At 39.8% G+C, this 136682-nt stretch overlaps 4 protein-coding genes across 7 annotated transcripts; 3 read left to right on the forward strand and 1 right to left on the reverse strand.

The window, feature by feature from the left end:
* The first annotated feature begins 3863 nt into the window (after positions 1-3863).
* UPK3A (uroplakin 3A) lies at positions 3864-10643 on the forward strand. The gene is made up of 6 exons (XM_074825278.1): positions 3864-3918; positions 4741-4896; positions 7561-7840; positions 9026-9108; positions 9593-9725; positions 10559-10643. Exons 1-6 carry the CDS (start codon positions 3864-3866, stop codon positions 10641-10643), a joined length of 792 nt encoding a protein of 263 aa, XP_074681379.1.
* A 28331-nt stretch (positions 10644-38974) lies between these two features.
* Positions 38975-51583, forward strand: FAM118A (family with sequence similarity 118 member A). 4 transcript variants are annotated; one of them, XM_074825622.1, is made up of 8 exons: positions 38975-38992; positions 41792-41847; positions 43041-43293; positions 44511-44732; positions 45346-45474; positions 46217-46502; positions 49899-49931; positions 51355-51583. In XM_074825622.1, the coding sequence occupies exons 2-8, from the start codon at positions 41801-41803 to the stop codon at positions 51453-51455; spliced, it is 1071 nt and encodes a 356-aa protein (XP_074681723.1). In that variant the 5' UTR covers positions 38975-38992; positions 41792-41800; the 3' UTR covers positions 51456-51583. The 4 variants fall into 4 exon arrangements, with proteins under 4 accessions (XP_074681723.1, XP_074681720.1, XP_074681721.1 ...); XM_074825619.1 differs by lacking the exon at positions 38975-38992 and adding an exon at positions 39480-39523; XM_074825620.1 differs by lacking the exon at positions 38975-38992 and adding an exon at positions 39706-40708.
* Positions 51584-55322: 3739 nt separating this feature from the next.
* SMC1B (structural maintenance of chromosomes 1B) lies at positions 55323-88945 on the reverse strand. The gene is made up of 25 exons (XM_074825279.1): positions 88837-88945; positions 86960-87148; positions 86330-86442; positions 85017-85220; positions 84400-84638; positions 83736-83994; positions 82149-82289; positions 80053-80135; positions 79377-79584; positions 78084-78269; positions 75599-75778; positions 74432-74578; positions 73678-73815; positions 73063-73179; positions 69821-69927; positions 68032-68173; positions 66471-66616; positions 65212-65365; positions 63746-63844; positions 62235-62391; positions 61371-61525; positions 58775-58926; positions 57577-57646; positions 55728-55838; positions 55323-55464 (listed from the first exon to the last, which is right to left on the reverse strand). The coding sequence occupies exons 1-25, from the start codon at positions 88943-88945 to the stop codon at positions 55354-55356; spliced, it is 3717 nt and encodes a 1238-aa protein (XP_074681380.1). The 3' UTR covers positions 55323-55353.
* Positions 88946-89313: 368 nt separating this feature from the next.
* On the forward strand, positions 89314-106574 carry RIBC2 (RIB43A domain with coiled-coils 2). The gene is made up of 7 exons (XM_074825281.1): positions 89314-89430; positions 93671-93752; positions 95249-95593; positions 96247-96365; positions 102574-102801; positions 105355-105521; positions 106493-106574. Exons 1-7 carry the CDS (start codon positions 89314-89316, stop codon positions 106572-106574), a joined length of 1140 nt encoding a protein of 379 aa, XP_074681382.1.
* Positions 106575-136682: the final 30108 nt, after the last annotated feature.

Genomic DNA, 136682 nt, shown 5'->3' on the forward strand with positions numbered 1-136682 from the left:
ATAAATCCTGAGGCCACGTTACTAGGTGTGTAGATTTTACCATCAGAAGTGAATGCCCCTGTGGCAGCCACAAAGGACAGGAATACTTCTCTGGGAAGCCAAAGACACATCAAAGAGATTTCAGAACTGCACAACGGTACCAGGCATCCGCGTGGCCTTTGTGCAGCAAATCTTCTGAGATGTGAATGTCCTACTGCCTCGAAGTATTCTGGGAAAACTTTGAGAGAGAGAAATGTCATAAGAGGTATTTCACCTCCTGCTTCAGCAAGGAGTTTTCTCACTGGATAAATAGGACATTTCTCCCTTTTATCTGCAATACAAATACAGTGCAGTACTGACTGAAAGTTATTTACCATTAGATTAAAGTTTCCATTGCCAGGATAGCTCGGATTTCCAAATACTGTCCATGACAACCTGTTACTAATACCAGCCCCCAGAACAACCACTTCTGAAGTCTGTAGTAGCTGACCAGTAACCTCTCTGAATAGATTTTTTTGTCTCACTGCCACTCTCAAATGGACAGATGTTCTTATCATAACAGCAGGATGACATCTGCTTCCCTTGCGGTTGACCTCTGCAGACCAGATGGTGCATAAGACTGAGCAGTGGAGGTGGTTATAGCTCCTGCCAGATCATGTCTGAAGAACAGTGACTGGACAGAAGGAAAAACTTTTCCGTTGTTTCTCATTCCAACTTGTCCTCCCTTTCACAATATTTTATAATGTTACATCTCTGTACTTCCCCATTCTTTAACTGTGTCAGCTCTCCAGCACTCTCACAAACCTTGATCACCTATTTCATCAACTTTTTTTTAACCGTCTCTGCATTCTCTTCCAGATCTCCCATATTCATGGAATGCTTTTTAAAAACTAATTCACAAAAGCATTACTCCTCTCCTCTTTCAGCTCATTCCTCAAGGTGTACACCCACCAGGATATCTGCAGGAAATGATAAGCTAATAATAGCTCTGCAGAAAACTAGTGAGGATCTTAAAAATACTTTAAAATGGATTCTATGTTTGAGTCATCTTTATCACCCTTTGGATTAGATGATCTCTTGACTGGCAGATGTCACCACCATGCTTTTTAATCTCTTTATTAAACACTGTCATGTTTCTACATGGAGCTGGGCTTGCAAATGGCCCATCAATTTTAGCTCATGCGTGGACTGGAAAGACGAAGCACAGCAGAGTATGGAGTGTTATCTCCACTATACCCACAGCTGAGAATGTAAAGAAGGTTTGGACTTCAGATTCTGGAGGCTTCCGTACATTTCAAGGCCTTTGGGGACTTCAGGCTTCATCCTCCTCAAACCCTGATGGGCTTCACACAGCTCTGGAAAGCCAAGGCTACAGGCAAGTTTTGCTCGCATGGAGCCATCGATCCAAACTAACTCTGGAGGCTTCTATGAATTGCTCCAGAATTGCCCACAAGGCAACATAGAGCAAGGAAATTGGCACTGTTGCTTAAACAAAGACATAGAAATTTCCATCGAACAAAGACATAGAAATTTCCATCGATTTCTTCTCTTGTGCTTCCTTCAGGGAACACTGTAATTACATTAAGGTCAAGTTTGTTCACAGTAACATCCTTAAATCCCGACCAGCTCCCCTGACTTCAGTGGAGTTAATATGGGTTTACACAAGTGTAAGCAAGGATGAGATCTGGTCCTAATTTAGGACACATCTGCCAGCACAGATGGAGCTGAAAGAGTTTATTGTCATGTTAATTTTCTACCTTTGTTTGAGATTCTTCTGCTCATGGAACAAACCCAACAATTTTAAAATCTCGCTACACAGGCAACGTTATCCCCCCCTTACTGTGGTTGGTGAATTCCACCAGAGCACAAGATGGCCTTGTACTCAAGTAAATCCATGATGGCTTAAAAGAAGAGCCTCACGAAAAAGAATGGCTAAAATTGTCATCCTGTAACCGCTTTGAAAGGTGATTAACTTTCTGTGATGAGCAGCTCTCTTGACATACTCCTGGCTGTTGTAAAATTAATTGCCTGAGTAACAGTTTGCATGACTAGCCCAAGGAGCAGTTTGCCACACTCCTCATCCAGGTAAGACTCTGAGAAGGTCATGCAGAGTTTTGCCTCAGTAATAAGTGCTGTATTTATTGTTTCACGGCTGTGAATCTAAAAAAAAAAAAAAAAAATTTGCTACCTTTAAATAAAAAATTTTGTTGTGATTCTGGGCCTTAATCTGTTGATTTTTAAAATTGATATTTTTATCTGTTGTCTGTTTTGATGCTTTAGAAAGTGAATGAGGGAGCAGCACTTTCTTATAAAACTGGGAAGAGTGTTTAGTAGCACACGCGAGTGGCTTGCATGCCATGAAGTAGAATATTTCTTTTTCTCTGCCATCTAATATGTCCTGGTGTCTTTTTTTTTTTTTTAAATTAGGCAAATAACATGTCTATTTTATGTCTTAAAGAATAAAAAAGCCACTGCTGACTGTTCTGGAAGGCTTACCTGTCCAAAGGATTCAGTATCTGATTTTACAGGAATCACTGTTTGGAGAAAATATTGATTTTTTGATGGAGAAAGAGATCTCATTGTTCTTAAGCTCTGCTTTTACTGTGAAGTCAGAAACCTTACAGTTTTTGTGCATTATTACATTGCTATAAGGGATAAAAACACTCTTGAGCAGATCAGTACTGAGTTTGTTCAACTAACCCCCCTAGTGTAAATGTAAAAAATCAGATTCCTAGGAATAAAAGACAGAAGGGTAAGATCTTTTCTGCCTTGATCTGGTTTACCTGAGTATTTATGCCAGCACAGGCAGTACGTTGCAGAGTGAGAAGGAAAAATACAACTCGTTCTTATTCTATAGCAGTGCAAATCTAGGGTAACTCCTGTATTCAGTATTCTCCCTCAAAAGTCGTGTGAGAAAGAAGTCAAACAAAACACACTGAAGATGATGTGTAGAATTTGAAACAAAACGAAACACATATGGGGAGGAAATTGCATTATAATCATTTGATTACATATTTCAAACAGATTTCTGGGGCCCATAGCATATGTGTAAAGGAGATGGATTTGGTAAAGTAACTGTAGTGATATTAGTGTAAATCTGGAGTCGCTGCAGTGACATCATGTTAGCACCATTAATTCTGAAAAATCTTGCTGATACTTATTTTTTCCCCTCAGCCTATTTTAAGTGGGTGATTAATAATTTTGTAATCCGAGCTCTTACATAATAGGCCATTTGTAATAGCAATCACTCATCAAGAATATTCTCAGCTGAGTGATTTGGTACAACAGGTCAGATTCAGATTTCCCAGTGGTTTGCTCTTCATGTAGCTGCCCTGAATCACATTAGGGTTAACCAGAAGCAGAAGGCTTATGTTTTTCAGGATGTAACTCAGGAAACACAATTCAGAAGGCAATTGTAACCCCTGGTAAGACTACCCAAACTTAGAGCTCTGAATCAGAACCATCCATGACCCAGGGTTAAGATATTCAGTTCCAAATTTTCCCTAGATGAGTCAAAAGTTTTAGACAGAAGAAGGTAAAGAACAAAGCCACCTATCAATGACACAGGTGGGGAAGAAACTCTCTTTACACCTACAGCATTGCTAAGAACTATGCCGGTGCCCAATATCAGGTGGAAATCAGCTGCAGCACCCTTCCTCCCCTGGGAGCAGATAGTAATGGGGGGATTGGCAGCATTTGAGCAGGAGGGGCAACAAGCATACAGGGAGGAGCTGAGGGGGCAGGTCCTTTCTAACCACAGGGACCTTGTGGAAAGGAGCAGGTGTGGTTGCCTTCAGGGAGGGTGTGGATGGGGGAGCTCTTCGGTGGGAGCTGCCTCCCAGCTTGCTTTTTCCTTTTGTGGCAGGTTTCTGGAGGGCTCAAGCATGTGTGGCTGTTGGGTTGTGTTAGCCTTTTGCTGCTTGGGGCAGCTGTGTGCAGGTAAGAGGCACCTATCTGCAGTCATCTTATCCTTTTTTGTTGTTCCTGTCTTTGTATCTGTTCTGTTTGTCTTATGGTTTGTCTTGGGTGCCAACTGTCTGCTCCAGGATCTGTGTAGGGAGGTAGGTTTAGGGCTTCAAACATGTATTCTGCTGGAATATTGTTAAAGTGTCCCTACCGCAGCTCGTCTGGGAAGGAGGAAGAGCTACTAAATCTCTTTGTTTTTAGATAATCTTCTCCAGGAGACTGGAGATGGGATGAGCTTGTGTGTAGAGGGGAGAAATGTCTGACGTAAACTTCATTCTAATGCCACTTGCTCTTTCCAGGGCCTCTCCCAGACAGTTTTCCTCTCTGTAAGGCTTTACTAAATCTCTCACTCTGGACGTTAACAAGTCTGGTCTTAAAAACCTTATTAAGACTCTTTATTCTAAAGGATTCACAAACTGATTGTACTGCTTCTGGTGCTGCCACTGGAAGGGGGAAGCTGTACGTGGGACCCTAAAGACAGAGGTTCAAGTCTCCCCTATAATGAGGCTTTGCCTTTGTCTTTCTGAGTTGATGTGACCCGTATGTTTGAGGAGCAACATCTCTTACCTCCCTCTCTAAATCCTTGAGTTCCCCATTTTGCATTAAAGCAAAACCTCTAACTCTCAAACTTTCACAGGGCAGGTAAGCTGATTCCTGATCAGCTGCAGTTCACATCCCCCTTTTATGCTTTAATGTTGTTTGCTGGCACTGCCAGATCCTCCCTTTTGAGTCAGAGCTCACGGGGGGGAGGAGAAAGATTTTTTTCGTACACTTTTTTGTAACTTTCTCTTCTAGATCAAAGCCTGAAGCCTCGGATTGCAGCCCCTCAGCTTGCTACAAACAATCCCACTCTTACTACAGTTGCTCTAGAAAAACCTTTCTGTACATTTGACAGCTCGCTGTGTCCAAATAAATCTTGCATCATCTACTTGTATGCAATGAAGGAACTGGGTGAGTATCCAGCACTACGCCTCTCTGGGAGATAACTACGTGATGTGGCCATTGCATGCGATTCTCCACAATTTGATGGACTGGGTCTGAATGGGGGAAGAGAGAAAAATCTGTGGCTGTGAGCCTCTGGTCTCAGTTTTCTCTTGGGTGCTATTATAAAATATAATATAAATAACCATAGTATTTCAACAGAGCTGATTAATGAGAGCAAGCGTTAGTACTGTGCTAGCTGACTTCCAGTAGGTGTGGAGCAGCACTATCAGCTATAAACATTTGCCCAAATCTTGCTAATGAAACCAAGCAGTCCACAGTCTGATACCTTATCTTTGTCTAAACACAAATGCCTTGTATAAAAAACCTGAATTCTCTGAAGTAAACCTGCTGAGAGGAACTGGGTAACTGCTGCTGTTTGCTTCACAGGGTAGCCAGCCCTTGCAAGGACCAATTTTTTTTTTGTAGACAAAAGCAAGTCATCCTAGACCTGTGGTCAAAGCTGCCTGGCCCACGGGTTCATTCATAAAATGAATTTCATAACTGCTTTGCAAGGAAACTGCTGGCAGTGACCAAGAGCTGCCTTCTCTGTTCCCTGCTGTTCTGGCAGACTGTTTTGAATGCCAGCTAGAGCTACTCCATAAGCTGACAGAAATAAATAGTTTCCTTATATCACACTTTCTCCCCTGAAGGCTGTATGCAGCCTCCTTTTCTGAGAGGCACAGAGGAGAGATCTTGAGGGGAGCAGTACCAAAACTGGCAAACAGACCGAACAGTCTTAAAACTTCCACTGCTGGTTGTTTTTCCTTTGGACAAGGTGGCAGGAGGAGGCCTTGGATGGCTAGAAGCCATAACCAGAGGCACCATCCCATACAGCTAACGCAGACAACTGTGAACGCACAGCCTTCTGAGATATCCCATGACTGAAGTGCACGTCTTTATATGTCTAAAACAGGCTATAAGTGCATTATAATCATATAAAAGGCTACTAACACCTAGTTATACCTGTGAATATGATGTTTTGTGTTAGAAATTACACCAACCACCCCATCTTCTGCAGATCCTGTGGCAAAAGCTTCCTATGCAGATGGGTGAATCTCTACAAAAGGGGTTATATACGGAGAAATCTCTTCTGCTTTTAAGGCAAGCAGATGCAAACTTGTTACTTGGCAGACTGGGAGGAATTTTGTTTGGATTTGTCTCTGGTCTGTGTGGAGAAGCACATTGGCTCACCCTTGGATGCCTCTTGGAGCAGGGAGAAGGAAAATTTAAGAGAATTATGTTCAGCTCTGCTGGTAAGGAAATGTGTCAGCATGCTACAAAGCTGAGGGTCTAGCAAACTTTTGAAGAAGTAATGTAACTTTTAGCTCTATTCTTGTTCCTGTCGCTATCAGACTTGATCTACCTAGTAAAGTTTAAAAAAAAACAAACGAAACCCAACAAAAAAACCTCCACAAAATTAACTTGCTTAGGCCTCAGCTCTTGCTTGCTCACCAGAGCCAGACTAAGAGTTACTGAAGTGGAGACTGGGAGAGCAGGAAGACCTAGGTGTGAGAAGTACTATAATTTGGGGAAACAAGCCTAAGAATAGAGCATGTCTTAGCTAGTATTTGCTTTCATGTTATCAGCTCCCATTGAAGAGGGGGGTGTCAGAGCTCAACTAACTTGAGCACTGACCCTTAAGTTGTATTCCTGACCTGTGCTAGAAACATTTCTCTTTTAAAACAGGTTTAATTTTGCATTGGCTTACAGCTAAAAACTTCTCATGACCAAGCAGCTGCAAGAACTCTGCTCCAGGAGCACAGCAGAATACTTTCAGACTGAAGTAGTTTGCAATGTACTGCAGCTTTGAAAAACTGGCATTCTTTTGCTGCTGACAGCTGGAGGGGGCTCCCCCTCAAAAAAAAATTAACCACAGTTGCAGAACTTGGGAGCATCTCTTGGGACTTGGGCCTTGACTTTGCAGCAGGAAAGGTCTGAGAGCTGCAACTGAACTTCCAAACTATGCTGTAGGGCTGGGCGCAGATTCACGCTTTGCTTGAAGCCGTGAGGACTTTCAGACTTTGAGGAGTGCTGTCTGTAAGGCGTGATGTGCCTGGCTGGCCAGAAATGTGGATACTGCATCTGTTCACGCAGCCCCTACGCGCTGGTCCGCGTATGGTGCGGTTCTGGGAGGTCCAGCTGCTGCGTGAGGTCCAAGGATTTCTGCTTCAGGAGATGGGAGAGTTGTGACTGTGTAGGAATTCTGTCTTAGCTATAGCATCGAATCTGAAATGCCAGGGTTTACTGGATGTTTATTGGAGCCAGGTGTGGCATGGGGGAAGAGCAGCCTTTGCCAACCTCCTCCCTATTTCATTAGGGATTTGTTATTAGATTAATAACAGATAGTATTAGATAATGTGATAGATTAATTTTGGGAGGGTGGCTACTAAAAAGTATTGCTCTGAGATGTACTGTGGATCCCTTACAGTTTCTGAGGGACAAGTGTAAAGAGTTTCATCAACAAATAAGGAGGAAGGGGTAGGATCACTACACAGCCAAACCGGTACCAGATTTTTGTTTTCCCTTTTGAGTGTTTTGGGGTAGAAAAGCAAGTTTCCAAGTAAATAGCAGGTGAATGGAAAGGGGATGAACTAGTTCTAACAGCCTTGTTAAAGAGCATCTCTCCTGCAGCGAGTGCAATAAGCTCCCAGGTGACCGACAACACCAGCAAACCACTCGACAGCACCTTCCACCAAACAAGTGGGGGGCAGCTTGGCCCTTACAAGGCTGCCTTGTTCAACGTGCCCGACTGTGCATCGCCTCCCAAACTCACCGATGTAGGAGATGTCAACAAAGTTTCTGATGTCCTGAAACAATACCTCTTCAGAGTCGGGGATGACGTGAATTGTTTGTATGACCCGAACTTTCTAGCTGTCTGTAACCCACCTCTTGCACCGGACACAACGTACAGGTATAATTCTTATTTCTTACAAGGTGATTGCTGCTCTTAAAATACAATAGGAAGCAACGCTGAGCCTGTAATGTTCCTTTGTAATGGTACCATGTGAATTACCAGTGCCTAAAGGAAATGGCCTGTTGCAAGGGTAGTTATGAAGATGGCTTTGCCCTAGCACCCTGCGGATGGTGCCTGATGGTGCCCGAGCAGTGGTGAGCTCTGTCAGGTTAAATTCATGGATCAGTAGGAAAATTCATGTGGGAAGTGCTGGATCTATACCTGTGCTGGGGTAGGTAATCCAGTGACAGCATCTGATTAGAAACTGCTGGCAGAAAAGGATTTTGCCTGGAGAATGGTGTTGAGATTATTCACCATGTATTTTGTGTTAGGTGATTCTGTCAGATTGCAGACATGGATCTGGCTCTGCTTACTTTGTTTTGATGGGATTCTGGGGAGCCAAAGTTCTCCTTGGTCTCCAGCTCCAGGAAGCCCCTAATGTTACCGGAGCCTTCACAGTGAGGGCCAGGTGGTTTGCAGACTTGTCTGAGCCCTGTTTGGGGAATTCAGACACCCTGACAGCTGTTACCCAAAACACTTGTTTTGCTGTTGCCAGCTATTTAAAAGCTGTAGTACAAAAGGCAGTCACATGAAGCCGTATCTGCTGTGGAGACCTAATATGCTGCTGAAACAATAATATGGGCTCTTAGTTTTGCAAAAAGTTGTCTCTTCAGGACACTTCTGGAAACTCAAACTATTGTGGGATGGAAACTTAATTTCTTTTCCAAGCCTGATGTTGGCCTGTCTCTTCGGTACTCTTCTCTAGCAGGGAAAGTGCCAAAAATCTCTGCTGTGAGAAAAAATCTTCGACTTCCATATGGAAATCAAAACCACTTGCTGTCCTAAATAATGAGGCTCTTCCCAAAGGGAATAGCAAGTTGGGAAAAACTGTTGTTGGAAAGCTATCATCTGCCAAGGCTCACAAGAACAAAGTGCAAATTATGCATGACATTGCACAGAATGCTTTTCTGAGATTAATTCTATTTGTTCTTTATAAAGTCTCTGGAAATAGTCAGTTACCTCTGACTGTCTCCATGTGATGCTTTGACAAAACCTGCAGTCTGACCAGCTAATCCAGTAGCTCAAAAATGCTAATAAGGAAGCTCAAATTTAAAATATTAATTTAACACTTTTTCCCCACAGGTTTAAATACGTGTTGCTAGATAGCACTGAAGGTATTGTGAAAGACCAAACTCTCTGGTCTGATCCAATCAAAACCAGAAGAGGTAAGTCTGTGGCTTTGCTCAGGTCTTCTGAGCAGCTGTGCTTGCTAACACACTATTAAAATAGGACACTACTGTTCTATGAGCACTTAGTCCTTTCCTAAAGCTTTAACAATTTTGTCAGCCTTTCAGTATTGGAGTAGCAGACTTAAATGTGGAATAATTCTCCTTCTTTTGTGTACTTGAAAAAAATTATTTCAGTAAAGTTTGTATATGTGGTTTCAGATTTGATGTGTGTTGTGGTTTCTGGTGCTGTTGGCATTTCTCAGTAATAGAAATACTTGTCATGCTGACTAACCTGCCGAGGAAAGATTAGAAACTCTAAATGCTGACGTTGAGTCTTAAACCGTTTCTGATAAATCATCTAAGATTTCAGGTATAGACATAATCAGTTTGCCTCTCCTAAATCATCAGCTTTCTCCTATTTGGTGGGGGTGTTCATGGTCAAACATAGATCATAGCAACATTCTTTCCACGCTTTTTCTAGTTAAACTTCCCTTGAAAATTGATACCTGGCCTGGTCGAAGGAGTGGAGACATGATTGTCATTACATCGATCTTAAGTGTTCTTGTGTTCCTTCTGCTTGCTGGCTTTCTTGCTTCTGTGTCCTCTGCTGTCATGTAAGTATTGTTACCCCTTACAACTTCCAGTAAGAGTACCTAAACCCTCAGTCATCAGCCTTCTTCCCTATGGCTCCAAGCCACTGTTGTTGGTCGTCTTTGAGATAAGACCAGATGGTGTCCTCCAAATTTTGAAGCTGGTAATGGGAAAAGATTACTTTATGATAAACTTCCCTAAGATCAGCAGCTCGTGTAATTATTACACAGCCTTAAGCTTACTAGGTGCCAGACTTTAGTAAGGACTAGTTGCACATACTTAAAGCTTGTATATTCTTCCTTACATATTGCAGCTTTCCATCTATTCAGGAGTTTGGAAACTGGAGTTTCCAAGGAGTGCAGACATTTGTAAAGATTACATAATGTCCTAATTAATGCCTTGATTTTAATTTATTTGCCGCCTCCTCAGTGGGAATAAGTTACCCCTTTCAATTAATAAGTGAGGCTTTACCAGAACTATCTCAACTAGTCTATGCATATTCCCGGGTTGTCTATGCCCTCTGCCCCAGGAAATCAGTGAGGCCTGACGGATTTCTAAACTGAACTTTTAGAGGGAGTAAACTAAATTTTAGAAATGGGTATCAGAGCTGCTAACACCCAATTTTTTCATTCACTTGAAAATGATGCGGGTGCTCTGTATTCAGTCAGGTCTGTCAGGCTCTACTGGATTAAAGATGTGGAAAGCAAAAACTGCATTGCAAATGATTATTTTGAAAAAATCTATGGGCTTCTCTGATGCCAAGTGATTTAAGTAGCAAACAGCCTTTGCAAAATGTGACAGTAAGTTCCACTCAGTCTCTACCAGAACTTAATAAAGCCTTTCACTTGCCCACCAGGGGATCAGAAGATTCTTCTGCAGAGACAAGGTGTGTGTCTCAGACGATTCAAAGTGAACCGAGACCACAGTTAAGCTCTGAGTGAACCTGATTCAAGCCAAGGGTGGAATCCAACCGAATTGCCACACGTGCCAGACCTACAGGACTGTCTCTCCTACTCCACACTAGTCCAAAACAAGCTGCATAACACAACTGGGCAACTGAAGATGAACAGCAGAGATGAAATAAGGACAACTTTTTGGAACTCTTGCAGTACATGTCTTGCCCTAATGAGATTTGATTTAGTTAATTGCCTTGTATAGCACGTATCAATTGCCTGGACTGAACAAAGAATCTTCACAAGATGCTTCAACTTCAGTGGTGTGATCAGAGGTTGTCTAGTACATGCATCTCACCTGGATTAAGGATTACTGCAGACCTCTCATCTGCTGCTCATGATCAGATGGACATGATGTAGCCCTTTGTGTCTCAACCTTTCTCTATACTAACTGATGAGGAATAATGAAAAAGAGGCTGCTTTAGAAAAAGATGTTCTTAGAGAAAACTAGGGATTAAAAGGTAGACAACAGGGAGCTACTGCTGCTTCCTCAGGATTTTAGTGACTATCTGTGTCATAAGACTTCCCTTTTTTCCTGTCCTTCCCTAAGAGAAAGCAAGCAAGTTCCAATTGCTCTGTATGTAGCAGAGTAATTCTGATCTCAGGTCTACCCTCAGACAGCTTTGCAGGGATGAAATCTAACCAAATTGCTTCAAAGACGGTGTGTTCTTTCAGAGCTCCCTGTAATTTGCTGGTGGGCTGGTGAAGGGGAGATACTGCTTTAGTGGAACACACGAGTATGTTCACTGTTGTCAGGCTTAGCCTCGTTCCTCACCTTTGCCTTAGGCAGCTGCAAGCCAGCACTTCTTCGCATATTAGTATCTAGACTGGTGGGGTTTTTGAGCTAATTTTCTTCCTTCATTTCATGGTGACTAGAAATAAATCTTTGCACAAGGTTTGAGTTATGTATTGCTTTTTTCCATTGATGCCAACTTTCACATACAATTTTATCTCTACAAACTACTTGAGGAAGATCCAGCCTCAAAGTCCTACCTTATACCTCTTGAGTATGTATAAACCACTTGTCCTATTGTAGCAAGCACTTGTGACAAGTACAGAGCTGCCACTTGTTATTATTGAAGTCCTCCTAGTTTATCAGTAAATTTCTTAAACTGGCTCAGACTATAAATAAATAAGGGTTCTGTTTTGACATAGATATTCACTAGCACTGTCACAACTCGATGATCTTGTACTGATACTTATTTCAGGGAGTGGGACTTATTCTCTTCCGATTATGAAAATTAAAAAGTTTTGTGTAAAGTCAAACAGTGTCAGGATGGAGTGTTGAGACTGTAGCTTGGTGATTGCAAAATTTACCATTTTAAACTTCAGGATTTAGGCCTAGGATTCGTACACGAGCTCCCAGTGTTTGGGTATTCTAACGACAGCCTGTTAGAGCTTGCCTGCTCACCATCTTGGTTTCAGCTACGCAAGGGCTGGCAGGGAGAAAGCATTTTAAGGGAGAGATGGGTGCTGAGCCTTCTGACTAGAAAGGGATGTTGAAGTACCTGGAATTATATTTTTCTGTTATTTGGCCTTTGGTGCCTTCCCTGTAATTTTCAGCCATACAGGCTGCTACAAACACCATTCTGAGGTGCTTTCTCATTCATTTATTGGTTGCTAACTTGGAAGCAATGGATGTTTGAAGAAAAAGGGAGTACAAATTGTAGGTGTGCAATGCTGAAGGTTAGAGTACGAGAGAGACCCTTGGAGCGTCTGCCTCCTTTATAAACCCAAAGTGGTACTTCATTGTTATAGAGGGCTCTAACTCCTTGCTCTGGACCCAGCGACAAAACAGGCTCTCTAATAGTAGGATCAGTAAAATTAATAAAGCCAAATAAATATCCTTTCAACTGCAGACAGTCAATACCTTCTGTTGGATGCCACATCAGTTAATTCTATTACTGGAATAAGTTCTCCTTCATTTTGATTAAAGGAGTTGCCTGAGACTGTCTGTCAGCATGTACAGCTATCACTTAAAATACAGCACTAGAATAATCCAATCTGTTTTCTGACAGCATCTATTAAGACATTTGCATCAAGCAGTCTGTCTCTCACTCAGCAGATAACTGACTTTAGTCAGTTTAATCCTGCTAATGGGCCTTGCTGAAGAGCATGCATTTTCTTCTTGTGCTTCTCTTATATCTTTCATTTGAAAGATCTTCATTTCTTTATAGAAAAATTCAGAATGGATTATTTTTAGGGTGTGCAGTTTTTTTCCTCCACACAAATGAAGCAGAATTAACTGTCTCAGTTGTTCCTGTATTGTCATGCATACAAGCTTTGGGTTTTTTCACTTTAGTTTTTCAAAACTTCCCCAATGTTCATAAAGTTTGTGTGACAAAGAATTCTGCCTTTCACCAGCTTTAGGTCTTAGGACATTTCTTTCTCAAAGAACATGGGAAGGAAGAGAAGCTCCAACATATTATGATTTTTATCAAAATTTCCTGTTGAAATAAAAGGTCCTGTTAAAATAATTTGTTGAAAATGACAACTCAAACTACATTTTCTATGCAACCCTCCTTTTAGAGAGGGAGAACTATGCTTGGGGCAGCTTTAGCTTTTCACAAGATCTTGCATGTCAGTACCCACTCGTTATGCTGTGAACTGTATTTCAGGACTGTGCCCAGTCAGAACAACAGTCATGATAAAGACCAAAACAGGGTCACAACTACTTTTGCTTCTCCATATGGTATTTCCATTGATCTAAGTACTGAATTCTTTCTGCTCTGCTTTTGACTTCTCGCTGAAGAAAGGGTATGGAAATTCCTGTTTGGAGCCTACCAGAGGTATGTCTTGATTCTTATCCTGGTCATGTAGAAGAAATTTCACATAGACTTCTTAAGTACATAGACCTAAGAAACAGAAAGGTTGGGGGGCATTACCTGTTTGTACTTTATTGATATTTTATTTCAATTATTAAAATGTTTTTATCTCAACCTATGAGTCTCCCTCTACCCCTCCAATTCTCTCTCCCACCCCCCCTGGGAGGTGGAGCGAGCAGCTGTGTGGTGTTTGGCTGCCAACTGGGTTTAAACCATGACACATATATTTATATTAAAAGCATCAAAAGAAATGAGACAAAACTGAACAGTGATATTTGCTAGGTGTTTTCTAGCTGTTGTTCATCTATTCCTAGCTGTTGCTTTGGGCACTGAATAATATTTATCATTCCTTCAGTGACCCTGCAAAACGTATTGAAAATGCTGACTGCATGTGCTGCTGTGTGGTAGGAAATAAAGACAGAAATCATATCTATGGAGAGAGCCCAGGAACCACTACTGGAGTTCTGCTTATACTTAAGACTTGAAGGTTGTGCTTAGGTTTTACCAATGTTAGATGTGATGGCTGTGAACAAGTTGAACTTCAGACCTCTTTTCAAGAGAAGCTCTGACCTGGGCCTGCTGGTCTGCGCTGAGATGACTGTAACCCTAATAGCATTAAGTTGTCAAGAGTACAGTTGTATACTCCATTTCTGATATCTTTTACTTGGGTCCTGGTATTTCTCTGGGCAGAAACTAATAAATAATACAAACAGTGCTGTGGAAAAACTAGTGCTGGCATGAGGTTATTGTACATATTTTCACCTGTACACTAGGTTAAGCTTCAAATGCCTGCTCTCCAGACTGAACTAAACTGCATTCAATTCTCTTTGCATCACTCATTCCAGCATGCTCTTAGCTGAGGCCCTGGCAGAAATGCTGCTTTAGGCTTGTTTAGCAGAGGGACTGACTGCATTAAGATTCAGTACTGTTGAAAGCTGAGGTTGCCCATGTGACTCGTCTATGGAGCTGCCTGAGCTTGGATGTGGAAGGAAAGTGGGAAAAAGAACAAGAGCTAGACAAGATTTGTGTGGTTTGTTTGGTCCTGGGGCTGTCTGCTGCTAAAACATGGCTATGCTAGTCTTGAGTTGACTAAAAGACTCCTTTCTGTGCTAACTGTAATAACTTTTGTGAGGCATTTATAAGTATATTGTTAAAACTAGTATACCAAAAAAAAAGTTTTTAATGGGGGATAAATGAGCACAAGGATGGTAAAGATGTGAACACAGAGAGATGTTATGTTGCGTTTCTTGAACATGGTGTATTCATGAAGATAATACCCTCTGCATCTTCAAGCATGTCTTTTCTGCTCGACTTTCACCAGGACAAATGCATAATTAATCAGAATTAATACCTGGGCAGGGTGAGGGGAGAGGTCATTTAGAGGTAGATTTGGAGGAGATCTAAGGCAGAAATTCTTCCCTGTGAGGGTGGTGAGGCCCTGGCACAGGTTGCCCAGAGAAGCTGTGGCTGCCCCCTCCCTGGAAGGGTTCAAGGCCAGGTTGGACGGGGCTTTGGGCAACCTGGGCTAGTGGAAGGTGTGTGTCCCTGCCTGGGGCAGGGGGTGGGACTGGATGATCTTTAAAGTCCCTTCCAACTCAAACTAGTCTGTGATTTCCTTCAGAACTACTTGTCCTTTATTCAATAATTGCAGATTATTTAATTGACTGGCCATTAGTAACATTAGAGACTTTAAAAAAAATCCCTTCTTAGATAAAGGAGGAAGCAGCTCATTTGATTGTAACGGGTAACGTTTTGGGGCAGACTCTAGAAAATAAGGATTCTCAGAAGCTCCTGGTAAGGAACTCTGTATTATACTCTATGGTATGAGAACTGGGCTGGGAACCTGGCAGATGCATTTTTAATACTCCTTTTCAGTTCAAGTTGAGCATATAGCATTAAGTTGTTTGGATGCTGAAAGAACCATGGCCAGTTTACTGAATTAGCTTTGCTTTTGCTTAGCTTGGGCATAAATGCAGATCACTTGCTAGATTATATTTGGAACCAGGGAATGGACCTGAGGTGAGAGCCATACTGTAAAGCGGTCACAGTACTCTTATCAATATTTATGATAGATCTGGTCAGCTGTGATCAGGAAACCTACCTCAAGATCAGGACCAAACTGCAAAAGGCATTTATCAATGGTACTGAGCATTGATACAGTGCTGGATGCTTTTACTTATGAGCAAAGAACCTGCCATTTCCTACTAGAAAGAGTTTACAGGCTTGTTCAGGAAAGAAGAACAATCAGAGTACAAGTTTGCCTGTGGGAGGAAAACTCGCTCTAGAAATTAGGTACTCAAAAATCAGTAGCATGATTTTTGAAGCAGTCTGAGCACTCAGGAGCTCTTATTTCCTTATGGTTTTACCAATGAAATGTAAAAATCCCTCTGAAGATTTGTTTGGGGTTTTTTTGGTTTGGGTTTTGTTTTTTTGTTTTTTTGTTTTTTTTTTTCTGTATAGTACTTTCTTGGAAAAGTACTGACTTCCAAGTGTAGCTCTGCTGCTCTGGTCACAGCACTGAGCCATCTTCATAGCTACGACTACTCTTTGCATATATTTTCCTGCTTCTACTGGTTAGTCCGCGCCCATGTCCCTGCAGCCAGTGCAGTAATACCTGCGCAATGTGAGGGTCCATCACTCACTGGTCAATTCCCATTTTGACCTGATCAATGCTTGGAAACAGGACTAAGATGCAAGACATTGGTCTCAGCAATATATACAACCTTATTACTAAATTCCTGTTCTTTGAATTAAAGTGTTTCTATTCTTTTCCAAATTTTGGGAATTATTTTGGAATTCTGGCTGTAACCGCAGATACAGGCTGTTGTTTCAGACAGACCCTGGTGCATTTTTCTTCTACTTAGACATATGGGCCTACCTCTGGGGAAAAAATCTGAGTGCTATTGCAATATAAACTGTAACAGCGTGCTACTGAACTGTTGGCACAGTTTTTCTACTTGGTTACAGTTTAGTTCTCTTTGTGAGGTCACAGTCTGATGAGAGATCAACCCATCTAGCAACTACAGAGGAAGTGTAACAGTATGGCACCACCACCCCCCAAATTTAAATCCTAATCAAGTGTAGAAATGAGGTCTTGGCCCTAAGCAAGCAGCTATCTTCTCACTCCCCTCCCTTCCTGTACTTTGGCCTTTCTTACAATATCTGCCTGGGTAAGCTTAGTTTATCTGTCCTGAAGAGAAAATCGTGCAGGATGTTATCTGACTGAAAAATAGTAACAGGCTGGCAATTCTTTCATGTATAGTTGAAGCTGATTGTAACCAAAAATAATTATAATCAGCTTGCTGCTTTTTTGGGAGACAAATTTGAGTTTCAAGCCATTCCCATTTGAGCAAGTGCGCATATACTACACGTCCTCTCCTGTAATTAATACCAACTTTTACTTTTGCTGGCAAGAGTCTCAGCAGAATGACCAACTTTCAAATGTTTTTTTAAATGGCATTCAAGTCTTCTTCGGCTATGCCTGGAAAATTCACTGGCCTCCATATATGATTTATTGCCAGTTCTGACCCTGACAAAGTCAAGTATGACAACTTTCAATCCTAGTATTGACAGTGCTCCTTAAGAAATTCTCTGACCTTTTACATATTTGCCTGCAGGGGCTACATGTCTAAGAAAAGTAACTGAACAGTGATCATGTCCCACACATGTGGCTGTCTCTAACAAGTGATTCAGCTTTCACAGTAGATGAATCAATGTATAAAGAGCTTTTGAAATTTTTCAGATTGAGAAAGAATAGTTTGGTGTATGCTGAACGCTAGGTAGAGTTCCCCGCCCCCCCCCACCCCTTCATATATTATATAAATTCATGGACAGGCCTCTGAATGGTTAAACTGAACCTGTGAACCTGTTCTGATTCCTTGTTCTAAAGGGAAGTTTGCAGCAAGAACCTCTCTATTAAGCCGGTTAAGATTTAATGACAGAAAAAGGATGGCAGTACCAACACACTTGAGATCACAATCACTGTAAATGTCCTTTGGTCTCACATTGTAAGGGTGATTTTAAGCCATGGTCTCATGTCTTGAAGTTAAAATGCATGACCAAACTTTGCCAGTGCCACAGGTATTCCAGGTGTTATATCTACACAAACTTTTTTACTTTCCTGAGAGATATGATGTGAACCACGCAATTGAAAGTTGCTCTGAATCTGGGGGGATGAGAGTGTACCTGGGAAAGGGGAACACCCAGAATAAGCTGTGGCCACGTGGATCTGCCAATCAGACCATCTGCTGGTTCACTGTGTTTATCCACTCAGGCTTTGCATTAGAAAACAGTACCAAAAAAACCCACAAACAACTTTTCTTCCAGAGGCCCTTCAGAAGGTATTGTAGCTTGGGGTGCGATTTGGCAGACGTTCCTTGTTGGCACCATTAGAATGAACTGGACAGCAGCTTCCCAGGCACAAAAGACCTATAGAGTGAAACTACAAAACACTCCGCAATGAAAGATCATCAAGCTTAAATTTTCTGGTGTGATGTTTATCAAGTATAAAAACTATTCAATTTTTATTAGCATGATATACTGCCATTTCCCAGCTGGGCCTACTGTGATGGATAACTATAATGTTGTTAATACTGCCAACAGGTGTTAACACTCCCAGATGAATTTGCCTTAGCAGAACGTAAGTATCTAGGATTTATTTGGTGAGGGCACTAGTTTTATGCTCCTATCCTGTGACATTATGTTCTATTTGACTGCAAACAATAGCACATCGTTTACCTCCTCAACCTCCAGCACCAACACTTTCATCTAATGCCTTCTCTGCACACCTCTCGACCTAGCCAAGACTGAGTAACATTGATAAATAAGTCTGGAATGTCTGATGTTTATTTTCTGTGTTCCTTCCATATAGCTCTGTTGTAGAAATCTACAAAATTGCTTCCCACGCCTCAGTCAGTATTTGAAGGCTTGAAGTTATTTGCTATCACTTCTTCCTCAAGCCTTCTAACATACAACAACATTCAAAGATGCCAGAAAATATGACTTATTTTCTCTCACAAAGTTGACAATATTATCTGCATTATTACTATAACCCAAAGCTGGATGTAAAGGAGAACGTCTCCCTAGAAACTTTAATGTAGCATATTTAGAGAAAACTTCCCAAATACTGATTTTGCCATGTTTTTGGCTGATCCACTGATTGATAACTATCTTCCACATGTGATAAAGAAAACGGAAAGAATACAACTCTGCTCAGGGGGTAATATGTTGTTTTCTCATATCTAACTGATAAGTACCTCATTATATTGGTCATCTTGCAATAACCCTACTTCTTTCCAGGATAAGATTCTTTCTAGTTTCCTCATCTATTCACCAGCTAGAATTCAGCAACAGAATCCATGTCATTTCATTACTGCACCTAGTCCTATGGTACTTTATGGCTAAAACGAAGCACCGGCTGAATTCAGTTAGTCTCTCCATTGATTTTTGTTTTCATTTTTTAAAATAGTTCTTGTATCATGACTTTGGAGAATGATATATATTTTCTTCAAAACATAGTAAATTCTTTCTGGATGAAAGGAGTTATTTAAATACAACGGATTGTTATTTCCTTAATGGCATGAGTAACTTTGGGATAGATTCTGTTCCACGCTTGCCAGCATAATCCAAGCCAAATCCACTGAAGCCCGTCTGTTTCCTCTGCATTTGCACAAGCATAGCTTAGCAGCAGAAGGTATTCAGGACTGCAGCCCTTTCTCAGGAAACATCCCCACTGAGATTTGCCTAAGGTTTGAAAGAATATGCACAGTTGGGATCAGTTTATCAATATACAATTCCTCCCACCCCCTGGCATCAGCACAACTGGCTAGAGCCCAGCGAAAGCACACCAGGACTAGGCCTAGGAAGAACATCGCTCTGCAGTCTTGCTGAAATGGTGGATCTACTCTTGGCAGCCGCAGGAAAACACTAGGGTTTATCTCAAATTTGGCTCAGGGAGAGGAATTCTCAGCTTAAATGTCAGTAAAGATTCATGCATTACTGAAAGCATATGAGGTAATTACAAGAGAATATGATGGGGCTAATTCTACATGTTCTTGCATCACTTTTAAACTCCAGTTTAATGAAGAGTTTGAGTCTGAACCTAGTTTTAAGCATCTGAGTATTGGAGAAAGACTTTTTGATACACAGAATTCTAGCAAAAAATATTGCTTTAATCAGAAATGTGTTTTCACAAGGGAAAAAAAGAACCTGAAAAGTGTCAATGAACATCAAAACACCTCGTCCAAGTTGTTAGGGGGTTTTTTGGTTGGTTTTGGTGGGGTTTTTTTTTGGCGGTGGAGGCAGAAATAATTTCCTAACCAGCTGAAATAGAGATGTTACACTCATCTTTTTCTAGATTTCTGTCCATCACGCATTTGTGTGGAAAAGAATTTGCTCTAATGTTGTATTTTATTTTCAACATTGCCTTTCTGTCCAATTATGAGCAAAATTATAGCAACAAGAATGGTTATTTATGTTGGTCATATTCCCAAAACTATCCACTTCCTTTTCAGTTTATACCCAACCATCAAGGCAGCAGCGTAGCTATTCTTGCAGTTACAATTGCTGTGCCAAATACTTCATGTTTGTCATGTTTACACAGGTGGGTTTGAACTTATTGGAACATAACCAAGTATTGCCACCCTCACAAACACCTTTCTGATCTTCACTGAAAGTCAAGGCAATGAAAGCATCTTCCTCATCTATTAGGAAGTATTTCTTTGCAGAAGGGGTTGTTGGGCGTTGGAATGGGCTGCCCAGGGCAGGGGGGGAGTCCCCATCCCTGGAGGGGCTGAAGAGTCGGGCTGACCCAGCACTGAGGGATCTGGTGGAGTTGGGAACGGTCAGGGTGAGGTTCATGGTTGGACTGGAGGATCTTCAAGGTCTTTTCCAGCCGAGATGATTCTGTGATTCTATTAGATCAAATGCAGAGGCCTTTTAGGAGCGAGCCTTCTCTTTTTTGGTCTTCCTTGTTCATGGGCAATAGCCTCTAAATTGTAAGGCCCAGCTACACCCTGCTCTATCTGGAGGTGAGACTGATACCCATCCACTCTTCCCACCTTTCATTTCTACAGGAAAAAAAACCCTTATTATCAAGGGCTACAGTGTGCATTGTCAGTTCTCCCATCTGTGGGATAAGGAAACACGAGTGTGTCCTGGAACACCATGCCTCATGGTGTAAATGTAGCCAGAGAGAGAAGAGCTGTGGAACACTGCAGAAGGAAGGCAAGAGCTGGAGGATGTCAGGGGCTTGAGAGGCATCCCGTGCCCAGGGCAGCTGCAGACCTGAGACAGCGAAGAGCAGGACTGGAGGGTGAGCGCTGACAAAAATACACAGAAGTTCTGAATGGCTTCTGCATCTGGGCAAGATTGCTCCAAAGGGTTGATATAAAGAGGCTGAACTTGCCAGACACACACAAAACACACACATGCACGTATATGTATGTAGATACGTGGCAAATTTTTCTATCACAGCAGACTTCCCTTAGAAGTCTGTACTGTAATTGTTCTAGAGATAATAAAGATCTGGTTTGGTTCAATATTTTATTGACCTAACAATTTTCCCCTAACATCTAAAAGCTTACCTGCAGGCAATATATTACATTGGCTTAATTATACAGACTTTAAAACTGACTTAGTCAATCCACTGCAATATCTTAATGAAAGTAGTCTAAGATCAATTTACATCTAATTTTACCGAAATAACCCCGAGTCTCTGCTGCATTGACTGAGTCTAATCTTGCTAAACTTAATTTCTGTAGCTGATGTAGTTCATTTAAAGACATACCTTCAGCTAAACTCTGAGTCTGAATGCATGAGTATTTATATGCATATAAAATTTTATATTTAGATTTTAAAATACTGTTTATATTTTTATGCTGAGATATAAAACCAAAAAAGGCAGCTTTGAAAATCTACTGCGCCTTCTTTAATGCCCTGTAGGTTTAGGGTTTGGGGTTTTTTTGCTTTTTAGTGGTAAATTTCACATAGAATGGGTCATTTGAAGGGCAAGTGGCAAGAACATCAATGAGTGCTGTTCTGCTTTTTGTTGTTAGATGCTTCCTGTTGTTTGGCTGATTTGTAGCAACATCTCATGAAAGTTAAAAAAAAAAAAAAAAAAAAGGCATAAAGCAGCCAAAGCATTATTTCCTTCCAGATGGTAGGAACTGCAAATATAAAAGAACTGATTTTGAAAAGAATATGATGTGAAGAGTAGTATATCATGTAGGTAGCATAAGGAATTAGAAACAATGTGAACTGGGTAGGGAAGATGTGTAATTTATTAAGTGTGTGTGGTGACAGTGCTTGCCTCAACTCCTCATGGAAGAGATGGGCCAAATCAAATCTCTAGGCCCAAGATGAAGAGTGATGATTACTTTGAACCTTTAATTAATGTCCTCTGAGTGAGATATTGATAGGGTAGAAGGCACAATAGTTTTTTGAGAAGTAGCATTTCTGACAGACAGACTGGACTTTGCATCTCAGCATAAACTCATATGATGTGTAAGAGCCAACTATGAGCATACAATCCTGAGCATGTATCCCTTGACATTCTATTTATAGCCTCCAGTCAGAGGTCATCTGCCTCTTAGATTCGAGTGTTATATTTCACATCAGTAAGACAATTTACGATACACCGTAGTGGTGCCCGATCTTCAGAGTAGCTGAACATCAGTTATCCTGCTGACTCAGCTCTGCAGGCTCCTTACTCATATTTGAGAACTGCAGGCCTCAGCCCATCTTCAAACCCAGACCGATAGCTATGCTGGAGACAACCTGAGGAGCTGCTCGCTTCTTGTGCCAAATTGCAATATCATTTAATCTCCTAGATGTTCTTTGCCCCCTACCACTTGAAATATTTGCTCTGAGGCTACCTAGGCTTCTCACATAACTGATCAGTTTTTACTTGGAATAGTTTTTACTGGTTACAGATCTGATCTCAGTGATTACAATTTCTTTTGATCTTATATCGGTTGCTGTCGCATCTAAAAAGCTGCTGCTGTGATCTCAAGGAGGAAAGATGCTAAAAAAATTTTGCAAAAGAAAGCAATGTTGAAAATTATTCCAGTGATGCCTGAGTGAATAAAATAGCCATAGAGCAAGCCTCTGCAAAATTCTGTAATAACTTTCATATAGTGTATTGTCTATAATTAAGTAGAAATTACAGAAATTGCCCTCAATCTCAATTGACCATTCTCAATTGAATTCTGATTTCAATCCAACCCATGAAAGGCCCATTCAATTCAATGGAATCTCACATTTTTAAGCAAGACTATTACTTTGGAGTTGATTCTAAAGCCTACTGAATTAATACAGAAAACATTCTGTATACATGCAGTGGACTTAAAATTAATCTCCTTCTGGTTTTAGTTCAGGAAATGAACTTTTCCAATACCTAATAATTAACTAAAAACAATGATCAGTGATTACTTCCATAAAATGACAATGGTGTATCAATGTGCATGACAACCCACAATAAAAAATAAGAAAGAATTATGATAACAGAAATGTAGCTGTAGTTCTCAAATAATCCACACTGAGGAAAAGGGAGCTCTTCCAGCCTATATGGAGGAAAAAGAGCTCTGCAGCACTCCATGGAATGTGCTGGCTGATTTAAAAGCAATGAATACAAAGCTTACACTTTTGCTGAACTAAAAAAAACCTCATAAAAAAACCCCACAAGCTATACACCTGAAAAATATTAACAATGATCTATCAGCAAAGTTGTCTTGTATCTACTGTTACCATTATTTACAGTTTACTCTTTCACTACTCAGATTCTCACTAGGCATTCACATTTTTAACTGAAAAATGCACAATAATCTACTTTTTATGGTCTTGATAAATTATGATGTCTGGGCTTTCAACACACATGAATTCTTTTCCTACCTCTCCCACTCCAGCTTTCCTTTCCTCCCACTCCCTGCTCTGGCCATTACTTTGAGCGTGAAATAAAAATGAGTGATGTTCATAAGCTAAGGGTAACCACAAATACATCCTAATTCAAACTGCAATAACACTGAATCTTGGTTGAAAGGAAGAGTATTCTGTAATTTAAAAAAAAAAAAAAATTCAAATTATTTGCTTGTAAAGGTGAATTATTAAAGAAGCTGAAGCCACATCATAAAACATATAGTAAGAAATTTTTCATACTTTCTATATGCTTTCCAAATTCAGCTAGACCTGCTCAATATTTGAGAGTTACACCTACATTAAAGTGAGCTATGATTTTTTTTTTTTTTTAAATCCTATGAAACTATATTTATAAGCAAGAGCCCTCCTGTGGACATAACTGCACATTCACCCTGTGTGGACCCCAGTCAGTACCCCAGGAAGCATACTTGGTATGTGTGAGAGAGTCTGAGAGTATTTAGGAAAACTGATTGAAAAGCAGCTGTGACAAGCGCTGTATCCCAGCTGGTGGCATCCGCCATAGCATGAGGCTTGGCAAAGGCATGGGCACAGCAGAAATTGGCTGTTATGACAAATCTTAGATATAGATACCTTTTTAAAACATAGTCTAGAGATCAACCTGAACTCTCCTACAATGCAGGCAAACCACAGGTGATAGGTCAGTTGTAGCCATCTACAAGTCTTGATACTGCCTTCTGTTTGATAAAGAAAACCTGAAGATTAGCTCCAGAGTGCCCAGATACTTAATTTCCTTGGTGGTGAGGGCAGGGAGGCCCATCCAAAGCCAAAGGTACACCTGACACTCAGCACACTGATCTGGAATCGGCAAAGATTCACTCACACGTCATATGAAAAATATGGTCCCCTCAGGTGCATAAAGATGCATTTGAGAGTCTGCAGGGAGGAAGGTGCATCCTCTATTTCTGAGACTCACCCAACATTCAGGCGTGGGAGATCCCAGCACAGTGATTTGGATAAGTTGGGCCCACGTAGGACTGTGGTGTCAGCGCCCACAGACGGAGCCAGCGTGGGCCCTGCTTTGTGCACTGAGAGCTGGCACCTGCCCTGGGTGGTGTGGCTGCTGCCACAGAGCAGAGGGTTTGCGATGCTGGTGCTGAGTGTAGCAGGGCAGGAGCACCTCGGTGGTTCTTGCTCTGCTTAAAGCCTAGGCCTGAGCTCTGCTGTCGGATGGCAAAGGCAGAGCTGGCTCTTAGTCAGTTAAAAACTGTCACAGTTAGAATATGTGACTTAGCTGAGAAAACTGCAAAGCTGATGAAAAGAGAAGGCTCTCTCCCACAGAAGGTAAACAGAAATAGGGGACAGCAGAAGAAAAATGATGTAAGGTAAGATGATGTCCTGGTTTCAGCTGGGATAGAGCTAATTTTTTTTTTTTTCCCCCTCCTTCTTAGTAGCTAGAATAGTGCTGTGTTTTGGATTCAGTATGGGATTTGATACGAGAAGAATGTTGATAACATACTGATGTTTGCAGTTGTTGCTAAGAAATCAAGGGCTTTTCAACTTCTCGTGCCTTCCCAGTGCACAGGTACACAAGAAGCTGGGGGGAAGCAGAGCCAAAACAACGGACCCAAACTGGCCAATGGAATATTCCATATCATCTAACGTCACACTCAGTATATAGATAAGGGCTGATCAGGAAGCTCACTCTGGCTTCCGGGACTGTGGTTTCAGGATTCTTTCTTCTCTGGGATCACTAGCCGGGAACAGGCTGGGCATCAATCAGCAGATGGTGAGCAATCACATTGTTTGTTACTCACTTGTATTTACTATTATTATTATCATTGTTACTTTGTTTTAATTATTAAATTGTTTTTCTCTCAACCTATGAGTCTCCTTACCCCTCCAACTCTCCTCCCCCACTCCCCAGGGGTGGGCAAGGGTGAGCAAGCAGCTGCGTGGTGTGTGGCTGCCGGCTGGGTTTAAACCACGACAGACAACAAGATTATTAGGGATAAGGAATGTATATGCAGTAATATTACAGAGACCTAGAGGTAAGCTCTTATCAAGCCAATGGATAAGAGGGACTGAACTGGTGAAGGCGTTTGATGTGGTGGGGAAGCAAGGAGTGCTCAAGCCCCTTCTTTCAGTACTAAGATGCCACCACAGTTCCCGAGAACAGAGACTTTCTGACCAGGAAAGAGACCTAAAGTGTGATTCTGAAAAGGATAATCACCTGAAGGGAAGAGTGTATCAATATAGATACAGCATAACTTTTCCCTTGCACACAGTTAACTACAAGCACCTTTAAAAGTTTTTTGAGGCCTCATGTGAGGCGATTTGTATTCCGTAACTTTCTAGAAGGATTAAAACAATCTGAGTTGTACTCTGTGACTTTATGGGAAGATCAAAGCAATCTAACTCTCCGCTGTAGTCGAGGCTTTATTCTATGCCACTTCCCCCCTCACCTGATAGTCCACGGGTATTCAAAGTGACCCTAAACTGCTCCCTAACTATGGTGTGCGGAAGGTACCTCCACACGCACGTGCACAGCCCTTTGCTTCGGCACTCCTGTAGTGCACAGGTGCTCGGTCCTTTGGAAGACAGGGAGCCATGCTCACACAGCTCTGAACCTCTAACGGTATGTCCCGCTTCCCAGCTAATTCACAGCCCCAGAACCAGATACAGCTGCTGGCACGCCAGCTCAGAGTACTTTTGCAAGCCAAAATCTTGACTATGCTTGTTTTTGTAGAGATACCCTAACATCATGGCAGGATTAGTTTCTATGCTACCTACAGAATAACAGAGACCGATATATTTTATTTCAAGCAGATGAAGTAGTTTTAGACCCAGGAAAGATGAGTGAAAGAAGGCTCTGTAGCATTCCTTAGGCTTCAAGAAACTCTGATAGTTCCAAATATTGCCTTGGAAGTTTATTCCTGCAGTCTTGTTAGCTTGTTTCTCTAGTGTTTTTAGGTGCTAACTACTTAAAGCATTTTGAAATAAATCATACACAAAAGTCTACTTGTGTACTGTTAATTAGTACCTGATCCTGGATAGTGAAGAATTTCTCCAGAGAAGTCTAAAAGGTTCTCAGTTAGTAAGGAAATCTGCAGATATATATCTACTCAAGGTTAAGTTAAACAGGACTAAACTGTGTAGAAGAATCTGTGCAGTGCATAGAAAAGCCACACTAGAAAATGGTTAATTATTTGAATTTCATATAGGTGTTTTTAATAAGAGCTAGCTGGGATTTTTAAAGGTACAAAATATTATGTCTATAATTAGTGGCAAAATATCCATTAGCTTCCATGAATTTAAGATTTCACTCTTTTTTTTATCCAGATTTTCTTTCTGTTTGTGAAAATTCATGGTGAATTCTATCTTTGTTGATGATTGGAAGGTTTGTCTACTATTCAAGATGAGAGAAGAGCACCCATCCTTCTTATCACTGAGAATCTCAATACAGGGCATATTTCAATAGCTTTAGCAGAGTAAACCAATAAATTACATGAGAGCATCAAACTCTAAATATTTATTAATAACTTGGATGATAGGATGCAGTACGCTCTCAGCAAGTTTATGGACAACACCAAATTAGACTGAGCAATCAATATACCGAGAGGCAGAGCTACTATTCAGAGGTACCTCGACAGGCTGGAAAAAGTGGCTGACAGGAACCTCACAAAGGTCAGCAGAGGAAAATGTCAGGCCTTGTAACTGAGATGGAATAACCCCACGCAACAGTCCAGCTTAGACGATCTCCAGAGGTCCCTTTCAACCTAAATTTTATGTTATACTGTTTACATGCTTGTACGCGTACACCAGGAACAAAGTGTGTATTGGTTTTGTTATACAGAAATAAACTACCCACAAATGCACAATTATATAGTTAAAAATAAACACGGTATCAACAGAGTACATAAGCTATACAGTAGAGTTGCCACACATATAAACTATAATAGAAAGTGCATCCTCCAGACAATTACTATCACAACACAGGTTTTACTTTCCTCTGAAGATGCTCTGACAGATGCCTCGGCGCCTCGGCTGCAGGGCATTATGCCAAGCAATGCTTAAAATGTCCTAGAAGTCATAAAGCACTTTGCACAGAGTACATGTCTAAAGAGAATTATTTCTGCTTGAGTACACAGTTACAGTTCCTAGGAACTATTAAGATACGCAAGGCATCGAGAGCTGAACTACTTATGTATATACTGTTGCCCTTATTTGCATTGTGCAATATTTAAGAGATCCTCTGCTGTAAAAACAAGAGCTCACTGTGCTATTTGTTCTGCAGACAGCAAACCTGGCTCAGACTATAGGATGGCCCAGTCCTGCTTTGTTTGGTACCACAGAATCTGTTCCACACAACAGAGAAACGTGGCAGATCTCATACCCAAAAAAGACCGAGTTTTGCAGACAGCTGTACTTCCATACACCAGGTTATTACCATGGAATTAAATAACATAAATGGAACACAGGATTCCCGTTATATTATTCAAAATACCTCACCCCAGGATGAAAAATATATTTACTTGAAGGTAAACATTTATATCATACATTTTATTACTTCAAGTCCATATATTCCTTTTTTCATTCCTCCACTGTGTTTGAAACCTGGGGTATTGCGTATGTCTGGCACATTCCCAGTGTTATGCACTATTTTCTAAGAAATGGAGTATTTACATCATTACTTCCGAAGACTTATCTACACTCAGAACTGAATCACCTGTAGCTAAACCAGTGTATATTGTTTCAGTTACAATGCCCGCTGGGCACTCATCCCACAAGTCCTGGATTTGTGCCTAGAGAAACAGTGAGTTCTGGCAGACTTTTGAGCTGTTGGACAACATACAACAAAGTAAAATTTTAAAATGCATTTAGTTAGCAAGATAAAACTCCAGGAGATGTTTACATTTTTTTACTGGTAGGTGTTCTAGTTTGATTTGGTAAGTTATATCCCGCATCAGCTTCATGCATTACCTATACCAAGCCTTGCTCACATAAAGCAGAAGCACACGTATTTTCAGTACATACTGCATATTATTATTGATCATCTGAAAATAGGCATCAGGTAAAATATCTCACTCTTTCTTTCTGGCAGAAGTTTCTTCACAATTAATCTGGAAATTTTACCACGTCTCTATTCTGTGAGTTATCTTTTTTATAATAGCACTGTTAATAATATACACGGTTATGTTTTCCCACTCCTTTCTATTAAAGGACCCAGTCTTTACCTACTTTATGATCTTCCCAACATCTAACCATTCTGGCTGACATTTTGCAATAGGCTAAAAAGTACTCCAGAAAATAGCAATTTAACATTTTCTAAGAGCAGGGCTGAGGAAAATCATTTGGTCTGTCCCTGTTTTTTCCCCTTGAGTGCCAGTAGCACTCCCGTGTTTTCTGTCAGGAGCTTGAACTTCATGTGAGAGAGAAAGGGAGGGGAAAAAGTGTACTGTATGTGCAGAGCAGAAATTGCCTCACCTTCTTCTCCTCATAAAAGTAAACCATAACAAGCTAAAACATATTTAAATAAATCTCTATGTCGAGGAGGTTAAGCAAGCCCCCAGTAAGACCTAGCAATCTCCCATCGGGTCGTCCGACCCTGCTCTCACCTTTCAAATGCCCCCGCTCCAAAATGGGGAAGGAAGCGCCAGCTGGAGACACCAGAGGGGCAGCAATGGCTGTCAGTGGCAGTGTGGCTGTCACCTATAGCACTGAGCCCGACAAATCTAGCAGCTCAGGGGCTGCAGATGAGGCAGCCCCGACTCTGCCCTCTACGGCCCCGTGCCTGGCTGCTGCACAAACAGCTTCCACTGGGGGGGGGGGGGGGGGGAATGTTTTCCTGGTGTTTGCAATAAAATAGAGCTGAATATACGGATATCTCTTGGAGAACTGGGGGTGAAGTGGAGCTCAGAGGCCACAGGGCAGGCTGGCGGGCTGGCAGGGACCCTGGTTCCCAGGCAGGAGGGGATGGCTGAGGCAAGATGGGTGCTGCTGCGGCTGTGCAGGCACAAGATGGCTCCTCGGGCCTGCTGCCGCCCTGGTGGGAGCCTGGGGGGACTGGTACAGAAACAGTGAGGGGACTAACCTCATAAAAGGCAGTTTTCTCCATTAAGAAAAAAAACACTCCCAGCTACTTACCATTCCCTAGCTCGCTGAGGCAGCTGAGCCCATCCTGACAGGAGAAGGCTGGAGTTTTCCTGAGTGCAGGCAGGAGAGCAGAGCCACGCAGGCAGGAGAGCCAGCTACCAGCTGTGGGGGGCAGCCATCAGGCAGGGCAGGCAAGCTCCAGACCCCCAAATCTCCCAAGGCCCAGCTCAGGGCCCACCAAGGCGCCGGCAGTGCCGCTGAGGGGCTGGCTGCTGTGGGGGGCAGCTCAGGGCCACTGTGCACCCCCCACCTGCCTGCCTGTGGCCTCCAGCTGGGAGCCTGTGGCCGCCGTGGTTGAAAACACACCACAGAACAGCTTAGCCCTGCTGAGGCAGGCTGTCTCTACCAATATTTGGGCCAGGAGCTTAACTGCACCTTTATTTTTTTAGCTTGACCACCTGAGGCAACAGGCCAGCTCTTCCCACAGCTCTTGAGCCCGCCGGGCACCTCCAGCCAAATTTGAGTGAAGTGTGGTGATCGCAAAGGTAATTACAATTCCACGTAATTAGAAGCCATGGCAGCAGCTGGGCAGAGGTAAGTGTCCTGCCACAGGGAAGACAGGCAGAAACTGTTGCTGCTCTCTTGGCAGCAGAAGCAGCCTGAATCTGGCTTTAAACCAGCATCTGCGTGGGTATAACTAGCCGTTAGAAAGACACTTATGTATAGGAGGCAGGTTTGTTAGTTCTGCTGATTAAGAAGAATTATTGCAATTTATGTTCATTTTGTGAATCAGAAAGGTTCTCCTCAGCGTTTCATTGCTCTGCGAAGTGCAGGGGTAGCTGCTTTCGTTTGCTCTCACTCCCCGTGCTACAGACCAGGGTTTGCTGGTAGGTGGTTGTGTGAGGGTTTGGATGGGTCATGAGATGTTTCCCACAGGGCCTGGCTGAGGCCATGGTGGCCTTGGTGGCCCAGGTGTGGTGCACGCTGCCCCTTTAGCCTGGGAGATAAGTTCACAGCTGTGAGAGCCTGGCTCCTGCCCGCAGCAAAAAGGGAGGCTGAAATGTGTTGTGCAGGGTAACTAAGATGGGAAGAAACCATGAACTGGGCTGATAGAGGAAAAGAAGAGGGGAGAGCCAGATCTAGTTGTCTGCATGTGAAAGAGAAGGAGGGACTCTGTGACTGTGAGGGAAGCAGATGGCCACGATGGGCAATGAGCCTGGGGGAGAAACGACAAGTCTGACAGGGAGCCAAGATGCTCAAGGAAAAGGGGGTGGTTTGGCACAAAGAGCCAGAAAGGGGACAAAGTAGGACTGCACCTCATTGTGCAAAGGAAGGACAAGAGTAGGGTAAGTGCTGAGGGATAAGGAAAGAGGAAACTAAATGTGACCTGTCAAAGAAACTGTGTTGAATGTACTGAGAATCAATGATTTTCTCAAAATGAGAGTACGTCTGGCTGGATAGAGAAATCAGGATTGAAATAGGAAGACTGAGAAACATAGAAGGAACTAGGGACAAAGGATCAACTTGGGATAGAGGCAGGACTCTCTAACAGACTGGCAGGAACAGAATGGAGGTGGTGCTGCGTGCATAAAATTGGAAATGCAGAATATAAAATGCTTCCCTGCAAACCTGAACGGGAGCCCAGGGTTCCTGAATGACACCATTCCTCTGCTATTCCTGGTATCCATGAAACCCACAGGGAAAGCTTCACCCATCATAAGTATCTCTGTATTTAGAGCATGTTAACTTTTCTTCTATTATCAGTTCCTTCGCCTAGGTGACAAAGGTCCTTGAATTGCTTCTAAAGTCTGCAGTCCCAAAAACACATAATGGAATTTCATCTGTTTGTCTTTCACTAATCTTACACTCATAACAGTGTTAAAAGAATGTTATGGCTGCAAAGTCAGGTTAGTTAAGAGTGGAAATGTGTATTATGGATATTTCTGCAATATCAATTTAGCATCTTGCTTACAGGTGTTTTGGTGCTGTCTTGAATTAGTCACTGATTATTTCTTCCTCATACTTCTGTCTCTGCAGATGAATCAGGTCTGTATGCTAGATAACACCACTCCTTTGCATCAAACAAGGAATGAAAAGAAAATTACAGTGCCAAAGTTCAGGCAGTCCATCCCTACTCAGGAAGCAGATTTAGTCTCTTCATCTATCACAGAGTTCTTGTGCTAATTCGGACAAAAACACCTCAAAAAAAATTTTAGTGTCATCACTAGTACTTTGTTCTTTGCTATCTGGGTGCAAAGTTTGAGGATCCAGATCTGATTTGGACAAATACTTAACGCTCCCAGCTACTGCTGTAGTCAGTGGTAACTGTGCTTTGAATATTTCAGGTACTATAAAATGCAAAGTAGTAGAACAAAGCAGATTCTAGTAACCTAAAAATAGGCAACCAAATTAATAAATATTATTTTACTTTAATTTCTATACATGTAATTTTTTCTCCCATCAGTCAAAGAGAGATAAATTTCCTCTCATCTCACAGGACGTTGAAAAATAAATGACAAGACATTGTATAAAGAAAATATTTCATTGCAGATAAATAAATAGCTTCATCTTCAGAGGCGGTTTAGAGAACGTGCACTATATTAAGTGCAAACATTGTACATTTGACAATAATGAGAAAAATTTTTGAAGCAAACACCATCCATCCTATGTACTAAAAGACGGAGAGGTAGGATGGGGGAAAGAAGTATGTGTTCCTATAAAGTGGGATCGTAATGAGAATCCATGGTGAAGCAAATCAGGGTTGCATAGGCAAGCGTTTGAGCTTGAACCTTACTGTAATGTCCTTTTAACCATTTTGCAAGGGATTTATTTAAATTTGTATTAAATTTAAATATTAAATTTATATTAACATGCAAACTTTGCAGTAGGTTTCTCCAAGTTAGTCTGCAATTCTCTTCAGCCTCTAGTTAAGTAATTTATTCTGTTCACTATCAGTCCCTTAAATTACCCTTTTTATATGAATTATTATTATATTTACCTAACGCTTTCATTCCAAAGTGTTTAAGTCAGATAATGACTGCTATGCCCACCAGTGCGACTTTGATTTAATAATACAGCTGAAATACAGAACTGGACTTGTAAACCCAAGGGATTCTTTCTAAACTTACTCACTATTTTCCTGTATAAAATCATGGAACAGTTTAAGCATGTGGACAGGAGGAATCCAATTAAAACTACTAGAGGAAGTTAAACAGAACTGAACTATTCAAATAGGGATTTGACTAAGTTACAAGTACTTACATCATTTAAGTTTCTGTGTCATCAGAAAACCAGCACAGTTTTGTTGTTGTTGCCTTCCTTGAATTTTATTTTAGTATGGCCAAAAGATCTCACTGACTTACCTATGGGCACCAAATTCTAGGTATACTCTCTGTTGTTGTGGATTCCCTTGCCCAAATACCAATTTCTGCAGCTTGTGCTATGTAACAGGAACACAGCCCACAACAGGATGGCTGCAGACTGAATTTGATCTTGCTGTGATTGTTAACAGCCTTGCATTACTACAACATACTCTGATGCCTTTCCAGGAAATACTTCTGAGATGCCCGTCTTTGCAAATATCCTTGATAAATGTCAACCAGGCAGATATCTGTGGTGCATGTTGCTGTCCAGTCTAGTGATAGTGCAGATTTTATTATTTCTACAGATCTCTTGTGGCAGAGAAATCAAAAGACTGGCTTTTTGGTTTGCTGAGAAGTTGAAGAGTGAAAAATAAAAGGCAGTGGCTTTTTGGACTAGAACGCTTGAAAAGCTTTAAACACAGTGCTGGTTCGCTTTCAAGACACCAAATCAAATCTTAGCCTTTTACGTAGGAGTAATAGAATGCCACTGCACAGGATTTCTTCTGGCATCTCATGGTGTGCAGTGCAATATTTGCTCTAGCTAGCAGGTGAGGAGATAACGACTGAAAATGAACCATGAGCCTGAACGAGATTGAAATCTTGGGAATTTCCTGTTACCCAAACCTTTTAACTATCTTTCCACAAAAAACAGGACTAACACCTAGGTGAAACCACCTGGAGGTATTGGGATTTTTCAGTTTTTTCAGGAAATTTTTCAACCTGGAACACACTGCATAGGTAAACTGGTTTTGATTTTTTTTTTTGTTTTCCTCATCTCTACTGCTATGAGTCACTCTAAGGGATGCAGCAGGACAGGCAGCCTTTTATTAGAAAGCTGACTTTTTAAAAGTTTCCCACAAACTAACTACCATTTGCTATAATCAAGATTTCACTAGTAGAATAAACCTAATTCTACTTTTATTGTTTCTTTTTAAGAAGTAGAAATTCTGGAGAGAGTCATATTGTGCTGAGTCAGTGCTGGAGTTGACAACTTGCATGAGAAATCCAGTAAAACTGGAGATCAAGGAGCCTTTTATGCCTCATCTAGTTAAAGTGATTCAGAGCCAATTAACAGAACAACAGACTGAAAATTTCTTAGAGCAATTTCTTATTGTAGTATATTCTAGTAAAATATTAAAATTCAGAAGTAACTTTATAGCTGTTTTTCTTCTGTAGAATGCAGGACCTTCATATCATAACTTTTGAAGCACTGATGGGTTACACAGTGTTCAAGTAGTTAAAGCTGAGGCCTGAAGACATTGCTCTGGTAATCCTGCCTGAATGTCTTCTTTCTGTGATACACTATCTGTGAGCTTCTGTGTGAGGGCCCAGATGCTCAAATAAAAAAATAGAAGGTAAATGTCCAAATATCCCTGGGCTGGGATCTGTAATCTTTAGTGGAATGAGAGCATACGCTATAGCAAAACACTCTGTTACAACATGGACTAAATGAGATTTGTAAGTGAGATCTCCCGCCAAAAATCGGTACGACACGTAATACGGTTCTCATCTGTTGGTGATGTTAATCCAAGCCGGTGTAACGTCAACGTGGTATAATGCTTCATTTCTCTTCAGGCATACTACACGGTTTAAGGCATGGCAGCTGGCTGGATACAAAGAACTTTGCTTCTTAAGTAATATTTCATTTGGCTCACATCCCTGGACTTAGTGCTAGATTTGGAGCTTCCCTTGCAGAATTCCCTTCACAGGAGTTACAGGTAACCTCAGCTGTACCCCACATGAGGAGTGAGGCACAACTATTTAAGCCATGGGAGAGATCATATTACCAACCACCTCAAAGCAAAAGTTTGTTTACTAGGAAATAAGGTGAGATCTGGGCAGTCAACAGCATCATTATGCAAACAATTCTGCAGTGCCCCTCGTACTCTGGGTCAGACAGTGCCTGGCCACCGTCGTGCAGGGTCACAGGGATCCTGTCCTCAGGGCTCCTTTTTGCTGCAGCTCAAGAGAAATCCAAGACCTTAACCTGTGCTTCTCCACTGCACTTCTGTAGTTGCATACTGGATGCAGGTTATAAGCTCTCTGCTTGCTGATTGTGTTTTTAGGCTTGTTAAATATATTCCTAGGTCCACAAAATATATAAATAAACATATTCCTGGACCACAAAAGCCCAGCCAAGCAGAAAAAAAACCCCTAATTACTTAGTACCGCAAGTAATATGTTCTGACAGAGCAGAGTAACACCTCTGCTTTTGTCCCTATTACATTTTATTTCTGCAAATATTTTGGCAAACATTTCAACATCTGATACTTGATCAACCAAGAAAGACCTTTATGTCAATTCACCAGCAGGTTCTTAAAGTAATATTCTCAAGGTTCATTTCTCTGACCTAGTTATGTTTTTTAACAGCAGTAACTTATTCAAGCAAAATTTAAGTATTTGCAACTTCCTGTTTGGCTTTCTGCCCATTCTTTGCAGTAATCTGCTTGATTTAAATCCATTCCTTCCAGTCTCTATAATGTTTTATTTCCTTTTACCCTTTTTCTCTTTCCCCCTTTTTTTTTTTGTACTGTCTTTGGTTTTGGTTTTGCTCCTTTTTTTCCATTTCAGTTCTGCCTCTCCCTCGAAATGGCTTTTCTCCCTTTCACATTGCTTCTCACATTGTTGCTGTTCAGAACAGATAAGGACCTTGTGACAGAGCTCCTTTGGTTTTTTTTTGTCAGAAAGGTGCAAAAGACAACCTATTTAATCAAGGGACTTCCAGGCAGTTACACTCCTTAGATTTTCAAAGCAAACTCATGTATTCAGACTTCGTTATGAACAGCTCATACTAAATTCAAGGTCAGAAAGACTGCACCTGACAGAGCTCACTTCTCCCATTATTTACCCTTTTTAATATGTATTTTTTCCACATGACTATAATGAAATGGTTACACTCTCACTGCTGCTAATGTTACTGGACCCTAGAAAATGGATTTCCATTATGGGAATTAATTTATTATTAATTAATAAGCCAATAATTGTTAACTTAATAATTGTTAATTATTAGTTTACTTTATTATTGGCGAAAAAAAAAGCCATGGTAAAAGGATTGAACAGGTGTTTAATCCTAAAAGGGAGTGTACTATGAAATGATATTCTGGCATTTTGTCCTATATTCAGTGTAGAGTCAAATCTATTAAAGCCTTTTACTATTCAAAAGAGACCTCAAAAGAATTTCCCCCAAAGCTGTAGCTGAAAGCACAGGACAGCAACAGCAGACTGTTCACTCTGAAGAATACTGACTGCGATTCAGACAGTGTGAGGGTCTTGCAGAACTTGCACGTAGTTATGCTCTGTAAAAGCCAACTGTAGGGAGACCTTGCTGGTATCTGGCACTGAAGATGTGCTTGTCCCTTGGCAGCTTTGAAAATAAACTCTAGTGTACACCTGCAGTTACATACAGAATTATTTTACAGATTGTGTCACTCTGCAGAGCTTATATGCACACAGTGCTGGAAGTAAATATTAAAAGGTTGTCTTTGAAAATTAATCTCTGTATTCCATCTTAGGTAAACTCTAAGTGAACTGACACTGGGTTTTGAAAACATACTTTGAATTACTGATAGTATCTTTCTTCAAAGCAATTTATAAACTATTCTGTTTATAAAGATGACAAACTAGTGAGATCCAGTCAGCTCCGAGGTAGAAAAAAGTAATCACCTATCAAGGAGTAACTGGTGGTTCCAATGTGCATGTAGAAGGAATTTTATCTCAATCAGCAGGGGCAAACCAGCTTCCTGCTACGAAAAAAAATAAGACACGAGTTAGTTGGTGTCTTAAAGATACTTTTCAGCAAGCTCAGTAAACTTTCATGATGAGTTTTACTTGTTTTCTTCCAAACCAGCAGGTGCTGGCATAATGTATACTGGGATTTACTTTATCATAACTTATTAAACAGCAAGATGGCAAAAGTAAATCAACAGTGCATCTCGGTGCATAAAACCACAGCTGAGTAATCAGACACACGTGTTGCCTCTTCCAGCCAAAACCAACAGCCCCACTTCTTATCCTGATTACATCACGTCCAGTAATATTTCCAAAGTCTGTAAGAAAGCCCAAAATAAGCAACTGGGTTTAGGTATTGTTTAGTGCACTTGGATAAACATGTGCATTTACTATGAGAGAGGACTCTTGGGTTGAACCACGGGGTAAGCTTCTGTAGGTATTTTATTTGAAGTACGTGTTTTACCTCAGAGTTTCTTGATTGGAGCAACACTACTTTCCTTTCTTCACTGCTTCTTGAAAGATACTCCTTCCTATTTCAAATTCTGCAGGTTTCAACACACTTCAGCATCTTCTTCTGTGACTTTTGCTGCTGAACTTTATGCCAGTTTTTCTTGTTTGCTCGTCTCCATCATATACATTTCAAATTACAACAAGGAAATGTAATGGAAAATAATACACTGTTACCCCTTGTTGTACATTTGGAAAAGTGTACTAAACCTCCTTTCGATTTATGGTTACTTTTGTACCGTATTTGATTGGAAAGTATTGATATCCTTTGTTCTTAGTGACTTTCCTAGCCCCTTGCAAGGGAATCCAGAGCTTATGTAATTTATTATTGTTGTGATGCCGTTGGGGTTTTTAATTAATAGTTATTATAGGATAGAAAAGGAGCAAGACTTACAGGAAAAGGTAATAACAGTTACCAGATTAATTGATTCAGACTGAAAAATGGAAAAGCTTTCAAGGAAGCCTTTCTTCACAAATATTTCCTCTCATATTACTTCTTAAATTAATGCGAAACAAAGAAGAAGACTAGGTATTGTAAATCTACAGGGTGGGTCTAACCTTGAGTCTCAAGCTCAGGACAATATTTTGTGTCTCCTATCTACAGCTGACAAAATAGTCAGCAAATTCTTTAGCAATACATTCCAATGTTATTACAGTGCAGTGTCAAATGGCATTCCAAGCTGGATGTCACAGAGTTACTGGGGTTTAGGGAGAAGAATATCACCTGGTTCTTTTAAAACACAGGATCTTTGACCTTCAGGTTTACTGAACCCTAAATATCAGCGTGTTAAAATACCTTCCTGACTGACTGGCAGTGGTGATGGGTGGGAGACAAAGAGCCAGCAGCATTGCAGAGCTGCTCTAACTCAGCCAAAGTTCAGTTTTCAGGTGAGACTGAACTCACCCTTCCTGCTCTCTCTGACCCTGTCCTCCATCTTCCTTATCGCTACAAATATGATTCTTCAAACACTTATTAAGCCTTTCCAGGGACAGTGCAACATAGTAATATAAAAAAATGACAAAGTGAGAAGTGATGTCTAGGGAATATTACACAGACAGTTCACAAGGACACAGTGTTCTTATGCAAATTGAAAGTTAGTGAAGTCAGCACGGTCAACACATCTATTCTTGCCAAAAGTAACATGGGATATGGAGTTAAAACAGTGGGTTTCTGTTTCATCTGCAAAACTGGCCATCCTTACCAAAATTCTTCCTAAAACTATACCAGAATATCAACACAACACTGACATTTAACGAACAAAAGAGAGTGGTCAAATCTGTAATTTAGGCACGCAAAACCTGTGAATCCTGAGTGTACCCCAAAACAATAGAACTGACTGACTACAGAAGCAAAGAAAATCTTTTAAGACCTACATTTGGGAAACTTACACCAACAAGTACTTTGAGTTGTCAAAAGTGTTTAAAACGGTACCACGAGTAGTTTTGAAAACTCCAGTTAAGAAATTAAAATCAGAGAGTGAGGCGTTTTCCACACGGTTTTCCCACGGGAACTTGGAGGTACAGTTCTGCAGTAGCATCCTTAGGCTCAGTTTTACAGATCTGAGTGTCTGGTTTACACACTCAGCTGCCTCATTTCGTGGTGTTGCAGGGAAAGCTGGGCACTGCTGCTAGAAAATATGGGGGAACTGAGCTAAATATTAATCAAATGCCTTAACACACCGCAGCAAAGCACCTTTGAGTGGCTGGGCTTTGGCTTTAAGTGATTAAAACCTATTTTTTTTTTTAAAAAAGAAGCAAAGCAGTTTGGAGAGGAGGAGAGCTTTGGCTATTGGCTTCCAAACGCGAGTAGCTGAGGAGGCGGCCTTGCAGTGGCTGCAGATCCCCTGTCACCTGCTGTCACCCACCGCGGCTTCCCGCGGCTCTACGCCTCGCTCAGCGCAGCCGCGCAAGTCCCGCGCAAGCCCCGCCGCCGGCAGAGCCACGGCAGGTAACTCCGCCATCGCTTTTTCGGGTTTGCTTTGCTCTCTCCTCACCCTCTTTTCACCTTCAGGACTTCCATCATCTCGAAGTTTTTCATCGCACTAACCCCATTAATCGCTTCCCTTTCTGCTGTAGCTGAGAAGTCATTTTTCTATTTCACACGGACTCGCAGAGGGCTGATTTGTATTTTCGCCTGTAAAGAATTTTGAGTATTTTTTAGGGGTGCGCGGACATCACCCCTCCCCATTTGGGGAGCCAAGCCAGGCAGAGGAGCGCGCCTGGGGGGGGGGGGGGGGGGGGGGAACGTCCCTGTCCTCCTCCGCTGCCCAAGTTGGGGTGAAACACTTCGCGTTTCTCAAGAAGATTTGAATACGGGGAGACCCCCCTCCCCTCACCCCCCAACCCAACCCGCGGGGTTCCCGCCGGCGCCGGGCCGGAACCATTTTGGGGCGGAACTTTTCTGCCGGGGCGGTTGTTTCGCAGCCGGCGGGGGGCGCTCGGCGGAGGGAGCGGGGCAGAGCGAGGCCGCGCCCATGAGGTAACGGCGCGGGAGCCGGGTGCTGGGCGGGGAAGGGGGGGACACGACGGTCCCGGTATCCCCAGTATCCCCGGTGTCCCCGGCGCCTCCAGAGCCGTGAGGGCGGGCGGCCGCAGGGCTGAGCGCGGCCCGGCTGCGGCGGCGGGGGACAGGCCGGGCCCCGGCTCCCCTTCCCCGCCGTGTGAGGGGGGAGAAGTGCCGGCGGGATGTGCTGGCGGGGGATGTTCGGTTACCGGCGGGGGAGAGGGGGTTTAATTCCACTCTCCTGCCCAGCGTGATGCTCCCGGTTTGGGTTTTTTTTTTTTTTTTTTTGCAGAGAGACTCAGCGGTTACGCGGGCTGGGTGGGGGAAAGAGCCTTTCCTCTGCCCGGCGCTTCCTTTGCCTTGAATATTTAAGGTTGTTTTCGGCGATTAAACTGGAAAAATCGTTTGGTTCAATCGAACCATTGACTTGGAAGTTTCAGGGAATAGAGCTCTTACCTCACGGATAGATCCTTAAATAAAACTCGCTTTCTTGAACAGGAGGGAAATAGAAAATTAGAATTGGTTCTGATGAACCCTCCTTGTGTTTGGAGTAAGATGAGCGCTTTCAGGTGTGTCTGGATTAGGGGTGCGATTTCCAGGCTGGCCCGAGCAAAGGTGGTTGGAAAGCAACGCCTTTGCTTAGTCCAACGTGTCTTCTTAAAAGTCAACCGGTGTTGAATGCTGGTGCCCAGGTCCCGTTTCTCTAGGTACGCTCGTTGAAGAAGCGTTTATTACATCTAGGAAGAGAATATTCAAGTTTAGTCACGATTACGCAGCACTCGAAGGCATGGAGAAATCTGAACTTTATCATTTAGAGCCAATTAGCTATTCCGGGTCAATGATAATTGCTGCCACTTATTTGCACAGCTTCTGCATCCAGGAAGCAACTTGAAGGGATTAAAAGGAAACAATGAGGTCTAAAAAGTTGGTACTGAGAGCGTCTTGCGGTGAGACATTTATTTTATGAATTTTGGTCATCAGTAAAGCTTTCTTGGGGATTCTTTCCCCAATACTTCGCTGTGTGGGGTTATAAAATAATACAGTCTTCTCCAGAATAAATAAGTTGTGCTTCCTTCGTGTGTCATTTTTGCAATGTGAATTTACAGCTTTTCCATATATAAAGGAATCTTGTTCTCTCGACTTTGAAGAGTTTTGCTCTAGGTAGGTTATTCTGAATTTTGAATGTGTGAATGTTCTTCAAATGATGGTGCAGCATCTTTGTAGGATGCTGTCGGTGAATGAAGGGAGCATGGAGAAAATAAATATCACAAGAAAAGATTTTTCCACTTGAAAAGACATCCTGGGTGCATTTGCAGAAGAAATCTGTGTGTTTTCCTCGGAAATGCTGATGTCCCTCTATCATAGGGTGGGGTGTTTTGGTTTTGTTCTTTTCTTGTTTGTTTGTTTGTTTGTTTTTTTCAGTTATATGATCTCCATATTTAGGCCTCTTGCTTCCAAATCAGCTTCCCGTGTGTGAACCTGAGAGCTGGCAAGTAGCTTTATGAGCCATAGGGTCTGGCAGAATGCTTATTTGAGGGATTAGGGTCTGCCCTCTGCAATCTCCACAACCACAAACTAAGAAGTGTTTCAAAGGCAAACAAACAACACATCCTTATAAAAACAAACCCCGGAATTAATGTAGTGAAACTTGGGGATTGTAATCAAATTCTCTTCCCAAGATGCAGTCCTCCTTATGCTTCAGACAGAAGACCGTATAGATGATACAGAAATAAGTCTGTGTTTAAAATACCTGCTGAGAAGGAAGTATTTCATGCTATATGGTCTGTTAGAGTAGCCAGGTGGCTGGCAGAGGGCCTCTCGTGATCCTGTGTTGCAAAAGTCTGTTTTCCACAAACATGTTTGAATCAACTGATTATTATGAAAAAAAGAAATTCGAGTCATCCATTCATTTACTTGAAATGAATTATCATTTTAGTGGGTATAATAAATTTTATTGTGAATTTAGACACAGTTATTTTTCAGCTGCATGAATAGCCGTATCTCTGTTAACTTCAAAACATCAGTTGACTGATCTTAAATAGAGCTGTGGTCGGTTTACACACTCCCACTTGTCAGCTTTGTTTCTGTCAGTGCGTTGCTTAACTGGGATGTCACATACAGAGTCTTGATTTTAAAATACTTGATAAGAATAAATAGAAAATGCTAACTAATACATCCGGTTTTCATTTTGGCCTTTTTTAAGGTAGAAGCCTTAAGAGTGACTTGACTTTTTGTTTTGTTTAGGGCTCAGAGATGGATTCATCAGAACGATCAACAATTAGAAGTGAGCAGAAATCCAGGTAATTTACGTTGCAAAGGTTCTACAAAACTGTCTCTTCATGAAAATCTGAAAACACAAGTGGAAATGTATTACTGAAAATTGGGTAGAGGAACAACATCATGCTTAAACTTGAAACGATCCCAGAAAGTAGTTTTTCTGCTGAGTGCTTCATACTCAGTTAAGCTGTTTGTGAGGAATATATATAATATATATATTATATACTTGCTGAGAGGAAACAGTTTGTGCTGAATGTAGCAGGAAGGCTACATGGGGATTATCAGCAACATATTCTTTGTAGGCATTAGCTAGCAACCTTATCTACATGCTTATTAATTGCTTTGCCTGAGGCCATTTTCCAGTTAAACATTATGCTTTTAGCTAGATGGTTTCAGATGATTGTGAAATAAGAGCTGTTAAACATCCATATTACCAGATTAACAGGAATTAAAAATCTGTAAAGGTAGTTTTGAAAGTCAAGAGAGTTCTAACGTTCTGTATTACTGAAATCCTCGTTTGTATACAGTGATTTCACTGTATGATTTAAGTGCATTTTCACTTCTTTGCAAAGTAATCATGAAAGCCAGACCTTCTCGGCCGTTTCTTACTTTGAGAGTAATCTGTGGTTAGTAACATCTGAATCGTGGGCTAGAGGATCCCTTGATCTGAACAAGCATAACTGTTTTCTTATGTTCATGCATCCTAAAGTGAGAATCAAACATACTGCTTTTTCCCAGAAAAACAAAAATATGTTTCTTTGAAATATTGTGACTTGTCCCTTTGAAATAGTTCTATTTACTTTCTATCAGACGTGTATTAAGTAAATCATTGGACACTCCTTTGACTACTTTTTCCAAAATTTCATTTGAAGTGATGTTTGGGTAGCCCAGTGGACTGAAAACTGGTCATTGTCAGTTTGGATCTCACAGACACTAGTGATTTGAAGTTGTTGCCGTCTTTTGGCTTAAATTAATTACGCACAGTTGTCTGAAGTGCCAAGAAGAATTGAAGTACGTTGTGGGTTTGGGGAAGGCTGTGAACTGCTGCCAATACTGTTCTTCAGGGTAGAAGTGGAGAGCAGTTCCTTTTGGTTGGTTCGTGTTTTGCACAAGTGTAGATAGCTCCTCTGGGCTTCTGGAGTCAGTCATGAGATCTTCAGACAAGTCAAAAAAGTGTGCTGTAAAAAAATAAAGGTTTTTGTTTTCTGTTTTAAAGAAAATTCTTAAAAAGTCTAATAAGAAAGCAACCTCGAGACCTTCTTCTTGTAATTGGAACTGGGGTAAGTGCTGCAGTGGCCCCAGGAATCCCTGCGCTGTGCTCCTGGAGAAGCTGCATCGAGGCTGTAATCGAAGCAGCCGAACAGCTGGAGGTGCTTCATCCGGGAGACGTTGCTGAATTCCGTAAAAAAGTAATCAAAGATAGAGACCTGCTTGTGGTTGCACACGATCTCATCAGGAAAATGTCACCAGTGAGTATGTTTGTAAATTACATTGCTTTCTAAAATTATTAATACTTTTAGTTTGTTATTGACAAAAATTCTTTTCAGCTTTCTATAACTTGAAGTTTTTTCTGGTAAAATTTGATATTTTGATGGAAATCAGTACACTGTACGTTTTGGAGAGGCTAAAAAATCCTTGCTTTTTAGTGTAAGGAAGCTTTCATCATAATTAATGCAAGCAAGAGTCCTGACTATTAAATATTCACCATAACGTTTCTTGGGGGTGAAAGAGGAATTTTTCGCTCTGCTGTCTAAAACTAGAGAAACCCTGAAAATACAGGGAGACCTTGACCCTACTGACAGCCTTAGATCACAGACTTAATCACTGCTGCCACTTCGCTGAAGACAGTCCATCCATGCCCAGTTTCTCAGCCGTTTGTTTTAGATTCCAGAGATTTTCAGATTGTGTTAATAGTCTTCTAGCTGCAATAATTAGGGTGACATACATACTGCGAAGTTGTAGGATGTGTTGAGCGTTTTGCAATGTGTGCTGAGCTGCTCCACAAAGTGTAGAGGAGGAGGCTGCATGTATGCTTAGTCTTTTGCAGCAGATTTAATGAGTAGTACGTTTTTCTCAACCAGGAAGCAAAAAAAACCCAAACAAACAAACAACCCAAAATTTCCCCTTTAATAGTATGTCCCAGACTCAGGGAATGATGATTTTAGTTCGCTAACTGATTTTCAAAGCACTAAAAGCATACTGAGAAAGGGGAGGTTTCCAGGCAGTTAGGCCAGGAACTATACTGGGTTTAGAAACAGCCGTTTGTTTTGTGTGTAATACAATTTATTGAGTAGGAATTCGTGTGTTTCACAGAATTGTTACGTGTTCCTGTCAGTCTCAGCAGATACTCTGGGCTTTTAGGAAAGCGTAGCTTTGTGTTTGCTTAGAAGAGATGGGTGAGGATTTAACTGTAGCAAAATGGTTTTGTTTTATTGTACCTGTATTACAAACTTCCTTGAGAAAACCAGACTATTATTTTGAGCTGCATTAAGCGGAGGCAAGAGCACCTGAACGATTTGAGATTGGTTTTGAGGTTTTGTACATTCAGACTTTTAGTGCACTATGTAGGCCTTCTTTGAAAGAAATGCTTCGGCATTAAGTAGAGAAATGATGTGGGTTTTCTGTTGGAGGCGATTCTGACGGTGCACGTGGTCCTTATAAAATGTTCTTCTTTTTCTTTCTTCAGCGTACTGGGGATACGAAGCCCAACTTCTTCCAGGATTGCTTAATGGAGGTGTTTGATAATTTAGAACAACACATTCAGAATCCTGTCATTCTGCACTCAATCCTGAGACTCATGGAGAGAGGCACGATGGTTCTGACCACAAACTATGATAATTTACTTGAAATATTTGGTCAGCAACAGGGTAAACCTATGGAATCTTTAGACTTGAAAGATAAGGATAAGGTATGATGAGAGCAGTAACGTTTTTAGACTTATTATAAGAGAAGGCAGCTTGTAAGCTTCATTGAAAGATGTTTTCCTGTTTAAAGAGTGTCAAGGCTGAAACTTCTGAATTGGTAAAGCACATCTATAAGCTAATAGTTACTTTACGTGTCTTTTTATTCTGAATAATCTGGTAACAGTTACCAAAGAGAATCTCAGTGACACATTTATTAACCAGTTTCCCCCCCCACTCCGTGGAAAAAACCCACACACCTACTTAATTTACGTGAAGTAATGGTTACAATCACAAACATGATTTCACCTAGCTGGTAGTTAATTTGCTGCTTGTATCTTTTCCGTCAGCGTTGCTGGAACTTGCTGCTTGGTTGAATGCTTGTTTAGACCAAAACGCCGGAGATACTTTCAATATCAGTAATCGCCTCTTCGTTATAATTTAAAGCAAGCTGGGTAATTAGTGATTAAAATTATCTCTTGCTGCAGAAAAGTACAAAAGAAGTTACTTCGGCTTTAAGTGGTTTTGTGAGTTAGGCCAGCTGTATATTTTTGCAGAATCTCGGTTATTGTAGGATATTATAGTGTAACAAAAGAATGTAACGTGCATGATGTGCTTTAGGTTCTTCAGTGGGCAAGAGGTCATATAAAATACGGAGTTCTTCATATTCACGGCTTATATACAGATCCCTGCGGAATGGTGCTCGATCCCTCGGGATACAAAGATGTTACTCAAGATCCTGAAGTCATGGTTCGTGTGATCTTTAAAATTTTTACTCTCTTTGGCCAAACTTTTCTATTGTAATCACGGCACAGACGTTACCTAAGGCTAAAGTTTTGTCAGACCACGTAGATTAAATAATTAGGGCGCAGAAAAATGGCAGCGTTACTCAGGAAGCCAGCTATGTTGCTAAGCAACATGCTCTTGTGTACTGCTGCTTTGTAAGTCACAGTCAAAACCCTCAGCTGTATGTTGTTATTCTAGAGTTCTTTGTATTCATCTCCTGGAAGAACATTGGCCCCAAAATACCAGACACCAGAACAAGGATTCCTCACCGACTGATTGCTTGGATTCATTTTTTTAGGGGCTTAAGCTGTTACCAGCTCTCAATCCTGGATTTAATGTCATCTCTTAGGTATTTTAAGATGTCAAACATTTGGTCAAGAATATTAATTTTCCTTATTTACAGAATGACCTAATGGGAGCCTAATATTCTGTCATCATAATTCTTTCAATTTAGAATTCCCTTGCTGGAAATATTTACGTGTGTACTTAATTTTGTAGGGTAACTTTGATTTTGAATATAATTCTTTTGTAGAAACAGTGCTTATGAAATGTCAGTTTGCCCTGATCCTAAAACATGCTGAATTCAGTTCAATAGTGATGTCTCCTCTGCTGCTTCTTTTAAATCTGACATATTTTAAAAGTTCTTACCTTGGCTTTTTGACTACTGAAGTAAATGTAGCCCTTGTGTGTTTCTATTTCTTAACAGGGAGTTCTTCAAAATTTGTATCGAACCAAGTCTTTCTTGTTTTTGGGCTGTGGAGAGACTCTGCGCGATCAGATATTCCAAGCTCTTTTTCTTTACACTGTAAAGAATAAAGTGGATTTAGAACATTATATGTTGGTGCTTAAAGAAAATGAAGACCACTTTTTTAAGCTCCAGGCAGATATGCTGCTGCACGGAATAAAAGTAGTGTCCTACGGCGACTGTTTTAAACAATTCCCGGAGTACGTACAAGATCTGACTGCTCAAATCTGCAAGCAGAAAAGTCCAGGTAATGTATGCTCTTTAATAAGAAAATTTTGAGTAGGTCCCTGGCAGGATGCCATGGCAGAACCACCAGCAGTTGGTGTGAGGTGCTGACCCCGTGCGTGGGCCCGGGTGGCGGCGTTGCTCACGAGTGGCACGCGGAGCTGGAACACGTGGCAAAATTGTAGCCAGATTTCTTTCTGTAAGGTCTGGGGATTCTTGCACATCTGATCTTTAATTCTGAATTTGTCTTTTCGCGAGCGGTTGGTAAAGATGTTTATTTTGTGTAATTTTTTTTGGCGTGAACTACTTCAGTATGTTGAGTATTGCATTATATGAAATACGAGACTAAACGAATTGAAGGCATTAACTGGTGGGATGAGCTGGCTGAGCCACAATATCTGATTAAGCATAGAATGGGAAATGAAATCAGGACACCCGGTAGTGTTTGGTTTAACAAATGGGGAGAAAACCTGAGTGTGAGGATGATGTTTTGTGACAATAAAATGGAAGGGGCTGTGGAATAATACTCCATTTGTGACAGTGAATGGCATTCTGTACAGGGCATTTAATGCTAAAATGGGAAATAACTCCGTACCTTTGCTGAAGGTTAACAGTCCTGCATCGACAGGGAGCTGAATTTTACTAACGAGGTCCATTCACCTACTTCCCCCCACTGCTCCCTTCCATCCTGTTGTCTCTCAACTTGTAAAATCCTTTAGCTGTAAGAATGATGAGCTTTTAATACAAACCCAGGGAAAAACAACAACTATATGTTGAAGGAAAGAGATTTCTTTAATGTTTCCCAAACAAGGACAGTTCTGCTGTGGCTTATCCAGAGAGCTGAGGAAAATAACTAGAGTAACTGACCTTGGGAAGAGTACTGTTTCACAGTTCTCCTGTTTGTCATGCCAGTGAAGTGTTTTGTCTAGAGTTACTCCCAAGTGGTGCATAGCAGGAACCTTCTCCTTGTCCTCCTTAAAAGAAAATTGGAGGTGTACGCCCAAATTCTGTAATGGGTTTTGTAACTGGGTGAACATTACATTTAGACTGGATTAGATTTTTCTTTCCCTGAAGGCTCGAAAAAACATTTAGTGTTTCGCACAACCTCTGGGTTTCAGGAAGTTTGTCTGCAGTGTAGACACTTAAAAGTGAGTTGGGGTGCAGTTTCAGGCACTGAACAAGCCTCAGCCTGCTCGTTTGTTCTTGACATGCTGCTCTTGAGGGATGTGGCGCATGGACTTAGTCTGAGCAGTGTCTAAAGCCTGTTGAGTCTGGTGTATCCAATTTATTGCAAAGCAGCCATTGATCCCAAACCAGAATGTAAGATACATTTACATAAGCTCTAAATGGAAATGACTGCAAAATCAGACTATGATGCTCCCCTTTTTGTTTGGTGGAATTACTGATTGGCATAATATTGCAAGAAGAGGGACCTTACCCTGACTTTGAAATCTTGATCTCATTTACAAGTCAGGATCCTCAAATTACAGAATCACAGGATCATCTCGGTTGGAAAAGCCCTTGAAGCTCCTCCAGTCCAACCATTAACCTCACACTGACCGTTCTCAACTCCACCAGATCCCTCGGCGCTGGGTCAACCCGACTCTTCAACCCCTCCAGGGATGGGGACTCCCCCCCTGCCCTGGGCAGCCCATTCCAACACCCAACAACCCCTTCTGCAAAGAAATCCTTCCTAAGAGCCAGTCTGACCCTGCCCTGGCGCAGCTTGAGGCCATTCCCTCTTGTCCTGGCGCTTGTTCCTTGGGTCAAGAGACTCATCCCCCCTCTCTGCACCCTCCTTTCAGGGAGTTGTAGAGGGCCATGAGGTCTCCCCTCAGCCTCCTCTTCTCCAGACTAAACCCCCCCAGTTCCCTCAGCCGCTCCCCATCAGACCTGTGCTCCAAAATCAAACTTCTCAAATGTGTGTAACTGCTCTTTACATTACCAAACTGCCAGGTTTCATTTTTTTCATGCTTATTTACAACCCCTTTTTTTAAAAAATAGCAGGAGGAGTTTGTTAAAAGGGTTATATGAAAAGAAATGAGAAATGCAGGCCCTGATCATGATAGGGGACTTCAGCCACCTGGACATCTGCTGGCAAAGCAGCACAGCCAACTGCAGGCAGTCCAGGAAACTACAGGAGTGCATTGAGGACAACTTCCTAGTCCAGGTGATGGAGAGCCTGACCAGAGGAGAGGCACTGCTGGGCCTGTCCTTCGCTGTCAGAGGGGACCAGGTTGGAGGGAGCCTGGGCTGCAGCACTCCTGCCCTGCAGGAGTTCTCAGTCTCCAGACGAAGTGACTCAGCCACTACCTGTCATATTTGAAAAGTCATGGCAGATTGGGGAAGTTCCCAGTGATTAGAAAAGGGGAAACATAACCCTCATTTTTAACAAGGGAAAAAAGAGCTGGGGAACTAGAGGCCAGTCTGTCTCACCTCTGTGCCCAGTGGGATCAGGGAGTGGATCCTCCTGGAAACTTTACTGGGGCACATGGAAAACAGAGAGGGGATTGGTGACAACCAACATGACTTCATGAAGGGCAAATTGTGCCTGACAAGTTTGGTGGCCTTCTGTAACGGGGTTACAGCGCTGGTGGGTAAGGGAAGAGTGACTGATGGCATCCACCTGGACTTGTGCAAAGGTCTGACGCTGTCCTGCATGACATCCCTGTCTCTAAACTGGAGAGACGTGGATCTGACGGACAGAGCACTCGGTGGATCAGGAATTGGCTGGATGGTCACACGCAGAGTCACCGTGAACAGCTCCATGTCCCAGTGCAGAGCGGTGACGAGCGGCGTTCTCAGGGGTCGGGACCAGTTTAACATCTTTGTCAGGGACAGGGACAGCGGGATCGAGGCAGCATCAGCAAGTTCCCACCGACACCGAGCTGTGTGGTGCAGGGACACGCTGAGGGAAGGATCCATCCGGAGGGACCTGGGCAGGCTGGAGAGGGGGGACGGGCCAACCTCATGGAGTTCAACAAGGCCAAGGGCAAGGTCCTGCCCATGGGCCGGGGCAATCCCCAGCACAAATCCAGGCTGGGCGAGGAGGGGATAGGGATAGGGTGAGGGGGAATGGTTTCAAACTGAAAGAGAGGAAGTTTAGATGAGATCTAAGGCAGAAATTGTTCCCTGTGAGGGGGGTGAGGCCCTGGCACAGGTTGCCCAGAGAAGCTGTGGCTGCCCCCTCCCTGGAAGGGTTCAAGGCCAGGTTGGACGGGGCTTTGGGCAACCTGGGCTAGTGGAAGGTGTCCCTGCCCATGGCAGGGGAGGGGGGGTGGATGATCTTTAAGGTCCTTTCCAACCCAAACCATCCTGTGATTCCAAATACAACCTTGCCCTTTTGGGATGTTGCATAAAAGTATAAAAACTTGTTGCATGTTCACTTGAGCTGTCTCTGTCTCTTACACTTCTCTAGATGCTGATCGAGTGGACAGCACAACACTGTTGGGTAAGTAATGTTGTTATTTTCACAGAAAGTTCCATAATCTATCAGAGAGATAAAAATAAGTCTGTCTTACTAAGTAATTAAATGATTATTGTGCAGTCCTCTGATTTAGCTTGGAAAGTCTGTTTAACAGATTCTGTTTTTACCCTCTTACTTTCTTTCTGCATGTTAGCAGGTAACTGCTGTCAATAAAATGACAAATAATAGACTGGAAAAGCTCCATAAAATGTATATAAAAAATTATTAATGCTGATCAGAGTATTCTAAGGTAATACTAACACCCATGAGGTTTTGGCTTAAATTTGCAAACATACATTTGGCTATTTTGAATGCTTTCCTTAAGAAGACATAGAAAAGTGAATCTCAAGCTTAAGCGTGTGGTGCTGAAGGTGAATTTTTGGTTAACTGTTGTTTGTGTATCTTTCTGATACTTCTGTGTATAAGCAGAGCAGTAATACATTCCAATTTCTGGTATAAAATAGGAAAACTTCCCTGTGAAACCACACTTCAACTTAAAAAGATTACACTTCGAAGGTATTTGTGCTGCTGCTGCTGCAAATATGAAAATTGTATAAAAGTATCATTTCATTATTGCATGTCAGAGTCTGTGGCACAGCAGGAAATGAAAACTCCCCACTTTTTCACAGTCAAAAAGTACACAAGGTCCAAGATACTTGTGGGCAGCTGTGAAGTCAGAGATCACTTCTGTAATCCCAGCTAGATTTTAAGCTTATCTGTCTTTCAGATGAGTTCATAAATCTCTTTTTCAGTAAAGTACAATCAGGCATCAGTGGAGAAGGAACCAGAAACTTGAGCACAATTTCTTCCAGTACCACTTAACATAGAGCTCCTTCACTGACTTACTAACACCCTCCTTACAAGTAATTTTAGCAGCCTTGTATTTTGGAATACATAGCAAGTAAAAAGAAAAAAGATAATTATTCCTTAATACAAATTTGTATAATAGCCTGCAAAAACTATATCTGGAGTTTTAAGGGATGGATGTCCTGATTTTGAAGGAATTTCCCTTCCCTTTTGATGTCCAGCTGTGCTGTTTATACTTTCAACAGTAGCTCACACCAAGAATTTTTTTCCTCTGAATAAGGGATCCAAACTTTTTAGAGGAAGCTTCTCACCTCTGAACGCCCCAGGCATTGTCACCCAAAATCAAGAACTAAGCTTTTTGTACAATTGGCTACTTCCTGGTTTATATGTTAGTACCACAGCTCAGTGTTGGGGAAGAGCTCGAGATCTCTGAACTGGTGCAGGCTTGCAGTAGGGTTAGTGTTAGAGTTCAGAGTCCAAATCCAAGAACCTCAGTGAACCAGTATTTTGTTTATCTTAATATTTGGTGCTTATAATAAAAAGTACACAAAGCACACATATGTAGCAATGTTAAATTTTTATTTTCCCCTTCCCTCCACAGGAACTTCATGTGTGGACTGTGCCAAAAGGAAGTTAGGAGAAAATGGCACTGACTCTCCTAAGAGAATCAAGCAGTCAGATAATGGTATAGCCACTGTTTAATGAAAAACCCACCCAAAGAGAACCCAGCCCAGAAGCTTTTTAACAGTAGGTGTTTTACGTCTGCTGCATGGGAAGTTTTAGACTGAGTATTTCCATGGTTTTAAGTGGAATAAAAACTGTGTATTTTAGCCTTTTGTTTTCTAGAGCTGTCAATGTGTGCTGTACGTACAGCTTGCGAGTCACACTAAGCACTTCCATACTACTGCCCTACCTGCGCAGGCATTTAGGAGCAGGTGAAACTTTGCCTGTGCTTCAAGCCAAGTGAAGCCACAACAGAGGTAATGTGTGAATTGTGAAAAATGACTTTTGGCGTACCTGCAACTATCTGTGAGTTGCCATTCACATGGTTTTCTCTTTTCTCATCAGCTGAACTGCAGTTCGGCTGCTGGAGGTTGAACTCTGCAGGGGTCTGTCAGCACAAGACTGCTCGCAAGCTCCAGATTCCTAAGCTGTTAGGAGCAAAAATTGTTGTTCCACACTTATAGAACCCACATCATGATAACCTGCTTATTTTACATTTTCAGCATGAGTGTTTGTTTGTCAGTCTGTTAAGGTGTGAGATCACACGGGGAGAAGAGGATGCAACAGTAAGGTAGCAGCAAGGACATACCACGTGGATGTCGGGGCTTACTGACCTACTTGCAGTGTATTTCTGTGGAAATATTTTAAAAATGGTTGGTTAAATGATAAAGTATGCTGCTGGTTATCTCAGAAGGCAGATAATGGATAGTCTGGATGCAGCAGAATTAAAACCAGTTAGTGTCTAATCATGTATCTGTAGACAATTTCTAGCACGTTTGACTTCAGTTAAAGACTCGAAGGATTAAGGTCAGGCACTGCGTTAACGGTGGTTTTCTGAGGTGCTGTTACTTCACCCACCACCAAGTTGTCTCAGCACTAAACTGACATAATTACCAGTCTAGTTGCTAATGCTGGTAGTCTGTAATTTTCCAGCCAGCTGCCTCTCACCTCCGTGTCTGCCAGAGAGCACCATCAGGAGCGTTCGTTGTTCTGACAGCGGCACGTTCCTCGCTGGCAGTCCTGGAGGGCCGCTTCGGTCAGGTTTCTCCGCTCCTCTTCGCTGGGGATTTGATCTGTTACACCTTCTGACATCCTATCTAACGGGGGTTGACACGGCGGGGAAGCGATGGTGCTCTCAGCTGAGCTTTCTGTCTGAACTGGGGTATGTCAGCTCTTTACTCCCAGGTCACAAAAGCAATTTCTGCTTGTTCAGTGAATTTTTCATTTTGTACACATACATACAAGGGAGGGGCCTGCTTCTTTCTAGACTAATAACTAGGGGTAGAGGGGTAGAGTTTTTGTGGTGCGGAAGTCTTTGTCCCTCGTCTGAAGTAGGTAAAGATCTGCAGATTTTGCCTAGAAAAGCGATCTTAAACAGCGCAGGCACACTGACTCTTGTCTCTTCTACCCCAGAAGAAAACCCAGTTGTCTCTAATTGAGAGTCTGGAAATCATACTTGGGGGGTTTAGTATGTGAGATAATTGCTAAGGACTTCACCTATCAGTTCTCAAGGTTTCAGCTGTGTTTTTTTAAAAGGTAAAAATCAAAACCAGCCCAAATATAGCCCATACTCATCGTCTCCCTTTGAGAGACTGTATTTATCCACACACCACTCTTGAAAATTAAGTCTTTTAGCATCATGTGTAGCATTATCTGTGAGACTTTAAGATTTGCTTCTCCAGTCAGTGTGAATGGGCTGTTTTGAGAAGTGACCAGGCACGCTCTTTTGGATGCCAACGTATCGGCTTAGACTAATTCTTCAAGCTGCAGCAAAATTAATCAGATGAACTATTTTTATGGCCCTGATTACTGCAGTTATTTAAGCCCAACCCTAAAGTCGTATGTCATATAACTCCTTATCTCGTGCCTGAAGTCAGACCCCCCCTTTGGTAAGGATCAGCCCACACATCACACTGGTGATTCTTCCATTTTGTAGACGCTGCTGAACTGCACAACAGCCTCCACAGGTGCCATTTAGGTGTAGCCTGAAAAGCAGATAACTAAGTAAGGGGTTATTTTTATTCCTCACATACACAATAAGAAGGTAGAAATGCCTAGTTTGGGTTTTGGTTCCCTCCCCCCCATCAAAGAATATATTTTAGTCATTTTAGGCATGGGATTGCCTTGCAGCTACCTCAGGGTTTAAAATACAGTCAAAAGGGACAGAACCAGAAACCTGTCTGTTCATTTATCTGCTAATTGAAAGAGTAACATGTTTAAGGCCCTGTTCAGATTATAACCAAGGACCATGAAAGACCTAACCCTACAAACTGGCATGTTAAATGTTTGCTGATTGTATGGTAGATGGCTCTTTTTCTACTTAATTTTTTAAAAAAACAGGAGTAAGATATTTACTGAAAACAAGCCTGTTGACCATTTATTATCGCTCAAGCTGTGTAATGAAGTTGATAGGACATACACTCTTTTAATAAAATATTTAAAGCCAAATGGGCCATTCTTGTATGGTAGCTAAAATGTACAGCTTTCACCACTGAGACTGTTCAATTCTTTACTGTGTTCTTCTATTTCAACCAACTGTTCCTAGCAAATAGTTTAAAAATTACAAACCAACCCAGAACTTCTGTATTTGCAACAGAGATGTTTGCAAATCACTAGAGGCTGCTCTTCTAGTCATCCCTCACACTATTGTAAGTATTCCCACAGCTGTCAGTGGATTCTGAATTAAGGGACTGATGCTAGCACTTGCACTCAAGAGTAAATAATTTTATTTAATAAATGTGGCAGCAACATTAAGTGTTTGATAAACATTTATCTCGAGTGTAAGTGGACACGTTTATGTTGTTGAAATGTTGCCCCAGGAACACATTCCACGCCTTCCTTGCGCAGTAACCCCATGTCCAGACACCAAATGTTGTACACACACCACAAGCACAGCATTAGCAACGCGTTACAAGGGTGAGCAGCACGGTGGACAAAAGGAAGGCAGGATATCAACAGAAGAAGATGTAATTACAAACAACCATAAACCAAATAAAGCTCTTCACACTGAGGTGGAACACAAGCCAGGGGAACTGATTTGAGCTCTCTCAAACAGGGTTTTGTAACCAATTTCATTAACTTGGCTTCTTAGCTGAAGCACGGCCATCAACACAAACCTGAGGGTACCAGCACAGCTACGTAACAACAATCTCAACTGGAAACCAATATCCTTCTTTCTAAGAACTTTCTAAGTTCCACCTGTACAGCATCAGACTCACACCTGCTTTATTCTTTCTGCTTTTGGTGGGGGTAGAATACCTCAAAGGTGAATTTTTTCCAGGTTACATCACACCTCTAGAGAGAGATCATGAGCTGTTGTAACATTAACTCCTATTTTCATAAGGTTGCAGTGGAAGACAAGTCTCACTGAGTGTCACAAAGGACACATACGATAATGGGCAGATTGCAGCATCTTGTTTTAAAAAAACAGGAAATAAGAATCTTATCTAGAGGCAAATAGGTGCAGCTGGAACACAAAAGAAACTGGAGAGGTCTTGACCAGTGGTGGTGTGCATCTAAACAGTGCACTGGAGCTATGGCTAACACATTACTTCTCCTAAGAAAAGAAAGAGGCTTCTTCTTGGTGACAGGATGCTTATGTGAACCTCTACTCCTTCATCTTAAGGCCAGAAAAGCCCCAAAACAGTTAAAGAGAAAACTTTGCATACCAGAATGTAACAACCTCTGGCTTGCTCTTGTTAACAAAACTCTATCCGTGAATAAGTTACTTCCTTCAATATTTTAGAAAAGTGCTTAGTGTGAAAGGTAACTGCTTCTCTATCAACCTGTAATAGGCACGTTCCAGCTCAGATCTGTAACAGTTGGCTGTGAACAGAGATTCTGGCTGTTTCCACCTGGCCCTGAAGTCATCCACACTTCATTCTGGAACGGAACGGGGCGTGTGCTTCTCTGTTCTCTCCTGCTCGCTGCTCTCTGGATACTCGGTGAGATCCAAAGTCAGTACTCGACTGAACATAAAGTCATCGCGCTGAGAAGAGGAAGGATCGTACAATTTAAAACATTTCTGTTATCTAAAATCAGCATTTCAGAAATGACTGCGAGATACAATAATGAGCTTCAGTTACCAAAATGACCTTTTCACCGAGGCAGTACCTGCACTCGTTTCTGAACACAAAGTAGTTCAAATCTGGCAACACAACTATGTACGTGATGCGCTTAAGGGGTAAATCAGCAATTCAACAAAAACCACTGCGTATTATTTAACAAAATTTGGTAATAATTAATTGTTACCTCTGGACACACTCCAATCAATGCATCTGCTTTGGAATAAAACTCTTCCTTTAGGGAAATAACTATCATTTGAAACTGCTCATGTGCCTGTTCTCTAATGAAACTTGATACCTTTGGAAAGAAGCCAAATATTTCAGTAAGTTAGTTCTGGCAGACTTAAACCATGCTCTAATTAGGGAATGAGGAGGAACTAAACCAGGTTAGCTGCAGAATTCAGTAACGAAATAGGATAAAAATGAGAAGTAAAAGGGTTTTAAGACAGATACTTTGCATGTTCTTAAGACAACCCCTCAGATTTGCTGCTTTGTGAAAATGCATAAGAAAATAATCATTCACTCCAGTGAATAAAGTTACAGAAAAAGGCTGGTGCCAATGAAAAATATTTTACTCAATAAACTACAAAGGAAGGTGGAAATTCCTGAATAAGGAAAAAAAGTGTGAAAAGGTTGTTACTGGCAGTATACCAAGATCTTAAATACACATTAGTTCGCTGCAGACATTTTTTTCGGTGATCTGCAAAATAAAGGTACAAATATTAAGTTATAAATTGGTAACTGAATAAGGCAGTATCCCACAATATAAATTAAATGCTGAATAAAGGAAAAGGAGTACATTTTAAATTAGACTTCTGTCTGCAGAGTTATATCTACACGATATGGAAGTAGGGTTTTTTTAATGGAAGAATTGCCTTTAGTGAGTTACGTAATTCACACTCATTTTACAGTATAATTACAAGTAAACTACTGGAGATCTGCTTTAGTAAATCCTTAAGCTGAAAGAATGGAAAAAGACTTTATTCTAAGCAGAAAACCTGAATACCAGTGAGGACTAGCAACATACAGTTTTCCATGTATCCTTTTTGCTCACTTGCAGATTTAATTTCTCTCTCTGAAGGTTTTGGTGCTTTGCAGTAGCAACTGCATCTTCCAGATAAGGGAAGAGATAGGGAAGACCCTGGCAGCAGGGAAACATTAATTATACTCGCAGATCACTGCAATTTTGCTTTTGCTCATTCGACAATTTAAGATGCTTTTCACACGTGCTTAAAGAATAATCCAACTCCCCTTATAACAATACCTAGCTAGATGTTGAAGCCAATTAAAAGGAATTTTTCTAGGAAGCTGCTATTTTGTCAGCCCCTTCCTGCATGACAGCTGCTCTCCAAGCGTACCCGAGGTGGAGTGAGCTGCCGCCCTTTCAGCAACGCTGGCCCAAGGCCTCCCGCGGCGTCTCGGAGCTTACAGAACGGGTAGAAACCCAACTCAACTTCAGGAAGCTCAGCTTAACTTCCCAGTCAGAGATGGGCCCCAAAGACTCAATTAAAGGCTTACTGTAGACTACTGAGGCAATCTCAGGGTTAACTCTAATGTGTAATATAATCCAAGTTTAATAGCTCTTTGGCTATAAAGTATTTATGGATGTTATTTTTATAAATATACATTAGACCAGAACTTGCAACACTTAAGCTTTCTGCATTAATGTTATTTTCTTGAATATACATCTTAAAAACACACATTATTGAAGCTGATGTGTCAAATGAAATACGGTAAGTTCAAACTGTCAAACTGCTACCAACTGAAGGTTAAAAGCCTAGGAACTGTTTGCCTGACAACTGGTAATGCGATCATCTTTTGTGGGCTACGAATGTGCTTTTTATCTGAAAAAGAGTAACCTGGAATAGAAGTCTCATACAACCGTTATTTCAGGCCTAAACTAAATAGATTTTAAACCAGATAAGACAGTGTAATCAATCTCTTTATCCCAACAACCTGTAATGAAAAGCAGCCATCTTTCTACAAAAGATACCATTATATGGTTGATAAAAGGAAAATGTGAAGGACCAACTTACTTTATCGATGTTTGTGTTATCCAGGGCAGCATCTATCTCATCTAAAACAAAAAAAGGTGCTGGCCGAAAACTGTAGAAGACAAGACAGTATTTTGCATTTAGATGCAAAAATGTTTATTAACATTCTAATTACTTTAGAGATTCACTTACTCTATCGTATTTTGATAGAAAGAAAAAGGGGGGGAAAAAGAGAGAGAAAGAAAAAGGGGGGGAAAAAGAGAGAGAAAGAAAAAGGGGGGGGAAAAGAGAGAGAAAGAAAAAGGGGGGGAAAAAGAGAGAGAAAGAAAAAGGGGGGGAAAAAGAGAGAGAAAGAAAAAGGGGGGGAAAAAGAGAGAGAAAGAAAAAGGGGGGGAAAAGAGAGAGAAAGAAAAAGGGGGGGAAAAAGAGAAAGAAAAAGGGGGGGGAAAGAGAGAAAGAAAAAGGGGGGGAAAGAGAGAGAAAGAAAAAGGGGGGGAAAGAGAGAGAAAGAAAAAGGGGGGGAAAGAGAGAGAAAGAAAAAGGGGGGGAAAGAGAAAGAGAAAGAAAAAGGGGGGGAAAAGAGAGAGAGAAAGAAAAAGGGGGGGAAAAAGAGAGAGAAAGAAAAAGGGGGGGAAAAAGAGAGAGAAAGAAAAGGGGGGGGGAAGAGAGAGAAAGAAAAAGGGGGGGGAAAAGAGAGAGAAAGAAAAAGGGGGGGAAAGAGAGAAAGAAAAAGGGGGGGAAAGAGAGAAAGAAAAAGGGGGGGAAGAGAGAAAGAAAAAGGGGGGGAAGAGAGAAAGAAAAAGGGGGGGAAGAGAGAAAGAAAAAGGGGGGGAAGAGAGAAAGAAAAAGGGGGGGAAGAGAGAAAGAAAAAGGGGGGGAAGAGAGAAAGAAAAAGGGGGGGAAGAGAGAAAGAAAAAGGGGGGGAAGAGAGAAAGAAAAAGGGGGGGAAAGAGAGAGAAAGAAAAAGGGGGGGAAAGAGAGAGAAAGAAAAAGGGGGGGAAAGAGAGAGAAAGAAAAAGGGGGGGAAAAAAAAGAAAATTTTTCTAATTACTTCAGAGATTCGCTTACTCTATCATACTTTGATAGAACTTTGATAAGAAGTAATGCCAGGTAAAGGACTTTAGTAATGCTCGAATACCCTATTAGAAGATTTTTTGAACATGTTTGTAAGTGTAACACTCTCTACCTTCCCGCCACTTACTCAGCCACACACTTGGGTAATACCGTAACACTTTTTCACCTGTGGATAGCAAACACGAGAGCCAGAGCTGCCACAGATTTTTCACCTCCTGACAAACTGTCCATCGGCATGAAGCGTTTTCCCGGAGCCACGCAGTTAAAGCCGATGCCTTCCAGATAAGGCTCCTCAGGATTTTCAGGACTAAGGAATGCCTGGAAACGCATACATTTCATTATTAACAGTGACATTTATAAAATTATTAAGATGGATATTATTTAGGTTTAAGTACTGACTGAGCTAGTGTCAAAACTGTAAATTAGCTTCATTTGTAGGAAACACCTATTCATCTATACAGAAGAGCAGCACTAAAGTTTCCCAGTGAATATGCCTTTGTTAATGAACCATGAGCTAGGAGGCTAATTAACAAAACCCTTTGGAAATGGCTCCACATATTTGTTATTTACAAACTTTCAACAAACTTGGTTTTATCACCTTTTATGTAATTGCTTTATTTTTCTTTATTAAAATTTTACACTTCAAAAGCAGTTTTCTTTTTGTTTGGAAGTAAATATACTTCCAAAATCAGTCTTTTTTTAAAAGGTTAGTTTTACAAAATCCAGCTTTGAGCTGGAGAAAGCTTTTCATGTAGGTAGGCTATCACTATACTTTGTATCCTGGTTCCCAAGTCCAAAAATTAAAAGTATTATTTTAAAGGAATGGCCATTTTACCAAACCATTAAAAAGTATGATGGGTAAGTTAATTGCTACGTGGTTTATTTCTCCCATTAAATAGAAGAGACAATAAAATAAAACTATCTTTTCTCCTGTCACAAGTGGATACAAATAAAAGAAAGATTTCCACAGCTGACACTCATTTCAAATGGCTCCTCTCAGATCACAGATGCAGTGGAAGAAAAAACAAAACACTGCATGTGCTTTGATTTAAAATAATTTCTGTGGTAAATAGTCCTGGAAGTAAGCTATAGTGCTTGCAGTCTCTGTTTTGCTGAAGGTACGTGTATTGTCCTCTTTTCCTCTGTTGACAGAACGCCTGTCATTGTTATGACAATGTTTTTTGACTGTAAAAACGTCAAATATCTCGCACTGAACTCCCAGTTCTGAGCCGTTGCATGTATCTGTGCAAGAGGAAGTGTTGGGATGGACACTGTTAGCAAAAATCATCGTGTAGTTTACGAGGGTACATTTATTCCTTGCTCATCAAGATACGAAAGGAAGGATGTTTCTCTCTCCACAGAAGAGGAATGGAAGAGAACCGGTGGCTAACTCAGCACTGATTTTGTGTATGTACAATTTCTTAGACAGTAGTTTCTTTTAAAGTACTTCTAACACACATGTTGATGAAATAAACTTTACTAAGCAATATATTTAGTGCATGAATGTTCCGAGTCCAGAATCTCTGGAACTTAAAGTAAGTCGATCTATCAGTAGTAGAGCATTATTAATAAATGTTATAATAATATTAAGAAATATTAAGGAATTTTCAGGTTAAAAATTGTTAAGGTTGCTTAAAAAGCATCCGTTGAAGCCGCAACCTAGGCCAGCTCCTCTGATGGCAGAACTAACCCTTTCCTTAGCTAAGGGGAGCGATTGCCACGCACAGAGCAATCATTTCTCCTCCGATGAAATTAGACCGGCGTCCTTCAGCAGCTCCATTAGCATCTAGTTGGCAGTTTCAGCTTCCCAGCTGATCACAGGATAATCTCCTGACCACTGTGGCTCAAACCAAGGCACAGCAGCACAGACCTCAGGAAGAAAGCACCCAACTCCTTATTTTTGGCGATGCATGTGGGAAATACTGGTTGTTTCAGAGTAATGCAAAGTCAAGGCCTGCCTGATGTTTACTCTAGGGGAGAAGGTAGTGCCCAGTAATCAGGAAGAAAGAAATGCTTTATTTTCCCATCCAACCTAGAAGCAGAAAGGCTATATTAAAGATATTTAAGGTGTTCTCTGAATATCTGACTCTGAGGGAAAACACAAAACCTGAAGTTGAAGACAGACAAGAGTTCAAGCCTGAGCCCTCTGAACATTCAACTATCTACAGAATTTGATATAACCAAAGCATCTGGGAGTTTCCTCTTTACTTCTGGCATTCATACTGGAACACCAGCAAACATTAACACAATTGTGACACAATTCTTCTACAGGTTTCTTGGAAGTTGCAAACATATTCTCTCTTTTTTTAAATATTTAAGTGGGGTATAAAGATCTTCAAAACCTCACGCAAGACGCTAGCAGTGAAATAGCGATCTATGACACTTAGTTTTATCTATGCTCATGATTAAGTGTTTTAAAATACTTATTACTGGTATTGCTAGATCTGTAAACCAAGGTTATTTTTAATTTCAGTACTCAAATATATTTCACATTTTTGTCATAATAATTTACAAGTCTGCTCAATAGTTCCCGATTTTGTTAACACTTTAGATCACATTTCTCTGTCTCATGTCAAGCATGCCTTGGCATGTTACCTACTCCTCCTCTGACCCTAAAATTCTAAAGTCTTTATTACTTGTGTAATTTTCTTCTTCAGAACTGAAACTGTCTTTGGAAACCAGAAGTGTTACTAAGTTCTCTTATTCTAGATAACAAAGCATCAAGCAGTGCTCTGAGCCAAGAACCTAAGAACATCACACACCTGAGCACTGCTGTTTCTGCAAAGTTTCTTGTAGATCTGATCAATAGCTATGGAGGCATGCTCAAAGCACCGGCTAAAAAGCTCGTATCTCCTTTTTTTCACCTGTTCAAATTCTTGCTTGCACGTTCTGGCCTCCTTTCTGCTGGTCTCAAAAGCTACAAAGAAAATTACTGAAATTACTCCACAATAAGCCTTTAAGCAGAACAAATATATATTGTGTATCGTAACAAGCATCAAGGAAAATATTTACTGCAGAAAAAGGTTCTAATGCACATACAAGGAGCATACCAATATTATGAGTTTCCTTCCAGATTTCAAATGGAGGCTCCAAAACCAGGAAAGCTGGGGTGTGTTCAATCTGCTCTATGCCACATTTGCCTGGAGCAATGAACAAAATTCTTCTCCTAATTCCTTCTGGAAGCTGGGTGGCCTTAAGCAGCACCAGCATTTACCTGTTACAGCCTCAGAACTCCTGGGTTTTCTTAGTATGTCAGTGTCTGTGATGCTCTTTGAGGATACCAATAATTTTGTATTAATGCTCATGTCTGAGTTCTGGACAACATATATATGTTCCTTCAATTATTTAAGAAAAATTTAAAGAGTTTTATGATTAAAGTCAGTAAGTTTTAGAAAATAAGTAAAGATACTTTATGATGTTATTTGCCCAACCAAGTATCTTTGCAATCATTCAAACTCTATTTATTATATGTTAATAAACTGTCTACATATAATTACAAAGACAGCTGAGGATAAACACTTAAGCACAAAAAATACTGTAATATCTGAAAGAAGCAAAGCCAGAAAGGAATTTCAATTAGGGTGAAAACTCTCACAAAGAGATTAGTATGAAAGACTCGGTGTTACCATCTATTGATGCTTGGAACTTGTCCCGAGCTATCTGTAATTTCTCTACTGCTCTCAGGTTTGGAGCAGCTGTCTTCATTAAAGTACTCTCTTTAGATTTTATTTCCCGCTGCATCTGGTTCAGATGATCCCCTATGTCTTTATCAGACTCTAGGTCCTAAAGAAAAAAATAAAAATACTAGAGCAATAAAATTTGCTTTTAGGCCAAGACATTTCAACATACAGAGCAAGTACTCACGGCTTCTGGAGGAAGTACCCCACTCATCTACTTGCTTTAACTGGAAACACAACAAAACGCAAAACTTCACTAAGTCTTAGTTCTTGGAATAAATTCACTAGGTCCTAAGCACTGTTCCACAAGACCTTTAAAAACATACAATTCCTTTCAGCCTAGACGTCTGGGTTAAAATACAACCCAGCAGGAGGATTAGCTGGCTTCATTACTTGATTTGTAAAGAAAACCTCTGAAGACAAGTTCTTGATGAATTCTTTGAGACAAGTTCCCATGATGACAGATTCATCCCTTGCTCTGTACACAGCCTCTGACATTTAATTATTTTCCTTATGATTAAAAAGAAAAAACAAAAGTTACAAAAACCTGCTGAGAAAACGTGACCGAATGGACTGTTACAGATGGAAGGATGGTAAGTCTCAGTCTCTGAAAACAGTACAGAGAGAAGGTGGTACAACCCCCCTGGCAGCCAAGCACTGGTTTCTAGAGTTTTGAGTCATAACCTCTGGTGTTGGAACTTAAAGGCAGAAGGTAAAGGAGGAAGGAAAAAAAGAATTAAAAAAAAAAAAAAAAAAGAGTTATATTTACTATTTCTCCATTCTATTTTTATGGTTTAGGTAAGCTTTTAATTAAATTCAGTTATATGGGGAACTGACCTATCCAGAAGTCCCATATATAGATGCGATGCATGATTGCAAAACCAAAACACACACTAACCCTAAACGCTAAACCTAACTCCTAACCCTAACTCCTAAACCTAACCCTAAGCCCCGCTTAACCCTAACCCCTAACCCTAGATCTAAACCTTAAAACCAAACCATAACCCTAAACCTAACCCTATGCCCCTAACCGTAACCCAAACCCTAAACACTAACCCTAAACGCTAACCCTAACTCCTAAACCTAACCCTAAGACCCCCTTGACCCTAACCCCTAACCCTAGATCTAAACCTTAAAACCAAACCATAACCCTAAACCTAACCCTATGCCCCTAACTGTAACCCTAACAGCTAATCCTAAACGCTAACCCTAACTCCTAACCCTAACCCCTAACCCTAGATCTAAACCTTAAAACCAAACCATAACCCTAAACCTAACCCTATGCCCCTAACCGTAACCCTAACCCTAAACCCTAACCCTAACACACACATGCACTTAACGGTGTTTTTAGTAAGTTTTATTTAAAGACTAGGGTGAAGAATAAATAATTTGAACAAATAAAATACTTTATATAAAAACAGAAAACTTGATCCCTAATAATTTCAAACAGAAAAGGTTACCTTCAGGTCTTCTGCTAGGCTGCTGTAGTCTATCTGAACTGCCTCTTCCCTTTCGTAGATACTCGGTGTAGTCTGAGTGTCTTCTGTTTCAGTTCCTAGCTATAAATATGAAGGACATTCCAGATCAGCAATATGACAGTTAACTTTTAAACTGTTAAAAGGATATAAAATGAGAAGTCAGTGGTAACATGGTATGAGGTAAACTTATTCCATAGCTCCTCCCCTAGCCAAAATGGAGTTAACAGTAAGTTAAGATCTTAGGAGTCTAAAAAACCACACCTTTTAAATGAAGGTGAAAACATCTGCTAATTTCAGCTTGAGGCTCAGATGAAAGCAGCAGTAATTTATTTTTAATATATTTAGAACATTATGCATAATGTAAATCTGATTGGAAGGATTTACGTTCCCATAACTCAATCCCCTTTCAGGGAAAAGCTCTGAGGTGTGTGAGTCGAGGCATTTCTCCCACTCTTTGGCCTCAGGAGAAATGAGTAGCTTCAGTTCTGTATGGCGTAAGCAGAGTATCTTCTGGACACCGTAAGCTTGGATTTCAAACAGCTACTTTTCCCTAAACGAAACACGAGCTTCATGTTGTTATCAGGCTCTTGCCCAGAACCAAATCTCACCGGTCTTCTCAGTGCTATTAATTAGGAATCTAAGTTACTATTCCTACTGCCCATCTCCCTGGTTTCATCTCTTCCTTATTCATAAACAGCGAGAGCTGAGCTGCCTACATACTCCAGTGATTAGCAGTTCATGTCCTTTCCCTTCAAAGACTGCCCACCTCACTGCCTTCATTTTGTCTTCTGACCCACTCACTCATACCTATCCTCCAGCAAAAGTACTTTTCTAAGCAATGGGTTCAACAAGACTTCTTCTGAATTCACAGACTTGTTATAAGTCCTTCAAAACCCTTTCGTAACAGTGGAGAAAGTTTAATTTCTCCTCACAAAAGATATGCTGGAAAAAGAGGGAAGACTGAGAAAAATAACGTGGTCAATCCTCTGATAGCTGGAGTATTTCTATTTTAGCCTATCCTGGATTTCTGTGAATATCTACATCTACTGAAGAGGATGATTTTAGACAGCATTTATATTATGCACAATTAACCAAATATTATCTCAATTCATATACATGCCATATTTATTTACATTTCTGAATTGACTCCTGTGTGTCCTCTTACATATGTTTCTAGAATACACCTTCATACCAATTTTCTTGTACCACAGCAATTTCACGTGCTTCCCAGGAACACATTTCAAGCACAAGCAAAAATATGTGAACACTATTTCTGTCTACAAAAATAAACAAAATCCTCCTCTTGAATGAATGAGGCCTGATCACATGAAAACAATGCATTTGAACATTACTACATAAGACAAACAGTCCCGTAAGGAAAAAACAAACAGCTTTAAATTCAAGACTGCTTCTCCATGATATCTATCTTCTGTAAACATTTTAAGTACCTCTACTTCACTGATGTCATCCAGCGATCCAGACAGGAACTTTATTTTCAAGTCCTGCACCTTGCATTCAAGAAGCATATTATGTCGTCTTAACCTTTTCTCTTCCAGAGAGGTTTCTAGAGCTGTAGCTTCCTTTTGTAATTTGGTCGCTTCCCTGCGTACACAAAAGGCACAAAACAGAGAGCAGAAGCATCGCTGCCAATAACATCCACAGCCATACAGCATGAAAAACAGTTACCGTGCACAAAGAGGGCTTTTTCCTCTATAATCCCCATCAAACATAAAGGAAAATGGTACTTAACTTCTTCCCAAATTACTCGAGAGGGAGCTGGGAACGGACATAGTTTCAGGATATTGCCAAGTTCACACCACAGCATGTTCAAATATCCACCTTTCCTAACTACAGCTAGACTCCGTTCTGTTCAGCTCTCATCCATTTAAAATTTAATCAGGTATCTTTTAGATTTATCTACTTGAAATACACCTTGATTCTTTGCAACAAATTCCTTTGATAGCATCAAGTTGCCAAATAAGGCAGAAGCGTAACAGTCTTACATTGTTAAAATCACACGCTATAAAATGTATTACTAAGCATACAATCTGTGAGTTTATATAAAATTCCACAAGTTTACCTAGCCATACTGTGCCAACATGTAGGTTTTTTGAACATAAAGACGACTCCTTATTAAGAGATATTAAGCACATCAATAACAAGCAAGCATAAGAAAATTGAAGTATAAACTATCCCCAAAGCAGCTGATTTAAAAGAACAGTGAGGACAGAATAGTGACCTAACATTAATATTAGTTTAAGGTATCCAACACGTGAGAGGTCTGGAGAAAATGAGAAGACTGAAATCAGAAAAAAAAAAAAGATAGATTTCTAATTAATTGAACCAACTGTACAGCTCAAACATATGAAACTACCAGCAAACTTAATATGACCCCCCCAATCAAGTTGTAAGCTAATACAGACTCATCACAAATCATAATGAGACCTAACACTAGGTAGATAATAAGATAATGTTACTCTGTATGGTTTATGGGATGGCTTTCATGAAATAACCACATTCATATTACTTTTGGGAACCACATGCTGAATTAGGAGCACTTTTTAACTAATGCCTACGGTAAATGCAAATTACCATGTCCCTAATGAAATCTTTCACAAGAAAACAGAACCAGAGAAATTTAGACATCACATACTCTTCTAAATATGATCACGTGAATCATTTTCCCATGAGTACAATTAGCAATTACCTGTTAAGAGTTAACAACGCCTTTCTGAGCTCTTCAACTTCATTCTGGGCTTTTAGAACCTCGGATTTATGAGCACTTAATCTAGTCTTAAGATGTTGCTGTTCCTCCACAATTCCATTTACTTTTTTTAGAAGCGTTTCCTCACCCTGCATAGAAACATTCACATTTTTAACCTTTCAGCAAAAATCTTGATATGGAATCTTTCTTATAAAGAAAGAGAGTTAAAGTTTAACCCTGTTACACTACATTCAAGTGTGTTACAGCACAAAATCTGAAAGGCACTGGGAAAACAGCTGATCTTATACATAGGAAGATCCAGGTGTTTTGTACACTGGATTTTCCTCTGGATTTGTGACCGTACCAGACTAAACTATAAAGCCCTCAAATAAGACAGGAATCTGAGGATGCCCAAGATCTGTGGGCTACTCCCTTCTCCTCAGTTAGTCCCTCAGCCCTGCAAGAAGGAGCCCATCTACTGTATTTCTACAACATATTTAGCAACCCCTAAGGTAACTTGAAATCCTTTAAAAAGTTCATTAAAGATAAACCCTGAGGTAATCCGCAGAGAGCAAGGAATCTGCGGAGGTACTCTACGTGAGTCTTCCTCTGTATAACCCACGTCACTGCTAAATTGCTAGAAATTAGGTGCTAGAATACAGTAACCCTAACGCTACATGCAGGAAGACGTGGTCCTTAAGAGACTGGTATTACGGCAACCTAATCAAGACTAACTGCTGTTGCAGCATGCGAACAAAGTACCTTCAGAATTTAATACAAACAATCCTTCTCCAGGACAAAAATATCTGAATTTGCTCCAAGCCCTATTTCAGAAGAATTACACACAGAGGCATGAAGTCAGGCATGTTTTTGTGCATGACTAAGGGTCTATTGTTTTTCCTCAGCATCAGAAACACCCATCTTCTAACGTTAAAATAGAGTTCAAATGATGCATGTGGGGTTTTTTGCCCAGTTTGGGGCAGTTTTACATTTCATTTTTGGTTTTTATAGAAAGCACTATTGCACATCTTTTTTCCTTCACTTTCCAGTGCACCACAAGTGTAGTTTTTTTTAACAAACATTAACATGACAAAAAATTACTTACACATAAAGAACACTATGAAGGAGGAATCCATACATATTACTTCAACTAAAAGTCTAAATTAGTTTTCATAGAATTATTTTCAGTGGCTGTGAAGCACCTTAAAGATGCACCAGAGTTGTTTACTATTACTCATAAAATCTTCTAAAGACCCTCAGCCACATGCTACTAGTTTTATCTGTAGCAATATGCTGCCTTTTCATATAAATTAAACACAGTATAACACTGTACATACAGTAACCCCAAATTTAATTTTTTGTAAGCTTATTTTGAATTATTATCCTAATACGACAGGTTATTCCAAGGTTAAAATGACAATATGCAACTGCATTTTTTTTAACATTTACAAAGTCAACACTGAATTAAGCTCTAGAAGAATTACTCAACAGCATCAACTCCATTTATTCAAAATTGTAATTCAATTTCCTCTCAGTCCCAGATAGAGCTATGGTTTACAGTTACCTTCTGTAGCCCGATAATCTCAGCTTCATCTTTATGAATGGTCTCCCTCAACTTGCTGACTGTGTTTGTTAATTTTTGTAGATGATCACGATTATATTCTAGCTGAATGTTTAGTCGTGTCTTCTGATTTTCAAACTCCAGTCTAGTCAAAGTACAGTATTTCAAACCGACACTTACAAAACAGGCTAGAAACTGTGATTTTAAGTTATTACAAGAGGCATTTTCACTTTGACTATCTGGATAGCATTTTTCTATCTTCTACGTGAGCAGAAAAATTTGCATACATTTGGATCACAAATTCCACTACACAACATCCTGTGGATATACTGGAAGTTACAAAAATACAGTGAGAATAGTTCAAAAAATACAATATAAAGATACAGTATGGCCACATTCAACATGGAAAGTGACACTAAAACTTCCAAGTATCTCAGTATGAGTGATACAGCTGTAAGTGATGCAGATAGGAGCTGGGCAAAAGCTGCGCTGATGCTGGGTGTTTATCTGGTGCCTGCGCTCCCCGCTCAGCCTCCGCACGGCTCCCTGACACCTGGTATCTATGTTTACCTGAATATTCTAAGGAATTTATCTCAGTTGGGAGATGGCAGTTAAGAAACATGAGACCAGAGCTTTTTAAGCCATATTCAGCCTTGCTTGTCATCTCTCAGCTGAGATCTGTGTTTGTTTGTAGGCGTACAATGGCAGAAACTTCTTCACATGCTGCTGAGAAAGGACTGACGTAAAACTAAGCTGCTGTTCACAGAAAACTCTCCTCTCAGCTGTTACCATCTGCCCCTGAGCTTTGAGCTTCCCAAATGACTTACTCCTAGGGCCGCATCTGTTGTTCAGGCACAAGGGTTAGCACAGCCCCAGCTCCACGCTCGTTACACCTGGGCAAGGTGGCACCATAGCACAGGCTTCCAGGACTAACAAAGGCAAGTTAGGGCACAAGCAAGGCCGAGGCTGCATGTGCAGTGTAGCACAAGGCCATGCAAACGGCTCCTCCCTTCGTTGTTCTATTACTAACTTCTTACACCTCACCAGACTCCAGTTCTTGCAAGCATAAATAAATGATTAAATCACTTCAGCCAGCAAGTGCTTTACCTGCGACTGAGTGCACTGCACTACCACCTCCCTGCAGCCCTAGCCGAAACCATACGTTTGGCCTCATTTCTCAAAACCACTCAGGGAGTCTCTTAGCAGCTGAAGAGGTGGCTGAAAGGACAATGGAGTTCAGTGCATGTAGGAAAGGTGCCTGAAAATGCCTGTAGTACAAGGAGACAGTTCATTTTAACAGTCTCATTCTTTAAGATATATATCTTTGGCCCTGTGACCTGTGCCTGTTTGAGGGGAATACCAGTTGAGGCTGCCTGTGAGGAAATCAAGATCCTGTTTTCCTTAATAGTATGTTCCCAAATCACTGCATCTTACACCCAGTCCTCCTTGACAAGTTTTCATAACGAGTGAGCCTTCATGCCATCCTCAATTTGTCATTGAGCCATTTTTCAGTGGGGATTTCAGAAAACTGTTCTTTGCTTTCTTTTTTCTAAAATAGTGCTACCAAAATAGTAAATTTTACCTTTCAAGTTTGTTGCAAAGCGCCGCTGACTAGAACTGTCTAATAAATCCAAACCATAGCAGTGCAACTGCAAACTAATCCTTGCAGTGGTAATATAACCTTTTGCAGCCTTCTAGGTTTCTGTGGTATCTCCTGTGATGGAGTTACTCATTTACCTGTGTGCCTAATCTAATACAAACCACTTTTTCACATTTCAATTACAAACACCACCTTCTCTTATCAATCTCCTCTTGTTGTCTCACATGTTCTTGTTCATACACACGGATATTTTCTATACCAATTTCTTCACAGAATTCCCGGAAAACAGCATCTTCAGCCTTTGAATAAAGGGACATGGAGCAAAAAAACGTTTATGCTATTTTGCAACTCACAGAAGTAACACATTTAGACAATCACTTCACACTGCAGGCTGGACTTTCAAGGTGCTTTAAGAAACAGCGAACTGAACTACTGAGAAATAATCTGAACTTGACATTTTCAAATAACACTTTCAGTACAAATGCCAGATACCAGGCATATGATCTGCAAAAGGCAAATTCTGATCTAAGTTCTTCTTGACAGCACCTGGGCATTAATTAAAGTCATCACAGTGTAATCAACTTCCCTGGTGTTGTCTGTTGTTCCCAGTCAGCTCAAGAAGAGAAAGTATACAGGACACTAATCAGATACACCAGGTGTCTTGGTGTAGTTCAGTTCTTCATTTTAATCTTTCCAAGTGATCCCTAAAATAGTAATTACTATGTTCCATTTATAGCAAAGCCACAGCAAAAAACCTGCTGCACAATCTCCCATTTTCTAATTGTACAGTATATACTAAAAGAAGCTTCGGCCAAAACCAGTCCTACAATTTTCATAAAAAATTTAAGCAGCAAATAGTAGGTATAGTGTGCATGGCAGGACTGAACAAAGAAATAGCAACAGCCTACAGCATTTAAAAGGAAACCCAATGGACTGAACAAAATTAAGAGAACTTTACAGGTCAAAACCCAGTTTTTGGTACATAGGCTTGTTTAACCAGGTACCAAATCAAGTTATACTATTCAAGTAACATTGTTCTTTGGAAACTGATGACCAGCCTCCATTTGGTTGGTTTTTTTTTGGTTTTTTTTTTGCAGAACAAGCAAAAGAGAAGTTCCCTGGGTCTGGAATTCTTATAGCCTAAACATCAACGACCTTCTCAGTGTCCTCAGATGCCAGACATCTGCATTCCCTCATGCCTGCACCACAAGCAAGACACAGAACATGCAGCAGTTTGGACTTCTTTTTACATGCAGTATTCCAGTCAGAGATTAATCCAAGAAACACTGATGAGAATGGATCAGAGGCCAGGAACTAAGTTACACACGTACTATACACCTCAAGTAACTGCAGAGAGCAGTGAAGAATCTCTTTCTCTTAAGAACCTACATTTACACAAGCATTTAGGTGCAGGGCTGTGAATTTTCCAGACAAAACTGCAGCACCGCTTTTCCACAGTCTGTACCAGATCTCTTTGTTTGGCAAGAGTAGGAACAAAGGCAGCTTCCAAAGAGAAGCAGAGATGAGGTCTGGCCTCCTCTTTATTTGTCAGAGAGGCCAGTTATTGTCTACTCTAGTAGAACACAGTATGAAACCCCTCTTGGTATCAGATTAGGCTTTACTACTATTCACTTCACTGAATGCCTTCGGTCTCTTCATGACAACCACGCTTCTGAATCTGTCAGCTGTCTGTGGGAACTCTTCTGGGGACCATCTGAAGATTAGAGAATGAAAGGGAAACTGAGGTATGAGATGGCAGAAGAGGCTGCAGAAAAAACAGCTGGGAAACCTAACTGCTGGATCACAGCAGTTCTTTCTTCTATCACAGAGAACTTTTCCTGTTGCTGATAAACAGCAGAAAGGAGCAGGTTCTAATGACAAAAGCTGATGCAGTACTGTAACAGATAATAAATTTGGACAGGTAGGGATAGCACAAGGTCCCCAAGCTCTGCATCAGCAACACCTCAAAAGAGAGGGAGGGCAAAAAAGACTCAGCTATAGCATAGGCTAGCTCTATCTTCCATGAACTGGACTCCAAATGAACGTAGGCATACAACTGTCTTAAAAAAAACCCCAAACAAAACAAATGAAAACAACAAAACCCCAAATCCACATCATCCAAAAAATGCCAACAAACCCATAACACCCCCTCCTCCTCTTCCCCCCAAAAACCCACCTACCCAAACAAAAAACCCAAAACAAAACAGTGGAATGAGGAATTTGCTGAAAATCCTTATGCACACCTCAACCATTCTCCCAGGGTAGTCAGAGTACACAGAAAATAAATCCCAGATATTGGTTACTTTCCAAGAAGAGAAAGGAATCTTCACCCTATTGTGCTCTTTATCTATTTTTTCTAGCATACAGTGGTGTCACAGGTCACCACCTAGACACGACGCCTGTAGAGTTCAGAATAAAGCACTCTAGCAGTGCTGAGAACTGTTCTCAGCTCTGGAAAACTGAATCAGAGCTCTCTTCCTAATGGCACTAGCATGCCTGTGGGTTGCAGAAGGGGCGGATCTTCTCCAGATAAAAAGATACTGATCGATTATTTCCATGCAGACATGGAATGCATCCTGCTACGACTGCAGTGAGAATGAGTTTCAGAAGGATAGTCACCCATGCAGAGACTGTCTATCTCAGGTGCGCACCGATTACTGAGATCTGCAAATCTGGTGGGTGTACACAGAGTTTAGTGTATGTACACGCTGTCACAGATCCACATCAGCCAGGAAAACTTCACGCCAAAAGAAAGTTACAGTCAAGTCACACAGTCACGCTGCGTAATTATCTCTTCACAAAAAGGAAAGATCCATCAGCTACAGTTTCTTACAAAGAACTTGGATGTTAGAGTCTGAGAAAGAATAAGCTGATACTTATAAAATTTTTACCCCAAGACCTAGAGAGTATTTTTCTGAGATTTGATCTACAGTGAAAGTTTGCACTGAGAGCTCTAAAAGCTGTGAACTTTGATGGATTGTCCCTGCTCAGTTCTATAAAGAGTAAATCATATTTATAGCAGAGCAGGAAAAGGTGGGGGAAAACCAACCCATCTTCTTCAAACTCAAAAATTTTCTATGTCAAATGAAATTATAGTGTATATATATATTACATAGCTTCTTCCAGTATTCAAGAAGTAGATGGATTTGGCTGGTTGGGTTTGCGTTCGGGATGCAAAAGTCACAAATTTTGATTGTAAGGAAACTGATTCCCAAAGCCATGATATACAGTAACATCCAAGTGCACTTCTGTTCACAGTTCTCTCGGTAAGAAAAGTAAAGAATGTGGGAAGATTGCTGGAGTAACTTATAACCCTTGTTGACAAAGTAGTTTACAAAGTAAAAGTTGTCCAAGTTCTAAAAGTCAGCAGGAACAGAAAGAAGTTTCTGTAGTATAACAGCATAAGCTGTCACAACTATGACAGAAGGTATTACCTCATTAATTTTTTTCTGAAATTCTTCTATTTTTACTTTTCTTTGTGCTACTCCTTCATTCAACATATCATGCTGAGACTCAATATTTACCAGTTCACTTTCCAGTTTTGATTTTTCCTAGACAGAAAGGAAAAATGTTAATTTTTCTTAATAGGATGGTTGACTTCCCAGAAATTAAGAGACAGTTCTGTTCCAGATTAACTGTATTTTTCTGATTAAAAACATTAAATATTTTCTCCTCAAATGCACTTACCCACTATTATTGCCAATTTGCATGCAATGATTACAGTTTTAACAAACAGAAAGGCAAATTACATAAGTATCATTCAAAGCACAATTTGACATAGACTTCTGAAGGGTACTAGATGATAAACCAAGCTTACCAGAAATTCAAATTTAAAACCTAAAGTAGAAAAAGCCTCATGTAAATTACTTTGTAATCTTGGTTTTTTTTTTTTATTTTATTAATTCCTCAGTCATGGCTGCTGCATGTAAAACTTAAACTGAATTTAAAAAAAAATATGTAAGAAAGTAGTATTTACTTCACCACTAACTACAGCTTAGGTAAAAAATACAATTATTAAACATGAAAGTTATAAAGGCTTAGTATTATACCGTGTAGAGATTGGCAAGATGTTTCTTTTTAATAAGCTCTAATTCACTCTGTGAATATTTAAGACGTGTCTGAGTTCCATGGCATTGAGCACGCAACTGCTTCAAGTCAGCCTCCTTACGTTTGATCTTCATTAAGTCCTAGAAAAAGATTACGACGGGAGAAAAAGCATTTTAAAGAAAAGGTGACTTATCTGGAAATTACTCATTTTTCAGATTTACGCACTACATAAAGCTAGCCTCACTGACATAGGCCGCATTCCAGGTACATGCTGATAGCACTGGTCATATTCAATAGTCATTTTGTAACATCTATTTCTCAAAAGAAAGCATATGCTTGCAAATTCCTAAACTCCTACTCTAACCCTCTTCCAAAATAACTAGAGGTGTGACAAATCATTTTACACTGACAGGTTTTGGTCCGTGCAAACGTTTTCATGTTGACAGAATGTACCATCTTTTTCACTAAAGTCTTCAGGTACTTTGAACAACAGCTCTTTTTCCTTGAAGGAACTTATCAACAGTGTTCTCCTGGTTCTGCACCTCTGTGATATGGGAACCAGCCCACCAACTAAGGACAGAGACCCACAGTTGATCACTATTAACTGCAAGAGGATAAACAGCTACTGTGTCCTGTCTGCATCTTCTAGAGGTTTTGAAAATCGCCTTTTTAGAAAATCACCTTCCCATAGCTGAATTAGACACAACCTCTACTCCTTTATGCCTTTTGCAGTTAAGTGCTTTTTAAGAGACCTACCTTTAACTCATTAATCAAGCTATCTCTTCTGTCTTTCATTTTATTAATTTCTTTATCATCCCAACATCTAGCTTTAAATCTTAAATCACTTGATCCTCCAGAAATCACTCCAGATTTCAAAAATAAAGTTCCATCAAGAGCCACTGTCTGGGAAAAAAAAAAAAATTAAAACCAAATAAATCTGAACACAAAGCAGCCAAAATATCCCATCAACTACTGCGCCAAGTTATGGCAGTGAAACAAAGAACAACCACATTTTAGTTGATCTCTTGATTTTTTCTTTTTCTGTTCCAAACCTGCTAATGTGAGATACATGAGGCCACAAAAAAGTCTGTTGTCTCTTGGTACTAGTCACATTCTGGTATTATTACAACTGATCCGAAAAAGAAATTAAACTGGAGAATTTCCTTGTATTTAGGAAATTAACATGAGACATTTGTGTACACACTCAGAAGGTTGTGTCTGGCTCAGCAGAGTAAACCAAGCAATGGCATAATGGGGTGAAGGAAAACAGCTCATTTGTAAACAGGAAGTGGAAGTTTTACTAAGGAACACAGGTGGTTTTGTGACTTGACTCCAAGTAAACATGATTTCACTCACCTTCAACATAAAGCTGTTTTAATCAAGATTTTAAAAGGTTTACTAAATGCATAGAAGGGCTCTACAGACTGTCTACAGCAATAGAGAGATGGATAAGAAGAAAGAACTGCAGGAAGAGACAGAGAAGCTTCCAGTCCTCAACACTGTCTATATCTAAAATATGTGACAGAATCTCTTAGTTGTAAAGAATTTTTGAAAGCATTTCTTCATAGAAAAGCTAGCAAGATAAAGTTTGTAGTTTTAAATCAGACAGTTTTAAGAACAAGATTATCCCCCTTTCTTCTCCTCCTTTTCATCACGAGGACCATACCAAGAAACATATTTGGACACGAACCTACCTCTAAATTTCCTTCCTTTTCCCAGGAAAAAATTTAAACGTACTACCATATAAGGGAAAACATAACCATGTGAAACAACTGGGGGTTTATGTGGCAACAGACTAGACAACGTAGTACCATTCTGTGTTTATCTGCAATACTTCATGGGATGTTTATAGACGAATTATTTAAATGCCATCAAATACCTAACTGCAATGAAAAAGATATACAACAAAATTCAGCTTCTTACCTTCAACCTCACTGGTCCATCAAATGCTATTTGCTTTGCTTCTTTAACTGTTTCGCAGATCAAGCCATTCCCACTCACAAACTGAATCACTTTTTTCAGTGGAGCAAACGGAGTTTGTACAACATCCACCATCATTTTAGCTCCTTTTATCTCTCTTAACTTTTCGTTGATTGGTTTAACCTGTAAAGCAAATAAGTGGTGTTTAGAATCCATGGTGTAGTAGCAAAGCATGTCCAAATCTGAGTGGTCTGGGGACAGGACGTATAGATCAACAGAATGGGGGGTCTCAGTCGCTGTAAGCCTAGAAAGAGATCTGGTTTTCCTATTTTGTGTATACTATAGTTCTGAAAGCTGTCCAAACAATTTCACTGTGCATGAAATACAAGTACACTCACGCAGGTAGCATGGGGAATAGATGAGTTAAAGATCTGCGTGCAGCTGCAGGGCTTCTTGGGATCAGGGGGCCATAGTGGGGTGGGTCCCACAACCGGAGCGTTGCCACGGAGGGATACAGGCTCTTTAGGAAGGACAGGCTGGGAAGATGAGGAGGGGGAGCTGCCCGGTGTGCGAGGGAAGAGCTGGAGTGCACAGCACTCTGCCTGGGGAAGGGCGAGGAGTCAACTGAGAGCTCATGGGGAAGGACTGAAGAGAGATCTGGTAAAGGTAACGTTGAAACTGAGACCAAGAAGAACAAGTGGATGAGGCCTTCTCCACACAGCTAAAAGCAGCATTGCAATCACAGGCCCTGGTCCTCGAGGGGAACATGAACCACTCTGATATCTGCTACAGGGACAACACAGCAGAGCACAAGCAATCCAGGCGGTTCCTGGAAAGTGTTGATGACAACCTCCTCATAGATGAGCACGGAAAGGTGCTCTGCTAGACCTCACACTCACCAAGGACAGACTTGCTGGGGAATGGAAGGTCAAAGGCAGCCCTGGCTGCAGTTAGCATGAGACAGGAGAGTTCAGGATCCTCAGAGGAAGAGCAGGGCAAAAGGCAACCCCACAACCCTGGACTTCAGGAGAACAGACTCTGGCCTCTGCAAACATCTGCTTGGTAGAGTCCCACAGGATAAGGCACCAGCGTGAAGAGGGGCCCAAGAATGCTGGTTAATATTCAAGGATCACCTCCTCCAGCCTTAAGAGCAAACATCCCAATGAGCAGGAAGTCAGGCAAAAATGCCAGGAGGCCTGCATGGATAAATAATGAGCTCCTGGCAAAATTCAAACACAAAAAGGAAGCTTACAGAAGGAAGAGGTAACCTGGGAGGAATAGAGAGGCACTGTCCCAGCATGCAGATACAGGGTTAGGAAAGCCAAAGCCCAACTAGAATTGAATCTGGCAAGGGATGTCAAAGAAACGGCTTCTGTGAGTACATAGGTGACAAAAGGAAGACTAAGAAAAATGCGAGCCTGCTGCTGAATGAGGCAGGGGACCTGGTGACAGGATACAGAAGAGCCTGAGGTACTGAATTCCTTCTTCACCCCAGCTGTTACTAGCAAGACTAGCCTCCAGGAATCCCAGGTTCCAGAGACCAGGGCAAAGTCTGGAACAAGGAAGACGTACCCTTGATGGAAGGGGATCAGGTCGGGGAACGCTCGAGCAAACCGGACACACATAAACGCACGGGTCCTGATGGGATGCAACCACCAGTGCTGAAGGAGCTACCTGATGTCACTGCAAAACCACTCTCAATAACCTCTGAACGATCATGGCAACTGAAACAGCTGCCTAAGGGCTGGAGAAAAACAAGTGTCACTCCTGTGTTCCAAAAGAAGCAAGAAAGAGGACCCAAGGAACTACAGGACAGTCAGCCTCACCTTGATCCCTGGGAAGGAGATGGAGCAACTAATCCTAGAAACAATGTCCAGGCACACGAATGACAAGAAAGTCTTGGAGGAGTAGTCTGCATGGATTCTCCAAGCTGGTCATGCTTGCCCAACCTGATAGCCTTCTACAAGGAAATGACTGGCCCGGTAGACAAAGTGGGAGCAGCAGATATTGTCTACCTAGAGTTCAGTAAGTCTTTCAATGCTATCTCCCATAAGATCCTCATAGAGAAGCTGTGAAATACGGGCTGGATGAACAGTGAGGTGGACTGAAAACTGGCTGACCAGACAGGCTCACAGGGTGGTGACTGGTGGCACAAAGCCCAGCTGGAGGCCAGTAACTACCCATGTCAATACTGGAACCAATCCTGTTTAACATCTTCATTAATTATCTGGATGATAGAGGAGAATGTACCCTCTGCAAGCGACGACACAACACTAGGAGGAATGGCTGATATGCCAGATGATCATGCTGCCATCCAGAGAGACCCTCAGCAGGCTGAAGAAATGGGCTGACAGGAACCTCATGAAGTTCACCTCGTAAGTGCTTTGCCTTAACACTTAAGCTATTTTAGTTAAGCTTAAATGAGCCAATATCAAGATTCACAAGTGTATTAATTGCTTATGACAGGAAAAAAGAAAAATGTGCTTACATCAAGGTAATCCAAAGCAAGAAAAGTTTCAGGTTCAGCTCGTTCTTGTTTTAGGAAGCGAATGCAATCTCTTGCTGTTTTTTCTGTGGCAACAACAATCGCTGTCATGTATCTGCTGAATACCTTGGTAACAGCAAGTTGGTATTTTTTATGAATAGGATGACACAGGTCGAGCAGTCTTCCAAACTGAAGATAAATATATATAGAAATATGTTACTTTAGATATCAAATAATATCAGCTAATCAAACAGTGAGAGAAAAATGTGCTACATATCTACCAACTGCACTCTCTTACAACAGCTGTATGTCAGAAAAAACTGAAATTGCAGCAGTTGTCAATCCAAATTGCAGAGTACACCTTCAAAATCTGAAGGGATTTACTTTTTTTCCTGAGGTTACAGTTAAATATCCCAATGTTTTACTCAATTTCTAGTATACACTTCCAGAAGCATGGCAGACTGACAACAGCAAGTTAACTAAGCATCTTTTTTGGAGAGAAAGAAAATATCTAACACTCAATAAAAACTTTGAATAGAGATGTGTCACCTTCTAAACATTAAAAAATAAAAAAAACAGATTCCCAGATTCTACATCTCAACTGACTAGTATCAAAAGGACTGATTATACTGAGACATACTCAGAGACCAACTATTCAACTGATTAGATTTATTAAAAAGTTTTTATTGGAACGGCTTCCGATGTTGGACTAAGTATTTTTAAGTGTCAATAAAAAGGTGTAAATATGCCTCATAAAACCACCCATGTCTGCTGCCAATTCAGAATCAATACATAAACACTTAATGGCATTACTGAAGAGTAAATAAAATACGGTAACTAATAAACAAAGACAGACCATTTGATAACATCAAAGTCTCATGCACCTAAGCAAAATTGTCCTTTGGAAGAAGTATTCTTTCTGGAATAAGTGGTCTCCCAGCTAACCTTCCCATCGATTTGTTCAAAATAAGTGAGTCAAAAATATGTTTGAGGACAGAAGAAAACAAAACCAAAAATAAAAATAAATAAATCAACAACCACAAAATCACACAACAGATCAAAATTATTCTTTGATGCAATCAGTAATCTGTCTATTTCTGGAAACTGTGAAAAATAATGATGGTATATGCTACTATTTTTTCAGTAATACTATTTCACCAAGTACACTCAAGCAAGTTTAACGTTTAAAAGAATATTCAAGACAGTCCAATTTACTCTAGCTGCTTACCCAGTCCAAGGCAGAACTCTTAAATATTAATTCTAAAACAAGGCACTTAAATGAGGCCATTTAATTACCACAGAATCCGGATACAGTCTTTTGAGACTTTCCAGGATCTCTGCTCTCATCTGCTGACGCCTTCCTTCATGGTAATCAATTTTGGCATTCTGCAGTTCACCAGCTATTCTGTTCAATTCTTCATTCACTTCAGCCATTCGTACTGTTGAATTTTCAATTTCCTTACTTAGCATTTCCTCTTGCTGTTTCTTCTCTGCTAAAGATTCGCTTTGAAGGGAAGAAAAAATAGGAAAGCAATTTACTCCTTCAGTTCCACAAGCTTTTAGCTTATAAAGTTATTCTATGGTCACAGGCTACGAAAATCATTTTAAAGTTTTTAAGTATCTATAAGAAGCTACTCCTTATACAAGTTGCATTCCATAGTATAAGCTATTTTTAAGGTTTCAAAATTGAGTTCAAGTGAGAGTTTCTGCATACTGTTTTATCCTCCACTGATAAAAGGTCTGATACTGTAAAACTAATAAGGACTGAGAACTCTCATGAAAAATTATTACTCCCTTTACACACTTACCAAAAATCACAAAGGCTCTACCACACTCTGCTAATCATTAAGAATTCTAATTCTTATTAAAAATTTAAAGAATAGAATTTGAAAGAGTTCAAAACCTGCTATGTTAATTTGAAAAACATATAATACACAAGAAATCCAACTAGCTTTTAGTTTTTTAAACATACGTGCATATCTTGGCATATTCTTCCAACTTCTCTATTCGTTTTTTATGCTCTTCTATCTGTTCCACAGTCTGTTTTATGTTTTCCTACAGAATCACAAACAGAACGTGTTAAAAACAAAACAGAGGAAAACAACAGTTTTATAGCAAGATACAAAGCTCTTAATTCAGAACAAGTACTGAGATAGATCTTTTCTTCCATGTTGGTATTTCATGTTGAAGTAATAGCATCTCTTTTTCAACAGTAGATTGAAATTATTTTATCAAGGCCATTACTGGATTTTTCACGTTTGGCTACAGGTCAGAAAAAGCCTCTTCAGCACAAAGAATCATGACACCATCAAATAAAACAACTTTAAATAGGGTGTTAGTAAATTATAGGTGTTAAAACAGAACAAGTGATTTTCTTGGCCCGAGATTAATAGCAGCTTTTTCCTAGGAAGGACACATGAAGCTGACATAAGAGGTTCCAACCTGACACAAAAGCATTGTACTAGAAAACAAACCAACAGTGAAACAAGTATTTTCAATTACTCAAATTGAGTAAAAATACATTAACTAAAGGAAATGAAAGAACCTTCTGAATAGCTCTAGGGATGGAGAGTCCACAACCTCTTTGTGCAGCTGCTTCAATGTTTGACTATCCTCGAGATGAAATAGTTCACCCAACAGCTATTTGGAATTTCCTGTGTTCTAAGTTGTGCCTGCTGCCTCCCATTCTATCACTGTGCACCTCTGGAAAGAGCGTGACTCTCTTATTCACAGCCTCCCACTAGGTAACTGCAGACAGCAATAAGGGGTCCCCTCCACCTCTCTTCTCCAGGCTGAAGAGATCCAGCTCTCAGTCTCTCCTCGTAAGCCAGGTCCCCCAGCCCGGCCAGCGTGGATATCAGGAGAACAGGTAAGTTGTGCCAACTCTGAATGGTCAGGCATGTGTTTTATGAACTCTCAAGCATCCCTTATTTCTTTCTCAACAGTACAGTAGGACTTGCAGAGTTTTAAAAGCACAAGCGATAGAATTTATTTCACTTCTAGGTTTTCCTGGTAATCAGTACTTCAAAAAGTAGTATTGTACCAAGAGCAAATAGATATACAAGCATTAACTTAGATATCACGGCAAGGATGACTTTACATCCTCACAGATATACAGTAAAATATAGACTTTTCCATGCAAGCAAGTTTTTATGTGCAAGAACAAGGTGTTAGGAACGCTAGAACTGGTGAAGTGTCATCTGATGGATTTTTGAGTTTTCTGAACATAAGAAGTCTCCTTCAAACCTTGACTACATAACTAAATAGTGAAAAAACACATCTCTAACTTTTTAATAGGTGATAAAACCACAAGGTTAGCATAGTTTAAAAAAAGAAAAAAACAAAAACACCTAATAGGGCAAGGTTTCTGGCAAAAGACAGATCGTCAGCTGAGCTGGTGTCCTTTCTACCTCTATCAGAAGCATCATGAGACGCTGAACAATGAATTGGGAAATAGTTTTTCTAAAAGAGAACACCAGGCATAATGACCAACTCATAGTGAAAAATGTAGGTATTTTATTGTTACATGTTTGGATCTGCAGTGATAAAAGGGATCAGAAACAAAATGACAGCAATGATCTGTATTCACACCAAACCCTGCAACAGAAGAGCGGACACCAAGGAGATTTTTCCAACTACAACACATACACACAACTGATCTTAAAAACACCTCAGCAAAAAGGTAGCTGTGACCAAAATAAACCTCAAAAGGGTGTGAGTACCATACAGATATACAACAGTGGTAGGACATCTCAGAAAGAAAAACTACACTTGCAAAACCAGGAGCTGATTAGAGTTAAGCATATGTTCTGAGTAACTGTAAAATATTAGAGCCAAAGCTTTCAGAGCCAAATCCTCAGTGTAGGCCCACACAAGCATTCTCTGAACAAATTTAGAGGCCATTTTGCTGAACCTGTTGCAATATGAAAACTGAAGCAACACTTGCAAAGTATCTCCCTTGCTGAGGACTTGTTTAGATCAAAGCATTTAATGCATGTATACCAGAGGAAGGGGTAGGTACAGAAACATTTTTCTCCTTAAAACATAGTTCTAGCTTGATACAAATACCTCAACTTCTTTTTTCTTCCTCCGATTAAGTTTCAGCCGTTCCTGATCTGTTTTCTCCTCCCAACGAAGTTTTTCTAGCTGCTGGGTTAGCGTAGCTACTTTCTTTCTTGCTATTTCCTTTAGTTCTTTATAGTGCTCCAACTGGACAAACAACAAAAAAAAGTTCACTGAAAGTCTAGCAACTCATGTTGCCTACAGCCTCAATTAGTAATTGCCTACTTTATCATAATTAAGATTATGAAAGCCACTCAAGTCTCCAGAAGACCCTTCTAGCTACTAATTGCATTATAAGAAGTTATATTTTATTAGAGAAAGATTCAACCCAAAGCTTGCACTTAATGGTTCTTGCCTACAGTCTTATTTTAGACTTCTAATGACTCTTGTTTTTCAGGAAAATTTATAAAGTTTACAGTACTTCACAGTCAATCTTGAGGTTAACACCGAGTTTTTGCACAGCCCCAAACCAGTGCAAGTTTTGGTAATTATAAATAATTACAGCATTCTCATGTTATCAAATAATTTTTTTAAGGTAAACAAACATTTTAAACAATCCTGCAAAGTTATCACTAACTGACCAAATGCCTCTAAAGTGCAGAGTATGAAGATTCACAAACTAAAAGAACAACCCTGCAGGTTCTCCATTAATTGATCAGAAGCTATTTTAAGGAAGAGACAGTGGAGAAAAGAAGCTAGCACTTAGTTTTAAAAGCATTTCTGGCCATATGGCTGCAAAGATAGTTTCTTCAAATGTGAATTTATCGTAAAGTGATGCAGTCCTTTCCTTCTAAAATAACTTAAAATAGCTCACAAGTGAGCTACCTCGGTTTTAGATTCTGACCCACAGTAGATGGTATGGATGCCACCAGGGCTTGTTTACATTTCTGTTGTCTTCTTGTTTTTTCCTAACTGAAGACATATTTCTGTAAACAAGCCATATTTCTGTTGACAAGCCATTTCTCAACAATTAACCTCTCACCCCGAGATTCTACTGGATGTTCTTCTATCCTACCCAGCCACAATGTACGATGGGGACTTCCATGAAGAGGAAGAAAAAAAAAACCAAAAGAGAACAAACAACCTAACTACATGTAGCTATAATCCCAACCCACAGATGACAATCCTTGTCTACAACCCTTCTGATGTTTCCATCACACTCTTCTCAACTTCTTGTTCACTGAAAACTCACTGCTCCCTCTAATAAGGTATCTTCTCACATTGCTCAGGAGATGTACTTCACACCCTAGGTGAGATGCTCACCATTTCCAGTCTCACAATGGTAAACTTCTAAACCTCTATGCAATTTAGATTTACTTCCTAAAAGTGTTCCACATTTGGAACTTCTGAGAGATCTTTTTCCCCCTCTCCCTCCCAGAAAGGAGATGGCCCACTCCAAGAGGCTGCATCATCATTTCTCTTCATCTGATGAAACTGTCTCTAAATAAAAGTTACAATTTTGTTTTTGTTTGAGCTCAACAGCAAAAAGATCATTAGAAATTACAGGTTATTGGTGAAACAATGGTTCCTCTGTCATCAGTGGGGATTTTTTGACTTCACTAGTAAACAGTACGTTTTGGCCTCCCAATTCACCTGACTTTCTCTCAGCTCAATATCTGCCGCTTTCTGCAGTATCTCCTCTTCAGCTTTCTTCTCAAATGCTCTCCATGCCTTCTCAATATCATCCAATTCCATCTCTAGTTCTCTTATGTTCTGCTTTTCCTTATCACAGGATTTCTCTTTGTCCCTTAGAGATTTTTTAGACATTTCTACTTTCTTGATTTGGTAGGAAGTGTTTTCCTTTGCTTTTATATAGAGGGGTCTTTGGTGAATCAGTGATGCTTCCAGAGTCCTAAAAAACAAACCAGAAAACTAAAACGAAAAACCAAACAACCAACCCAAACAACCATAAAACACATCCAAAACTACAAAAACACACCAAAAAGAAAAAGAACCCCCTCCCAACCACATGTGCAAACAAATAATCAGTTGTGAACTGCAAGGTTATATACCCACAAGTCTTTTTTTTTTTTAAATATCCACTGAAAACAGAAATTTAAAGAAGTGAAGCAGAACCTCCTAAAAAATTTTATAGCAAAGAAGTATTTATATAATGAAATTACTGACACCCTGGGCATGGTGGTGAAATCAGTATCTAGATATTACTTTAGTACACTACTACAAACTGACTTGCATGGTGTTGAGGTATCACCCAGCTGCTTTACCAGGTATCAGAGAATCTGACTGGAAAACCTACTTTATTTCTCTTTCCATATGCTGTTGGTCTCTGTTTAGTACACCAAGTACTTTTTTCTTGGTTCTAAATGCATCTTCTGCTGTAGAAAGAGACTCTTTCTTGATACTAGCCTCCATATTTTTTTCATCCAAACTTGTTTTCACAAATTCAATGTTTTTTTCATTGTGATAAAGCCGGAAAAGCTGCAGCTGTATCCTTTCTTCATCCAGTTCCTTGAGAAGCATCTGGTAATGCTCTGCCTACCAACATTAAAGTTTTATTTATGGTTTACAAAAAGGATTTTTCATCATTAGCAGTCTAATTTCAAGTCCAAAGTGATGTAAAATGATACACCAGTAGCTGTAATTCCAGTAATGTGCATTAATCATAAAACTCAAACATGTAAGTCAACACTTTAATTATACTGGCACACCTATGCTGTCATTTATTTAGATTTTTATTATACATATTCTTCTACCCTTTTAAATGATACTAAATGACTACACAGTATACCATACTGAAAAAAAATACTAGATTAAATACAACAGATTCTTTTTTTAAGAAAGCCTGTATTTAAGCTCATAAAAGATGAAAAATCTGAGATCTTAACATGCAAAAAAGGAATAGCTTTGAGTAACCTCCTCTTTCTCTATCTTTGCTTGTTTGCGTTCTGCTGCAATAGTTTTTTTCTTGTTATAATTAAACTGTGCATCCTCTTCTGCTTGCTGCATTTTTTTCTTTTTTCGTTCATAGTCTTCAGCATATTCCCATGAATTACTGATTTGTTCAAAAAGTTGAGTTCTATCCTTTGGCTTCTTCACTGCAATTGATTCCACTGTTCCCTAAAACAAAATTGGAAAAAAAAAACCACAACAAAAAAAGGAGCACATAGTACAGATTTCTCTGCAGATATATTTACATTTAACAGAAACCCATGAAATACTCACACAAGGAAAAGTTTAGTGCCAAAAGGAGCATCACCTAGCCACCTCACCTAATTAATGACATCACTAGAAGTTTTAGAATGTCACATACAGTCTATCAAAAACACCTTCAGACTAAATCAACCTACACAAATCAGTGAGCAGTATCAGAATGACAAAATTAAATCTTTCTAGACTCTTTAAAGGAACTGAAACTCATACTCAGTGAAAAGTAAACTAACGATCCCCCTCAGCGTTTCAAAAGCAAACCAGCTGAAATCAATGCACTAGATGACATAACTCCCAAAGTTAATGGGCACACAGTTTTTGTCCATGCTGCTCAAATCTTCACTGATCTGAAGGAGTTACTGTTTTCAGTCAAGTGTAGGAAATAAGCTTTGTGATTTTTAATCTGTTTGTATAGTAGGCAAATGCCTCATCATAGAAACTATTATCGCAGTAAGAATCCATATAGAGGCTTTCTATAAAAGGGAAAAAAAAATCAGTTCCTTGGGAATTTTCTTCAGCAACTGCAAGGAAGACAATCCTGTGAAATATATTGATCTTAAGTACCTGGCATCCCTGACCTATATCATTAAATATATGTAAACTAGTAACCCAGTAGGATTCTCAATCCCCCAGTCTTAACAAAAAAGATCCTGTAAGTTTTCATGCATCTTGACTAATAGGAGTGTTTCAAGATGAAATCATCTTTTCCTATTTATAACACTCCTAGAATTTAATACACTAAACATTTATAGAGACCCACATTTTTTTTATACACTCTGAATAACACAAGTACTCAATTTCTTCCAGAGCAGCTTCTTTCTTACTAGTGTACTCCTACACACACAAAGCCCATTATTTCCATTTTGCAGTCTCATAATTCTTGGCTGAAGTCAGGAAAAAAATGAATTGGCTTGAAATAGGTAAGGGTGCCCTCTTTCCTGTTAAATAGATAACAGTATACTCCTTTAAAATAATCTCAGAAGCTTTTATTTTCTTTATGAAGTACCTTAAATGCTCACCTGAAAAATAAGACAATTCCTAGCTTTGACAAGTATGCCTATTTTTTCAAGCTCAGATATGTAAGTAGATCGGCTGACAGAATTATCATTGAAAAGATATTCAGAACAACTACCTGAAGGAGGAAAGAAAAAAAAAAATGACTATAAAATGGCTACAACACAAAATCCAGAGGAAAACAACTAAACTAGTGGAACAATTTAACTGAGCAATTTCCTCAAAGAAGAAAATAGATTTCAATTACTCCCTTGGTCATTTCAATAATTTTTTCTGTAAGAAAATTCTAGTTGCATACTTCCAAATGGTATTGACAGATGTTTAAGTGCTCGTGCCTGCAGCAAGGTGTCAGACCTCATTTTCTAGAGCCTACACCATCTACATATTCCAACTGAGTATCTACAAATCTAAGTATGGAGCAAAGTACATATATTAATCACTTGTTTAATTTTTTAACTTTGCCCCAGTATGTTTTTTTATGCTACTGAAGGACTCTTAAGAACTACTGCCATACTCATGGGCTTAATCCACTGAAACACTAAAGAATAGGAGGCATCGGAAATCCAAAGTTGAAGATTCTCCAATTTTTACACCTCTGTCAACAGAAAGTACATGCAACAGAACCTACTACCTACCACGGATAACTCTTGTAAATGTTTTTTCTTCCCCATCTTCTTCACAATACACTATCTTCACACTAGCTGTAGAAGAAACTGGTTTTCCAACGTGTGCTCCATGAATAAGTTCTCGAACACTTTTAACTCGCAAATTAGATATCTTTTCACATATCACAAAACTAATGGCATCCATTATGTTAGATTTTCCTTGAAAAAAAGATAATTTTAAAAAATTGCTTTGACAAGGCAAAAATGAAAGGAGGTATTTGATTAACAATTGAAAAATATACATAATTGTAAAAGTCTTTATTAATTCTATTTCTAATTCTCTGTTTCATTGAGGCAAACATATTGCACATAATAAATAAATTTCTAAGATGTAACACACTAGCAGCAGATAATAAGCCTGTCCATCACAAAAATGATTTTTTTATTTGTTCGGCCTCATTGCACAAATTTGTCTTACACAGGCACCTCTAGAGGAAATTACTTAAACTGAGCGGGCAGCATCCTTACTTGGTAATTTCCTTCAGAGAATGCAGTCAGTGAGCTTTGCTGCATAAACACTCTATCACATAACTAGAACTGTTCCACTAGAACTCCAGTGTTCCAAAGGACACCAGTACTTTCCAGATCTGTTCCCCACAACAACAAAGTTCTCTGATCACATTTCTTGGACAAAAATTCTCTTTACTGAATCCTCTTGTTGGTTTTCCCCTTTAGACTTCAGCATTCATGTTGACAGTTTAAATATTTTTTGCCTTCAACCTTGATAGTTTCGCAATATTTTGACTTATTCTCCAAAATATCATAAAAGGAAGATTACGGGCGGGAAAGTAGATAAATAAAAAACTCAACTCAGAGATTACACAATATTTACAATTTTTCTCCCTGGATTAATTTATAAAATGTATTCAGATTTAACTGCAAGAGTACCTGGAAAAAGTATCCATAATCTTGAGACTTTCCAATATGGAACAGTAGGGACAGGATGATAAAGAATGTGATTATAATGCTAAATAATAATTACTTACATTCATAGATACCACTTAAATTAGATAAGTGAAAAAAACAACAGGATCTAAAGATCTGAATCATAAACTCAATCATTAACAGACTGGGGAAACTAAGACCAAATGCTCAGCCTGTCCTTGTGGCTCTTTGTCAGGACAACCCCCACCTCCTACCCTATTGTTCTCTGGCAAATAGAAGATAAAATCCCATTTGGTGAATGGAGCTTTCAGAAGTAGTGAATCAAATTTTTAAAAGTTCCAGCACCCACAGGATAATAGTGTGGAGTCACATGTACAAACCAAGGCTCTTGTGGGCTAAACTACAAAGCAGCTACCATCTTGCAAAGGTACTATCTCTTTCTGGGAGGCATTTACTCATATGGCAAAGACTACAGACTCAAATCAAGAAGCAGTTTTCCAGAGCTACAGTTTACAACCCAGAGTATTAAAATAAAACCATCTTTATGTGACCTTAGTAAGCTGAACTACAAACTGGTGTGGCAAAAGCAAGGTGTGCTGTTTGTGAACCACTCATTCTACAAGGGCTGGGAAGTGTAGACCACTAGAAATGGAAATTCCTTCAGCCACCCCACCTCTGTCCTTCCATGCTGGAAACACCTATACTTTCAGTTTAAGAAAGCAATGGCAAATCAGGAGCCTCCAAAACTCCATAAATCAGGTGCAGCTGAAGAGATTTGAAGCACCAAGCTCTGCAACTCCTCAACAGGCCAGTTATCACCACCCTCCTCCATTTTGTGCAGCCAGGAAGGCCCAGCCCTAAACCTGCACCTGCCCCGCAAAGTCCCCTAAATTGAAAACTCAACCCTGAGAGGTCCAGCGGAGGAGCAGGGCCGCCAGCTGCCCGCCCCCCAGCCCCGCTACCTGATCCATTGGGCCCGATGATGCAGTTGAACCTCATGAAGGGGCCGATCACCTGCTGCCCCCGCCACGACTTGAAATCCTGCATCACCAGCAGCTTCAGGTAGCCCATCCCTGCGGCAGTGGGCAAGCAGGAACCGAGGCCGTTAGCCTGCCAACTCCCCACCCCCGCGGTTTAAATATTCAGCGGATATATTTTACTAGTTCGCCTGCCCGGGGTGGGAAGACCCGCTCGGCCCTCAGCCTCGCCCGCCCTCAGGCACGCGGAGGGGGCGTGGCAAAGCGGCGCGGGGGGCGTGGCAAAGCGGCGCGGGGGGCGTGGCAAAGCGGCGCGGGGGGCGTGGCAAAGCGGCGCGGGGGGCGTGGCAAAGCGGCGCGGGGGGCGTGGCTCCCGTTGCCATCGCGACCCGGTGTGTTGCTCGGCTGAGCGGAGGCCCGTTCCCGGCCGCGCTCCGCTCCCGGTTTCGTCCTCTCGACGCCATGAGCGGGCTGGGGCTGCAGCCAGACCCGCAGGAGGCTGCCGCCCTGGAGCGGCGGCGGCAGCGGGAGCGGCAGCGGCAGAGCCGCATCTTCAACGCGCGGCTCCGCACCATAGGGGTGAGGGCGCGGCCCCAGCCCTCCGCCGGCGCGGCCCAGCGGGGAGGGATGGCGCCGTGCTCTGAGGAGGACGGTCTAAAGCGGGGGGGAGTCCTAGGGCAGGCCGGAGGAGGGGGCAGCCACGCCGGCCTGGGCGGGGGGCGTGGGGGGGGAGAGCAGCCCGGCTGAGGGAAAGGGCGGGAAGCGGCTGCCCCAACGGCCGCCGGGAAGCGCGCGCCCCCTTAGCGCCTCATCAGGGTCTGCCAGCACCTGTGGTTCCAGGTAGGGGGGTAAAACGGGGAGGAAAAGCCCTGCTGGGTCTTTTAAAGGGCTGAGGCGGTTTGAAAAAAGTTGCTGGTGAAAGCGAGTTGATACTCTCTAGGCATCGTCAACAGTTATTTTTGGCAGCTGTTGCTGGGGGGTGTGAGTGGGGTTGTGTGAGAGAGTCTGAGGGGGGCTTGTGTCTCACTGCTGTAGGGTTCAAGGGCAAGATTTTATTTTTCTGTAAAAGGATAGAAAGTTCAAGCCTTGTGCTCAAGTATCTCTGTAGGAGTTAATGTAGTACACTTTACTGTTATAGAATCATTGAATCCCAGACTGGTTTGGGTTGGAAGGGACCTTAAAGCCCATCCAGTCCCACCCCCTGCCCTGGGCAGGGACACCTTCCACTAGCCCAGGTTGCCCAAAGCCCTGTCCAACCTGGCCTTGAACCCTTCCAGGGAGGGGGCAGCCACAGCTTCTCTGGGCAACCTGTGCCAGGGCCTCACCACCCTCACAGGGAAGAATTTCTTCCTCATGCCTCATCTAAATCTCCCCTCTTTTCAGTTTAAAACCATGACCCCTTGTCCTATCCCTACCCCCCTGATCAAGAGTCCCTCCCCCCTTTCCTGTAGCCCCTTTCAGTCCTGGGAGGCGGCTCTAAGGTCTCCCCAGAGCCTTCTCCAGCTGAAGCCCCCCAACTCTCTCAGCCTGTCCTCACAGGGGGGTGCTCCAGCCCCCCGAGCATCTTTGTGGCTTCCTCTGGCCCCGCTCGAGCAGGTCCATGTCCTGATGTTGGTGCCCCCAAAGCTGGACCCAGCACTGCTGAAGGGTCTCACAGAGTGGAGCAGAGGGGGAGAATCCCCCCCTCGCCCTGCTGCCCACACTGCTCTGGGTGCAGTCCAGCACATGGGTGGCTTTCTGGGCTGCCAGCACACATTGCTGGCTCACAGGCAGTTTTTCACGCACTTTACCCCACTTGACTTTGGGATAAGCCAGAAACTTGCAAAGTCAGCTCATGCAATGTGGCATAAACGAGTAAGTGTTTTTTACCTCTCTGCTGTGAGAGATTTATTGCTGAAAGGGATCCTGCAGTTGATCCCTATTTTGCGTCAGGCAAAATAAGACAGATCCATCAGGCCATGTTTACGTATATGGAATTAGCTGATGTGCCTGATTTTTCCTGGAGTGGATGTCAGCATGTGAACACCCTTCAGGCTGTGAAGGTCTGTGGGGATGATAGCTTCATTCTGGTGGGTTTTCTCTAGAGTTATCTATGTATGCAGTTTGCACCCTGAATGATAGGAAATTATGTTGTATTTTATACCTATTTAAATTTTGGATGCAGTAGTTCATTTAATCTTCCTGTAATGTGTCCAAAGGCCCGTGTTAAGATTCTGTGGTGCGCATGGAGGTGAAGTAATTTTAAATTTGGCTTGGAAAGTATTTTGATTGCTCTATGCTGATGCATGTATCATGTACAAGAGCTGTAGCATTAACTAGCATAGAACCAAATTTGGAATTGGTGAAAATAAGTCCAATCTGTTGACTTCACTGGACTGGTAGAACTGCAGCAGATGTCAATTTGATCCATCTTGTCCCAGATAACATGTCTCAAGTCAGTGGAAGGATATCTTCACTGTATCTCTGACAGTGCTTTGGGTTTATTCTTGTCACTTATGCAAGAGTCCTCATAGTTGCAAAGGAAAGTATCAGCTCCCACTTAACGAAGAGGTCAGGTTGTCCACCTGATACAGCATCCTGACACATATAGTAGCTGACAACATACTTAAGCGGAAGGGGCTAATAATTACCTTTTTTTAACAGATGTAGAATGGCTGTTGTAAGATAGATCAAACTTCTTCATCAGGAAACATATAATTTCTCTGTAAGATGTTTTTTTTTCCAGCCTTAAAAATGAAATGTAAACCATAAATTCTCAGCGAATGAAATAGCTGAGAATGAGATGGCCCATCTTGGTGTACTTTATTGAGCAATACTGAAGTATACCTTTGGAAAGTCTTTCCCAAATACTTCTGTGTTACTAACTTATCAGACAGGTTTTGGTAGATCCATTTACGTGAGACAAACACTTAAAATGAAGGAGAGCCCATGAGAGGAATTTTGTAAATATTTTGATTAACATCATTCAAGGTACATTATTCATTGGCTGAACAATGACTTGCTGACAGAAGGGGCTGTTCTTGTGCTTTGAAGTTAGGCCAAGTCCAAAGCATGAAGAGTCAACAAATCTGTACAGAGATATACTATATCAGTATTTCTGATGTGGCTTTAGATTCTTTGCTTTCTCTCTCACCAGTTTAGCTGAGCGGCTGTCTGACAAAATTTTAAAAAATCAAGGCGATATTTGACTTAGACACCACAAATCCTTAAGCAGGGATCGAGTAGTTTAAAAACATGGACATAATATATTGACTGGAAAGCAGAATGACAACTGAGATTTTAATTTTTTTTCTTGATTATGACTAGTTTTATTTATTACTTTGACTTCTGTATCTGATCCCTTATCTGAGTAAGGAAAAGCAAGATACCACTCTCTTCACAGATTTAGGAATTTATCCTCAGCAAATCACTCATTTCCCAAAAGAGTTCAGATGAGTAGTCCAAATGAAAAATTACTTTCCATTTATATAAGAACTATTATACATAAATACCAGTAGATTAGAAATTAGCTGCTTCAAACTGTTCATAGTAAGGGATTTGTTATTTTAATGCTTGAAAGTTAAACCTGTAGCTTTCCGTGACTAGGAGTGGTTGTATTCTTCTCAAGTGACAGCTGGGAGAGAGCTGATAGCGTAACTGAATTTGCACACACAAGTCAATATATTGATTTACCTGCATGATTGCCAGAAACTGTTTAATGAAGTTGTATTGAATTTCTCTTAACAGTGTTTGCTATCATTATATTGAAAGCTTGGTTTCCCAAATGAGACCTCTGAGTGAGTTCACATTTAATGTCCACGACACCATTGGGTCTGGACAACGATACCCTGTAGAATTCTTTATGGTTTCACCCTTGCTTACAGATCTCCCTCTTTGCCTGATTGGTGTAGTCGTATTATATAGTCATTTACAGCATTAACAGAGTGTATTTTCAGCCGTGATCTGTTTAGGTCTTTCTGTCTTGATCTGAACAGTTTTTAGGCAAAGACTATCAAAATAGTTTACCGGATACCTGAAGAATTGTCATTGCTTTTTTGACAGATCTTTTAAAAACATTAAATGACTTGATCAGTAAAAAAACCAAACAAAAAATCCAGGTTTCTACCTATTAGTTTGCCACCTCCTGTTAATAAACGTAGGACCTGATTCTTTTGCCTAGAATTAGGTGGCTGCAACAGTTTGATGATGTGCCTTAGGGTATAATGCTTTGCTCAGGTACCACTCTCCAGGGATGTGAATATTCTCATTGTAGATGTCTGCGTGTATCTTAGATGGCACCTGATATTGCATTCTGGCAACTACGTGAATCCCATTCTGTCAGATAAGACTGGAAAATTTCTTTCCTATCCCTGTTATTTCTCCAATATACTTTCAGTGAATCTTTTTTTTTTTTTTCCAAATCTGAATTATTACAGCATCCTGTCATCTTGACTGTCAAAATATTTACCTGCTTTATAAATGAAAGCAGAACAAAAAGTAAAAGTAAAAATGCAAGCTGCTGTAATAGGGAAAACGTATTCTGTGTAATGCAGCTTAAAATGTTTATATTTCTAGCTCTATATATCATGTAAGTGTGGTGTTTTGTTCTGATTCGGTGCAAGAATATACCTACCATTATTAAAGCAAAGAAAGGAGAATATCGCTGTTTCTGGATTTGCTTTCTATGTTACCTATGTTAAATAGTCATATGTATATATTCTGTTGGTAGTGGGTTTATATCTATTTTGTATACCTGTGAATCAATGTAGCTTGACAATACCTGGTTTTAGTCATTCAAACATAGTATCTCTTAAGGGGCTGCTTTTTTTCATTTTAATAGGTTGATAAAGATGCCTTGGATACCCAGGTCAAGGACAGGAAAATTCAAGAAGCAGCTGAAAAAGCACGAAATGAAGAACTTGGTATGTTCATAGAGACTATGGTATTTCTGTGAAGAGTTAAATGTAATTTAAATGTTCTCTTTCCTGCTTGTTTTTTCCCTTCATGTACTTCAAACTGCCATATTTATTTCCAAATGAAGCCTATCTCCTTGAATCTTGCTGTATAGCTCTATCTGTGTAAATATATCAGTCAGGATATATAAGCACAATCGTAGGCTTTTCTCTAAATTCAGGTGTACAAATGGAATACTGTACTGTGTAGCCCTATTTATGTTCATACTTTTGCAGTGGTACAGTGTGTGTTTTCCTCTGCATCTTAAGATTTATATTGATGTGATTAAACTGGTATACATTTCTTAATAGGCCAGAATTTGCAGTGTTTTAATAAATGTTGATAAATAGCATTGTTTAGAAACCTGAAGATATGGGAGCATGTTAAAAAAATTTAATACTGTTCTTTTCAGAGTAGTAGTGGCAAATTTGTTTGACTGCTTTCTTGTAGAGTAAGTCCGTGTTCTGTCTGGCCATTCTTCAAGAGGATACATAGATTCTACAGAATCCTCTATAGATTATTATTGCTGGGAGCATGAGTCATGTACAACAGGGCTCTAAGTTGGAGCCATTGCTGAATGGAACACGTAACCACACAAATATTTCATCCGTGGTCCCCTGACCTCAAAACCCTTTGTGGCCCTCTGTGTTTGGAAAGCTTTCCTGTGCTGTCATGTGAAAAGGTCCCACGGACTGAGCTCTCTGTGGGTTTCAAGAAGAGTTAGAACGGAACTGCCAACTTTCATGCTGTGCTTCTGTGGCTGCTTGGGATTTTCCTGGCAGAATACCTGTCAGACTGACTCCTCGCAAACTGCCAGAAGCAATGTGTAGTCTGGCAACAGAGGAAATGATCTTTTCTTTCCAATTACATTTAAATGGCTGAAATGGCTAGTTTTGGGTGGGGTGTTTTTGTTGTTTGCTTGTTTTTCTTTAAAACTAAATCAGTTACAGCATTTTGATTAAATGGGCAAGAGCTATTAAGCTCTTCAAAAACTGTTAATGCCAGGCAATTATTTTAGTGCTATGGTTAGAAAAATCATGTGAACTATGAAACAACTGTCCATTCTTTCATTTAGAGCTCCATTTTTGTTTGTTTCTTAATAAGCAACTTAAGGTATTTCAGTTGTAACTAAGAGTAGATGGAAGACTTAGTATACAGTACATTTGATGTCTTACTGCACGTTTTAATCAAATGAAACCTCATAGTTCTAAGAAGTATTTATTATTGTCTTTGTTTCTCATGCATATATTTCATTGTAACAATAAGAGAGTTCATATCTAAAAACCTGATAAATATGACTAACATTAGAGAGTTTGCTGAGCTGGTACTTACAGATCAAATACTCTTTCCTAATGTATAGAAGTTTGAAGACTTATGTTCTGTTTATTCCTCTTCAAAATTTTATTTTCCATCTTATATGTGCACTTCTAAGAGTTGTATTTTCGTTGTGTTCATTTTTCTCTAGCTAATGAAATGAAGAAAAATGACAAGATCATGTGTATGTTAGAACAACAGCAGAAAAATTCTATCAGAAACATAAATAAGGCTATCAGTGAATTTCAGAAGAATTTTCAGAAGCCAGAAACAAGACGTGAATTTGACCTGTCTGATCCAGAAGCCCTAAAGAAGGATAGACCTGCTCGACTTTCAGATGACGATCCTCAGTGTACTGTATCTGGCTTGCAGAAATTTATGGGTGAAGACTTAAACTATAATCAGAGGATGAAATTTCAAAAGGAGCAGTTAAGAGAGTGGTCTCTTCAGCAACAGAGAGACTGGAAGAATGCATTAGCTGACCAAAAATTTGCAGGTAACAAAAGAAGATAGTGAGGTTTTAATCTGCTTTTTCTGAAATTCTGAGGTATCTGACAAAACTATGGTATAACCCATTGTGTCAGTTTGACATAGCAGTATTTTAGAATGTTCAGTATTTAACACTTAGAAATACTGCAGCAGATTTTACTTTACAAGCTCTAATGTCTTCAATATCTCACTTAAGAAACATATATTTAATAGCATGTGATGACTGTAATATTACCTAGGTTTCATTTCTGGTTTACGCCTCAAATGAATTATCAGAGCATTCTGAAAAAACTGTGTTTTGCATGCTAGATTGTATGTTTTCAGACCAAATTGTCCAATCTTTATGGTTCTAGAGCACAAAAAACAGTGCTGAATTTTCTTTTCTGCCTTGTCATGAAACATTTTTTTCTTCAGTACTTAACATACTTTTTCATTTTAACTTTGTCTAACTGTTAAGACAAGATGGATTCCATAATAAACTGCTTTCATGAGTCACCTGAAATTCCAAGATGGAGAAAGCTTCAGTGGTAGGATTTGGAAACAGTTATGTAATTCAGCTTACTGTATCTAGCTGCTCTGTCTGTCTGTCTCTCTGTCTTCTAGTGGCTTACTCTATATTGTCCATGAATACTGACTAAATTCCATTTTAATCTAATTTAGATGATCTTTATGACAAGAATAGGATTGAACTTGACCAAAAGATTATGGAGCAACAACGAAGAGAAGAAGAAAACAGGCGTGCTGTTTGTGCAGCTACTAAAGATTTCAATAGAGCCCAGGTACATTAGTATTGGATTGGTTGGTTTGTTTTTTAAAAAAGTGGAGACACAGGAGAAAAATAAGATGCACAACAGTACAATGAGTAATGATGTTTTCACACAGGTTTCTTAGCAGGTAACTTCCAAGGTTGTTTCAGTAATTGGAAGATAGAATTTATTCACTTTGTCCTCTCCAAGGATCTGGCTATCCTCTGTCTAGTTACCCTCGGTCAAAATTCTCCCTCCTGGTTCTCAGCTTGCTGGCTGGAGGGCAGCAGCAACTCCCCAGCATCTCGGGGACATTTAGTCTGTACATGGGTACAGCAAAAGCCTCCCATGCTTCCTTCTGCTTTTATATCAGTTGCCAGATAATCTCAGCTGTGTCTGCCTGCTTTTCTTTTTGCTTCTGTGGAAACATTACTACCAGTACCTTTTTGTCTTTATGGCTTATGTTTTTTCCCCACAACCACTGTTTTTGGCATTTGTGCACGTCTCCTGATTGTTTACCAAGCATACTTTGGAACCTACTGAAACATGACACGAACCTTTCTCTGTCTGTCTTAGTGCCATTATCTGTCATGCTCCAGTTCTTTATCTTCCTGCACAGATTTTTTTTCTCCCATTCAGCTTATATGTACAGCTCAAAGGGCTATAGTTTGGTTAAACTATATTTGGTGTGACTTAGCTTTAAATTTATTTAGTCACATCAAAATAAGCCACCTTAAAATCACCTACATCAAGTATGGTATCTTTTGGTTTAAGTGTATAAGCGTGCAAGTCTTTGTGTAAGTGTTGCTTGAGCTTTTCAGGGCCCGTTTGGCATAAAAGTTTGTTTATAGATAGCCCAAGGTAATTATAAAGGCTTTTGCTGCTTGAAGTCATGGCTGCTGAGCAGTATTTTATATGAAGAGCCACAAAAGTACCCCAAGTGGCTGGTGTGCTTAGGGTAGCGGTAGTATCCCAAATAACTGTTGTCTTACTAATTGATTCCATGTAAATATTCCTGAATTTGTGATGGGGTTTGGGGATGGAGTGGGAGGTTTGTGTGTGGTGTGGTTTTTAATGTTTGGGCATATACATTTTACTCGACTGGTGTGTATATTAAATATATAAAAAAGTCTTGCTCTTTGTTGCCCCAACTTCCATTACCATGCTCTTATGTTAGAAAAAACAGTGTCCTCTTAGTTCTTACTGTCCCTTCTGTGTTGTACAGATTGCAGCTCTCTTTCTGTTTTTATTTTTTTAAACCATGATGCTGTTTTCAGCTTTCCCTTTTTTTTTTTGCTGAATAGTTGAGAAAAGCTCTTTTTCCCTGGAATGATGTACTGGCATAGTTGCTGCTTTTCTTTATTAAACATCAAGCCAGAGGTGTCAGGTTGCCAGGCCTTTCCATGATGTTGTCTTTAAGAGAAAGCTATGTTACAGAGGGATTTTCTATCCATCTTCCCAAGAGAGAAAACTAGGCATTCAGCGTGAGAATGAACTTCACAGAAGAAATCTCTGTAGCTAAATGGATTGAACAGGGGTCTCCGGCATTTTCAGCAATCTGAGTAGCGGTTTGAAGACCTTAATGTCTTGAGGGTGCTGTCTTGCACTGTGTTTTGGTCTCCACACATCTGCTCTACCTGTTGGTGGCTGCCAAAGGAGGAACTCTTTTTTTCCTGTTCCCTAAGTTTCATTCATTTTTTTTCTCTGCCATATCTCTTCTAGTCAATCTAATGATCGTGAAGCTTCAGGATGTGTTAGATCATTTCTCAAATCCAAAAGAAAATGAACTCTTGTCTAGAATGAATGACTGCTAGATCTGCCTGGGAGGAGTGAATGCACAGGCTGGGGTGGCAGTAAAGGAAGGGAGAAAGCAAACCCACCCTTTCTAAGGCAACCCTCAGTTATTGTAATTTAGATAAAGTTTAATATGGGAATGCATCTTCAGAGAGGAAGAAATCTCCTGGAATTTGTATTTGGATCAGTCACTGTCTCTGTGGCCATCATCTGTAGTCCTTACAGTTGCCAGTATCTTTAGGGGATGTAAAGAACAAAATTTTTTTTTTTCTTTAAAAAAACCTAACCAAACCCAAATGAAAAACTGACGTAAAAAACAGCAAGTCATTTACTCCAGGAGAAGCATGTTTTGGTCAGTCTGCTAGAATCCGAGCAGAGACTGAAGGGAGGCATCTCAGTTCTTCACAGCTGTTGCTGCCTCCTGTGACAGTGGTTCAGCTTCCTCCACTTACCATAATACCACTGCCAATGACTTTATTGCTGATAAGCTTATTGCTAATTGTTCTTTTTGTTCTTCTGGAGTTAATTAGCAGGGCAATGAATTGATGACATTTGGTACCATATTTCCCCATGGTGAAGGATCCTGTACTGTAAACATTTTAAGTGTGTGTAGTGTCTAGGAAATTAATGCTGTCTTTCCTCTCAAATTTTCTCTCACCTTATGTGTTAACCAGGGACACCAATATTGCTTTTATCCTTGGAATAAGAGAAGACTACTTCTACCTTAAACTGTCAGTTATGCCTGCTGAAATCATTTGTACATAAGTAGTAATCATTTTAATGTGGCAAGTTGGGTAACAGAAATGAAAGCTACCCAGAGTCCTGACTAAAATACTTACTTTTTACTTCTTTTGATGTGGTTGTGATTCCATAGCAGAATCTTACTGTTGCAGAAAGAGGATCCTCACTAAGGATAATCACACTTGGGAATCCAGTTTAGCAGTACAGCAATAGATACACTGACTGTGGTCTTGAAATCAGAAAGAGTCTTCTAGCTTTATATAGCACAGGACTTGAATCCTTTCCAAGACACTTTGTAGGTAATACTAAGAAAATGAGAGGATGTGATTACAGAGGCTCTTTAATTTAATGACCTCCTATTTATAGACTTGTTAACAATCTTACAGACCTTCTGTAGTTGCAATTTATTCCCGGGCGTGCTACAACAGCTTGATAGTTTTCCTGATGATGTTGTTATCATGGTCATGTGATGGCATTATTCTGGTTCCATTCCGAGCCAGCAGCCACTTCAGAGAAAGAGCTGTTCAGGCTTTGAGTAAATGATGTATTTGCATTAACTGTGGAGCCTTTTTTTTTTTCACCTGAAATGAAATATTTGAGTGCCTAAATGTAGAAGAAGAATGGTAACTTTTTATCATTCTTTGAAGTGTGCTGTGCAAATATGTCTTATGACTTACATCCTATTCTTGATATTCAATGTGTAGAATCATCAATATTTCAACATTTTTGCCACGTTTTCAGGCATGAGGAAACATGGTGCACGTACTGATTTTTAACAGACCTTGCTATGCAGAAGTTCCTAGCTTGAATGTGCTGGATGTGCAATTCTTTGAGAGGAGTATCTGTATAATACAGACAAAGGAATTGTATTTACTGTACAGATTAATGATATTTCTTTCCCAATCTCCTAAGACCCTGGATAGGTCACCCTGGTCATCTGTGAGCTCTCTGACTTAGTGATAAGGACTTCAGCTGTGCATTCCTTTATTGGCAGCAGTTAGTTCCTCATACACTCAAAATTGGTGTTAGTCTAAGCACGTGAAGCCCTGGCCTCGTAATGCTTCTATGTGCATTTATTCTTTTGCTTTATAAGTTGACTCAACAGCAAAAAGAAGCATTTAGTAGTAGGGAAGATAGGTAACGTTGGATCACAAATCAAAATAAATGAAGGCGTTTGTATTTGTGCACCTGTTTCATTTTCTTTTTTCATGCTACGCCAATGAATTATGTATTATTTGGGATTTGACTTGATAGATTAAATCTGATGCGTTTTCTAAGTTTAAAATCTTTCTTTTGCGCTGTCATTACTCATTGCATAGTAGTGCTACATGTATGGCTATGCGTAGAGCTGGGACTTTCCTCCAGCAAGATTCCCAGGCAGCTCAGAAATTTTAGGCTCTCCCTCTTACTCAGAAGATTAGGGTGACAAGGTCTAAGTGCCTTTTGTGGATCTGTTGCTAGATCACAGAATGACATTAATAAAGTGATCTAAATAACAGTTACACATTTTAAGTTTCAATAATTCTTCATCATAAGCCAGTAATTATGTGAGGCCCACCCAAAATGACCGTTAAATGTGATTTACTCTCAAGCATTTTCAGAAGTGAAAGTATTTGCTCAATTCATAATATTAATAAGCTAAAATACATACGCAGATACTGTGGTTCAGTGTCCCAAACATATCAGATGACTGAAAAACTTTGGTTTGTTTTCTTTTTTCTTGGGAATTATAACGTCATAGTTCCTCTCAAGTTGTTATTGACTCTTCCGGAGGAGAAAAAAAACTTCAGGGAACGCATTTTGGATTAAAAACCATTGCTTTAAACTTCTGGTAAAAATTGTAGTCGCTGACTTAAGTGAGATGAAAATGTGACCTTTAGTTTCCAGTGTATTATTGAGTGTTCTGATGGCAGAGCTGGTAATGACTGATCAGAAGTTGCTGTTTTGCCTCTTTAAATTTCATTTGCTGGAGTTTTTCAATTTGTTTAAAAGTAGACGTTTCTTTTCTTGCTCTAGAGTATATGTTCCTATTAGATGGCTGGTAAGTATTTTTAAATAGAAGATTTTCTGCATCATCTAAGTTGAATTGTGGCTTAGCTAATTTATAATTCTAAAAAAAATGACTTTATCTTTTATTAGTTTGTTTGCACATCATGTAATTCTGTTATTTTAATGAAAACCACGAGGCTGTTTTCAGCCATGGAATATATTAATCTAGAATAGTATTACTTGTTATTTCCTCTTCTGTCTGATCCCCCAACAGGTTGTAGTCCATGTTTGCTTGGAGGAAATAGAAGTTGCTCTTTGACAGTCTCCAGGCCTGATGCTTGGGAGAACTACTGTAATCCAAACTCGGTCCCTAAATAGAAATGTAGAGATAATCCCAGGTTAGCAGCCTCCTCTGGTGGCACGGGTCGCTGCGCTGACTGAGTTAGGATTCTTCTCCATAACATTTGCAAAGGAACGGGTTCTCACACGCGTGTCTAGAGAGTCCTGTCATTCTCAGTTGTTTCTATCTTCTAGTTGCTCTGCCTACTAATTTTCAATTTCACCTTATGTACCACAGAAGGCTGTTTTATCTGCTGTGACTTTCTTGATGCTTAACCTTTCATTTTTCACTTGTCCTCATCCACTTTATAAATGTGTGTGTGCCAACCAGAGAACTACTAATAGGCAAGAAAAGCACAGAGCTGTTCTACTTAACTTGGAAAGTGAATATTCTCAAGCCAGTGATTTTTTTTTTGACCAGAACATGAGCCAATCCTGGACAAACCGGAGAGCTGGGTATCCACTGGGCTGTTGCAGTCAAGATACAGGCGTAAAGCACCGTATGCAAGAGGCTGGTCTGGCAACCTGTGTGCTTTGTGCTCTAGCAGGAGGGAGATAACCTGGCCTCTGTCCAGAGGGAAGCTGGCACCATGCGTTCTTCCAGATGACTTAGTTTACACATTACAGGAAATGGATGAGACATAGCATTATTATTCTACTTTGAATTAGTTTCTTTAGTCTAATTCTTCTTTGGAAGGTAATAACTTTAAAGTAAAATCATCATATTTGCTTTCTGGAGTTTTGTAAGGGGAAAATTACCTCTGGATAGGAAACTATGACCTTATACTGGACGTTAGGAACAGTAATTTCCACAGGAAATGCATATTATGCTTTCTAATACTACAGATATATTCACATAATATGATTGAAGTTTGCGTTTTGTATCAGCAAAGGGAACAGATTCAAGGCTGCATCTTCAGGCTTAACAGGCATCTCCTGTCTGTTTGCTTATCTGAAGGCTTAATCACACTCTCCATGTAGATTTACTAGGTAATATATATCAAGGCTAGTGATTCAAGATTGTAAATTTTTATCATAAATTTCTTCCATGTTGTGTCTGGCCTCCAAATATCAACTGGTGTTTGCTTGTGGATAAATGTGAATGTATTTTTTACGTAATTCTGGCTTTTCTTACATAACAAAATTATTTTTCCCCGAATTACTTGCTGTATGTGATCTGACAACGTTAAAGAAATGTATACTACTAGATTTTTGATCTTAGCCAATAGGACCGTGATCACAGTATTCATATGTGATGCTGTTGACAACTGTATGCAAGCTGGAAGGAAATCTGTTGTGATGTGCTAACTTTGTTGCATCCCTTATTTAATATTTTCTCATGGCAAAACTATCAGTTCTCTCCTTTCATTGAATTTAGGCTGCTGAACTAGCTGAGAGAAGGAAGTTGGAAAAGGATCAAAAAATGAAAGATGACATGGATGAAATTTCCAGCCTCCTTCAAGGAGATTTACTTTCTGAAAACCCTGAACAAGCAGTCAGTTCCTTTGGTAGACATCGTGTGATCCCCGATCGATGGAAGGGGATGAATCGGGATCAGCTGATGGCAATCCGTTACTCTCAACAGCAACAAGTTCTGGAGAAACTGGTATTTCAGTTTATGAGCATATTCTGTATTCCTGGTTGTAATAATCTTATAGAAAATGTTTGTAGAAGAAAGTGTTCTTGTTTGCCCTGCACATCCCACTGTAAGACTCTGTTTTCCATTGATCTGTGTTCTACCCAAACGTTCATCAGTCCAACTGAACAGTGTCTCTGAAGCAGCTGAGAAGTGCCGTGGAGCAGCAGGAGTTGTGGTGAATGGAGTTAAATCCAGTTGGCGGCCGGTCACGAGTGGTGTCCCCCAGGGCTCGGTTTTGGGGCCATTCCTGTTTAACATCTTTATTGATGATCTAGACGAGGGCATCGAGTGCACCCTCAGTAAGTTTGCAGATGACACCAAGTTGGGTGGGAGTGTTGATCTGCTCGAGGGTAGGGAGGCTCTGCAGAGAGATCTGGACAGGCTGGAGCGATGGGCTGAGGCCAACTGGAGGAGTTTCACTAAGGCCAAATGCCGGGTGCTGCCCTTGGGCCACAACAACCCCCAGCAGCACTACAGGCTTGGGGAGGAGTGGCTGGAGAGCTGCCATTCAGAGAGGGACCTGGGGGTGTTGATTGACAGCCGGCTGAACATGAGCCAGTAGTGTGCCCAGGTGGTCAAGAAGGCCAATGACATCCTGGCTTGTATCAGCAATAGCATGGCCAGCAGGGACAGGGAAGGGATCTTACCCCTGGCACTGGTGAGGCCACACCTCGATGACTGGGTTCAGTTTTGGGCCTCTCACTCCAAAAAGGCCATTGAATGACTCGAGCGTGTCCAGAGAAGGGCAACGAAGCTGGTGCAGGGTCTGGAGCACAGGTCTGATGGGGAGCGGCTGAGGGAACTGGGGGGGTTTAGTCTGGAGAAGAGGAGGCTGAGGGGAGACCTCCTGGCCCTCTACAACTCCCTGAAAGGAGGGTGCAGAGAGGGGGGATGAGTCTCTTGACCCAAGGAACAAGCACCAGGACAAGAGGGAATGGCCTCAAGCTGCACCAGGGCAGGGTCAGACTGGCTCTTAGGAAGTATTTCTTTGCAGAAGGGGTTGTTGGGCGTTGGAATGGGCTGCCCAGGGCAGGGGGGGAGTCCCCATCCCTGGAGGGGTTGAAGAGTCGGGTTGAGCCAGCGCTGAGGGATCTGGTGGAGTTGAGAACGGTCAGTGTGAGGTTCATGGTTGGACGGATGATCTTCAAGGTCTTTTCCAACCGAGATGATTCTGTGATGATTCTGTGATTCTGAGTGGGCTGGATCCTGGGGTGGGGCTGGGAGGAAGGTTGCTCTGGAGCCCAGGGCCAAGGGGCCTGGGGGATCCTGGGGCATGGTTCGTGGTGGCTCAGCTGAGGAGCAAGGTCCTACAGAGCCTGAGCCCCAGGCTTCATGGTACAGTTCAGGGCTTGAGACTGCCCGAGCTGCCTGTGAGCAATGAGCAGGAGTGGGCTGCTCCATGGGGAAGGAGACCCAGGAGCAGAGGGGCAGAGCAGGGCAGGCTGGAGCAGGGTTCTCCTGCTCAGGGGTACCCAAGCAAGACAAACAGAGCGGGTCCAGTGATCCTGCTCATGCATATTCCATAGCCTTAAAGAATGCACCAGAATTGGCTTTCTACCATCCCACACAACTATGAGGCATGCTCGGGGGTAGAATTACAACAGAAAAACTAAATATTGCTGGTAATTGCTGCTCTGAAGGTGTATGGAAGCAGGCAGGCAATATAAGAAATCCACCCATTCTATGCAGTGACGAGTGTACAGGCCTAGGTGTTGTGAAGTAGGAAGCTACTTACCTCATTCAGTGCAGAGGCTGGATTCATAATAGCTAAGAAACTTTTCAATTTTATTTTTTGATCCCAACAATACCATATGCTGCACTATATCTTATCTACTGCTGCTATTAAAGCTGAAGATAGAATTGTCATTTTCCTGTCTCTCTTCTGACCCTAAAGTGAACCCATTCAAGCAGAAAATGAGCCCCACCAAGAAGAGTGAGGGTTTTTTGCAGGCCTGGTTTCTTGAATCAGTTCAATGTGATGTCAGACGAGAAGTGAGGAAGCTATAGTGTAACAGGGGCAGAGGAAAAAGCAGTTTGGGTCTACTCATCTGGTGTTGGTGGCTCAGTTATTACACTGAGTTAGCCATATCACAAGCCATAGTGCTGTCTGCTAATTTCTGACCTCAAGAAGTTACAACTCTTGCTAACAAGAACTTTAAAAAAAAATTTTAAAAATCTGTCTCGCTGCACTGGGTTTTTAGAGAGCTAATACGTGAAATAGTCATCTACTCATTAACTTCTTTCTGCCAGGCAGCAGATCCTAATTTTCTTACCTTGTGCAGAGGTAGGAGTCTGTCTTGCTCCCTGGAAAAGGCTAGCTTTCTCATCTGTAGCATCTTCTGCCTCACGCATGGGCTCCTACCTAGTCTGGAAGTGCTTCCTTTTCCTCCCTATTTGGCTACTGCTAGTGTTTGGTAAAGACGAGCAAGTTTGTCTGGATGAATTTACCCATCAGACTTTATATAGGTTATTTCATCTTTGAACAAAGAGAAACGGAAGCATTTTATTTCACTCCTGTAGAGACTAAAAGAGGAAGAACACCGAAGAGATGCTGAGTGGGACAGGCAGAGTATACAGGCTGCGAGAGCGCAGTTGGTTTTGGAGCGACATCAGCAACGCCAGAGTCGGGAACGCCGGCGAGCTTTAGATAACGTAAATGCAGAGCTGTCTCATGAGCAGAAAGCAAAGTAAGTGCCAGAAGAGTTTTCTTTTCAAATAAAACTCTTTGCCATTAACACAATAGCTTGGCTTTCAAAGAGCTTTTTCACTTCTTTGTTAATTTTTTAATATACTTGTTACGAGTTCGTAGTTCTAAAAAACCCTAAAAATTTGGGTTAAATGTGTTTTTCAGTACTATTTAAACATAAAAGAGTAGGTTATGGTTGTTACTGACTTATAGGTATGAATTAGTAGCTGGAATTCTTAAGTGTTCCACTGACAACAGACAGTTTATATAGATAGCAAAAAGGAGAATAAATACAATTAAATATGCAGAAAATTATATTATGAGGTATAAAGCAGCACATGTTTATTTAATTTACTTTAGTTTTATGAAACAAAAAAGGATGGGTATTGGTAGAAATACCAGTTCCTGATAGCTCAGGGTTAAGCTAATGGCACAAATGGGGCTTTTCTGTTATGTGTGACAAAACTAGATGATTCTTTAGCTAACCACTGGACATGCGGTGATGGGCAGGTCTTGTGTCTGCTCTGATGGGAAAGGAGGAAGTTAATATGTGAAGGGGAAAAAAAAATTAAACCAAGCAATTTGGTGTTTTATTCTTACACTCTTTTTTATCTTTTTTTTTCTTCTTTTTTTCATCATGCATGCAAACATACATTTAGCAAAAGAATTCTCAGTACCTAATGCTTTCCTATTTTGAAAGCAAAAATTCAGAATTGTGTTAATTTAGTTTTTCACTGTGAGATTTTTGGAAGGTTATTTTAGAGTCAAAAAAAAGAAGTTTGCTATATTGAGACGTGGCATACATTTGGGAGGAAAAGATCTAGTTATATTAAATTCCATTTCTAATAATTCAGAGTTTTGTGAGCATTTATGAGTGTTTATGCATTGCATCTTCTTTAGGTTTCTCAACTTACTTCTATATTATCATGAGAAAAACATTTACTAACTGCATTTTTTTTAATTTATTGATAGGAACATTTATCTTAGAGAGGAAGCATATTCAAATTTTCCAACGGGCCAGTATTATGCACAGTTTAATACAACCAGTCGATGATGTTCTGCATAAATCAACCTGAAGTACATAGAAGTATGTAGACATATTAAAATTTTTAATTGGGCAATCTCATGTTTCATTATTTTTATCTGTTCTCTACCCTGTTCAAACAGTGCACTCAAACTATAGGACAGTCTGCTAGGCCATGTCTGTTCTAAGAAGAGGAGTACATTGTAATGATTTTTAAACTTGATTGTTTTTCTGAAAAGTACTAGTAGATTCAGTAGTAGGTTGTTTGACTGTTGTGTTTCAGGCTTAACTGTAATATTTACATCATTCATGACTTTAGAAATGAATTTCTGGAAAGGAGTCACAATTTAAAATATAATGCTACTTTCTGCAACTTGGTCAGAGGGGAATGCTGACTGACAAAGATCACAAGTGATGCGCACTTCACAGATTCTGGGGGAGGGAAGAAGGATGACCTAGGCGGAAAGTTTTGGGTTGGTTTGTTTGTGGTTTGTTTGGTTTGGTGTTTGTGTTGTTTTGTTTTTGTTTTTAAAAAAAAGGCAAAAAAAGCAGCCAGACACAAAAGCGAGCAAAGATCAAGAAATGGACAAGTTGGTCAGAAAATACTGGTTTTATTTCCTGAATAATAGGAAAAAGAAGAGAAGATCTCCACAGTTACCAAGGTGATTCTAGCATCGAGGCATGACACAGAAACAGAATGTGTGTTATAGTAAGTGGAGGGAAGCATTCCTACATACACCATCACTCATTAGAAATAACAGAAAATTTAAGGGCAGCGTGCCTCTGAAGGAGAGTGTAGGGAGAGTTTACAGATGTGATGGAAGATGGGGGAAAAAACAGGCATCAAACAGAATCAAGGAGAAAAATCTCAGCTTGTGCAGGGTGACTCAGGGAAACAATTTGCTTCCTGTCTTTATGGTTACAGAATTGACTTGGCAATGGAAGAACCAGTCAGTGGTATTTGAAAAATGGGCAAGTGAAACACATGGGAAGAAAATACGGAGAAGCAGTGTAAGAAACTAAATGCACAAGGGAAACGGATGGTGGAAATAACCAGAAAATGAAATCCAGAAGGGAAAAAGATGACATACAGAGGACTGGAAAAAGCATTAGAAGACTTAATGATCTAGAACAGAGGAAAGAATGAAAGAGAGAAGAGAGATTCAGCTAAACATCCAAGACCTCCAAGATTGTGAACACTTAATAAAAATAGAGAGGCCATTTATGAGAACAGATCTTGAAATAAGTATGTGTAGCTTGCCAGAATCTGGGATGTATATCTGGGGTAAAAACATCCTGATGATATTGAGATGGAGTCCACTGGTTGTTCTTTGGATAAGTGATAACTTTGAATTGTGGTGAAACAGGTTGCAGATGACTACACCAAGCTAAGCAGGAAAGGTGTTTAAAGAAACTGAGGCTGAGGTAAACTCCAAGGAGCTTTTCTCATTTTTGTGAAAATAATGAAGAATGCCTGGTTCTCAAGATAGATACTATTGGGAGGATTTTGAGGTGTTTGAAGGAAGCATTCCTTGAAAGGGGACTGTTCAAACAGGTCTGTTTGCATTTCTTGAAAGGGGACCCTTTTCAAACAGGTCTGTTTGCTCAGCTGAAATAGTGGCCCTGTGGCATCAGGCTGATATGACTAATTACCATCTTGAACCAGCTAATAACAGCAGGATTTTGGAAAAGACCATCATGTGAATCCCTCTAGGTGGAGAAGGGGAAGAAAATCAAATAAGGAGAATATAAAAATGGGTAAAGAAGTGTCTTGGAACAGGATAACCTGTAGCAAAAGGATATGTCCCAATTTTAGTGTATTAAATATAAGTGGAACAAATTGCAGTATAGCTATAAACTAGGTGGAAAAGCAGTGTGGCTGGAATACAGGAACTGAAGAATGTGCTATCAAGAAAAATTGGAAGATAAAGCTGAGAGGGGCACCATTAATGATGAGCCAGACTACAAAGAAGTAGGAAGGGATGGTATTCAAGAGATCCAAATGTGATAGCATTTGGAGATCTGTTTATTTGTCAGACTGGGATTCACACGTCGCTGGATGTCTGTAGTAGTACCAAATACTGTATTAAATTGACAATGTCAGGAGTGCAGATACTTGTCTCGGAACAGAAAGGCCAGCAAATGGGCTGGGAGGATAAAACAACAGACTAGCTATAGTAGTTTTCATTTAATTAAAATTGGTCTTGATCTGTATTGAATATCTCAGGCTCTGACTTCTTTTTTTAACTAAAATTTTAGTTACCTGACAGAAAAATGAATAAAGTAAGTGTTGAAAAGTTCATGAAGTTGTCTTCATTTCTCCTAATTGTGTGAGTAGGTGTTTACAGACTTTACGACAGCAGTGCAGTTTAACTAAAGTATGCTGGGCCTAATCAGGTGACATTTAAGCTTCTGTAAGGAAGGACTATATGATTAAAGCCACTTGCTTGAAAACTTTTTATATGAAGTTACAAAAAGGATAGGTTTCTGTTATACTATGAATAAGCCTTTAAATAGAAATTCAAATAAGAAGACTCTGACAATTCAATAGTTGGGTAGGATCAGGCGTCACTAAATTCCCGTGGAAACTTTCAGCATCATCAGTCATATTTGCAGGAACAACCATGCTATATTCTACCTGTTGTTTCGGAATACGAAAACTTAAATTTATTTTAGATGTTAAAAAAGAAGCACAACCAAGTTGAGGAGAACATGCTTGGTGTAAAGTGAAAAAGGTCTGATTGTTGCTGATACTTTACACCAACTTATTTTATTTTGCACTGAAACAAGCCATGTTTTCAGTCGGTGTATCTCAGCTGAGTAGGTGATAATAAGGGGTTGAGGTGGAGGAACTTCCCAAACCTGTATGGCTCTGTGGACTGGGATCTTCAGCTTTTGAAATGTTACTCTCTTAACTTTTACTGCTGAATATCAAAATAATTAGACAAGATGTATTAAAAGAGGATTAACTGATTGTAGGTGCTGTTTTAAAATGTTTGTTGGTTTCCATTACTGAGGTAATCTTTTCTTTGTGATATTTATAGGTATTTCTAATAAATATGGCAGTGAAAAAGACAGTATCTTCCGTATGAGGAACTGGAATAAGTACAGATCACAACTGTTGGAAGTAGAGGGCTAGCAAGTATCTCTTCACAAAAAAAATTATATTTCCCTTTTTTAAAAAAAACTTTTTAAAAAACTGAGTACTGCATAAGAAGTTCCTAACACTGATCAGTTCCTATTACTGTCCTTACAATTAGCTTAATTAATTAGATTCAGGCACTATAAAATTGTCCACATGTTAAATGGGCTTCATGGAGCATTCACTGAAGTAATTTGGGTAAGAGGTACATGCTAGGATCTGATTTCAGGAGGAAAACAATGATTAGTACCCATCATGTTTAAATTTGTGATTTTAAATTTTTTAAATTTTTGCTTGTATCACAGTTTTTCGCACTACTGATACTTACCTTGGATTAATAATCTGGGGAAATGTATGTATTTAAAGTTTAAAAAAGAAGTTACAGTGGTTGAACCAAGTCCAACATTCTACTTTTTCTTGGGATTTTTTATACCCATATTTTTATAATTTCATACAGTGTATGCACAACAGCTTTTCACTTATTCCTAGAAGAACTACTGAAGAGTAAATAATTTCATATTAGAGCCATTTTCATATGAAGCTACATTTCTTTGAATATTGTATGTTATAGATGAATTTTTATTTCCTTCTATGAAGAGAGGCTAGCATGAGATTGATCTTTCTATAGAGACAGTCTCAGGGACTTCCCAGAGCTATAAGTGGTTGTTATGACAATTAGTAACTGTGATAGAAAAGTCATATACTTTTTGAATCCACATAAATTTAGCATCCAGGATGTATTGTTGCAGACTCCATGCTTTTTTTGTTTGTTTGTTTGCTTTTGAACCTGACATCTTCAAGCTTCGTTTGGTTCTTGTAAATCTTTTTATGAAAATATTTTAAAAAGGTGAACAGCTGTTCCCTGTATTCTTTACAGTTTTTCAGACCTCTGTCACATCACTGTTTAATCTTCCCTTTTTCTAGGCTGAGGAATCCTTAGTTCGTTCAGTTATTCCTCATTAAAAAGCTGTCACGTGGATTTCTCAGTCCTTGTTACTCGTTTCTGTACTTTTAAAAATGTTACTGTATAATCTCTGAGTGGGTCAGAAGATTGTGTAATAGGGATATTTTCTGGTTTATTCCATATTTTCCATAGTGTGTGTATATATATGTATATTTCCATACATAATCCCAACACCTGTTTTCTTGGCCATTGTTGAGCATGGAGATGCATTTCCATAGAACTCTATGCTGTAACTCGAAGATCTTTTTCCTCAGTGGTATCAGCTAGATCACGGACACCAAAATATATATAACATCAGGGTTCTGGTTTTTTTTTTTCCTATGTATCAATTATGGGGTTTTTTTGTATCAAGCTTCACCTACCATTTTGTCTCCCCACCACTCAGTATCACTAAGTTCTCGTGCAGTTCTTCTCACCATCTTTTTACCACACAGCTAGGTTAATACGATCAATGAAGTACATGATCACAATATTTGCCTCCTTTTTCAGTATGTTGAGTAGCATTTTACCTAGGACAAGGGCTTGTGGGACTTCATTAGTTATCTCCCTTTACAACAGATCATTCATTCTTGGCAACCTGTTACTGTCCGTTTTGTTACGCTGTTCTGTAATCACCATAATGGCTTCAGTCACCTACCAATGCGTTACATGTAATAAAGGATTCTGGTCTGGAAACATCCCTACTCTCCTCCACTGTGAACACACAAAAAATCTCTTAAATCTGTTTTCAATGACCTTATTTCTTCCAACTGCTGCTCTTATAAATTTCATCTCCTACAGGCTTCTTTTTCAGATTACCTGCTACTGAGGTTTTCAGAAATGAGTACAAATTTTATACCTTTGCTTTAGAGATCCTTAAACTTCTTTTCGGTCTGTGTTGTTAAGTTTTACATTTAACTTGCCAGCGTTCCAGTTTCTTTTTTTTTCCACTGCTTCTGACACCAACCATCAGAGATAAGACAGCATCCCTGAAAACATTTGCTTTGTTGCCTAATGATGCTTGGGGAAGCTTTGTTCTCTCTAAGATCCTGATAATGTTTAATTCTGCTTACTTTTTTCTTTTAGTAGTTATTTACTTAACTAGGAATTTTCATAACCTCTAGCAAATTAATTTAAAAGATCATGTTGTTAAAAATATTTCCACTGGGTTTATTTTATTATATAGGTGAGAGACAAAATAAATTAAACAAACAAAAAAAGCCCCTCTTATCCTCATGCCAGTGGGCAGTTTATTTTCTTCCAAGAATGTATGAATTTTCCAGTTTTATCAGTTAACTAAAATTTTAAAGACAAGTAAGTCTGCTGGTTTATTTGTTATTTTACTAGAAGAGATGGCTGTTACTAAGTTGTGCTAATGTAATGCCATCTCTTTCTCCAACTTATAAAAACTTAGGAAAGCCTAGTAGGAGTCTGGCAGATACTAGTGAGCTTTGGGTTGGGAATAGGCAAGGTTCAGCTCTTTTTTGGTAAAAAGTCAGAAATTACTGCAATTAAACATCACAGTAGATAATGAAAGACAGCTTTGAAGTAAAATTTACTGCTTCTGTTAAAGTTGGGTTGTTTGCACAGTACAAGAAAGATGTTTAAAGTGTAACTTCATCAAAACATGCTGAGAAACAAAGCAAATTTTAGTTAAAAAAAACCAACAGAACATCATAAATCCAAAAGGACTAAACAAACCTTATAAAATAATTTCTTAGTGTTATTCTGGATCAAGTTTGACCCTTCACTAAATATTTTTCATCTGTTGACTGGAGTAAAATTAACCTCTCAATTGAAATAATCATAATTAAGCCCATTATATTACTCAATTTGGGTGGGTAGATGACATCTATTTATCATCACAAGTCATTAAATTCTATAGAAATAGAAGACATGTCTGCTGGAAGACTGCAAATCTTCATGTGTAAAGTTGGTATTCTAATACGGGTTTGAAGGAGTTCATGTAGTAAATTGCTGCTGTTACTTTGGCAAGTTGCATAAGCAAGTAGTGGAGACTCAAGTTTGTAATATTAAAGAGATTTCTGCTCCCATAAATATAGCTATTTCAAATACTGAAATTTGACGATAGACTCAGAAAAAGTAATAATTCTCTTTTTCTATTCCGTTTCATATTTCTGTGAGGATCTTGGTATTCTCCTTCCAAATGAATTCTTTTTAGAGCACTTCCTCAGAACCAGTTTTTAGCTACATATGTTAAACTGAAGATAGCGTTTCGTATTAAATTAGACTCAGAGGACATTAACCTCAAAATTTTGCAATGTAGATGGATGAGTTACATAATCACAAATTTAATTTGCAAATCAACAAGGCAAACTATTCATACACAAAGGGGCATATAGATTTTAAAATTTGAAAAAAATAGTTTCTGAATGGGAAAGAAATTAATTTCTGAATGGATAAACTACCTTTTACTAAGATTTCCTGGTTTTCCTGCTGCAAGGGCAAAGTTAAGTTTTATTTGCAGCTATTAGTGAAATGTTATTAGTATTTTTTTCTTATCTAATGTTACTTTAGTAATGCTAATAAACAAATAAAAGCACTTAATGAAGGAAGCCAGGTCAGTTCTGGTTTTACTACTGTAATTGTACTGTTCTTTATTTGCTTTTCATATACCTCCACATTTATTTCCTGAGGGTACTGTGTTCATTCTCAGCCCTGTAATACAACAAAACTGTACTTCAGATTATTGAAGCAAGGAAATATTCTGTATGAATTACAGAGAAGTTTAATGTTAAGTCTGTTCCAGTAAGTGGTATGTGTGATTTGTGTCATGCCATGCAATGTACCATGTTGCAATTATTAATGGAGTGAAATGCTTTTCAGATGACAGCACATGGAACCAGGAAAAATTGAATATCTAGCAGGCATTCTACTCAAAGGCTGACGATGTACGGGGATTATGAGAAGTACTTCAGGTGATCATTTAATCAGGATAGATACTGCTTTTTGGAAGCAAGAGTTTTATCTAAATATGAATATATTTAAAGGTTGGTTTAGTTTATTGGTTTTTTATTATTGCTACTATAAGTTTCTGTTGCTACAGATATGTATCTGTGCCTATTTTTGCATGAACATTTGAACATTTTTTTAGGACTTCAGCATACTTTTTGTTGGTTTAAACACTTTTTTCAAATATATGTCCTTTTCTAGCTTTATGACAGGAGTTATGAAATGGGACTGCATTGCACAGCCAGACACCTTGCTGGTTGTGTGTACTACCTGCATTTTATGCTGTCAGCTTCAGAAAGATACTCCTTCCTGCAGTTTAAAGCCATAGTTCTTCTTGATGAAACTATGAGCCAGGAGAATCGATCAAAATATATACAGGAGATCAGTCATGAAAAGTGAGTGCCATATGAATATGTATTTGTCCCAGGTCTAGAGAAAGGTGCACTAGTTACTTTACTGATGTACAGGTAGTAAAGTATTTGCATGAGTATTTGCCAGTCAGGAGAGGAGGACATTACTGTTAGAATTTGCTGTTGATGTTCTAACTCAGAAATGTAGTTCTGCTTAGCAAAATCATAGTGAACTCTCACCCTGAGAAATCTAATTCCTGCGGCTGCTTATTAGCAATCCTAATTCTTCACAGAAGAAACCACAAAAATCTTGTCTGTAGAAGAAACCACAGAAAATAAACAGCAGCCACTAGACGTCATAGTAGAAATTGCACAACTGCAGTTAACACAGCAAAAAATACTCATGCTAAGCTCCAAAAACTAATAATCCCCTTCTTTCTATCCTTACAAAAGATGGATAAGGGTAAGTAATTCTTTTGTAATAATACATGATCTAATCCAAATATGCCATTTTGCAATAATACAAGAGAGTGGAAATATTGAGGATTCAGATACATCATCATACCAACTTGAAACAAAACAGCACTCCAATATGTGCTCTGCCTTTCTTAACAGAATATTTGCCATTACAGTGGTGGTGTTTGAAATCTGTTAAAAAAGAAAGAGTACTATAAGTACTAGCTAGCTATTTATGACGCGGCATATAAAAATGAAAATGATTTAGCTTTGAGCTTTATTATATTTTCTATGACCTTTTTCCCATCAATACAATTTAAGAGTTAATTCATACCATTTCCTTAATTGAAAATGCTAGGAAGGAAGGATTGGAAAAAACGGCACATACAGGAAAAATTGACAAAAAGAAACAGCCAGCTACATAAAGATATTACTATATTTTAAAACAAAATATTTCATTGGTAATATTAAAATATCAGTTGCTGGTTTAATGCCATCACTGGCAATTAAGTGATGACATATTAAAATATCGATGTCATGAAAATTGGTTAAAATACTTGAAACCAATGATACTGCTCTGGAATCAGGATGAGTGAAGAAATTAGTGAAAAGATAGCTGAGAAAACAGTAAAACTGGTGAACAGTTTAATACTGTAGTATATGAGAAAGCTCAGTTAAAGGAAACTGCGCAGACCTAATAATTGGAGTTTATTTTACCTATTTGCTACTCAGCAGTCTCCAGCAAACCATCTAGCTGGAAAATGCCGTCTTGCTTATCACATGCAGAAGGATCCACTGTCATTGCCCAGGTTCATGCTCCTGCTGGGATAACAGTCAGTCTGAAGCAATGAAAAGTTTTGAGTTGTGAATTCTGAGAAGATTCAGGTCTCCCTGTATCTGTATTTATCCGAGTCCAGCTCTGAGATCTGAGTACTAAGTCTAGACTCAGGATAACTAAAATTGCAGTGGATCAATTTTTTAGCCTACCACTGTATAGATGAACGTGTAACGTGTGAGTGTAGGTGCATATACATATAAATGAAAGTGCAGTTTTCAAGGCCATCTGTTTAGCTCCTGCTGACTTTACAAAAAAACAACAAACAACAGACAAACAAAAAAACTGCACTTCCAGAAGGATGACCAGCAACAGAGTTCATTCCGACAGAGATCATAAGCTTTTTTTTCTACAAATAAAATGTTTTTCATTGAAAGCTTAAATGACTGAAGAATGAGAGATTCTGCCAAGGCTAGCCAAGTGTTGCACAGCTGGTGTAGAGCTGGGAAATAGCTTATTTCTTTGATGAGCTGCGTTAAGGCACGTTCTAAAGGCTTTTAGCTTTTCTATTTTTGAGATTTTAGTAGGATGTGTAACAGTTCTTACAAAACTGAGAGCATTAGTCACGTATGGTTCAATCAAGTGATCTCTGGCAGTGTACACCTACGTGTGTTTAAAAGGTATATAACCCCTGAGTGGAACCAAAATTTCATCCAGTATCTCTCCTTGTTTTTTGTTTTGTTCAACCCCACTACCCAATAAGCTGTACGTGTTGCCTTCAGTAGGTATATTTTATACAAACAAAATGGAGATGACATTACTAGAACCTCATTTGTTAGACTGTCCATATCAAATTAAGGGAGAAAACTTGAAGAGTTAAAGACACAAACAGAGGGAAAAGGTGGTAAACTCTTTTCTTTCTAGGTCTACATTACATTCTAAAATCTGGAAAGAATAGGAAACTGATCTAAACAATCAACAAATGGCAGTACAGTAAAAATGCAAGAATCTTTTTTAACAGGTTTGAAATCAAAAGTAAATGAAAAATCTTTAAAGCTTTCAAAAAGCCACCAAATTAACAGAAGTGCTAATATTGTTCATATGAAAATGTTTCTGTTACATATTATATACTTTATAAGCTGAAGGACACTGTGTTCTCATTTAAAAAGTGTTTGCTTACTGCACATTTTTAGTTGGCAAAATTGCATGCAGACATGAAAAATATAGATAGAGGACTTAAGTTTCCTGAAAAATATTAACACATGATGTGGAGTTAACAAAACAGCAGGTTTTTTTCATTCCTACTTGCCACCCAGTACTAGGATGAGAAGCCATTGTTAGCATCTTGTATAGAATATAACTATAGTTATAGATAGAATTTCACTGACACAAGGGTTAGTGGCAAGATTTGTCTTAGACAAGGGAAAACAGATTTCATACTAGTTAAGTAAATCATCTATGTTTTCAGATATCTAACCAAGAAACAGAATGGAAAAAAATAGAAAAGAAGTAAATAACTGATGAAAAATCAGAAACAGTGTTGTGCTGTCCACTCGATCAGCATCTAGAGAAGTGTAAGAGACAGAAACAGCTCAAATGAGCATCCAGCAAATTTTTATACTTTTATGCAACATCCCAAAATGGCAAGGTTTTGGGTTGGAAGGGACTTTAAAGATCATCTAGTTCCACTCCCTGCCCCGGGCAGGGACACCTTCCACTAGCCCAGGTTGCCCAAAGCCCCGTCCAACCTGGCCTTGAACCCTTCCAGGGAGGGGGCAGCCACAGCTTCTCTGGGCAACCTGTGCCAGGGCCTCACCACCCTCACAGGGAAGAATTTCTTCCTTACATCTAATCTAAATCTGCCCTCTGTCAGTTTAAACCCGCTACCCCTCATCCTATCCCTATCCCCTCCTTGCCCAGCCTGGATTTGTGCTGGGGATTGCCCCGGCCCATGGGCAGGACCTTGCCCTTGGCCTTGTTGAACTCCATGAGGTTGGCCCGTCCCCCCTCTCCAGCCTGTCCAGGTCCCTCTGGATGGATCCCTCCCTCAGTGTGTCCCCTCACCACATGGCTCGGTGTCATCAATATTGTCATCAAGTTATGAAAGCAATTATTGATACTTCTAATTTTTGCACTTCTGAGGCTCTTGAGAGGTAATTTATGAACAAAACAGAGCAGAGGTCACTGAGGTTCTGGTCATGATTATGGCCATTGTTGGCTGCAGCCATGATTTGAAAGTGAAAATGTGTACAGCTGTGACCACTCTCCCAAAACAGAAGAAGCAGCATGTACCAAGCTCAAGGCAGTGGAAGGTGACCGTTTCTGTAACTCCTCTTTCACTCTGAAATAAACCTGCCCCTGTTATTCTGTAGTTTACAAGGTGCATTGATTCATCAGAATTCTGCAAAGATGTCATGGTTTGCCATGCACCTGCTACAATCTTTTTCTTGCTCATTCCTGATTTAGTTGTTTATATCTGCCAGCTTGACAAGAAATTACATGTTCTGCACAGGCTTAGTTAACACAGAAGGGCACTTGAGAGACTTATTCCTCTTAAAGTTTCTCCCTGCATGCTTATATTCAAGACCCAGGTTGTGTAGAGAGGGAAGAATCACAGGCTACCAAATGAGCGTGTATTTAAGTTATATTCCATATTGGAATAAATTAAGCACAAAAAATGAATAGCATAGAAAAACAGAGGATGTCATGGCAATGTTCTCCTGACTTGCAGTTTTCTTTCCTCTCTTCCTGATAAAACACAAATTTTGAATTGTATACCTTGCTGAAGACAAAAGCCCTTGTCATATTAAGTCTGGAATACAGCATCAGTTTTAAATTTAGCCTGTCTATAAATAAACTACAGAACTGTGAAATAATTCCATTTATGAGGAAATGCATCAGAGTGGAGCAGAAAAAAGCCTCTGTTAAACATAAGTAAGGCTGAAAAGATTTTAAAGAAATAGTACACATTTTTCTCTTCTGCAAATGTGATTTGTGCTTAAGAAAATACATCTTACGTTTCTGTAAGACAAAACCCATATACCCTGAAGTTACTAATCTACAGCTCAACGCACCAAAGGCTTGGGGAAAAAGAAAGGCCTCAGCCTCTTTCTTCAGTGCCTTAGTAAGTGCTAGAAGACTGTTTTATTGTCATATTTCAGTACAAAAGATCAGCTTATTAGAAAAAGCTAATGAACAATAAAATGTACCAAGTTTGGCCAGCACAGCAAAACACTTCTCTCTAGTTATTTTAGTATTATTTGTTAGTAAGATGAACAGTTAAAGGTGCCTATATAAGAATCATTGTCTCAGGCTTTATTGACTTGCCTTGCCTTACTATGAATTTAAATCTTTGTTCAGTTGTGTTGCATGTATTAATCCATATGTTTCAGTTTACTGGAAAATTTTGTCATTTATAACTAGCTACTCTAGGATTAAATATTGGATTGTTGGTGTTCTACTGAAGGTAAATGTTGAGAGAAGGTATTTGAGTAATGCTAACATCTCCATCAGTTGGTAAAATCGGTCTCTAGCATATGAAACCTGCTGTATTCCAACATTACGATACAGTTATAGAAAAGATTTCAATGATAAATGAAATAATGGTATTTAAACTTAACCTGTGATGATGCAGTTTTGCAATAAAATTCCCAGTCTCCCTCCTGTCACCCAACCACAAACTGTGGTGGTTGTTCAGACCTACAGGTGTGCTGACTGACTCCCACAAAGCCACATTGAACAGAGTTGTTGAGCTCCTGCTGCACCCTTTCCCTAAATGGGATGATAAGCTTTGTTCTTTCTACCTTCTCCAAGCACAGCTTGTGAAATTCAAAGGAATTTATATTTGAAAACTTCACCTTCTTTTATTTTGTTTGAAACTGGCAGGAGATTCAGTGTGTTCCTGTGAAGAGAAAGCAGGAATGCAAGATCGGCCATGTGGGCACTGTGACTGTGCAAGTGTTATTTCCACAGGAAACATGCAAGTCACAGCGATCAGTTTTGGGCCCCTCACTCCAAAAAGGACACTGAACGACTCAAGCATGTCCAGAGAAGGGCAACGGAGCTGGTGCAGGGTCTGGAGCACAGGTCTGATGGGGAGCGGCTGAGGGAACTGGGGGGGTTTAGTCTGGAGAAGAGGAGGCTGAGGGGAGACCTCATGGCCCTCTCCAACTCCCTGAAAGGAGGGTGCAGAGAGGGGGGATGAGTCTCTTGACCCAAGGAACAAGCGCCAGGACAAGAGGGAATGGCCTCAAGCTGCGCCAGGGCAGGGTCAGACTGGCTCTTAGGAAGTATTTCTTTGCAGAAGGGGTTGTTGGGTGTTGGAATGGGCTGCCCAGGGCAGGGGGGGAGTCCCCATCCCTGGAGGGGTTGAAGAGTTGGGTTGAGCCAGCGCTGAGGGATCTGGTGGAGTTGAGAACGGTCAGTGTGAGGTTAATGATTGGACTGGAGGAGCTTCAAGGTCTTTTCCAGCCTTGATGATTCTGTGATTCTGTGATCTATGGGCACAACGTAAATATCATCCCTTCTCTAGCCCAGATCTCTGACAGCATAAGACACATTAGGAAGCACTTTTGATAATAGTAACTACATAGAACACTTTGCTGACAAAGTCAGGAAGCAGCATGGTTGTACAGTAAACCTCGTGAAAGTCAAGGCGTGCTGTAAATGCTAATGACTCCGATTGAGTAGAAATTGTAGCCACTGAAGAAAAAGAGCTGAGACAAGTACAGATAGATGGGGGAGAGCTTATAGCCAGTTTGACACCGCCCCAAAACCCAAATGGATTAAGAAATTACATAACTCACTAACATATGATCCAATACCTTACGCTTGGCTCTGATTGCTCTCTGTTAAAAAATTCTAAAGTAGAGAGAGGGGCATTTTGGGGACGAGAAAGAAAAAACAGTTTGAATTTCAGGGAAAAAACCTGTTTGTGCAATAGTTTAGAACAGTGGACACCATGATTGCATACCCTTGGTCTGCCACACATTTCACGTCTGCCCACAAGAGCATTCTTTAAGTTTTCTCCACTTTAATTCTCAGTCTGCATAATGAGAATAATTCTGTAGCAAATAATATAAACAAATACTTAGATTAAATCTACTCCTACTTTCTACGCTCACTTGAAATTTGAAGTCTGTTTCAAGGCACTACTGTCAAATCATAAGACTAAATAATTGCATTGAAAAAGACAGCTAAAGCAGAAGAATAAGATATACTAAAGATTTTATGTCACCATAGAAAGATATAAAAATACATAAGATAAATTGGTAGGTACAATGGCCTTCAAGTTGTACTGGGTGACTGGTAGGCCCGAATATCTCAGCTAATACACACACACATCGAGCCATTACAGGTCTCATATTATTTGGACTTAGTAGTTTTGTAGTTCTCGTGGGCATCCCCTCAGGTTTGCAGAGACTTATTTAACTGCCTTCTGTGCCATGTGATAACACCAACTGCTTCCGAAATGCCACCAGTCTTGAAAGTAGAGCAGTTGCACCCACAGAGAACTGCAATCTAAATCAGGGCTGGTTTGGGCTAGCTCAGGTGTCTCCGGTCACCCAAGCTTGCTACAAATAGAATAGCTGAGAACATAGACAAAGTGAATGGGCCATCTTATTTATTCCCTGATAACATAAGATAGAAGACAATGAAAATGGAAGTCAATACACCTAAAATTGCAGGAGGAAAGGTTTGAAACTTTGGTTGGACTCAATGATCACAAGGGTCTTTTCCAAACTGAATGATTCTGTGATTCTGTGAAAGCAACACGTAATATAAGGAAACAGAATCTTTGAGACAGTTTACTAAAATCTAAAATTCTTTACACGGTCAATGAGAATCTTTTGAACTACTCTGGGCATGGTGGGAAAATTATTATGTAAACTGTCATGTTTCAGGGCTTCAGCTAATTATCAAGACCACCATACGATCAATCACTAAAGCATGTTAAGAACGTGCATGGTTTCATTCAAAGCAATGGGATTATTCATGTTTAAGGATGGTATGCACTGAGGTGCTTTACTGGCTCGGGAGCTAACAGTCCGATGGTAGAAAGATAATACAACTATGGGCAGGTTCTCTAGAAGGTGTCTGTTACATCTTTCTTTTACTGTCCCCTAAAATAAATAATATAAGTTACTGTCAAAGGTAGGATATTGTGATAGATGGAGAACTGGTTTGATCCAATAGGGCATTCATGTTCTTATATTTTCCTGTAACTAGCAGTTTTTTGATGCTAGTTTTGGTTTTCCTTTTTCTGTGATCCATAGAGGAAAGAAGAATTATGCGCCCTTTCTTCTGTATGATCCGTTTGGCCTCTCTAAAAATAGAAGAGGTATATCCAGTAGGAAATGTAAAATATTAGAAATGTACATACTAAGAACAGACAATTGAGATTACCTTTTTTAAACATTATATAGCATCCAGGTTTTTTTTAAGTAGATGGGAAAATCATTTCATTCTTCAGCAATGATGTCACTAAGCTTGTAGCCCAAATGGTGTTCTCATTCTTGGCAAGTAACATTAAACAAAGAATGTATGGTTTTCAAATGCTGCTCAGATTCAGTAAAAAGCATTTATGCAAACAAAAGCTGCTGTTGTGTCTAGAGACTGTTGTTTATCTTTAGAATGGAGCCATGTTAATAGTTTTAATATGCTAAAACTTGAGGTCCTAGATACACAGAATAATTAAATTCTGATCATCTGACTAAATAGCACTGTCATACTGTGATCTGAATTAGGACTATGTGCAAGAGGAGAAGATTCAAATGCTGAAGCCTCAGGCCCTGAGTAAGTTGTGCACAAATTAGATACCATAGAAGTCTTTTTTTATTCTTACTTCTCATGGAAAGTATAGTTGTGTTTTAGCTGTATTTTTTTGAATGTCTAGAGAAAATAAATGTTTAATATGGATAATAGTCATTACGCTGAATAAATATACAAGTTCACTGATCTGATTAAACTGATGTCTCTCTTTCTGGAATCTTGAAGATGTACAACTGAAGAGACATTGGGAGTTTTGGTTCAAAGAGGTTAATGTCCACATCCAAAATCAGTGGGATCTCGGTGCTTTTGGTGTCTTCTATTATCTGATGAGTGCTTGTACTTTTGTCAAAGGATATGATGGTATTGAGTGTGAATATATAGTTACCTTCATATTCATTTTACAGAGAATAAACAAGGGCTGAAACTTTTTGGTGGAGGATAGTATCCCTAATAGTAGATACAAATATACAAATAGATATAAAGTAGAATGAGCAGTGTATTCTTGTGATGATTTACTTGACTGCCAACGTGAATTTTCATCTTTAGCTTTTCTGCTTTTACCTAAACATTTATATTTCATTATAAAACAGTGTATAGTGCTATTTTTGCATGGGTCTGTCATTTTGTGCTTGGGATGGAAGTCATTCCCATGAGGATGACAGAGCACTGGAACGGGTTGCCCGGAGCACTTGTTGAGTCTCCATCCTTGGAGATAATTCAAAAGCCGTCTGGATGTGGTCCAGGGCAACCAGCTATAGGTGGCCCTGCTTTGATTAGGGAGTCTCCTGATGGTCTCCAGAAGTCCCTTCCAAGTGTAACCATTCTGTGATTCTGAGTTCATTTCTTACCTCTAAAAATAGAAGGTAATATATGTGTTGGTGTTTAGATGAAGAATTCTCTTTCTAGTAGCTACCTTTGTGAAGATATTCAGTATGTTACAGGGAAAAACTGTTACAGTTTCCCATGCAGAAGAGTTAATATGGTTCTTGATTTTCTTCGTTGTCTTTCAGTTTTTCCCTAGTTGTGAGGGGGAGAGGAGGCAAATGACTTTACTGTACTAGTGCATGTGTCTCTAGTTGGGACCTGACAGGGACTGAGAAGAACAGGGGGACAGCCGTATTCCTCCTAAGTGGTGGGTGCAACCAAATAGACAGTATGATACTCTAGCCTTTTGGGGAAAAGCGTATACGACTATTCTGTGTGCCATTTTATCTGGATGGCTCCCCTGAGAAGCTGGCTCTCCTTGGCCAATTTCAGTCACATTTAACTGAATGGGAAAGATCTCGGTGAGAAGTTCCCACAAATCTGAATACAGGTAACAGAGAAGGATTCATTAACAGTCTAGCTGAAGAAAAGCCTGCAGCTGTATTCATCGCCAAAAAAACTACATGGGAGAAAAAAAATCTTAATTTCTTCAGCCACAGGAAACACTTCACCTGGAGTTTGTATCTTTTTAAACATGTGCTTGAAATAGTGACAGGAAAAAAACCCACATCAGAAACCAAGTGTTAATATTGATGTTTTAGTGTGACTTGTCTTAATATTTACCTAGTGTCCATGAAAAATGATGAGAAGAAAACAAGAAAGGAAGTGGAAGATTGGAGGAGACAAGAAAAGAAATGGTGGCTATATGAGGTAGGGTTTTTTTTCATTTAAAATGTTCATCAATGTATCTAAGCATTTTTTCATCTCCATACCACTGAGACATTCAGTGGAACGCAGAAGGAACATCTGTATGTCAGCTACGTACCACACCATTCTAAAGTACAACCTCCAGACTATTTGGATAACTATAATTATCAAGGCAAGTAAGACATTATAAGCCGTTTCTGAAGTAATACACAAGCAAAATAGATTCTTAGTTTCCATAGGTTGGTTTCTCATTGCTTTTGTTTGTTCTTCCATGTTACTAAATTAGTCTCAAAAGGTCTTGGATGGTGGAAAAAGAAAGTGAAAACATAAAATAACAAAAAAGGAGGAGGAAATAAATGAAGTAGAATGAAGGAAAAATGAAAACAAAAAATAAAAAAAGATTACATGAATACTGTAATAGAAGTAACAGCTATCCATTGAGACCAGAAAACTCCGATGGAGTAAAATTCTTCTATGCAAAACCAAGAAGTTTTAATCCCTTCTGGGAAGAGTCCATGGTTCCAAAACTTAGTAGTGTTTTCAAAATTTATTCAGTAGTGATTCTGTGGACAGAGTTAATCATTCGACCTTCACAATGAATCCACCCATCTACACATATGAAGTGTGACAGAGACAGAAATTATACATTCTTGGTAGTTGCAGGGAAGCAGAGCCAGTATTCTTCTGTCGTTTAAATAGCACTCCAAGCTGCATAAATAGTACCAATAGACTGCAACTGAAGTGCTATGGGACAGAGAAGGGAAGGTACCATTGTCTGGGAGACGGGGAAGGTGGCTCTTTGTCCTCTGCTGCTGTGAGACATTGCTCTCTCACAATAATTCAAAATAAATGATTAATAAAATAATAAATTATTTTATCATTCAAAATAAAGTAGAATATTTTAGGTTATTTTGGAATATGAAGAGGAAATATATGACTCGGTGGACTCCTGCCTTCTCAAGAGTATGGAAGCCATATCACTCAGAATTTGAGGCATCCATGGAATTGTGTAGAGGCCACACAACTTGCCATTTAAAATTGTGGGGAAGAAAAAAAATTACGCCTCTCTTTCATCTTTTCAAATGACATGTTTTTTTCTTACTTAATGGCAGAATCCAAGATCTAGTTGCTTATTTTTAGTTGTTCTAGTAGGCCTATTGCCTACAAAAATTTATATTTGCCAGTATCACATGAGTTCACAGACTCACTCCCAGGGATTAGGAATTAATAAACTTTCCTACAGCATGATGCAAAATCTCTTTACTGTCTGTAATGCAATCTTCCTCAGATAAAACTGAAATTAAGCAATCTGTGGATTGTATCTTCTGTTTCTGAGAATCTCCAAGGCAACTGCATATGATCATTTTGCAGTTTGCTATGCCAGATCCTAATTTATCACTAATATTTTTTGTAAAATTATGTGCAAGATAACTAATGATGCTTGCTTCATATATATTTGTGTCTCAGATTTGGAGTCTAAGAAGTTCTAGCTGCTAATTCAGCTTTGCCCAAGGTTGAGAAATTTGTATGTTCTTTCACCTGCTACCTGTCATGTTATAATTTACTGGCATCTAATTAAGAAGTGACCTGAGATCAGATAAGGTCATTCTTTATCCAAGCACCTATTGTCACAAGCCTTTATGGAAATTAATGATCTTTCTCACATTTATGTGTCTATTGAATTTGGCCCAGGCTGTGAAAATAATGTACAAGTGACAGAAGTGTGAACACACTAGGAAAACAAAGAGCAATTTAATTTAGTTTTTAAAAAGCATTTTAGACAATCTAACCTCTTTTATGCCTTTGTTTTTGGGGTTTTTTTAGCCTTTAATGTTTGCCCTGGGAGACTTTTTCTCTAATAAGATTATACCAGCTCAACTAGAAATCACACAGGAAAGTTAAATGTAAAAGGAAATGGCAGTAATGCAGTTGGAGTAACACAGAGCAAGGCTCAGCTGCAGGCTGAGGTAAAAATTGTTTTACAAATTTGCCAGTATGCTGAAGAGACCAGCCTGATACATTGTCCCCTTACATTAGCTCCCTAAGATGTAACATAACCTAAATGTGCCCGGGGAAGTGGCAATTCACAGTGGGAAGTATTTGCCATTCATTGGTGAGGCAAGTGATGAGCATTTACCTATGGGTTTTCTATTGAGTAGGGAATAGTCTTTATCTGATGCTGAGGTGCAGTGTTTGTACTTCCAGTGATGGTGTCTGGATAGAGAAAGGAGGGATTTCTAATGGGGTTCTTCACTTTTAAGAAGTTTCTTCTTCAGAAGATTCTTCTGGAAAATTCTTGAATCACGCATTGTAAGCTGCACTGAAGAAGCTGGTAAATTGAATTTCAAACTTGCATTGGAGATAAGCCTCTCTTATCAGGGCCAGCTAAGTAGTCTTAACAGATCAGTTTATCTAGAAATGTAACTACAGGTGCAGAATTGTAGCTTAGGCTTTGTGCTCACAGGGGTGTTAAAGGATTCCTTTCCACCAGCCAGTTCTTAGATCTAGGTATAAAAAGGTTACATGGTACTGAATATCTCCTTGCTCTACAGTAGATTGGGTGGGGAACAGACATTGGCCTGGGTATTTTAATTATTGCAATGAAGTTGAATGGATGTTGGGTTTTGGACTATTTTAGACAAAAAATGTATTTATGCTAAAGAAGTTTTTTGTTGGAGATGCCCTGCAAACAAAACAAACCTACTGCTCATTTCAGTTTTAAAAAACACCACAACAAAGCCACACTTTTAAAATATGCAATAGTGTTTAATTGTAACTATTATTATTATAACCACTAAAGGCCAAAAAGTTCTTCACTCACGCACGGCTTCTATTGCCAAAGACCCAGCAATTGTCCCTAAAATATTCTGGTTTTCATCTTGTTGCTATAGCTGCCTCTTTCATCCATGCTGACGAAGCTTATGGTAAAAATGCTGTAAATGTAACATGGTCTTTGCTGTCTCCAGTAGTTTGCACAGCAGTGTTTTCGGAGTGTTTGTGAAGCTTACCATATGGTTTCCACACTTCAGTGCTGACCAGATTCTGGCTATTACCAACAGACATGAACAACACGTCCTCAGAAACTCATGTTCTTTACTCCTTGCGTCTTGCATCAGTTCATTTTTGCAACAGATCTGTAATAAACTAGTCTTCATTAAAACAGGAGACACTGAAATCAATTGTTCTATATACGTAAAGCTGCTGCCCGCACCCAGGACACTCATCTGGGGCTGCTCTACCAGTGCTATTTGTCCCTGTAGCCTCCTCAATTTACTTTATAGTTACTTTGATGAATGATTTACTATTGATAAAAGAAAAAAGGCTGAAAGTACTCATTAACAAGGTGCTAAGCAGCTCAACTATTATGACAAGACAACTAATTTACATGAACACTGCCATCTTTCCATTAGCCTGTCGTCCACTGGTGTGTTCATCTCTCACTGTAGTTTTCTGTCCTAAATTTTAATAAGGAATATTTTGGCGCATGTGTGTTTTTGTTTGACCTCTAAAAAGAATTCTGTTTCCCATTTTGTCCTACACGGTGGAGTTTTAAATATATTTAGGTGCTAATTCATGTTGAATTCAGAGAGAATTAAATGCCTTAGCAAATATCTTTACAAATGTAGCCAACCTTAATAGAAATACTAATTAGAAACGTATCCACTACATTGGGAATGCCATGATCCAGACAGTATTTTTTCACTCATCTTTGATTTTGCACTGTAGGGAGTTTTCATGGATGGGCCTAGTCCTTCTCCAGACAGTAGAAAAAGAAAATATTGTTTAGATTGAGCTTTCTAGGGATTATGAGCCAATGTGGTGTATAGGGGATAGAAGGTAATGCAGCTGGTCGTGGAACACTGGCTGTGGGTATCACTTAAAAAAAGTAACTTTAGTTAATGCAGGTATTTTTAAATCAAATTTAATCGTAGGGAAGGAAAATATCCACAGTTAAATGATATATTTTGAAGATTTTCCTGGGTACTTTAAGTAACCTTTCTTCTGGCTAGAAAGGGTTAAAATAATAACTATGTGAGGTTGCTTCCAAGTCAACTTTAGCTTTCCAGGTTTCTAGGTTTTCACAATTAATTGTTTAGTTCTTTTCCTTCTCATGAATTAAAGAAAAAGAATTAATCATCTCACTTTACATTTTTGATGCAACCTGTGATTTTGGTTTACAGAGTGGTACATTCCAGTGAAAGTGAAAGCGAAGCAATCCAGTTTACCGCTGATGTAAATCAATACAGCTTCATCAGCTGCTGCTTTTGCTGCTTTTGCACACTGACAAATGTAGTATTTTAGCAGCTTAAAGACTAAAAATAGCATGGCTATGCCCACTGCTAAGGCTACAGTAGTATAGACTGAAGATAGCAGAGCCATTTCTCCACCCTGAATGATGTTAGTGTGTTGTGTTTGAGCTGTCTGCAGGGTTCAGAAGCACAGAACGGCAGATTCTGCCTTGTGAACCTCGCTCACTGAGTAACAAGGTCTCCTTCGTGTGTTCTCAAACCTGAACAGGAGTTTAGAAGGTAACAATTCAGCTGCTCATCTGTGCAAAGAGGTTAAGAGCAGTAAGGCCATTCTACATCTTTCTCAACTTCGGGATCTGACATGTAAAAGCAAAAGGTGCAAAGTACTCATTTGCTCCCCTTCCAGACCAGGCAGACTGGACATAAATGAGGAGGATTAAACGTAGCTTTGGTGAGCTACTTGCTAAGCTTGGCTACTATGAGCACGTGACAGTGCAAATTTACAGCTAGCGCAGCCCGTAAGTCAGTTTGTATTCCCCAGAAGTGCTGAGATAGTAAGAAGGAATTTCTGATCTGAACCATAATTATTTCCCCAGCAATCTAGCAGGACAGTGAGGTATTACCCCATCCTTTATACGTTGGGCTGCTGGAACTGTGGCAAGGATGCATCGTCTGACTCTCCTTAAGTCTCTGCCTTTCTTTCTTTGGCTTATTGACCCCATATTTGTAAAAACATTACCTGTCTGGGTTTGGAAGTACTAATTTGTTAGTGTTTATAATGTGCAGTCATCTGTTCCATGCAGAATTCTGTTATAAATTCATACCAAACATTAAAATGAGTGGAAACCTAACTAAATATGATCTACAGAAGAGACTCAATACGGCTTCTATAAAGGAAAGTTCTGCCTTACAGACCTCTGGGTGATCTTTCAGAGGATCAAGACATTTGTGGACGATGTTGTTCCAGGCAATATAGTCTGTGTAGATATGTAATGCACCTAATGAAGCCCCCCACAGAGAGCTTTTAAGTAATCAACCATAGAACAAAAAGGAAAGTCCTTGCATAGCTAAATGGTTGACTAAAATATCGACTAAGGAGGATAAGTGTAAAAAGTCAGTTTTGCAATGGACTGGTCATTTGCAAACTTCAGCAGCAGTCTGTGCTAGGATCTACTCTATTCAATGTACTCATAAATATCTTGGAAGCAGAGGTGAACACTGAGATTAAAAATTTGTGGAAGATACTAGGTTACGCAGGGTAGAATGGAGAAGAGAGAAGACTGTGAAGCAGAACTTAGAGAACTGAGGGACTGGGCAATAAAATGGCAGTTGAAATTCAGTGTAGATAGATGTGAAGTGATACACATGGTGAAAACAACTCTGGAGTCATGTAAAATTGAAGCAGCTGTTACCACTCAAGAGCAAGATTCTGAGGTTATGATCCTTAGTTTCATAAAACATTGATTCATTGCTCAACGACAGTCAAAAAAAAAAAAAAATCAACTGTTAGGCATTTTCAGGATTGAAAACAAAACAGAGAACACCATTGTGCCACACTAATATGCTCCATGTACATTTATAGTTCAACAATGTTTTGAATACTGTGCAAGTTCTGATCCCTTGCTCTCAGAAAGGAGTATATTAAAACTGGAAAATGTTCAGAGAAGGCGAAAAAAGATGATGAAGCTTCTATGTATATAGGTATGGAGTTTCTATAGAAGGGATGGATTAGCAGGCTAGGCATTTTTAACTTGGAAAAGGGTGGTTTAGAGGGCTGATGGCAGGCCCACAAAATCCTAGCTTTCCTGGGGACAGCTGATGCAGATCAGCTGTTCGCTGTCTCTTCTCATACACAAACTAAGGACCATCAAATGAAGCTGGCTAAACCAGCGTCAGAACAAACATAATCTGGGAGTTCTTTCTGCAAAGGGTAGTAGATCCATGGAACTGCTCACCAAAAGGCATTGTAGATGCTCATATTTATGTGTATTTTAGGGGAGAGTGGACAAGCACTTAGAAAAGGAATCCACTAAGATTTCTGAACAGATAAACTCTATTAAGCTCAGGAAATGGCGTGACTTGAATATCGTTGGAGACTGAGGAACTACCAAAGGGAAAGTCAAGTCTGTTTTTCCTCTGTTGCTCTTCGCTGAGCATCCACCTATGGCTACTGTTAGAAAAAAAGCTACTAACAGTTAAACAGACCCCTGGTTTGAATCCATAGATGCATTTCTGATTTTATATGAGCCTTATTTCTTTCGCTCAGTTGCAGATGCTGAGCTCTCATGCTGAGAATATAAGAAGTGCAAATAATGTGTTTCTTTTTAAAAAAACAATAAAGACTGAAGTCACCCAGTTAGAGATTGTTGGGCATGTGGTGTTCTGTGTTATTAGGCTATTTAGATATCTAAGAATTTAGAGCTGATATTTTCATAAAACGTGAAGGGGGCCTGGCTTCCTTAAATCTGAGTGAATTGCAGTCAGGTTTAGATATTTCATTGTATTTGTTGTCCTTGAAAACTGGGGCATGAAATAACATACAGGCAATATTAGAGAGTAATGATTCCAGTTAAAATTATGTTGACTTTTGCACTTTAATTAGGGATTCATCTCTTCTCTTAATCTTTAAGATTATTAATCTGCCATACATACTTTCAATACAAGGTGAATAGAAACTCTACTCACTGTAGAAACCCTGTTTCTGTTTTAAATTTTCATCCCCAAAGCCCAAAAAGAGAAAGAACCCAAAGAGTTCAAAACCAAACTGATGTTAATCATGATTTTCCAGGAAACATGACTATTCTGTAAATGTATTCTGTTGTTCATTCAAGCAGAATACTGCTCTCTTCATTTGCTGATTCACTGAGGCTCCTGTAACACTCCAGAATGTGTAACCCTTTAGAATGTCTTTTTCTGAAGAATCAACTGGGGTTTTTTTTCAGCTAAGACTCAACAAAAAATTATGTGGTTCCTTAATGCATATATTTCTTAAAACCTCAAACTAAACAGTTTAAGATCTAGAAGAGTATTGCTGTCCAAGATGATATTAATGCTTTCAAATATTTCATCTGAGAATTGATGTATGAATGGACATTCCCAGAGCATATGCGTTAGATTAACATTCAGTCCACCACAGCTACAATGCATAATGTTTTCTTTAATGAATTCCAGGGATTTAAGGAGACTATATTTTACTTTCGTAACTTCAGCTTAATGCTATTAACAGCAATTAACTCACTTTTTGTTCAACTTCATGACATTTATGCAAGTTTAGGATTTTGAAAATAATAGTGTTATATTAGCATAAAGCTACTAATGAAGGGATAAATAGTGAAATCACTATTTTTTCACCGTCTATCGAGTGAAAATTCACTGTCTATCTAGATGCTACCACACTGCCCATCATTATGCCTACTCAGTTCAGTTAAGTTTGCTAGCTAGCACACTAGGACTCTGAATTCCACCTAAACACTCCAGCTGACTGATTAGAAAATTAATATTTTTTATAGATATATAGTATATCTAGCAATCTAGTACAAGATTTCTGATAAAGTTAGGAATTTTCTTACTACATTTGCTTATATTACATGTTGCTTTTATTGTCTATTAACCCTCAATTATCATTACCTTCTGTAAAGTTAGCACATCACTTTAGTTCTTAATGTCAGATTAATGTGCAATGAAACAGTAGCAGTAGTAGACAACAGCCTGTTTCTTCATCTGCACATCTAGTAAACAATAAAGTGCAAAAATTCAAAATTTTTGAGTTGGAATAAGAGAATTTTTGAAGTTTTGAATGAAGGAGGGAGAACTCGCTAAGAATTATGCTACCAACATCAATGCATCCAAGATTCAAGTCTAAAAATAGAAGCAGTGTAGGTCATAATTTTGCTATTTTAATTTTTTCTCCTCCTCCAGCTCTAATAAAGAATGCTATTAGCCAGTTTGCTTGATGGCATTTAGAATTTTTAATATTTTAGTGTATTACTTAAATCATAAGACAGCACATCAGTTCCTGGGTACTGGGCCTTCATTCAGGAAGATGCTTAACGTAGTTTGTCACTTTAAACAGGAGTCCTCTTGTTCGACTGAGAGCATTGTTCAGGTACTTAAAAGTTACACTCATGTTTAAATTCCTTGCTGTATAGGAGATTTGTTTCTTAAAATAATGTAGGCCATTTTTGACATAACCAAACAATTTCTCTCTTGCCGACAGATGATAAGTGTTTGAATTCAGGCAAATTGCCAAAAAGGCTCCACTATATTATCTTTCTCGTATTGTTAAAAAATTGCCCTTAGTATATCAAGGGGCCTAGTACAGGCAAATGTGTTTGAAATTCAGATTCTAAAGTGGTTGCAAATGGCTAGTTTAGGAGCAGTGAACGTTTTAGTTTACAGCAGAAGTTGCATTGCCTTGTTTTCTTTAGCCCTGTAGGACAGATTTGAGACCTGTGCCTGTGTGGATGTCTTTTAATATGAACTGAATGTAGGCTGAAAATTATGCTTCTGATCAGCACAGTAGATTTATTTTTCCCATTCCTCACTGGGAAGCCAAACTGGCTCTTTGAAAGGAGACACAGCAGGTACAAACAAAAGGATTTGCCTTTAAATTACCGGGATGTTATAGTCTCTTTCTTCTCTTAGTACTTCTAGAAGATTGAGAGAATTGTAAAAACACTATAATGTTGATTTTCATTCTCATAGTTTTCTCAGTGGTTGTATTTAATTTCCATAATTAATTTAATGTACAACTCATAAGTAACAGCAGCTACCAGTAATGCTTTGAGTACACTATGGACATCATAAAACCAGATTCGTACCTTTTGCCTCCAACTAACATTTTTCATTCTGACCCTTCCAAGGTCCATGATAAAATCATGTTCCACTTCTGCTAGTGCCCCAAGCAGGGACCTGTTAGACCCTTACAAACTTGATACAAACAGTCACCGATCTGGAGGGGAAGGCCCCAAATCCCAGTGCCACAGAGCAAGTACTTCAGTGAGTTGCTCCTATCCCTCTGTATACCTGCAGTACTAGTTATCAGACATCAGGCTCTGGTTATGCTGGATATGTCTGATTGTCTCTTCAAACAGCTGCACTTCATGTATTCCCAATGTTTGGACACCCTCTGTGTATAAATTTACAATTTGGTGGGAGCTCAGTAGCATATCGGTGTTTGGGGGAAAAAAAATAACACTGCACTCTGGAGTGATGTTGCCACCTCAGTGTTTTGTGTCCTGAGGATCTGTTTAAGTCTTTGTGTGAGCTTGTTGCATGCACTGAAAATGCCTGTGGCTGTGGTACTTCTGTCCCAGTCCAGTACAGAGCTGTAGGGTGACATAACATAAGGCATCTATGGTGATTCCTATTGTCTTTCTTTTCTTCCCTCCACAAGCCAAAGCTGCCACTCCTGCCGTTGTTCAGGCTGGATACCATTTCATTTCCTCACTAAATCTTGAAGACATTCTGAGCTTGAAAGGGTATTTTGGACACTTCCATTGAGATCTTGAAATATCCTGTAAAACAAATTGGTAAAAATTTACTTGTGGCCTTACTTGCCTGATTTGCACAATTGTTATGAGACAACAGCAGTTTGCTTGTCTCCATTTCACCTGCATTGTTAAGCCTTCTGAGCTCTCCTGTTTGGAGATTTTATATGAACCCATTAAAGAAACCAGGGATTAAATGAACAGAAAAACTACAGAATCTTTTTAAACCAACAGGAGGACGACTCCATGTTAGAATTCAGGTGCAGCTACCAGTTGCCCTAAGTGAAAAATTTACATTTATTTTCTTTTTAAGTGAAAAACTCGATTTTTGTGGAAATTCAATTTTAAGTTCCACCTCCCCTGCTCCTGCCATGAGGCTTCCAAAGGGGATACACCTACCTCAATGTCCAGTGGTCATCTGGCTCCCACAAAACATCCCGGTATGTCAGTGAGAGCACAGACCGCTAAAACAGGAAAGGGAGTTATTGCATATCGGAATAATTATAATGAGCTATAGGTACAGCAATAAAAAGTGATCTTGAAAAAGAAAATGGGATCTCACTGTTTAAAACCTTTGTTTTCAGAACCGGTGCATCTCAACTGCAGCATTCAAATGCAGATCTTAATATTCACAAGACCATGAAATTAAGAGTAAAAATAATCTGTACATTAATAAATGACATCCTAGAATAATAAATATATGGTTAATTAGTATCTATGTGTATACCCACTGCCTGCTAGTTTTCATTTTATTTGAAGGACAGAGTATGTCTAATCTCCACAACATAAAATGTTTCACATAACTCGGGTTGGATCCTATTTCCTATGAAGTAAGGAGAATTTTGCCATAGACTTCAAGGGACCTAACTCGTACCCAGATGCTTATACAGTCATTTGAGAAAAAGCAAAGAAAATGAAAGAAAACCCCCACTGTTATTCAGTCTTGCAATTAGCACCAGTGGTAATGACTAACACGAGACACAGGACAATGGATAATAAGGCTCACAAAATACTGTAATTTGGAGCGGCCAGCATTTATATGTTCAATTACATTGTTACATTGTATTGTAGGAAAAAAGCCTTATAAATACTAATTCAACATTTTTAATTGAGCACAAGTGCTAGTATCTCACTCCATTAAATAATTAGCAGATAGTAAGCTGTATCAGGCAATTTCAACTAGTTGAGATGTGGTAAGAATTGTTAGTTGACTTCAGTGGTCTTTGGGCCAAGCTTGGATGTAAATGTACAAAACTGTCTTGATTGCTTCTAATTAGATGTTTTTATTTTTTTAAAGACTAGATTTCAAATTAAGCACGGCCTATTTTAACCCTGTGGGCAGTAAGTATTTCCGTTGATTTGCTTAATGCAACTGTAATGTAGTTAGCTTGATCCTTCTACCCTTGAAATTAATGGCAAAATTCCTGCTGATTCCAGCAGCCAGAACCAAGTCTACAGCATAACTAACCACAATTCCCTCTACTCCTCCTGCCCTCTCCAAATATCTTGTTTATTACAGAAAATTAATTTTAAAATGTTCTTTAACTAATGATCTGCTGAAAGACACGTAACTCTTTCAATGTAAATTTACTTTTTAAACGTCAGAAGTTAAGAAAAAGGTTGCTTGATATGAGGAACAAAATACTTTGATGAATGGATTTCGTTTTCAGTCTGTGCTTATGCCAAACCTATGGGTAGAAAGGAGATGTTTACATGGAATACAGTATATTGCAAACACTAATAGCATTTAGAAAGACCTGTATTAATGCAATTTTCCTGCTTAAATGTATCCTCTGTGTTTTGCATGGTGCTAGTTAAAGCTTATTATCATACAAACTAAATGAAAGAGCCTAGTGAAATAGGTTGTTGTCAGATCCCACATGATGAATTGTAACTTCAGGCATCCCTGCTTAAATCTCTCTGCTAACCTGTTCTCAATTAGTGACATCTGGGACCAGATTTTCTTTCATTTGAAGCAGAGGCTTTAAGAAGTTTTGACCCTGGGAAAAAAAAAAAAAAAAAGACATAAAAAAGGAGACGGGAAATGTAATAACAGAAAGAACTTTAAATCCAAGTCCTATATATGATTTTACAAGCAGTGTCAGAATATTTTTAAGTATTACAGCTAAGTATAGTGCTTTATACCATAATGTGTTAAAGGTCTGATTTTACAGTGACTGGTATTTTTCCAAGTCTAAGTTTCAAAACTTTGGCTAGGATTTCTTTAAAGGCTTTTCTTTTTCTTTTTTTTTTTTTTAATAAAGAGATGAACTAGAATATCTTTGAAGAAACACTAGTAAACTTCCTATCCTACATACAGAAATATAGAAATAAGTAGGATACTACACCTCCTTTTTTTTCCAAGAGTTGGAAGTCCTTTCCTGTTGTAAATTGGCAGTTTTGTTGAAATGAGTGGAGCCGTGAGGATTTACACAGTTGAGAATCTTGACATATATATATTTATGCTTTGCATTTTTGGTTACGATATCACTTCTGTTTTTCTTCATGGCATGGATGACTTTTTAGACTATGTATCTGTTCAGTCTTTCCCTGAAATTATGGCTGGAGTGGAGGAGTCCCGAGGCAAAAACATCTAATTTGCTGAAATGTACAAATGGTCTTTTAAACAAGAATTCTTCATTTTGAGAGACACTGAACATTAACCTCCCTCACATTTCAGCTGGAACTGGAGATGTGTTGATCCAAAAACCAGGCCAGCATAAAAATGCATGCCTATATACATAAATACACGATCAAGCAAAGAAATACATGCTCAAACTTAGCATTTTTGTGGTGTTTCACAAATAATTATGGGTGTTTTTCATATGTATTAGGGTCAAAAGAGAAAGTGGCAATTTAAGTAAATCTAAGTAATTTTTTGTGTGCGTCCCAGAAAATACATATCCTGTTCTTGAGATAACTATGAGTGCTTAAACAATTCATTGTATAAATGTAATTATACATGCTACAGTGACAGCTCCACTCCCACATCACAAAGGAAATGTCAGTCCACTGTCCTATGTACAATAGAAAACAGCCATTCCCTTTACTTTTATTTGAGTCCCCTGAAGTAAAGAGGAGCACCGTGAAAATGCCTCCAAATAAAATACAACCTGGGTAGTAAATGGGAACGCCAAAGCCAAAAGTACTACAAACTGAGTAAAATGTGAGCCAGACAAACTCACGCTGGCTGACCATTTTCTCATATTCTAAAAAAAAAGTCTAAATTTTGAACAGTGTCATATGGGACAGAGATAGACAGAGAGAAATCATGATGTGTGCATTCTGGTTCTCAAGTGCTATACAGCCTTTGCACTCATAATGTATAATTTAAAATTGCTGCAGGCTGCTGTATAT

This window comes from Strix aluco, chromosome 5, assembly GCF_031877795.1.
Source record: "Strix aluco isolate bStrAlu1 chromosome 5, bStrAlu1.hap1, whole genome shotgun sequence".
Taxonomy (NCBI): Eukaryota; Metazoa; Chordata; class Aves; order Strigiformes; family Strigidae; genus Strix; species Strix aluco.

What these genes read in the sequence shown, in the direction of transcription:
- UPK3A (XM_074825278.1), top strand. Translation starts at nt 3,864, where the DNA reads ATGTGTGGCTGTTGGGTTGTGTTAGCCTTTTGCTGCTTGGGGCAGCTG. An exon ending in CTTGGGGCAGCTGTGTGCAG is followed by an intron (nt 3,919 to 4,740) that starts GTAAGAGGCACC and finishes TTTCTCTTCTAG; the next exon opens with ATCAAAGCCTGAAGCCTCGG. An exon ending in TCCAATCAAAACCAGAAGAG is followed by an intron (nt 9,109 to 9,592) that starts GTAAGTCTGTGG and finishes CGCTTTTTCTAG; the next exon opens with TTAAACTTCCCTTGAAAATT.
- FAM118A (XM_074825622.1), top strand. Translation starts at nt 41,801, where the DNA reads ATGGATTCATCAGAACGATCAACAATTAGAAGTGAGCAGAAATCCAG. An exon ending in AGAAGTGAGCAGAAATCCAG is followed by an intron (nt 41,848 to 43,040) that starts GTAATTTACGTT and finishes TCTGTTTTAAAG; the next exon opens with AAAATTCTTAAAAAGTCTAA. An exon ending in ACTTGAAAGATAAGGATAAG is followed by an intron (nt 44,733 to 45,345) that starts GTATGATGAGAG and finishes GATGTGCTTTAG; the next exon opens with GTTCTTCAGTGGGCAAGAGG.
- SMC1B (XM_074825279.1), bottom strand. Translation starts at nt 88,945, where the DNA reads ATGGGCTACCTGAAGCTGCTGGTGATGCAGGATTTCAAGTCGTGGCGG. An exon ending in GAATATGCCAAGATATGCAC is followed by an intron (nt 79,585 to 80,052) that starts GTATGTTTAAAA and finishes TTCCCTTCAAAG; the next exon opens with CGAATCTTTAGCAGAGAAGA. An exon ending in ATGACATCAGTGAAGTAGAG is followed by an intron (nt 63,845 to 65,211) that starts GTACTTAAAATG and finishes TCATATTTATAG; the next exon opens with CTAGGAACTGAAACAGAAGA.
- RIBC2 (XM_074825281.1), top strand. Translation starts at nt 89,314, where the DNA reads ATGAGCGGGCTGGGGCTGCAGCCAGACCCGCAGGAGGCTGCCGCCCTG. An exon ending in AAGATTTCAATAGAGCCCAG is followed by an intron (nt 96,366 to 102,573) that starts GTACATTAGTAT and finishes CATTGAATTTAG; the next exon opens with GCTGCTGAACTAGCTGAGAG. An exon ending in AACAAGTTCTGGAGAAACTG is followed by an intron (nt 102,802 to 105,354) that starts GTATTTCAGTTT and finishes TCACTCCTGTAG; the next exon opens with AGACTAAAAGAGGAAGAACA.